The sequence below is a fragment of the Ictalurus furcatus genome, chromosome 15, assembly GCF_023375685.1.
Source record: "Ictalurus furcatus strain D&B chromosome 15, Billie_1.0, whole genome shotgun sequence".
NCBI lineage: Eukaryota > Metazoa > Chordata > Actinopteri > Siluriformes > Ictaluridae > Ictalurus > Ictalurus furcatus.
In genome coordinates this window covers 21,743,075-21,883,074 of record NC_071269.1, presented here as the reverse complement: position 1 = coordinate 21,883,074, position 140,000 = coordinate 21,743,075, and the positions used below count along the sequence as shown (strand labels likewise).

General features: G+C 40.4%; 5 protein-coding genes and 1 long non-coding RNA gene across 15 annotated transcripts in view; 5 read left to right on the top strand and 1 right to left on the bottom strand.

Annotated features, from left to right (window-relative positions):
* Nucleotides 1-10,666, top strand: part of lca5 (lebercilin LCA5) — a 19,449-nt gene extending 8,783 nt beyond the window's left edge. Inside the window, exons 4-8 of the mRNA XM_053643731.1 lie at nucleotides 1-67; nucleotides 197-293; nucleotides 513-646; nucleotides 6,315-6,546; nucleotides 9,601-10,666. The exon at nucleotides 1-67 is cut by the window's left edge and continues 71 nt beyond it. Coding sequence (XP_053499706.1) covers nucleotides 1-67; nucleotides 197-293; nucleotides 513-646; nucleotides 6,315-6,546; nucleotides 9,601-10,325 — 1,255 coding nt within the window. The 3' untranslated portion in view covers nucleotides 10,326-10,666. The remainder of the gene's footprint in view (nucleotides 68-196; nucleotides 294-512; nucleotides 647-6,314; nucleotides 6,547-9,600) is intronic.
* A 4,513-nt stretch (nucleotides 10,667-15,179) lies between these two features.
* hmgn3 (high mobility group nucleosomal binding domain 3) lies at nucleotides 15,180-34,009 on the top strand. Of its 2 annotated transcripts, none has more exons than XM_053643846.1 (6): nucleotides 15,180-15,379; nucleotides 19,375-19,425; nucleotides 19,924-19,953; nucleotides 22,202-22,252; nucleotides 26,451-26,555; nucleotides 32,815-34,009. In XM_053643846.1, the coding sequence occupies exons 1-6, from the start codon at nucleotides 15,365-15,367 to the stop codon at nucleotides 32,848-32,850; spliced, it is 288 nt and encodes a 95-aa protein (XP_053499821.1). In that variant the 5' UTR covers nucleotides 15,180-15,364; the 3' UTR covers nucleotides 32,851-34,009. The 2 variants fall into 2 exon arrangements, with proteins under 2 accessions (XP_053499821.1, XP_053499820.1); XM_053643845.1 differs by having other exon boundaries at nucleotides 15,188-15,379; nucleotides 26,448-26,555; nucleotides 32,815-34,005.
* Nucleotides 34,010-34,081: 72 nt separating this feature from the next.
* On the top strand, nucleotides 34,082-38,772 carry LOC128619584 (uncharacterized). Of its 6 annotated transcripts, XR_008387960.1 has the most exons (5): nucleotides 34,082-34,438; nucleotides 35,378-35,685; nucleotides 35,779-36,843; nucleotides 38,041-38,105; nucleotides 38,341-38,772. It is a non-coding gene; the product is annotated as an uncharacterized LOC128619584 (long non-coding RNA). The 6 variants fall into 6 exon arrangements; XR_008387959.1 differs by lacking the exon at nucleotides 38,041-38,105; XR_008387958.1 differs by having other exon boundaries at nucleotides 38,041-38,772.
* Nucleotides 38,773-44,140: 5,368 nt separating this feature from the next.
* phip (pleckstrin homology domain interacting protein) lies at nucleotides 44,141-99,205 on the top strand. Its single transcript, XM_053643838.1, has 39 exons — nucleotides 44,141-44,489; nucleotides 44,646-44,704; nucleotides 44,789-44,818; nucleotides 44,990-45,049; nucleotides 48,624-48,774; nucleotides 49,696-49,794; nucleotides 52,558-52,718; nucleotides 63,436-63,657; nucleotides 63,862-63,962; nucleotides 64,114-64,184; nucleotides 66,555-66,655; nucleotides 66,777-66,817; nucleotides 68,554-68,652; nucleotides 70,141-70,297; nucleotides 76,929-77,063; nucleotides 77,504-77,632; nucleotides 79,238-79,463; nucleotides 80,512-80,631; nucleotides 80,740-80,923; nucleotides 81,327-81,432; nucleotides 81,546-81,677; nucleotides 83,245-83,336; nucleotides 84,138-84,363; nucleotides 84,489-84,602; nucleotides 84,834-84,941; nucleotides 85,213-85,337; nucleotides 85,476-85,558; nucleotides 85,639-85,750; nucleotides 87,602-87,663; nucleotides 87,939-88,094; nucleotides 88,870-88,990; nucleotides 89,155-89,280; nucleotides 90,491-90,563; nucleotides 90,688-90,747; nucleotides 91,680-91,835; nucleotides 92,693-92,845; nucleotides 94,028-94,218; nucleotides 95,626-96,014; nucleotides 97,850-99,205. Exons 1-39 carry the CDS (start codon nucleotides 44,450-44,452, stop codon nucleotides 98,512-98,514), a joined length of 5,436 nt encoding a protein of 1,811 aa, XP_053499813.1. The 5' UTR covers nucleotides 44,141-44,449; the 3' UTR covers nucleotides 98,515-99,205.
* A 134-nt stretch (nucleotides 99,206-99,339) lies between these two features.
* Nucleotides 99,340-114,564, top strand: si:dkey-261l7.2 (uncharacterized protein LOC569751 homolog). 4 transcript variants are annotated; one of them, XM_053643839.1, is made up of 7 exons: nucleotides 99,340-100,434; nucleotides 106,042-106,179; nucleotides 108,721-108,810; nucleotides 108,921-109,015; nucleotides 110,702-110,865; nucleotides 111,032-111,148; nucleotides 112,906-114,564. In XM_053643839.1, the coding sequence occupies exons 1-7, from the start codon at nucleotides 100,349-100,351 to the stop codon at nucleotides 112,999-113,001; spliced, it is 786 nt and encodes a 261-aa protein (XP_053499814.1). In that variant the 5' UTR covers nucleotides 99,340-100,348; the 3' UTR covers nucleotides 113,002-114,564. The 4 variants fall into 4 exon arrangements, with proteins under 4 accessions (XP_053499814.1, XP_053499816.1, XP_053499817.1 ...); XM_053643841.1 differs by having other exon boundaries at nucleotides 100,352-100,434; nucleotides 106,047-106,179; XM_053643842.1 differs by lacking the exon at nucleotides 99,340-100,434 and adding an exon at nucleotides 105,423-105,847 and having other exon boundaries at nucleotides 106,047-106,179.
* Nucleotides 114,565-115,715: 1,151 nt separating this feature from the next.
* irak1bp1 (interleukin-1 receptor-associated kinase 1 binding protein 1) lies at nucleotides 115,716-121,561 on the bottom strand. Its single transcript, XM_053643844.1, has 4 exons — nucleotides 121,088-121,561; nucleotides 118,081-118,146; nucleotides 117,836-117,966; nucleotides 115,716-116,528 (listed from the first exon to the last, which is right to left on the bottom strand). Exons 1-4 carry the CDS (start codon nucleotides 121,379-121,381, stop codon nucleotides 116,270-116,272), a joined length of 750 nt encoding a protein of 249 aa, XP_053499819.1. The 5' UTR covers nucleotides 121,382-121,561; the 3' UTR covers nucleotides 115,716-116,269.
* Nucleotides 121,562-140,000: the final 18,439 nt, after the last annotated feature.

Genomic DNA, 140,000 nt, shown 5'->3' with positions numbered 1-140,000 from the left:
CCACAATGCCCTACAGGAAACCCAAACACTCCGGGAGGAAATGGACAAGCTGTGCGCCAAACTAAAGGTACCTGAAGATGCAGAAGATAGCTGGTCATATAGCTGGGCACATACACAAAGAACACAACCACTGTTGTAATGCATGTGGAGCTTTTATTGACTCTGGTTGGTTTATAATGGGGTTGTTTTTTTTTAGGAGAGAGAAAAAGAGCTGGACACTAGGAACATTTACGCTAATCGAATGCTGAGAGGGGCTTCAAAGAAAGATTTAGAAGATTCCACCAGGAGGAAAGGTACAGAGTCTGGAGTTGCTTGGTAAACTGTATTTTAAAAAAAAAAATAAAAAATTTATCTGCTTAGAATGAATAGCGACCAGTTAGCATTGTATAAACAATGGCATGCTATTAGATATATTCCTGTTTTTAAGGAAGTACATATGAGAGGGTTTGGGTAAAAGATAAGGATATGATCTTACACTTTCCACGGTTTTATATCTTCTTTTGTATGTTCAGGTGCTGGTACAAGCAGAAGTATAGCAGTGCAAACTGAAGAGCTCTGTCTAGACTTCCCCTCTCCGCCTCTTGCTATCACGAATGGCAGTGAGCTTTCCTGTGATGACCAGACGGATGACTATCTGTCTCTGAAGGCAAGTCTCTTTCACTGAAGCAGAATTTACGATGCGCCTAGATTTAACAACACTTATTAATTTCTGTGAAACTTTCAGCCTTTAGCTGATTGGGGTGTCTAAAGTGTCCGTAGTGTATGAATGGGTGTGTGAGTGTGTGTGTGATTGTGCCCTGCGATGGACTGGCACCCTGTCCAGGGTGTACCCTACCTTGTGCCCGATGCTCCCTGGGATAGGCTCCAGGTTCCCCGTGACGCTGAAAAGGAGTAAGCGGTAGAAGATGGATGGATGGATGGACTTTCAGCCTTTAACGCTTCCCAGTAGAGCTGCAACAACTAATCGATAAAATCGATAATAATTGATTATGAAAATCGTTGTGAACGAATCTCATTATCGATTAGTCGGTCTGCGCACGGCACGGGGGAGATTTACTCATTACGTTACTTCTGTTCCGAGAACACACTTCGGAGAGTAAATACTGTAAAGTTGTGTCCAAGTACTATACACATATACACTTATACTATACACTGTGTACTCAACCGTCTAGTGTGTGGATTTTAGAAAGGTAATATCATCTCAAATAGAACACTAGCGGGTTTTTTTTTACTAACCAGAAGTATAAGCCGCTTCCTAGGCGACGGCGCATGACGTCATAAGCACGCTAGCGTTAGCAGACACCCAGAATCACCGACAATGTCTTTCTTCAGTGTACTTTCTGTCAGCGTTACATTTTATTCCCAACATGACCTCAGTCACCATCAGACGGAGCCGAAATCGTCTCGTGACTGAGGAAGAAAGTGTGTAACCTCCAAGTGCTCTACGGCAGGGGCGCATTTTAAACACCGTGGAAATCATACTGGAGCACGAGGACAAACTTATGTTTATATCCAAAATGCTCCACTGTGTGTAAGGGGCAGGGGAAACTGGTGCAAGCTGCTTAAAAGGTTTAGTTTAATTCCAGTTTCTTGTCATTATATGCTGTATTTGCACGCTCGCAGTGTAAATTCTTTCGTTTATTATAACGGACGTGATGTGTGAGTAACGAGGCCGCGTTGCTGATCACGCACAGTGTAGAAGTGCTGATACACAGTGGGAGCGCGAGTAAGATCTATAATGTCTAATTAAAACATTATGATCAAAAGTAAAATAATATGTCTAAAGACAGCGAGTAACAGAAACCATAAGGTGCACTGAAAGTGAGTTTTTATTATTAATTTAGGACTGTAGTTTAATTCAGTGCTTTTTGTGCATCCATAAACTTAATGTATATTTATGCAGTTTTTTTTTATGGATGCACAAAAAGCACCGAATTAACCTAGAGTCCTAAATTAATAATATATATTCTGGTGTGTGTGTGTGTGTGTGTGTGTGTGTGTGTGTGTGTGTGTGTGTGTGTGTGTGTGTGTATTGGGTTCTTTTCAGTTTTGGGCAAACAGCTGTGTAAAGTTTTAGTCTGAAGTCTATATTTGTAACACTCAGTTTGTGGATTTTATTTTAAATAAATGATAAAAGGTACTGAAAGTTCGCCCCGCCCCCATCCGATTAAGCGATTAATCGGGAAAAAATAATCGGCCAACTAATCGATTATGAAAATAATCGTTAGTTGCAGCCCTACTTCCCAGTTATTTGTACCTTTTGAGATGTCTATGGTAAGAAGTAACGCTGCGTTCGAGACGAACTTGTAACTCCTCGTCTACAACCAGTACTAGCTCGATAATTTCAACTCGTCAACTTGGCAACTACGGTCTTCTCGACTACCAGTTCCTTCCCTGTTTACAGCGTGACCTCAGCTCACCATGGCCGTGCACACCGAACAGTCTCTACTTTTAAATGAGTTCTTAGCAGTGTAAGATTGACTATACTAATCATCATTTTGAGAAGGTAATCATCATTCGCGTTCTCATTAACGTTAGCTGACTGGCTTGTTGCTAATGCTACTTGCTATTGTCCTGTGTTGTTGCTGTGCTGCAATTTCAGTCTAGAATGTTGCATGAATGTTTTTGAAGTTCGCTATAGTACACCGGTGCCAATAGCTACTCGGGCATCCATGTTTTTTTAGTTTTTTTCCCACTTCGAATCAGCATGTGCCAAGGTGGGATATTACAACATTACAGTCGTTACATCTTGTCATTACAACTTGCAAATGAACATAATTAAGCATAATTAGCTCTTTTTTTGCAGCATTATGGTTCAATTTTTGCCCATTCCTCTCTACAATTCCCCAAAGTCACTAGGGTCCCCTTTCAAAAATCCATTTCAAAGTCAGGACATTGGCTAGGCCACCTGGGGTTTCATGTCGAAGGGATTAAATTCTGCTCTAATATGTCTCGGTACATCACTCCATTCATGTTTCCTTCGATGACGTGTAATGCCCCAGTAGTGTTTGCAGAGAAACGCTGATTCCTGATGCTTCCACCTAGCTTCATTGGTAGATTAGCAACGCAGGCTAACTGTACTAGTTACATAAACTCACCAGAGGCACCAATGATCTCTGATACCTCGTTCCAAGCTTTATTTTTCTTCATAAAATCTTTATACAAGTTTGATGAAAGGTTGTATATGACATGATAAGATGAAACCACGGTTAAGAGTTTTTCTTCGGAGCAGTAAATGAGAATTTATTGCAGGTAGGAAGTAGAGGTCAACCGATAGTGGATTTTACCAATAGCGATAACTATGTAGGGCGGTACCTGCCGAAAACCGATTAATCAACCGATAGTTTTTAAAATTGATACTGAATGAAAACCTACCATTCAAAGTCAAATATTGCTGAGCTTTATTACAAAAATAAACAGTACTGACTGGACCCTGAAAATGGACTGGACCCTGAAAATGTACTGGACTTTTTTTTTAAATGAAATAAATACATAAATATTAATATATATTAACTATTAATAAATATTAAAGTAAATAAAAGATATACATCCAAAATGAATCAAAAAACACTTCAAATAACACAACAAAATTTCACAGTGATAGTTTTTATTTCACCTCTAGAGGCCGCTCTCGTCCTGTATAATGACAGCGGACCCTTTTGCGCAACCATTTTGGACAATAACCGGTAGTTCCAGCGATCGGTTATCGGTGTCGATTCATCGGCAAAACCGATCAATCGGTCGACCTCTAACGAGAACTAAAGTTGTGAGTGGGGAACTGAAGGAACGTCTGTCCACATGCACCATAAGACTGATTTGAAAATGTTGTTTGGATTTGTTGTGTTATTGCGTCACACAGTACCTAATTTGCATAGAATTGAGCGAATCTCAATCCCAGCGTCGCTTGTCGAATCGTCACCAGTCGCTTTGTCACTTGGTTGGGTGAATGTAGGGTAAAATGTACAACCTTTAAACCAAAGAAACTACTGATCGTGCTAAACTCAATTTAAATTCTTTGTGGCCAACCTGTAACAAAGTTCCTAAAACATTCATGAATTCTAACTTTTGACCTCAATAAAGAAACAGCATTTGGAAGAATAGAATAGTATGTGGAGGAACAGATTGCTAACAGCTTCTTTCTTTTCACAAGCTGTATTACAGAACAGCAGTGGCAGAAACAGGATCTGTAGGATTCATTCGAGATCTGTAGGTTTTAAAGTGCATCTACTATGGTTTTGAAACGTGCCTAATTTTGTTTTAAAGGTCTCATACAATAGAATTACATGCATCCAAGGTCAAAAACACTTTAATGTGCTCATAATTGAAACTACAGCATTACCTTTTCCCCCCCAGTGTCACAAACGACTCGTTCAATGATCCGTTCTAAAGGATTCGTTCTAAACCTTTCCTTTCAGAGAGCATACTCTTCTCTGATTGGACAGATGTCCCAGTCTGTTGTGATTGGTCGACCACTGTCAGCGTGTGTCGGAAAAGGAAACGCCCACTACCATAACGAGTTTCAGCTCCGTCTGTTCACGAGCAGCTGATGAAGACCAGAGGCGGGGCTTTTTGTTACAAACCTACGTAGGTTAGTACAGGAAGTAAAGTCTGGAATCACTAACGAATCGTTTCAGCTGTTCAGAATCGGTTCCTTCTTTTAGGAGTCAATAACTTAGTTTGTGGTACGCTTTGATTTGTGAAACTTGGCAGACGTTTTTATATTCACAAACAGCTCTATAACACACTACATGAAAGGTAATACTTGAAAAACCATAATAGGTGCACTTTAAAAAAGGTTAAGTGTAGTTCTATAGGTTTTACACAATAATGAATATGAGAGCTCCCAATGAGAAACTCCTGCATCCATTATCGCAAATAAATGTTAACATGTAATCTTACCATGGTGCATAATTGCTTCACAGTAATTGACAGTTCTAATGTAATGACACATTTTGTGGAAATTGTGCAAAATAGTGTTTCTATTTTTTTCCCCCATAAGATGAGATAAAAACTTTTATTGATCCCACACTGGGGAAATTCCCTGTAAGTTTATTTATTTATTTATTTATTTATTTATTTATTTATTTATTTTACTCGCTGTTGAATCACAAGTCCCGCTCTGAGTCAGATTCACGGAATAAAGAACGGATCCGAACGCATGCCTTGCTACATCCCATCATGCAACTCTAATTTACCTTCTAAACATAAAAAAAGAAAAGCTTTATGCACGTCATTTTTTTCAGCTGAAAATTTGTGCAACGTACAAACTTGTGCCCTGATTTTATTCAACAATTTGAACAGTAGCCTGGTTAATTCATTCATCCTGCTGCACGAAACAGAGCCCTGAGTTAAAGATAGCTCAGGATTAGGATTAATCCGAGGATGAAAATGGTCACGTTATTCTCCAGCACTGTTTTCTAAAAGGCTTAATACCACAGCGCTGTTGAATTCTTGATTCGGATTGGTCAGAAGGCGTTGATTAATTTCCTATAACAGCAGCCCTGACAGTATTTCTAGCTATAGGATTATATTACACGTGCTTGTTCTAATACATTATTGTTTCTATAGCAACAGCTCATTCACAGTGACACAGATACGGCATAATCTAAGCCTAACGATAGACAGATTAAATAACAGGTTGTTCTTTAACACAGAAAAACATATCGCCGTTGATATGGTGATGTTTTCTGGAAGAAGACCTTTTAAATAACATTTGTGGAAGGAGTCTCTAGTGTCTCCAGGAATCTCCATTTTCCTACAACAGCCTGCCCCGTGATGTTTTATTCCTTACTTAGCGTACATTTCTATTACACATGCAGTTGATCTCGTACTTAATCACTGACCAAGGTCCCAGCAGTGGTAGTTTGGCAGTGCTGCGGCTTGAACGTATACGTATACGATTGTGTGCTTCCAAATTTGTGGTAACAGTTTGGGGGAAGGAACACATACAGGTGTGATGTTTATTGGTGTCCATAAACGTTTGGCCATATAGTGAAGAAATACACTTCTATATCAGACACTTGTGCTTCCTCTGTTTTAAAAGCCACTCGCCGCTACTGGATTGCACCGATTCCCTTGATTTGGAGCAAAACATGTTATGAGTGCGACACCTCATTTTTTCCCCTTATCTTTACGAGAAAGGATGCTGTACTTCTCTACAAGTGCACACGTCCAAATCTTGCTAAAAGCACTGCGTACATCAGTGGAGGATTTCCGTCATAATTCTGTGCACATAAAACTCAGCATCTGTTTTTATGACTCTTTTGGGGTTTTTTTTTTTTCCTTCTCTCTCCTTTCTTCAAATATTCCATCAGGAACGTCAAAGCAGTGAGCAGAGACATACGGAAGCAGAAGAGCAAAGGATTCAGGAGACGGTGCGAGAGCAGGAGGAAGAAAGAGCAAAGGAGATGGCGGAACGGGAGAGAGAGACGGACAGAGTTGCGGAAAGAGGGCGAGAAATTGAAAAGGAGATAGAAAAGTTGCAGAGGCAGAGGAAAAAATTGGAGTTCGATCCGAGCGAAGCGAAAGGGACGAGACCGAGAGACGGTGAGTCACTGAGAAGATTTTCCTTTCATAGAGGTTCATAGTGTGGATCTGATGCGACGTTGACGTTGTTGAATTCTGTGGAAACTCTCCTGCAATTAGCATACAGCGTATTAGGATCTAACTTTTACGCGTTCTCTTTCTAACGTTCATATGCTCGGCTACATGACACAACCGAGGTACGTATTGGTCACATTTGGTGCTTTTGTTCCTCGAGGCTGCAAAACAAACGACTAATTTTATGGCAAAATCGCTAAAGTCTTTTAGTAAAGTTGCGCGTAAATGTTTGCGTAAACCAAATGAACTAAAAGTTTCCGCTGGATTTACAAAAGATCCAGATACGCTGATTTTCTTTGTATTTGCGTGTGGATGTTGATGAATGCTAATCACCTGTAAATCACCTGCACAGCTGATGTGTCTTTGGTAACGCCCACAAATCTCCATAAAGGTTCATGTGCACAGACGGCTGCGAGCACGAAAGGAACAGCAGGGTAAAGCCTGAACAACTGAAGTTACTTTTAGTCCCTGACCTAGTGAACTAGCATGAGGATGTTTTTGATAATCCGAAGCTCTTCTGTAATTCGCTGTGGATGAGAGCATCTGCTAAACTGCTGTGACATCATAAAAAATACGCTATTTAAACTCGACAGTATCTTCCAGATTTAAATCTGCACTGAATCAAATTATAAAATCATAAACATCAGCAAATTATATGATCAAAACAAAAGCAAATTATATGATCATAAACATCAAGTCGGTGTTTACATTAGTTAGTCTTCTTATGTGTAAATTTACACACAATCAGGAGCATGAGTAGGAACGTTTTGTTTTTTTTTATTATTATGAATTTTATGATCAGTTTCCTTGTGTAAACGCTCATACTGATGATTCACGTATAAATCCGTATTTATACGTCTTGATAAATAAGGCCTGTTGTTTACCAGTGTACATAATGTCAATTTTTGAAATTAGTGAAATGAGAATTCCTGGCTTTAGCACATTCGCCTCACACCTCCAGGGTCGGGGGTTCGATTCCCATCACTGCCTTGTGTGTGTGTGTGGAGTTTGCATGTTCTCCCCGTGCTGCGGGGGTTTCCTCCGGGTACTCCGGTTTCCTCCCCCAGTCCAAAGACCATGCTGATTGGCATGTCCAAAGTGTTCGTAGTGTGTGAATGGGTGTGTGAATGTGTGTGTGATTGTGCCCTGTGATGGATTGGCACCCTGTCCAGGGTGTCACCCGCCTTGTGCCCCGTGCTCCCTGGGATAGGCTCCAGGTTCCCCACGACCCTTAAGGATAAGCAGTATAGAAAACGGATAGATGGATGGATTGAAAATTCCTGGCCTGAAGCTGAAGCCGGGGTTCAGTAGTAGATCTGAGGGATGAAATATCTGTAGCCAGAAACTCAACAATGTCAGCTGCAAATACGCAGCATCATTCTGGTAGATGTGTATTTGAAAATATTGTCGACTCAGCACTGTAAGGACGCTCGATGTGCTCTTTTAGCCTCCGAAATCCATCATCCATCATCGACGACAAAGGCAATGAAATCCGTTATATTTTTTGTTATACTTTGTGCTTTGGCACTGCCAATTTGCTTTTTTTTTTTCCATAATTTCGGAGTCTAACGGTGTCTAACTTTTTCAGCTGAAAATGTTTTAAAGGATGTTTTGAATTTTGGTGCGTCTCTAATTGATATCTAAAATGTTATGGGAAAACCACGGTACAGATTTACTGCGATAATGCATACATTAGGTGCCATGGCATATTTGCACACCGCTATGAGAACCTTTCTTGGTTTAGGTGTGGAAAACGGCATGAGGTTTATATTGGATGTTAAATAAACGACGCATTAAAAGAGCCATTTCTTCTAGTATCATGTGACCGGTTGCTTTATTCCTTTGGGTGTTGTTAACTCTGAAGACAAAACGAATATTAGAAAATGGACAACATTTAATCGGTCTGTAAATTCTGCATGCTCTATTTGTGTCACCCTTATACTGTAAGCAGGTGATGGGGAAAGTCAGACCAAACTCAAGAAAACAGTTCGCATTATATGTGAAATTTTCAATGGAAACTTGACAAACCCAAACCTTTTCCCAATTAGGCAACGCTTATCACTTATAGTCACAAGTCACTTTAATGCGAACAGATGTACACTTGCTCATTCATGCAATTATCCAATCAGCCAGTCAAGTGGCAGTAGCTCAGTGCATTAAATCATGGAGATACAGGTCAAGATTTTCAAGATAACGTTCACATCAAACATTAGAGTGACATCGGAACGGTTCGAGTATGAAGACCAGGCGACAGTCCAGTTTTGATGATCTTGTGCCTAACGTAGCCTCCGATTCCCCAGATCCCGACGTGGGCTCCCTCAAGGTTTGACACATTGCGTCATGCTTTTCTGCTCACCACAGCTGTAAAGAGTGGTTATTTGAGTCACCAGAGACTTCCTGTCAGCTTGAAACAGTCCTGCCATTCTCCTGTGTCCTCACTCATCAGCAAGGCTTTTCTGCTCACAGAATGGACAATACAAATCCCAGGAGATCAGAGAGCAGTTTCTGGAATGCTCAAACCAACCTGTCACCAACAACCGTGCCACGTTGTTCTCTGTTCTGTTGTCTGTTGTAAACAATAACTGCAGCTCTTGACCTGTATGATTTTATGCATCGTGCTGCTGATACATGATTGGTTAATTGGATAATCGCATGAATGAGCAGGTGTACAGGTGAAAAGTTATTTATTTATTTATTTATTTATTTATTTATTTATTTTAATCTCAAATAGACGAGAAGATGAACATGAGCTGCTGATAGAAAATTGTCCAGGCTTCTTTTAAAATATTTGCATTTGAAGCAGCTTCGAATTCTTTGAATAGAAATGTTAATGTTTAAAAGTGCCATCTGGGTTTACTGACATACACAGGTAGTAGAGTATAAGCAAAAGCTGTGGAAATAGAAGTAGGACAAAATCTCTCTAGCATGTAGACATAGACACGTGCATGCCTGTCCTTGCATGTGTGCATATTCAAATACCTTATTTGTCCCTTGTGACAGGGTGGGATCGAGATGAAGAGGACAGGAAGAGGCGAAGTGAGTGGCAAACTGAGGAAGAGGACGGTAAAGATAAAGAGCCGCACTCGAGCGAGCAGGAGATCCAGGCCAATCAGGAGCGTGCAGAGGAAGAGCGCAGACGAAAAGACCAACTTTTGGCCAAAATGCATGAGATCGACATGCGAGCTCAGGCACAGGACTCTTACTTGATCCATAACGAAACAGGAAGCACTCACACGCCTCCTCAGAATCCGAACACCTCCATCTTCAGCTTCACAGAGCCTCAAGAGTATGTGAGCACGCCCAAGACCGGGAATAGGGGCAGAGCTCTGCGATCACAGAACACCACTCAGGATCTTGACCTCACGTTTGGCAGCTACGCTCCGTCGTTTGGTAAACCTCGAGCAGGTCTCGGACGCCGGAGCCCTGTGGACCAGTCGTCAGGAGACAAGAATGGAGGGATGGACCTCAGTGGGCTTGCCAAGGAGAAGAAGTCCAACCTCATCCAGCAGCTGTTCGGGTCTGCATCCTTGTCAGCGCCGCATGAGTCACCCAGCAAGATGGAGCTCCTGAGTCCTCCCGGCACAAAATCTTCATCGAGTGGACGCAGAAGAGACGCAGAGACGCCCAGCAGGCTGAAAAGGACCACGCTGCACGTCTCCGAGAGTGGCCCGGCCGTTAGAGCCATTACGACACTCGAGGATGACATTGAGGAAGTCTTGCTATGAAGAGGCGTCTCAACGAGAGCGTTCATTTTCTGAAAACACCGAGAGAATGAGGAAGTCCAAAATACTTTTCTAGACAAAGCCGATTTTCGTTCTTTTAAATGAAAGCCAAGCTCAGGTTGTACCAAGCTGCAGAGCCAGATTGCCTGGAAGTCACTGAAATAAACGGCAACCATATTTAATCTTTACACATGGTAAATTTCCATAGCCTCCGTTTACACCAAACAGAAACGACCTCAGAAAATATAAGCACCTGAAAACCAAACACATACAGTATACTTGGCACAAATACAGACCTGCATGTAACTTTTCTATGATTAGGAAATAAAGAGGTCTTAGATTTATATATATTTTTTACACTTTGTTATCTTTATATATTTAAAGATGAGTCTATGAGTAAAAATATATTTAAAAAGTTACATTTCGGGGTATTAACGGGTGAAATGGAAGATTTTCCCCCAGATATCCAATAAGCACGGGACCAGAAAACCCATTCAAATGCAGATGATCCGTCTCGGATCGCTTCCAAGCGATTGACTGACACATAGCTACATCAGAATTTTTTTATTTTCTTTTTAAATAGACACTGTAGGATTTTATACCAAAATGTCCTTATTGAATACTAGTACACATTTTATTATTCCCAACAGGGATATTTACGGGCAGTTTACTGAATTTATCTTCAACACGGACAGATTCACCTGGTTATTCTTGTTATTCTTATCTTTGAGATACCGTATGATTGATTTCCCTGTTAGTTTCCGCACTGCAGTGATTGCACTACATTTATAAACCACCAAATCCCCATTATCAAAGTTATTATATTTATTATTGACTTCTTTATAGTTATTATCCTGCTTGCTATGTACCTTGAACTAAATTCAATCCAAGCCTGAGTTACTAAATACAAGCCAAGCTATAAATAATATCAACTTGACCCTGATGTGTAGTGTTGGCAGAAAGTTCAGGAACAAAACGCTTTAATATTTACGTTGACATTTATTCATTTAGCAGACGCTTTTCTCCAAAGTGACCTACAAATGAGGAAATACAAGCAAAGCGATATATCAAGCGGAGAAAAATACGAGTAGTGCTACCGTACAAGATCTTTTAATTGCGTTCTAGAGGAGCAAAGGGCACAGAGTAGAGGTGTAAGAGCCAGTGTAAGTGCAGATTGTTATTTTATTTTATTTAAAAATAATCATTTTTAAGGAGTGACCAGGGGACTAGTTCGGGGTTAACTGAGTGTTCGCGGAAGAGGTGGGTCTTTAGCCATTTTTTTTTTTTTTTGAAGATCGTGATGGATTCTGTTCATGAATTTCATTCCACCGCTGAGGGTGGAATATATAGCCAGAGTGTTATTCTACACATTTAAGCAATAAGCATAATATTTGCTTTAGATCATGTCCAGTGTGTTCAGAGAGGGCGGGTGGAATTTATTTGTATTTATTTTACAGATAAAGGGGTCCCCTGCTCTAGACCGATCCATTTAAACACTAATATTTTTACAATTACAAGTCTGACCACATCTCCACAGCACAGCAAATATCCAACATCTGCGTGCTGAGAAGCATCCTAACTAACCGTGTTTAGTTACATGTGTTTGACTATATTTTTTACTATTATTTTTGCACTATATATCACTTTTGGGAAACCATTTTCCTGAATGTATGAAAGTAGAGAAAGCATGAACCACCATGTTTTTTTTTTTTTTTTTTTTGTTGTTGTTGTTGTTGTTTGTTGTTTTGTTTAATGAGTTACATTGAAAAAAATTCATTCATGCATCAACATGTTTAAATTAAGGGCAGAATTTCCACTTAAGTAATATATTTAGGTTCATGAAAACGTAAATGGGTAAATAACGGCGGGTTCGTCTTGAACTCTGATGTTTAAATAGAAATGTGTTCATTTAAAAACTTTATTTATTGTAGTAACATGAACATTAATTCAATATGTAAAAGCTACACAAGGCCATAATGACTTTTTAGAAACAAAAGTCTGAATATTACATGGATACAATTACACACTATTTACTTAGATCCATGTTCTTCTCTTCAGGTGGTATATTATATTTGTAGTATAATGTTTACTTAGTCAGTAACCAATCAATGAATTAAAATACTTAGATTAAAATCATCCTGTAAATCCCCAAATTGTGGATGTTCATAAACTTTATGGTGAGCACTTGTGAAAGACTTATGTGCTGTTACTGATGTATTTTGTATCAGAGACACGTTTCATGCTGGCATTTATTTAACATATCTCAGGGGACGTACTGAGCGAGAGCTGAGTTACTATGCACTAAAGGTTTATATGAACTTGGATTTATATTTATATAAATATTAACCTTTAAAGTTTGTTGTTTTTATTTAAAAAATACACACACACACACTGTGGGGTCTAAAAATCTGAGAGTACTAGTGAAAACGCTTCTATTGTGCACTATTTTCTAATTTAATACAACAATTTTCATTACAAACTCTATTACTGACAGCAACTTGAGTGAAAAGGAGAATCTTGACATGAATTTCAGAGTTTTTTTTAGTATTCGGTACGTCCCCGTTTTGCTTTAATGCCGGTGCGGACTCGAGCTGGCACGGACTCCACTAGTTTGTGTTAAACCTTATGAACTATTTTGGATCAAATCCATCAGAATGTCGTTAATAGAAGAGATTAGACATGAAGACACGCTGACCTTTTGTACAAAGCAGTTAACATGGTCAATATCACACATTTGCTTACAATTAAATATGGACCTAGAGAAAGTGCAGAATCTTAAGTATTAAATATTCAAGATATTGAACATTTACTTTCATTGTTTTAAATATTTCAGAATTCTAAAAATCCCATATTTTCAGACATTTGAACCCATATATAATATACGTACAGACTCACTACCGGTCAAAAGTTTGTGGACACTCGACTGAACTGTTTCTCACGATCGTTAAAAAGCTTTCGATCTGAAGGTGTGTGATTAAACGTGTGAAATCGGTGTCGTAGACAAAAATATAATCGTGCCGACGTATTCATTTCTTTCACTAGAAAACGAACATTTTATTACAAAATTTTTTGTAAACGTACGACTCTGAGCTAAATATCCCGAAAAGCAGGCGATAAAGAGTCCAGCGTCGGTGTGAACTCCTTTATACTGTTTAAAAAGGACCTCAGGGAAATTCCTCAAGAAATCGGTCGAGAAAATGCCAAGAATACATTTCTGGAAATTCTAGGCGAAAAGAGCGTCTACTTTGAAGATGATAAAATATTAAATTATTTTGTTTTATTTTTTATCATTCTAAAATGTGGAAAAATAAAGAATGAGTGTGTCTAAACTTTTGACCAGTAGTGTGTGTATGTGTGTGTGTATATATATATATATATATATATATATATATATATATATATATATATATATATATATATATTAGTCCAGTCAATGTTTGAAAAAGTGCTTAGATAACTTGACTGTTTTTTTTCTCTTTTTTTTAGCAAAAGTGCTTAGATAATTTGACACGTTTTGTTAAGCATATTAATTTTAATATGTTTGGTCGATCATATATGTGCAGTATGGTGTATATGGTTTTATATCATGTAATTTGATTTGAATTAAATGGTTAAAAACAGTGTAGTGGATTGTAATTTCTGTATAGAACGACACAGTTGTGTAAACAGACAGGACCAGAAGGACACTGATTGTCCCACTGTACTGGATGGTTCTTCACTTGGGACTGGTTTAAGTTGTGTAAACAGGACTAAACACAGGAAAGCTCTGATTGTGCACACAGTAAGCTTCTAGAGGAGCATCCATGTTGTGTGATGTTGATGTTCAATGTCCTCCATTGTCAGGTCATTATACAGGGATGGGCTTTGTTGGCTCGTGCGCTGTTCTTTTAAATCACGTGTTTGACGCATGTGCACAAGGCTATAGATAGGTGTAATGTCCCATCACTCGAAGCTTTTGATATCCTAATTCGCATTAATGTCCATGTCAGTAAAATAAGTTTTTCAGGGTTATAAAACGGTTCATAACCTGGATGTCGAACAGCGCGTGAGTGGTGAACGGTGTTGGCGTCTAACTGTTAACGTCGCAAATATTGTGGGGTTTTTTTTGTTGTTTTTGTTTTCTTTTAGCTATTGTTATATTATTCTAAGATTATAATTCTAATTATGTGTTCATACATGTCCTATTTGTGTCATTTTTACAACGAAGAGATTTGGCCAAACTAGAAATACGTTTCCCAGAGACCCGAGCTTGCGGTGTCACGCGCGGATTGGCTGCTCGCAGGGTTGCCAGGTTTCGGTAAAAACTCCAAACTAGACACGTCTCAAAGAAATGAACAAAAAGACCAGAAAATAGACCAAAAAGTTTGAACAGTGTAAAAACGACACGCATTTTATTTCCTAATACTTCGCATATTAATCTCCCAGTCTTTGCTTTATGTGATAAAACAAATGCTTATGTATAGTGTAAACACACTGTCTGATTTTCTTTTTTCTTGTCGTTTACCATATAATATATTCCCCAAAATTGATTAGATTTCATTTTTAATGTATTACTTGTTCTTGAAAGCACTTTAAAAAAAACAACCACCCATGGCCATGATTTTTCCACAAGAAAACTTCTTTCAAAACTAGTGCGGTAAAAACACGAACCTGGCAACCTCGGCTGCTCGCCACCTTCTGCCTTCTGTCTTTCCTGCACCTTTAAACCCATCCTCTGCCCTCGCGCGGTGATTTGCTTCAGAAAAAAAGCGCGTAACCAGTCAGAGCGAGGGCCCCAACACGTGCAAACCAATCCGCGCGCTGGATCTATTTGCATATTAGCCCGGCGAGCCAATCGGAGCGCGAGTCGGCGGCTGAGCGAGCGCCAAGGTGTCCAATGGTGGCGCAGAGAGGTAGCATATTATTAACATGTTATTACAGGAGGTGTTTTAGATATTGATCCAGTATTCCGTCGTAGTTACAAACTCACTCACAGGCTAAAAACACGGACCTGTTAAACTCGACTGTTTAACGAGTGAAAACAAACAAAAGCGGGGGGAAAAATGCCCAAGAGGAAGGTAAGAAAATTCGTGTTTTATTATTATTATTATCATTATTATTATTATTATTATTATTATTGAAGCACAGTGACAGTATTCCAGGCGCTCGGCTTTCTCCGGTTATTATCTATCCAAAATGTCGAGCAGGTAAAAGCCAGGATTTAGCCTCAAGTTTTACAAATCAGTGCTGCTTTTCGGCTCATTACAGTTGGACGTTCATCACTCACACATACACACACTCTCTCTCTCTCTCTCTCTCTCTCTCTCTCTCTCACACACACACACACACAAATCCCCCAGGTCATATTTGTGCTTTCTGTTTTTAATTCAGTCGTCGTCAGTTGCAGGTTTTCCTCCATGACAGTGGCTCGGGCTTTTTATGAGCCACTTTGAGCTGAATGTCACTGATGCGATGCTCTGCGTCCATTTTGTTTTTCGCCTCCAGCTTTAAAACGCGACTTTTTAAGAAGACCGCCGGATCGCTGATCGATTTAGGAATCTGTTATTATTTATTTATTTATTTATTTAATAGCCCTGTTTGAACCGACACCCCCCTCTTCCTCCTCCCATGCCTCCTCCTCTTCCTCTCCTCACACACGCGCGCGCGCACACACAGCGCCGCACAGACCCGTATGTAAGCGACTGGCACATCAATCACACTCGCGCGTGCATCCGCCCTCGGGAGCGCGCCCGCGCGACACTAGCACGCTGCAAAAGAAAACAAACAAACAAAAAAAAAACCCCGTTCCAGAATAATTTGCGATAAACGGTGATTGATCATACAAAATGTGTTTAAACACGATAACACCTAAACACTTCTGTAGAGGACGGTAAAGATGAGCGTGAAAGGAAGTTCTTTAACCACAGACACGAGGCGCGCGCGTAAGTGTTAGTGTTGGGTCAGCGCTCTGTATTGGAAGTGAACTGTTCGCGCATGCGCAGAAGAGTCAGGTGGGAAAATGGGACGATTTAGTGCTGACGATAAGAATCATTGTTGAACATTATTTCACTTTATTGTACTGATTTACAATATAAATAATAATTAGTATAAAATGTTAGTTGGTTTTATTACCTATCGTCTACAACAGTTATTATTTTAATAATATAAAAAAACACTAATAATACTAGTAACAATAATATTATATCATTTCAATAATATTAAATACTGTTAAATCATAATTAGTAGTAATACAAACAAACACTCATTAGTTAATAATAATACAAATAATAATTATTATTATAATGATGATTGTTGTTAAATAATGAATACTGATATACAATAATTGTACTGGTGATGATAATAATAATGGTAATAATGATATTACTACAATTAATTATTTGAAAGCATTTTTTATTATTTGTTGTCTACACCAGTGTTTGTTTTATAATAAGAATAATATCAATAACCGCAATAATAACAATATTAATAACAGTCATATGAATCATTTCAATAATAAAATACTGTCAATATTAATCAGTAGTAATAGTAATAAAAATAAACACTCATGGATTATAGTTAATAATAATAAATATTATTATTGTAGTAATTATTACTATTATTGTTGTTAAATAATCAATATTGATATACAATAATTGTTGTACTGGTGAAAATAATAATAGTAATAATGATATTACTACAAATAATAATTATTTTAAAGCATTTTTTTATAATAATAATAATAGTAATAATAGCAATAACCGCAAAATAACAATAATATTAATCATTTCAATAATAAAATGCTGTCAGTAATAATCAGTAGTAGTAGTAATACAAACAAACACTTGTGGATTATAGATAATAATACTTATAATAATAATAATAATTATTATTATTATTAAACAATTAACTTTAATATAAATTGTTCTGCTGATAATAATGGTAATAATGATATAATTACCAATAATAATTATTTTAAAGCATTTTTTTAGTATCTGTAGTCCACATCAGTGTTTATTATTATTATTATTATTATTATAGCAGCATTAGTATAATCTTGTTTGGTGAGTGTATGTTTGTATAATTAACTTTCTTTTCATTTAAAGCCAAACATCTAAAACCTACATGTTTTCCAAACATGTGGAAATTCCATTAATTTCCAAAATTACACCTGTCATTATAAGACTGTTAATTATCCTCATACAGATGTTTTTCTTTCTTCTTCTTCTTCTTCTTCTTCTTCTTCTTCTTCTTCTTCTTCTTCTGCTTTAACGCATGTTTAACATGGAAAATATGTGGTAATTTCTAGCGCAATAAATTCACTAATTAAGATCAATACTACTAATAATAATCTAATAATAATAATAAATGTAACACACTGATGATTGTGTGTTATAGAGAGGGCTGTCGGGTTGAAATTTTCTGTTTTCTTGGGTTTATTACATATTTTGTGAATGTTTTCCTTCCCATAATAACGTAATAAAAATATTACATTACTTGCTTCCGTTCAGTTGGACGATTCTTACATTAAAATTTTTCATTTAAACAGTATGTTTTTAAAAAAACTGGATTTAAATTCAGTATGGTTTCACGTTGAAATCCGTGTAACATTAGTGAAACTAGTGAAGTCGTATATAAGGGTCAGTGGTGTGTTCGAGGTTGTATGTTTCTTACAACTTCGTACAACGTGTATGATATCGAACAAAATCCCACATCACGCTGATTCATTTAAATGTATACAAATGTTTCGAGATGAGGTCGCGACGGTATTGTGACTTAATGCGGTAGTGCAAGACGTACAGTGTAGCTGTAGCAGCACTGGAGACACCTGAAAACCACGCTTTGCCGATTTGTTTTCAGCTAAAGCAGCAGACAAAAGCAAACATAAAACAAAGACAATTCACCGAAGGGGAAAGGACGCAGGGTGTAAAGGACACACCGCTTTATTTGACCAATTTTCATTGTTGTGTTGATAAACAGGTTGTTCAGTAATAAAAGCGCAGGGGTAAATGTGCCGTGCGTTGTCAGTAATGTAATTTATAATAATGTATATTTGTATACTGTGGCCCAAGGCGCAATACTTTATTATTAATGTGCAACATCTGACGCTGATGCGTCGCAATAACACTCTGTAGCTCGATTGCACAGAGGTCAGAAACGACTTGTTCCGAATTCCCACTTCTGAGTTAAATCGAATGCAGCAATAGGCTTGCTGAGTTGCGTTGAAGAAAAAAAAAGGGGGTGGAGCCAATCAGCTCTGTTCAACATATGGGCGGAGCTCATTTCAGCACCAAAAAAGTCAACAGAAACCTAGTGAGCTCCAAATACACAGCAGCCGTATTGTGTTCTTTATATTACATTACTGATTACTACAGGTTTAGGAAAAGGTTCCCTGCTGAAAACAACAATAGAAAACATTCTAATGTTTTCCACTACGAATACCATTACAAACCATTAAACCAGTTAACCAATAAAACCAAATGTCAAAGGTGTTCTGTTGGTCCTAAATGGTGTCCACTAGACATAATAGGCCACCAATAGAAGGCAACAAATTACCAGTAGAGACCCACAGGGACCATTACAGCTTCCATTAAAAAAGTACAATTCCCATTATAACCATTAAAACCATTATGAATTCTATGAGGGTTTCTATTGTTTGTTTGTTTGTTTTTTTGTTTTTGATTTTTTCAGCAGGGTTACATTTTTACATCTAAACTGCAGATTTAAAACAACACATCTGGAAAATAAATAAAAACAAAAACACCACTGTTATTGCATTAGGTATTGTGTACTTCCTGTACATTAGGTATTGTGTATTTCCTGTAATATTTTAGATTTCATTGAAATAGGTTTATTAAAGATAATCATAATTATATTTTACTTTCTTGACGTTGTTACAGTGTGAATAGTAGATGTGTGTGTGTGTGTGTGTTTTGATTGGCATTACGTACCGCATAACAGAAAGTAAGCACAAGTGGCACACGGAAAATCAATACTGAGCACATGCTGACAAAGTGCTGGTTAAAATTCTAATAAATGATGCATATTGTGTGTGTGTGTGTGTTTCTTTCTTCAGTCACCTGAGGGAGCGGAGGGGAAAGACTCCACTAAAGTCACAAAGCAGGAGGTGAGTTCCACACACACACACACACACACACACACACACACACACACGCATGCATGAGCAAAGTGTAGTTATGTTGATTTCCATATTGCAGATTTTAAAATGGAGTTTAGCTTTCACTTTCTTGTCACTCAGAGTCCTTGAAAACCTTAAAAGTGAGACATGACTCAGAGAAACAGTCAATTAAACATCGTAGCGTCCTTCAGGTCCGTCGTTCTCGATAGCTATTAAAACCCGATGCACTTTTGTGACACGTATTTGCAGTAAACAATGTGAAATCAAAAAAAAATAAATGACTCACCCTCGTACATTAGGAGAGCGAATATTCATTAGGAGATGTTCATGTTCATATTCTTGTCGACTCTATTGGGGGCAGATTTTACGCTTTAAACATGTGCGTCATTATTAATAGCTTCAATAATGCTCTCAAGTAATGATTATACAATTTAATAATACAGATTTCTTTGTTGTTTTCTCTTTCTCTCTCTGTCTCTCTCTCAGCCCACTCGGAGGTCAGAGCGCCTGTCTTCGGTAGGTTTCTGCTGGATTATTCATGCGCTGTCGCACGAAATATGATGTACATTCAAAGGTGGACAAAAAAATAAAATCCGTTGTTTAACCCACCAGGTGAGCTTTATACATGCCGTTAAATACGCGTACACAAGATGGACGCCGTGCGTACCCTGTGGTCATTTGGTCTCAAAATTACACGACACATCCGCGCAGTGCAATACCAGCGTTGCGTCTCAAATCGTATACTTGTGTACTATTCTAGACCGTACTCGAATACTAACACTAACCAGTTTTCCTATTACAGTCAGCGTTTGCATGACTAGGTTTGAGTACCGTCCGTCTAGATTTTCTAGCTTAGTAAATGTTTTTTGAAGGCACGACGAGGGATTTTCAGTTTGAGACCGAGATCATGGCAACCGTCGCGACAACAGCAGAAAGCTTTAAAGCGAAACAGAGCTGGTGAATGTGTTTAATACGTCTGTGCATAATCCTTTAAAAGTACACAAAATACGCACGCGAGCGAGTACGAGAACAATGCCGCTCGTGTAGCAGTTGCGTACGCGCACGTACGGTACGTATGGCGAACGTGAAGTATGTTTCCATCTTCAAAGCTCCGGTGAGCTGAGTGACGTAACGTCCGGTACGCTAGTTAGATAGATAGGTACAGACTCAAGATGAAGAAATGTGTATATGATTACGTAGCACATCACGTGTGTTCCCTCGATATAAAGTCAGGAAGACGTCGGCGAGCGTTTCGGCTGGGAGATGCACTGTTATGTCCTCGAATCACACGTAAGACCAAGCACTGAGGTGCGTCACACCTGCATGAAGCACGTTATGTTTACATAAACACATACGCACCAAAAAAAAAAAAAACATCACTAGGAAAAGCAGTGTTTATTTATTTATTTATTTATTCACTTTCATTACGAATAAAGAAAAATGAATATCCTAGACACGAAATCTGCTTCTCCCAGGTAGGAGCGGAAAATCTGACGATCGAATATTGATATCGTGATAAAATATGTAAGAGATAATCCACGGCTAGGTGTGCGTTACACGTGGAAGAAAAGAAGCAAAGCGGAGTGCATTAAGATGGCGCACACCTGGCCGTGGATTATCCCGCTTAGCGCTGACAAGTTAAAGCTGTCACTGAAGTTTACAGCGCACAATTTGACTGAAAAGATAAAAATACGGGCTGATTTTTGTTTGTTATTTTATATACGGGTCGTTAGATCTAGAATTCAGCCCGCTCTAAATCATACACAGAGATAAAGTAGTGCCATGAGATTTATATTTATTTGAATGAATTAGAATAAATGAAGCCGTGAGTTTAACTACTGTATGCAGCTGTAACTGTACGTTACTATGGTTACAAGTGTTTATAGGCAGCGCGTTAATTTCGAACAGACCGGAAGGACCTGTGCACTATACGGTTTGAACGCACACCTTCCAGCCAATCAGAATCGAGTATTCAGACAGACTATGGTAGGATCATTGCTAAGCAAACTAAAAGTGTAGACTTTTTTTTTTTCTTCTCCTATTTATTCGTTCGTTTCGGTCACGTGTGAGAAAGATGCACGAGCTGTGTTTCTCCTAAGCTTCTCACGTGTTTTATTCACAGGTTAAACGTTTAGACTTCATATTGGAGTGAATCCAAACTCAGCCGGTGAAAGGAAAGGGCTTGGTTATGGCTAGTACGTCACGTACGTTTAGAATCGTGTGTAATGTATGATCTGGGAAAAGTGTACGACGCTTCGGCCGTGACTAGTTAGTATTTAATGTCACGGTTTTGAAAGTGCTAGTTTATTACGTAGAGCTGACGTGTACTCGGTGGCACTTGGAGGCATCCCGTATCCTGGACGTGTTCAAGGGCAGATCTGACCCCCAGGTTGCCGATTTCGTCTTCTAGGATGCCCGGTGTAGTGAATTCCTACATCACTCACGGCGCACAGCGTGGACAGAGTCCTGCTAAGCGCATCTGTGGGTGTATTATATACACCGCCTTTCTCACGGAAAACGTGCCAGGAAAAAAAAAGTCGCTTTAAAAGTCACTCAGAAGTCACTTTTTTTTTTTTTTTTTTTAAAGAATTACAAAAGCGCCTTACATCTACACGTTTCCGCTTTACCAAAGACGTTTATCTTATTTACGTAGTATATTATATTACATGTATTGAGTATACACTTGAATATATTTGAATGGTTTTTATAAATACTTTAATTTGTCATCTGTTTGCTTAATGCTCTTCATCTCTTTCATTAACAGAAACCGGCTCCTCCTAAAACCGAGCCCAAACCCAAAAAAGCTGCAGCTAAGGTACCAGCACACACACACACACACACACACACACACGTGCACATGTGAACCCACACACCATCACAGGTCAGATCCTCTTTCAAACATTGGCGTGTGTTTCGCGTGTTTGTTTCACTCTTACGTTGGATTTTAGTCCGATATTTTACATTAACTACAGCAATATATCTAAAACAAAATAAATACAAGAATTTATTTAGGTAAACGATAAAACCCACAGCCATCTCAGAGCTACCGGCCTTCACGCGGGATTGCGTCTCCCGCCTTCAATAAAAATAGCAGACAACATGTTTGAACGATGACACGGCTATCTGTAACCGGGAGCCAAGAGCCAATCAGAATCGGGCGTCCGTGAACTCGGGGTTGGTTGGCTTCACGTGTCTCGGAGGAAGAACGTGTCGGCGTTCATCTTCCCCAGGTGGTAGCTGATGTACGATAATGAAACGCTGGCTGGTGGGAGGGAATTGCCCAGCGGTAAACACCTCTTATGAAGCCCCGCCCCCTTCCACCACCTCACATTAGTCAGCGTTCGTCGCAAAATCAAGGAAACTCCACAGTAATCGGAGGAGCTTGGAATTCTTCAATTCTTCATTTTCCGCTGTCATGTGACGTCTTCACAACACGCATTCCGTCAAAGCCCTCTTTGATTGACCCTGCGAGATCCTGTACGGGCTGATCAGTAATCTGTCGATATTCCCGCTTGATGGATGAGCCGATCCGGCGCTCTAGCTCTACCGCTAGTTTTTGGAGAATGTTTTTAAATTCATTAACACGAACCAAAATCTCTCCGCGTACGTTCGACTTAGCCAAAGTTAGACGAGTATACATTTGACACCGTTTAAATGTATTTAATATCGAACGCCACGCTGTGACATAAACATTTGCTGCGTTTTTACTTTTTACACCGCAGTCCTTCCCGCCAACGCTTGTTACTTTGCTTCGGGGTTGGCATTGTACACGTTCACTTTTATTTTTTTCTTCTTCTTCTTCTTCTTCTTCTTCTTCTTCTTCTTTTCCAGCAACACGATCCAGTCTGTGTTTTCTTACCGGTTTGAGAGCCAAACAATTACGTAATCCGATGTGGAAATTACGCCATCGCCATAATTACAGCCATACAGAAATTTTTTACAAGCTTTACATCTGGCTCCGTGAAAAGAAAGTCCTCACCGTCGAAGATGACCAAATCCGTGCGTCGATCGATTCCGTCGCTGTTCAAACCCGAAAACAGGCTACGTTTTTTAAATTTAACGGCAGTCGAGCTCCCGTCACTCGAGTTGTTGTCACGGCGATCAAACAACCCCTCCCCCACGCTCCAGCTCCAGTTCCGTGGAGTTGAGTAGCTCTGCTGTGATCTCATCTTAAACACAAAGCTTCAGTGTTAAGAGTCTTATTCAGGGGAATAACAGCGGCTCTCGGGCTGTCCTGGGACACTGCTGAGATATAACTGCGAGAGCTTGGCTAACAGGAAGGAAAATAAACCCACTAGGTCATGGTGAAAACTTCGTAAAGCCACGACGAGGACGTATTAAAAGCTGTCGCTAAAGCTGCTAGACGGATAATTATGTAATACTAATCGCCCTTAAGGTTAACCGTAGCTTATACCACAGCGGGGTTCAATTCTCTAATCTGATCGGTCAGAAGGTTTGCTTTCTATAGATATAGATGAATAGATGAATATTCACGCGCTCATTCTAATACGCTATTGTTTCTATAGTAACAGCTCATACACAGTGGACACTTCAAATAATGCTCCATATAAAAGAGTAATAATAATCAGAGAAAATAAAAGCGTTGTTTTAACAAAGAGAAACATAACGTCATTGACGTGGTGGCGTTGATGTATTTATTTATTTGTTTATTTATATCATTTTTTTTTGTTAAGAGACGTTTATTTAAGGTTTATGGACGAAGTTTCAGGTGTCGGCGCTTTATAACAGTCATGGTGCTTTGCGACAGGAAAGTCTTCAGGACAGAGAAGTTTACTCTTTCCGGTTTCTCGGTAAAATGACAAGCTGTGTTTTAGAGAGAGAGAGAGCGAGAGAATGAATGTTCATCACAGCTGTAACATAAGTGATAACAGGAACTAACTTGTCTCTCGGACGTTCCACGGCATTGAATCTTAACTATAAACTGTTAAAGTCCCCATGAAGTAAAAATCGAAGTGTTTTTTTTTTTTTATACTTTTAAAGCATGAATACGTTAGCCTTAAGGTTATCTCTAAGCTAGTGCGCTCCAAAAGGGTGACAGAACTCGCATTTAGAAGATACATACGTAAAACTTTCCCAGTCTCTCTCTACCACCGATGTTGATGACATCATTCTGCACTTCAGCTTCTCATCAGATTTTCTGTCCATTCAGATACTCTGTAGAATCTGAAGTGTCCCGCCCCCAACATATCTAAAAATCCATGGTATTAACCGCCAAGTACGGCTTAACCCGGGTCGTGAGGTAAGCGGAAAAAAAGGGGGCTATTTAAAAAGGGGGGCGGAGTCACTCCATATGTTCCACCGTGACTTCCTGTTTCAGTGGCGCTTTCGTCAGCACGTCGAATAACGCCGCACGTTTCAAGACGCTTGTTCATTAATGAGTTAAACATCGTAACCGTTGGCAAATCGCTGCGGTACAGGCGGAATAAGACCGTGCGGTGGTAGGAAAATTACGCACCACATCTCACATTTCACACTTGCAAACGTTTCCGGATTGGAGTTTGGGATAAAAAAGTCCGTCTGGTTTTTGTAACTTCGCAGACTTCAACTTCAAAGTCCAAAACTGAAAGTCACAAATAAACGCAGTTCAAACAAACGCTAATTAACTTTAAATTCGGAAGATTGAATGAACACCGATGCACGTGACTTGTTATCTTTTTTTTATTTATTTATTTATTTTTCTTTAGCGCATGTGCAGTATACTGGGAGAAGATTTAAATGGTTTGTTATTATGGTCAATTCTTACTCAGTTAAATGTGGATATAGCAGGTCAAAGTTCTATGTATATGATTTACTTAAATATACTTAAATATTGAAATATTTCAACGTTTTCATATGAGCCAAAGGTTTAAAATAGAAATAGATTTTTAACTTGCAAATAGGTAACTATTCAAATGACTCAATTTACATGAAAACAAATTCCAGAGGTTAAGCCGAGACACAAGAATGGTGTTCTTTTAGATTTGTATGCATGTATTTCTTTTATTTATTTATTTTGCTCATATCAAAGTTACATCATTGAACGAGGCTAATTGTGTTCGAGTTAATTGCTTTAAACGTGTAAGGAGTATAACACTTGTGGGTGCGCAGATATAAGAAAAAAACAAAAAAAAACAATCAACGATTGGATGATGTGGCCCAGATTTTTTCTCCTCTCATACCATAGCAGTTTGCTGAGAATGACTATTTATTTATTTATTTTTCTAACAGACACGTCATACTTTTATTCCCCGTTTATAGTTAGATTTAATGTCGAACGTGGAAGTGCTGACACTGGGGACTCCTTCCATACATGTGGAATAAACATCTCCTTACAGAAAACATCCCAAGTCTACTGTCAGAGCTGCTGTTTGTGAAAATGACTCAAAAACCTCTGACCAATCAGAATCAAGTGCAAAAGAAAAGACAGACAAAATGCACAGGAATGCAATTTATCGAATTAGCAGTCGGAAATAAGATAATTATGTAGTATTAATATTATACTCTATCGGTCGAAAGTTTGGAGACGCTTCTTAAAAACGTAAAAAGCTTTTGATCTGAAGGTGTGTGATTAAATGTGTGAAATGGGTGTTGTAGACAAAAGTATAATCGTGCCGACATGTGAAGTTCTTTCATTAGAACACTAACATTTTATTTACAAAAAAAAATATATTTTTTTTTAAACGGACGACTCGGAGCGAAATATTTCCGAAAAGCAGCCGATAAGCGTCCAGCGTCGGTGTGAACTCTTAACTTTAACACTGTTTAAAAAGCACCTCGGGGAAATTCCTCAAGAAATCGGTCGAGAAAACGCCAGGAATACATTTCTGGAAACTCTAGGCGAAAAGGGCGTACAGGAAATATAATAAAGTAACAGATTTACTTGTAACTTTCCACCTTTGTTTACTTTACGCTCAGCTTCCGCCCTGTTCGTACCTCCTGAAAGCTCGGTGTGATTCTGCAGTGTTGTTTAGTGTCGAGTTGAGACACTGAGTCCCGATTGCTGTTTGCAGAAGGCATCTGACGACAAAGCGGCGAAAGGAAAGAAGGGCGGAGCCAAAGGGAAGAAGGAGGAGAAAGAGGCGGTGCCCACTGAGAATGGAGAGACCAAGGCAGAGGGGGTGAGAGAGAGACTTAAATCATTTTTATTAAATCGTTATTATTACTTAACCTGATCAGTCTTTGTTGATGCAAATGAAAAGCTTTGGATTTAGGCATTTTTACAAAGCATTATGGGTAATATGATTTGTTTAACGGGCGTGATTGGGGTGCCATTTGTGTCGCACTGATATTGCATTTATTACTAAGTCTAAATAAAGACAAAAGATTATTTTAAACACCGGAAGTGTGTTTAAAATAATTATACCTGCTGTATTTGCATATTTCAGTTGAGTCGCTTAATAAAATCTTACCTACAATTGGAAAACTTTCCAAATTCACAATACTGTAAAGTGCAATTTATCGTAAATATCATCATAAAAATACTTTTTAAAAAATCTTTTTTTTTTTTTTTTTTGCATGGATGTGCGAATCCATTTAACACCGAAACTTTTCCACGAGTCGTCCGTTACAGGTGATGAAAAATGTACGTTTTATACGCACGCGTCCGACAACGACCTCACCCAGCTCCGTTACCTGAACACATTCGCCCCTGTGAAATATTTGGCGTGTTCCACAAGTCACGCGATCGACAGGAATTTCCCGACGATCACGGGAAGAAGAAAATCCAATTCTCTTATATATCGTGTTCCTGAGTGACAAGGTCGACCCTGTTAGGCAGACTATAGGCTGACGGTAAAATTATTCATAAGAATAACGTTAGAATGTTCTTTAAGTCGTCACGACGGTAGCATGGATCCTGCGCGGTCTCTCCAGGATGTCGCGATCGCAGAAATAACCGCGAACTCAAGCAAACTCGCCGCTATACGGAGGAACTTGTTAAATTACCGCAGATTCGGGCCGAGACGCGTCGCGTGACGCCGTCACAACGCGCGTTCAGCCGAAGCCCGCTTACGTTCGCGTGCGTCGAACACGAGTACAGCTAAACCGTCTCGTTTACCAACAAACATCACTGTGAAAGACCGTGCAAGACTATTTACAGACAAGACTAATTACAATTTCTCCAAATTCAGGGAATTCTCCGCAAAAAAACAAAACAAAACACAAAAACAATGCAAATTTTGGAAATAAGACGCAGCAAAATCAAACGTTTTTTGGCCACAACAATCACATAAACCTCTGAGAAATCCTGTACGGACGGGCTGCTTAACCACATTTAACTACCATGTTGTTGCGTTAGTTTACCGTTGAACGTTTTCTTCGATTCAACGTTTTATTATATTACTGGCAGCGCAGTCATGAAAACATCCTTTGCACAACAGTCATGTGGCTTTCTGTAACAGCGTTAAGCAACGTCTCTTTATTCTGCCGTCTAACAGCAAAGCGACGTTAAGAGTAACATCAACAGGAAATAGTTCTAGTCTTTCTGCCTTTCTGTTCGAGCAGCAGCATGAACATTCATCATATTCATATATATCTAACGTTCATTCCCCAACCCTCTTTCTCTCTCTCTCTCACACACACACACACACACACACACACACACACACACACACGTAGATCTGCATCTCTCGTTCGTCTGTCACCGTGTCAGCTCCGAGAAGTCCCTCCCCCACCCTGCTGTCCGTCACAGGAAAGAAGGAGACAGTGAGAGTAAAGGGTACGAGAGTGAAGAGTGACGCTGCGGTGTGTGTTTGGATGTGTCACTGTGTTCAGCTGTAAATCTGCGCTGTGTGTTAGCTGCATCCGGAGCTTCTCAAAGCGTGCAAGGCAGAAATTCCTTACGCTGAATCCATTAGTTTGAGATAAAACCGACGGCCGGTACTTTTCTTTCTTTCTTTCTTTCTTTCTTTTCTTTTAAGATTAGGTCACAATCGCGTCCTTAAAGCGTCCCGGGAAATTACAATCGGTTTTTCGGAGGTTCTTTTATGTACCTGTCCCTTAGTGTTCTGGACACCACTACAGTGGTACGGTATGTCTAGGGAGAGAAAATAGTTTAGAGGATATTCCCGTTTTATAGTCTGTCGCTTTGTAAGACGTTTATAAAACGTCCGCATCTGGTCAAAACTTTGATTATCCAATTTAGGACAATATGACAATATAAGGGTGACGTGAATTTCATGACAAATGATGTCACGATACGCTTTTCTGGGATCTTTTCATAATTTTTTAAAAATATCCATTTAAATACAAGCCAATTGGTAGCAGTCGAATCGCTGTTAAAAATTATTATTATTATCATTGTATTTAAAATTTCTTTAAAACTTCTGAATGTTCATTTTTGTTTACGTTAAAATTTCTAAATGTTCATTTTTATTTTTTTATGTTAAATTTCTAACTTCAAAATTTAACGAATTAAATGTTTTCTCCTTTTGAGACTTAAATTCTGCTGGATTTTTCATTAATAGAATTATATATATATATATATATACATATATATATATAGAGAGAGAGAGAGATTGATTGATTGATTGATTGATTTTTGTCATATCGCCCATCCCTAGGTGTAATATAATATACATATATTTTACAACTAGGGCTGGGCGATATGACAAAAATATCATATCACGACACTTGAGAACATTTCTACGATACATGATGCGTATCGCGATATATAATTTAGCTAACAAACCGTCTGCAAAACAGCAGTAAAACAAACATGAAACCGTTAAACTGAGTTTGACGAAACTTTTCTTGAACGCCTACAAAAACGACGTAAAATCAACAAAGTCCATTTAGTACCATTTAATTTGTAATTACTAAAACTGTAAAAAAAAAAAAAAAAAATACATCACCATACCAATGATATCTCAGAAAAGTGTATCGTGTAATCATTTATCACGATATCGACCATGTCTCGATATATATCGCCCAGCCCTAATTAAAACATATTTTAGACATTTTAGTTTTCCGTGTAAATGAAACTCCTGTATTGCTGACCGTTTGAGAGCGAACCTATATATTTGGATTCATTTTTTGTCATATCGCTTACCCACTAGTCCAATTAAATGCTCTCTAGAACGTATGTCCAACCCCCAGAGTCGGGTCTTGCTCTACAGCAGTAGCTTGTTAGCAGTAAACGTGATTTGTTTCTGCGTCTTTAACAGTTCACATTTCCAACCAAAAATGAATATTCATTTTGGAAGACGGAGGAATTTGTACACGCTTGCGACTGTATGACAGGTGCTTCCCGGAAGTGTTTTAGCAACTTGAGTTGGAAAATGTCGCTCCGTCAGACTCAACAAGAACGCCATTCCCTTTTTAAACACCGTCAGGGCTTCTCTATCTGTAAGAGTAGGTAACAAGGACTCGTCGATCTCTTTGCTCTTCTCGATATTTAGCGAGCTGGCTAAGCTAGCTGGCAGGTTTGTTTAGATACGGCGTATCTCGAACGCTGTTGGCTGTTGTGTAAGTCAGACAAGCAGATTAATGCCATGTCACTCTGAATTTCAGAAGGAAATATATACTGGGCATACTGAGTCAAATAACGGTTAAGAAGCCATTTCACGAGGAGGTATTTGTAAATAAACCGGTGGTGGTAAGATCCAGAATTAATGTCCGTTTGTTAGCTAGGCTGTTTATGAGGGTGAAAATGATGCCGCGGTATAATATTTATTACTTTAAGTACCGTCCCTGTAGAAACTTTTCAAAGCAATTTCTGCACGACGTAATGTGCAGTTAGAAATATTACACTGAATGTTGCTGATCCATCACAGGGTCTGTTTTTTTGCTGTAATAGAAGGTTGTAGTATTTTATATGATAGATGAATAGGTCTGTCAGCGTTAACGTTTATAGTGCTTTGCGTTGTATTCACACGTCACTCTGCTGCGAGGTGAACATGGCTCGAAGCCAGCTTAATTATACGGGATGTTGATCATTCGTTCAGATAAACCTCTAACTACCCGATGCTGAGATTGTGGATTTTTGCACGTGCCTAATATTAATTTAGTACTGGATGTTGGCCAATACGGAGATTGATAATGGTGTCATGTCAGCAATTAAAATGAGATCAGCGCATCACTAGACGTGCGATAGCGCAGAGCAAAATGAAATGTATACGATAGTCCGAGTACGCCAAACGTAGTCAATTAGCTGAGACGCGTTAAGAGCGTAAATAATGCTTTTTACGAGGCCGTTTGTTAAAATTTCCACACAGCAATCGCTTTTCATGTTGTTGGCAGAAGAGTGGATGTGACCTTCTGTCAGGTGTAACATATGACGGGCTCAGCAAAATGAAGCAACTCGGAATTATTGCTATATATGTATTGTTATTCACATTGTGTTTATATTAGAAACAAAAACTCACCAGACAACCTTCCTTTGACTGGTCGGCCTTTTCTCTGAATTTCTCTTTGGAACATCAGTGAACTGCAGTGAAGATGAGCACTACACCAACAACATTCCGTCTTAAACCCTTCCCAATCTGATAACGTTTCAAGTTATCAGAAATGGAAGTTTAACAAAGCCATTTTTTGTTGACAAACAATAATGTTTGCTTTTACTGCATGTAATCTGTTCTTCACAGCAGAGGTGTACATGAGGACTGCGATCTCTTGGCCCACAACAAAAAAGTCACAGGAATGGGTGGTTTTTACCGTCGTGTAGAAAACCTTTCGAAGTTTTGAAGCTCGCAAAACAAAGACAGGCAGTGTTGATTAACCTGGGAGCATGTTGGATGCTGCTGTGAGACACGTTTAGCACGTTCATTCTTCCATCTTCAGTAAATATATTGCTTGGTCAGAATTCTTCTGGGAGTTGGTGGGATTGGTCAGTATTACTTTGGGAGTTGGTGGGATTGGTCAGAATTCTTATGGAAGTTGGTGGGATTGGTCAGAATTCTTCTGGGAGTGGGTGGGATTGGTCAGAATTACTCTGGGAGTTAGTGGGATTGGTCAGTATTACTCTGGGAGTTGGTGGGATTGGTCAGAATTCTTCTGGGACTTGATGGGATTGGTCAGTATTACTCTGGGAGTTGGTGGGATTGGTCAGAATTCTTCTGGGAGTTGGTGGGATTGCTCAGAATTACTCTGGGAGTTGGTGGGATTGGTCAGTATTACACCAGGAGTTGGTGGGATTGGTCAGAATTACTCTGGGAGTTGGTGGGATTGGTCAGTATTACTCTGGGAGTTAGTGGGATTGGTCAGAATTCTTCTGGGAGTTGAGGGGATTGGTCAGAATTACTCTGGGAGTTAGTGGGATTGGTCAGAATTACTTTGGGAGTGGATGGGATTGGTCAGAATTCTTCTGGGAGTTGAGGGGATTGGTCAGAATTACTCTGGGAGTTAGTGGGATTGGTCAGAATTACTTTGGGAGTGGATGGGCTTGGTCAGAATTACTTTGGGACTTAGTGGGATTGGTCAGAATTCTTCTGGGAGTTGAGGGGATTGGTCAGAATTACTCTGGGAGTGAGTGGGATTGGTCAGAATTACTTTGGGAGTGGATGGGCTTGGTCAGAATTACTTTGGGAGTTGGTGGGATTGGTCAGAATTCTTATGGAAGTTGGTGGGATTGCTCAGAATTACTCTGGGAGTTGGTGGGATTGGTCAGTATTACTCTGGGAGTTGGTGGGATTGCTCAGAATTCTTCTGGGAGTTAGTGGGATTGCTCAGAATTACTCTGGGAGTTGGTGGGATTGGTCAGTATTACTCTGGGAGTTATTGGGATTGCTCAGAATTACTCTGGGAGTTGGTGGGATTGGTCAGTATTACTCTGGGAGTTGGTGGGATTGGTCAGTATTACTCTGGGAGTTATTGGGATTGCTCAGAATTACTCTGGGAGTTGGTGGGATTGGTCAGTATTACTCTGGGAGTTGGTGGGATTGGTCAGTATTACTCTGGGAGTTATTGGGATTGCTCAGAATTACTCTGGGAGTTGGTGGGATTGGTCAGTATTACTCTGGGAGTTATTGGGATTGCTCAGAATTACTCTGGGAGTTAGTGGGATTGCTCAGAATTACTCTGGGAGTTATTGGGATTGCTCAGAATTACTCTGGGAGTTATTGGGATTGCTCAGAATTCTTCTGGGAGTTGAGGGGATTGGTCAGAATTACTCTGGGAGTGGATGAGATTGGTCAGTATTACTCTGGGCTTTGGTGGGATTGGTCAGAATGTTTGCTTTTTTTGGCATTGCAGTGTTCATTCAAAGTTACATGTGTATCGGTGTGTCTCCTTTCTTATGTGTGTTTGTAAGAAATTGTCTAGTAATGACGTACTAACCCGTGTGGTTTGGATTTAACAGGATTAACTAACAGTCTCTGTTACATTTTCACAGCTGGAAGATTCAATAATCTTTTTTTTTTCTCTCTCTTGCTCTCTGTTCAGGAATCCACTGAGGCCGAGGCAGATGCTAAGGAGTGACTCTAGTTGGTTTTCTGGGGAACGGAAAAGACATTTTTTTATTCTTTATTGAGTATTTTGTAAGATGCTAACTTTTTTTAGACTTGTCATCGTAGATTTACTTAGCAAGCTCACACTCCCCCCAGAAGTCCCCGTTCTACTCTGTTATCACCGGATCGGACAGATCTGTCGATGAAAAAACAAGAAAACTCTTCTTTTTTCTTTTTTTCTTTTTTTTTTTTTTCTTAAATGTTTCACCACCAGCAGCAGCCATATCAGTTCGTAACTTTATAGTCAGTCGGAAACCTGCGTCCCTACGTCCCATCCAGTAACGTAACAACACGTGCTTAATGTTTGTGCCGTGCTGAATGAGTCGTCTGGTCATTCAGGCTCACCAGTTAAGTGTGTATTCTGAGTCTTCTGGGTTTTTCAATTATAATCACTTGTATAATGTATGATTATAATAATAATAATAATAATAATAATAATAACGTCGCTGAATGAGAAAGATTGCGACTAAAAGGGAAAAAAACAATTGTTTCCAAATTGTTTTTTTTTTTTTAATCCTCTTTATTGGGCAGATCGGGACTCGGATTGGGACTCTTTTTATTTTTTTATTTTTTTATTTTTAATTTGCTGAGTTAAATATGACCCTTAATGTAATGGCACATAACCATAGCAATAACCACAGGGTGCTGAGAGTGACGTTCGTTCTGAAACTGAACCTGACATGCTTCTGGAGGTCCGCCTGCCTGGCTGGTTTGGGATATTGTCTGTGAAAATGTTTTCAAATAAAACCATGAAAGAAAAAAAAGTGCTGTGTGTGTGCGCGTGTGTGTGTGTGTGTGTGTGTGTGTGTGTGTGTGTGTGTGTGTGTTTATAAACATTCGTGCTTCACTTCCTGAATGATATTTGCTTGCATAGAGGCACAAGTTTCTGGTTCCCTGGTTTGAGTTTAGAGTTTAAACCTGATAGAAAACCGGTGAAGATCCGACCAGAAGCCACAAAGGCCTTTCATTAGGTTTCTGTACACGTGACACAGGCACATGATCCTAAACTATCACTTTCACTCACTTACACACACACACACACACTCACTAAATACAACTGCTGATGTCAGGAAGTGAAAGGTCAGCAGTGTTACAAAGGATTGGGAACACAAGGGGGAATTTAAAGGCCTGGCTCACGTTGGTTGGCCATGAAATCAGCCAATAAACTCTTCCTCTGTGAAGAATCGGAAACGGAACCGGGTTCATTTTGTCCGAGCGTAGATACAAAAGTGAGCAATCAAGACAGGACTTGTCTCGTATGTTTAAGGGGTTAATAAAACAATCATTTCAAATTTGATATACGATAAATCATTTTAAACGATTGTAGTGGTGTTGCTATGGAAATGCAAACATAAGAAGAATATCGATACCGTAGTGTTGTGGAATTCTCCATTCTGATTGGTCAGAAGCTGTTTTTCCATAAGAACAGCTCTACAGGATGATAAATGATCATTTCTTTATAGTAACGACTTGCCCAGGTTTATATGGTGGAGGAGACTTTTTTTTTTAAAGCATTTCTGGAAGGAGTCTCCAGTGTCAGTGCTTTGTACCAATCGGAGGTAAAGTTATAACTTGACGTTTTCCGTAACAGAAAAAGTCCTTTGCAGTTTCTTTTCAGCCTGACAAGCTGAGAGAGGAAAAAAAAAGACGCCGGTGAGGGAGCGACAGTGAGCTGTTTATAGCTGCTATAACGCAAGTGATAACAGGAACTAACGTTTCATGGACGTTGCACAACCTTAAATGTAACTATAAATGGATACAAGTATGACGTATCATTCTTTATCGTTCGTGTTGGTAAACTGCTGTATAAAACACTACGAGACACGCTGTTATTAGAGAATAATCGACTCTAGGGTTGTAACAATACATCGAGCCTCATCACATCAACCCAAAAGCTCATTATTTTCCTAAAGCGGCATACTCCCAAGTATTTTATTCCTTATATATTCACCAATATTAATAACATATTGTTTTCTCACTGCTCTAAAGCACCAGCATCAGTTTATTTCCAAGACCTTCAAGACCTGACTCACATAGAAACAACCCGAAGCACACACTTAGGCATTTTGAACTAAATAATGATATCACTCGGTCTATGTATGCGGACGGGAATATGTGGTTAATGCTCTCTAATTACATACGTCAGAAAACAGATGTTCAGATCGCTCTAGGTTTTGTTTTATTGATCTTAGACCCTATAATTATATTGGATGGTTAGGACCAGGGGACCAGAAGTCCTGTGTGGTTTGCTATAATGGTGCATTGGTGTGAGTTAACTTCTGACTTTAGGCTCAGGAGGGGGAAAATAGTGTCTAGCGACAAAAAAAAAACAAAAAAAAAACCCTTTGGAGTCAACCTAAATCTTTAAAGTCTTGATAACCACTTAAAGTTGTAGCTTAGTATTTTGCTATTCATCTAATTATTATTATTAGTAGTAGTAGAAGTATTCAGTAACAACTAATCCATCCATCTTTTATACCGCTTATGCTTTTCTTCAGGGTCACAGGGAATCTGGAGCCTCTCCCAGGAAGCATCAGGCACAAGGCGGGGTACACCCTGGACAGGGTGCCAATCCATTGCAGGGCACAATCACACACCCATTCATACACTACGGACACTTTGGACATGCTAATCAGCCTACCATGCATGTCTTTGGACTGGGGGAGGAAACCGGAGTACCCGGAGGAAACCCCCGCAGCACGGGGAGAACATGCAAACTCCGCACACACAGGGCCACGGTGGGAATCGAACCCCCGACCCTGGAGGTGTGAGGCGAACGTGCTAACCACTAAGCCACCGTGCAACAGTGAGTGTAGTTGAGAGCGAAATGTACACTGCTCAGCCATAGCATTAAAATCACTGACAGGTGATGTGAATAACATTGATTATCTCGTTACAGTGGCATCTGTCAAGGCAGTGAGTGAACAATGAGTGCTCGAAGTTGATGTGTTGGAAGCAGGAAAAATGGGCGAGTGTAAGGATCTTAGCGACTTTGACAAGGGGCAAATTGTGATGGCTGGACGTCTGGGTCAGAGTATCGCCAAAACAGCAGGTCTTATGGGGTGTTCTAGGTATGCACTGGTTAGTACCTACTAAAAGTGGTCCGAGGAAGGACGATCGGTGAACTTGATGTGCGTTGGGAGCGATGGCTAGCCCGTCTGGTCCGATCCCACAGAAGAGCTACTGTAGCACAAATTGCTGAAAAAGTTCATGCTGGCTCTGATAGAAAGGTGTCAGGACACACAGTGGATCACAGCTTGCTGCGTATGGAGTTGTGTAGCAGCACCCCGGTCAGAGTGCCCATGCTGACCCCTGTACACCGCTGAACGCTCCTACAACGTGCACGTGAGCATCAGAACTGGACCGTGGAGCGATGGAAGAAGGTGGCCCGGTCTGATAAATCATGTTTTCTTTTACATGATGTGGACGGTCGGGTGCGTGTGCGTCGCTAACCTGGGGAAGAGATGGCACAAGGATGCACTTTGGGAAGAATGCAGTGTGACACTCTGGGTAATGTTCTGCTGGGAAACCTCAGGTCCTGGCATTCACGTGGATGTTACATTGACACGTACCACTTACCTAAACATTGTTGCGGACCAAATACACACCTTCATGTCAACAGTATTCCCTCATAGCAGTGGCCTCTTTCAGCAGGATAATGCATCCTGCCACGCTGCAGAAATTGTTCAGGAACGAATTGAGGAACATGACAAAGAGTTCAAGGTGTTGACTCGGCCTCCGAATTCCCCAGATCTCAATCCGATCGATCATCTCTGGGATGTTCTGGACAAACAATTCCGATCCATAGAGGCCCCACCTCGCAATTTACAGCACTTAAAGGATCTGCTACTAATGTCTTGGTGCCAGATACCACAGCACACCTTCAGAGGTCTTGTGGAGTTCATGCCTCGACGGGTCAGAGCTGTTTTGACGGCACAAGGAGGACCGACACAATATTATGCAGGTGGTTTTAATGTTATGGCTGATCGGTGTAAGTCTGTAACCTAGCGATTCAGGGAATTTGTGGCGTTAAAAGTAGAAACACTAGCTTTTTCACAGAAAGCTAAATTACATTTACTTCAACAAACCCCAAGTTAAATAAATCTCCGACACACAAATGTGCCTCGTCAGCCTATGTATATTGATGTGCAAATGATCCAAAGTTGAAAAAAGCTGCAATTTTATCACAGACAGTTTAATATAATACGTCCCAACCTGACTAAACTCACCAAAAAGTCATGCTAGACAGTTGGGTGGCTGTGTTAAATGATACAACATATCTCTTACTACCATGTTTTACTGTTTATGACTAACATGTTGGCACACGTGCTTACGACCAAACTGCCAACGTACACCATTTTGTGTAGTGTTGTGGAGGAGTTTATTTTGTAGCCTTTGATCAGTTTAGGAAAGTTGAATTGCATTTACAAAGCTGCTTAAAAACCAGAATTATTTCTCCACCTGGAAGCCACGTCAGTTCTTTCTAACTGCACCAAATGGAGTTTTTGCATCGCCAGTCTTCCTGTTCTGCCCTGGTCACGCCCGATTCACGAAGAGACGTGAGCCAAAACTTGATGGTGCTTTAATTTCTTTCGAGAGGAAACGACTTGAGTGCACGGCTTAGTCAAAGTGAGAAACCGTCGCTGCAGTGGTTTTGTCGTGTCACTTTAAAGAAAACGAGGGCTGAAACCTTCACTTGGAAATCCGAGTCGGTGTCAGTGAATGAGAGCGAGCGATATTACAGGGTTAAATAAAAGTAAAGATGCTTCGATATGCAAATACAGGCCATGAGACGTCAGTTTACCAAGAAAAGGGAAAGTGCTGTGTGACATTGAACAGAAGGCTGTTTCCCGTCCGCTTATTCGTAGAATCTGAATTTCTCAGCGGTTAAAAGCGTAGGCGTTATGGAAACTACCACGCAGTAGAGTTTATTCTTGAAAACTCATACCACAGCGCTGTCGAATTCTCAAATCCGATTGGTCAGAAGGTGTTCTGACTGTCGTGACCAATCACATGGTTATATTAATGCACCTGTTCTGATACATTCTCGTTTCTATAGTAACAGGCTCCATATAATCTATAATAACTATAATAACAACCAAATAAACATCCATCCATCCATCCATCCATCCATCCATTTTCTATACCGCTTATCCTACAGGGTCGCGAGGAACCTGGAGCCTATCCCAGTGAGCATGGGGCGCCAATACCACGACGGGATACCAAGTAAACAATGTGTTTTTATTTAACAATAAAAACAACAAGCGTATAATCGTAGATATGGTGACATTTTCTGTCCGTCGATGTTTATTTATTTGGTGTTTTTGGAAGGAGGCTCCAGTGTCAGTGCTTTTGTAACAATCGATACGTTTTCCACCATCTTTGTTTATGTTTTGCGGATTCTCTGTAAGATGATGCATTGTTGCACTATTTTTTTTTTTTTTTTGTCTTTTAACTTCAGGAGAAAGGAAAGGGGAAAAAAAAGACACCGATGAGGGAACTGTTTATGGCTGTTATACCAGTTTGCCAAATTGCCTTGAAATATGATTTCTAAAAACACTCGCTGTCATAAGGAAACAATCAGCGGCGGTGTGACGTGACGTGACGTGACGTGACCCGACGCGTACATCTTCAAGGTCTCCAGAACAACCGTTCGACTCACTGACCGCTGAACACAGAATTGAATCAAAGCAACACTAAACATGCCTTTTGCTAATGCTTGGCTTGGTAACCTTTGACCCTTATTTGGCCTTTGGACTGCTTCTGACCTCCAGTGGTTGAGCAAAGCCACTACACATCATTGCTTTCATGACAAACAAACAAACGAAAAATCAGTTTCAGACTGACTTGTAACGCTTAAAGTGTCACTGGAATAAAGCTTTGTTGTATGATATGAGTGCGTTCTGCGTTCCTTCGCTCGGTTTGAAGGGTTTCAGTTTTAAATCCTAACCTCCTTTCTCTCTCACAAGTCCACTCTTATAAGGTGGTACCATGCAGTGGTGCTCTGAAGGTATCTTTCACCTAGAAAGGTGCATAGAGTGGATCTTTAAAGCTTTATTCTAAAAGGTGTATCCACTATCTCTACATTTCCAGGTGAAAGATATATTCGCATGTTAAACACACGTTAACATGGGATGATATCGCTTAATCGATTTTTTTTTGTGCAATGAGAGCACACAGTCCATTAAATCATTTAGACCCCCACCACTCAACCCACCCAGTGTATTCCTTATTCATCTCAAGCACAAAACATCGCCGTGACTCAGACAGACCTTCACAGAAGAATGAGGTAATACTTATATCTGGAGTCAAACTCAGTTCAGAGTCTGAGCAAAATGCATTTACATCCGTGTCCCAGAGAAGAGACGCGTACACGAAGAGCCAAAAAGATCTTGACCCGAATTAAATCAGACCAGAAGCCGCATATTATCTTTACAGCAGCGATACCAGAGCTGTTATGGTTATAGGAAACGTGGCTCTTAGTGGAGTCGGTTCAGTCGTTTAAAAAGTATGCAGACAACAGAGAAAGTGTGTTTGATGAGTACAGTATGCATGGCCATGACTAACTATGCGGACATCGAGGTATAGTTTGTTTTTTTGGGGTTTTTTTTTTTTTTTATACCTCCCATGTATCTCCAGCTGTCAAATTGAATGTAGAAACATGGTGTAGTCTACAGTACAGAAAGACTTGCATTCCAAGACAGTGATGTTTGGTTCTCAACTTTATTTTTGCCACGTAGCCTTTATGAACCACAGAAAAGTCTTCGTTTCCCTGTCGCAGCATCTCTGTAACATGATGCACTGTTGCAATTATTTGGTCTTTTAACTTCAAGAGAGAAAAATAAACGCTGAGGGAACGACTGTTTATAGCTGCTACGACATAACTGATAACTGGTTCTGTAAACAGTCCACAACGTTAAATGTAGATCCATCCATCCATCCATCTTCTATACCGCTTGTCCTCTTCAGGGTCACGGGGAAACCTGGAGCCTATCCCAGGGAGCATCGGGCACAAGGCGGGGTACACCCTGGACAGGGTGCCTTAGTGTACGGTGATTTAGCGGTTAGCACGTTCGCCTCACACCTCCAGGGTCGGGCGTTCGATTCCCGTCACTGCCTTGTGTGTGCGGAGTTTGCATGTTCTCCCCGTGCTGCGGGGGTTTCCTCCGGGTACTCCGGTTTCCTCCCCCAGTTCAAAGACATGCATGGTAGCCTGATTGGCGTGTCCAAAGTGTCCGTAGTGTATGAATGGGTGTGTGAATGTGTGTGTGATTCTGCCCTGCGAAGGATTGGTACCCTGTCCAGGGTGTACCCATGCCTCCTGGGAATAAGCTCCAGGTTCCCTACAACCCTGTAAGATAAGCGGTATAGAAAATGGGTGGATCCATAGATGGATGGATGGATGGATGGATGTATTTTTTGCCAAATTGCTGTTATATAAGATTTATAAAACACTTGAGTACATGCTATTATAGAAAAAGAATCAGCGGCGTTGTGGTGTAACGTGACCCGACGCAGAGGTTTTTAAGGTCTCCAAAACATCCATTTGACTCACTAACCACTGAATACTTAAGACGTATGCAGACGACAGAGATGTGTTTGTGTTTGATAAGTACGCATGGCCATGACTAGCTATGAGGACACAGAGATGTAGTTTTTTAGTTAGTTAGTTAGTTTTTTTACCTCCAACGTATCTCCAGTTGTCAAACTGAACGTGGAAACGTTGATTAGATGGTGGCGGAACGTCGTCTACTAGCACGTGTGAGATATTACCTTACACAAGTGCGATTTTTTATCTCGCTATTGCAAGATATCTCGCAATTGCGACGTTGTGTCTCGCACTTGTGAGTTACTGAGACTACGTGCTATCCTCTAACCCTATCCAAACCACACCAACATCGCCAGAATGCTCTCCTATTTAGCCTGACACGCTCCAGTTCCTGCTGAGAAGAATACGATTGCGAGTGTGATATTGTTTTTATACACCACTTCTATCTACAAGGAATTAATATTGAGTAACTGACACTTCAGACACAATATGTCCAAATATTTCGCTATAATTACAGTAGTTCCCAAAGAAGCCAAAGCTAGATGTCATGCCAACACACAGACTGGCTGACAGCCCATAGTAAGTGTAGAATTGGAATTTTATGCAGCAAACACAAACAAACAGAGTGATACAACACGTGAAATGTGCCGGTCCCGGTGCTCTTGGAACGCCGCTTGTCCAATCAAAGTCGCAATTGTGAAATATTGACTTGCAGGTGCAGGATGTAACGTCACTAATGTTACATTAACTCACAGTTGTGAGATAAACAGTTGCGATTGTGTGAAAAATAACTCGCAATTATGAGATAATCGAGTGATATCTTGCAATTGGGTGATGGAAAGCTGGAATTGTGTGATGATGAGTTGTAATTGTGAAAGAATGCTGCATAAATGGCAGAAACTTCCATTCCTTCCATAGAGTAGCTGAGGAGGACACGTTTGGTTTGCTCATAGACGTAACCCATTATTATTATTATTATTATTATTATTATTATTATTATTGTTATAAGCTGGCATCTGATTTAGCTATGATATAGATTTAAGCACCACCATGGTTGGGGGTTCAAATACCGTGTCCCCCCGTGTGTGTAGAGTTGGCATGTTCTCCTCGTGCTTCGGGGGTTTCCTCCGCGTACTCCGGTTATCTCCTGCAGTTCAAAGACATGCGTTGTAGGCTGATTGGCGTCTTTAAATTGTCCGTAGTATGTGAATGTGTGTGTGTGTGATTGTGCCCTGCAATTGACTGGCACCCCATAGCTCCTGGGTGTCCCCCGCCTTGTGCCCCGAGTCCCCTGGGAAAGGCTGATAGGTAAAGCACTATAGAAAATGGATGGACGGATAGATGGATGGATTATTTTTAAACTACTATAACATTGCTAGCTAGGGGTCTGCGCTTTTGTTTTTTGATGACACAATGGCAATGGAGATCACTATCAACTAATATCAACTCCTAATATTTAATTATTATCCTAAGTCTAATTGTTCACTTGACATGAAATGGTGTAACATGCTATTAATACATGGCAATAATGTATTTATTATAGGAAGCTGTTACTAATCTAAAGCTTTATAACGTATGTAATAACATTTATTAAATAACGTCACCTTGAACCTACCTGCAATTTCTACCAACATAAACGCACAGGACTGGATGAGTTCAGACTTACATTCCTTACACTCGTAACTCCATACACATATCTTTTACTCTTACTTTGAATAATTTAGATCGATTAATATGCTTTAAGATGAATAACTGAATAATAAGCTGAAACTTTTAGGGGTTGATGAAACTGGGAAAAACTTTTATGGTACAAAATGTTTAAAATATTTGAGGTTGGATTCTGTGGTTGAACTCTTCAGGAATAAAATGTCTGATTATTTGAATAGTTGGATTATTAAATGAATCCGTGTCGTGGTAATATCGGGCGCCGTGTTTTTCCTATAGCTAGGAAAAGTTTGAAAACAGCTATCTTATATGAAATACACCACACGTTAAAAACAGTCTAGCGTCAGAAATACATCATGTCCGTTCCGATCATTCCGCTAAAAACGTTAAGTTTATGTTTTACACCAGTGTAGACCTTCAGGGGATAAAATTCGTAGAAATCAGAACACGTCCATATCAAAGTTGTTTTTATTATTGAGTTTTTATTAGAATTATTAGCTGATGTGTCTGGTCACTTAGAATGTTCAAGAATAAAATGATCAAACGATCAGATTAATACTTAGCAAAAGAATCAATCTAGACTGTGGAAATCCATGGGCTCCATGTTTGTTTGTTTTTTCTCTTTTTTTTTTTTTACTATCTTATATGATCTTGTGATGATTTGGCTAAAACACTCTAAGGTGTATCTGATATACACACACACAAAATATACAGACATAAATATAAATATAAAAACCAATCAAATTGCTTTAAAAAAAAAAATTTACTACGGGCGTACTTAAAATCTCATCGTTCTCCAAACACTAGGAATACACAACACTAGTTTACACGTCTCAGAAACATACCCAGGGATCCGTGTGTGTGTGTGTGTGTTTTATACTTTGTTACAGTGTTGGAAATTACAACACAGCTCATTAGCTGTAAAATATGACTGTAGACCTGTGTATTTAAATAACGAGACTGATCATTTGAATGTTTGATTATGTTTAGGACGGGGTGTGTGGGATTTATTGTACAGTCAACCCAGTGTTGCAAAAAGTTTGCGAACCCCTGAAACACATACTTGAGTGTTTAACACCTGCTGTATAATGCTGAATTAACACTTATCGTGTACTTAAACCCAGATGTCGATCGATTGATTCAAGACCGTAGGTCTCCGTGCATCACAGAGGATGTTCTGTGTGCATTTTGGGCGAATTTGTATTCTTTTAAATCCTATTTATTTCACTCTGATGTTCATGGCCATTATTGTACCACAGGGGAATTGGATATAATTCCCCTAATTTAGTTACACTGTAGTGTTTATATGAATTACAGTGTAGTGCTGAGGTCAGACTTCTTTATCCACTGTGTGCTTGAAAACATCTCCTTGGTGCTCTTTGTCTAAGTCGTCCATGTTGTTTTGTGTCTATTAGACGTGGATTCGTCTAAGTGACGAGCTTTAATTCATTACATCCCCCCCGTGTTTTACTACCCTTCCCCCATTTTACTGCCTGTTCCCATTTAGGAGAGAAATGGAGGACTTCCGAATCCCCCCCCCCCCCCCCCAAAAAAAATTAAATAAACAATCCTGTGCTGTTTCTCGAGGCTTATTCAACCTCTCCAGCAAATCTAATGCGTGTAGAATGAGCAGCTTTGAGTGTGAATGAATAACGTAGACGTGAAGAGGTGAATAATTGACAATAATAAAAGTCGGTATTTCAGTCAGCACGACAACATGGCAGTTTCTATTCGTCACTGTCGAGAACGAGGAAGCAACGTCAAATGTAGACGAACGACAAAAATGTATGTCAGAAATGTTAGAAAATGTACTAAACCCCCCCCTCCCCAAAACAACAATTTAACCGACGTTAGATTTAGTATAAGTAAGTACAAGCCGTCAGTTAATCCGATGTTAGCATGTTAGCATCGTAGCCTTCGCAAAAAACGTACGATACCCGATATTCCTGCGCAGTGAGAGAGCACGAGAGAGAGAGCACGAGAGCGAGCTCGCTCGCGCTTTTTTTTTTTTTTTTTTTTAAAAAAAAAAAAAAAAACGAAACCTAAAAACCGTCGTTGATCCACTTCACCGAGCCCAACGTATAAATTCAAACCAAACGCGCTCTCAACTACGGGCATTGCCACCGGTTATCCGGGTGAATGCGGCGCACGTTGGATACGAAAGACAGGAACTAGTTGTCGCGAGCGCGCAAGCGACGGATGAGCAACACAGCCGGAACTACTTTGGCCTGTGTGCGCGTTGGGTGAATGGAGGCGCAGCTCTTCCTGGTGGTGGCGAACAAACACTGACAACTACAGGGCGGCCAGCGGCACGGCCACACACACCTTCTCCTTCGCCCCAAACCGACACCGAAACATGGCTAGTGACAGCAAACACACCGCGCAGTTGAAATCCGGTGAGTATAGGAGACGTAAAAATATGTCGTCGAGACGTTTTTTTTCCTCCCCAACGTTTGTGTTTCCACACACACACTCACACACACAGACACACACACAGGCGCCCTTCTTCAAAGCTAACGTAGCTACATATGTATTCTTCCCCCCTCGCGCAGAACTGTACTTCCTAATAGCCCGGTTTTTGGAAGCTGGACCGTGTCAGGACTCGGCAGAGGTGCGCGATTTGATCATTTAAGATTATTACCTACATCCTTAGAAGAAAACATGACACATTTCTGCGTTTTTGTGTCTTTTTCAGACCCTGATTCGGGAGGTTCAGGAGAAGGAGGTAAGCTGCACAAGGCGACTCGGCGTTGCATCGTACTGCGCTGTAGTTTACCTTCTTCATCCGTCGCTCGTTTCTCATTTAAATTCGATCATTTTTTTTTTTTTTTAAATCCTTACCTTGACCTTGCAAGAATGCAACCCGAGTTTGGATAACACTGTTTTCCCTTTCCAGCTGTTACCCAAAAGGATAGATTGGACTGGAAAGGAACACCCTGGGAGTTACGAAAATTTGGTAAGGCATGCCCTATAACTGAGAAAAAGTTTTTGGAGAGCAAAATAAGAAATTGAATTTCCCGCAATTTTTTTTTTAAATCAGGAAGGGAGAAAAAAAACCCTTTCAAATAGATCTGAGGGTTTTTTAAAAAATTTTTTTAAAAAAATAACACACCTTTAAAATAAATCCCAAACCAACCCTGGGGCAGAGGGAGCACTACGTCGTGGTGACCCTGAAGGCAGACTGATGTGGAGCTGTGGGCTTTACTGACAGCTCCATGTATTAGGATTATAGAGTTGGGAAAATGTCTTAGAAATAAAGGTACGTCATGAGCTGCATGTGAGGACAGATAGTGGTGGGAGGGAGTGCGCCAGTGTGTGTGTGTGTGTGTGAGAGTGTGTGAGAGAGCTGGGCGGGATATGGAGGCGCCCTGCTTCATGCAATACAACCACAGACAGTGTAAAACACACACGATTTATTTTATTTACTCTCCAGTTTTGGACAGGAGTTTACCAAAGCACGACGCGTTAACAAGCACTTGGGTTTATTGCAGGAAAAATGCCCATTTCTGGCAAGTCGATGGGATTTAAATATATTTTTTTCGCCCCCCCGGATTGTAAGGTGATGGAATCGGGTGAGGATTTTTTTTTTCTTTCTCTAATTGAAGGTAAATCCGCGACTGATATAAATATTGATTAATTACGATATTTATAATTGAAAATAATAATAATAATAATGATATCGCTTGACTGGTTTGGTTTCCTCGCGACATTTAGATTCTTAAACAGGATCATTTTGACCATCGTGAAACATCTTTATTTTTATGGTTATATTTTAAAACTTGAAGGGTTTGATCCACACCCCCCCCCCTCCCGGTTGTAGCCACCCCCCTGTCCGGATTATCAGTTACGTAACTCCGCGAGTCAGCCCACTGCTTCGCGCTCATGGAGGCGTGTTTGTTGAAGCCACTTTTCTCTCGAGTTTATACACCAAATTGGTTTTTTTTGTTTGTTTTGTTTTTGTTTTTCGTTCTAAGCCGCGTCCCAAACCGCATCGTCAATATATCACAATAGAACGCCGCCTATGGTTGCCGAGGCAACGCCACTGTCGAACGGACGGCTCGGTGCTAAACCCTATAGAGCAGTACGTTAGTAAGCAGTGCGTCTAAACAGCGCGCGCGGCTAAACGGGCGATTATTTGATACGCGGGTTAGTAAGTAGGCTGTGGTAGTGCGCGTGATCGGATCAGAGCCTCCTCGCGCGGTGCTCTGGGGGTGTGTGTGTGTGTGTGTGTTGGTGGTGGTGTGTGCGCTCGTGGAGGCTGCGGCTGTAGCTCGGTTACTTGGCCGCCTGGCGGTGCATCTTTTCCGGCGTGGACTCGCACGCGCTGCCGCCGCCGCCGCCTTCACCCTCACCGCTTCAGTCAGGCCCGAGTGAGAGGGGAGATTTTTGAAGATCGGCCATTAAACCACCTGGTGTTAGTGCCGTCACTCTGATTTTTACCCCCCTTCTTCTTTCTTCTTCTTCTTTTTTTTTTTTTCCTACTTCTTCTTTTCTTTTCTTCTCCGTCTTTTCTTTTTTTGGACGACAGTGAAGCTAATATTAGATATATTTTCACACAACAGCAGGCATTAATAATAATGATGATGATGATGATAATAATAATAATAATAATAATAATAAATCATAGTCTTAATAGCATTTTACTACTATTACTCAATAATAGTAGTAGTAGGCTAATAATAATAATAATAATAATAACAACGATAGTAATAAGTGAGTAGCGTTTATAAGCTATTTCTACCACAACAAAATTAGCATACTAAAACTAATAATTACAAGAACAATAATAATAATTATTATTAATATTATAACCATCATCATCACTTAATACGTTTTAGTATTATTACTCATTTGAACTTACAACACGTTTTAGTACTATTACTCATAATAATAATAATAATAATAATAATAATAATAATCATCATCATCATCATCATCACTTAATGCTGTCAATCATAGTAGTAATAGTAGTAGTAGTAATAATAATAATAATAGCAAAAGTAATAATTGAGTAGAGTTTCTAAACTATTCCTCCTACAAAAATAGCATAATAAAACTGTAATCATCATCATCATGGCCACTTAATGGTGTTTTACTGATATTACTCATAGGTGTAGTAGTAGTAGTAATAATAATAATAATATTACTACTAATAACAATACTAGTAATAACTCAGTAGCATTTCTAAACGATTCCTACTACTACAAAAGTAGCATAAAAAAACAGTAATAATAAAAATAATTATAAACATAATCATCAACTTCACTTAATAGCGCTTTAGTACTACTACTCATAATAATAAAAATACTACTAATAATAATCCCCACCACTTAATGGCGTTTTACTACTATTACTCATAGTAATACTGCTACCTTTGTTAATAATAATATTAATAACAATACTAATAACACCAATATCGTTAATATTAAACAGAGTAAGTACAGCATAGCAATGAAAGCAGGAATAATAAAATATATATAATATTAATTTATATTAATTAATATATTAAGGCTTTGTTGCCATGTGAATCAGTGACATGGAACAGTCCAGTAAACGACTCGTTTCGTTATTATTATCATCATCGTCATTATTATTTTTACTGCAGGGCTAAGCAGGACTCATTAGTCTCCATGTCATCTGATCACGTGGTGATTGTATTTCATGGCACGCAGTCGTACACAGGTTTAAGACACAAATCAAGCGCGATGTCTGTGTCTGCGGGTCTCCGTGTGCATTTGCTCCATTGCGCGCATGCGCGCGGTAATTTGTTACAATGTGTAAATGTGTGTGTGTGTGTGTGTGTGTGTGTGAGCTGGGGACTGTCTTGTGTCGTCCAATAGGAAGCCGCTAAATGCAATTAAAGTCTCGTTAATTAGTAGCCGGGTGTTGGGAGAGGCTGCTGATCTGGCAGATAAAGAGCAGTGTGGAAAATGAAGCACCTCATAAGGGGTTCTCTGTTCTTATTCATGGCCTGATTGGACCGATGTTCAGAATCTCACAATTCACAATGGGTAGTGGTGGCTCAGTGGTTAAAGGCTCTGGGTTACTGATCAGAAGGTCAGGAGTTCAAGCCCCAGCGCTGCCAAGCTACCACTGTTGGGCCCTTGGGAAAGGCCCTTAACTCTCAGTTGTATAAAATGAGTTAATCGTAAGTCGCTCTGGATAAGGGCGTCTGCCAAAATGCCGTAAATGTAATCCATTAAGTCTGGACTAACCCAGAGACACGAGAGTCTAAATATTAAGATCCAGGATATTAAGATCAGTCGCATATGTGTGAATTTGTTTGTTTGTTAAATATAAATGACACTAATTCTATTAATGAAGGCCTATGTTGTGTTTTTATAGAAATATATCCTAAACGTTAATATTTGTTAATTGCAAGGTTTTGGTGCAAATGATCATTTTGTATTGAGTTGCTGTCGTCTGGATGAATGAGCGAGTGGGACGGATATTTAGAATATAAAGTGCTTTTGTGTCTGTGGTATAAATGCATGTCTGTAATGTACTTGTGTGTATGTGTGTGTGTGTAGGTGAAACTGTACAAACACACTTCTGCAGATCACCTGTTGCGGGTGTGTGAGCGAGTCGGTCCTCTTTTGGAGAGAGAGGTTCCTGCCAGTGTGCCAGGAGTCAACTCGCTGCTGGGAGTGGGGCGCCAGTCTCTGCTCCGCACCAACAAGAGTGAGCTCTATTTCTCCTTAACACACACACACTTACACACTCAAGATGGTCTTACTATCCAGGTGAAGACCTTGCGTTGCCATTGTTACTAACGCAGCTAATTAATGTTATGTCTGCAACTATTTCTAACCCTAACCTTCACGAAAAGGAAACATTTACTTTTCCTCATGGGGAAACAAACGTCAAAACAGTCAGGTACTTTCCTTGTGGGGAAATTTGGTCCTCAGTAAGATTTAAAAACATGCCCACCCACACACACACACACACACACACACACACACACACACACACACACACACATACACACTTGTCAGAGGAAGCTAATTTTATGTGTGCAATTTAATGCAGTGCAATTTAACTTTCAGCTTTCCTCCTCTCCTTTTTGCTTGTTAATTTTTTATTATTTGGGTAAATATCAGATATTATCATATTAGATTTTATTAGGTTTAGGTCGTACGTATTACATTACATTTACATAATGCAACTTTATGAATATAAATAGCTATAAATAAAGCAAATATATAGAATGGAATAAAAACAAAGGGAGACGGAAGGAGCGGAAAAAATAAAATAAAGAAAGACGAAAGATGTGATCAAAAGAATCAGCGAATAATTAATTTCAATGAACGAATACGGACAACGCTTAGAACGCGCATGGAATTTACAATTTGTGGGGATTTAAAATATATTACATATATATATATATATATATATATATATATATATATATATATATATATATATATATATATATATATTTATGCATTTTATTTAACTGAAGAAGACTGAGAGTAGCAGAATTGTACTTGAAGAAGCTGATCTAGCTTACAGGATTTTGCCTGTACATCCGCGTCACAGCGGAGCTCTTTCTCACGCCGCGTCCGTGTGTGTTTGTTGACAGTGCCGTGTGTGTGTTGACAGGTTGTAAGCACGTGGTATGGAAGGGTTCAGCCCTCGCAGCCCTGCACTCCGGCAGGCCACCCGAGCCGCCAGTCATCTACGGAAGCCCGCCCAACATCGGTAAGCCTTCTCTCATTGGCTGCAGCGAGCATTCATACAGAAAGATGGAATTCTGTAGATTAAGATGTAGCTTTAGAGTGAATCGTGAGCTGTGAGAAATATTAAGTCAGAGGTCACGGGTTATCTGGAATAATAAGCATAAAGAATTAAATAACCGGCCTGCCCGATTGCCACCATCATATTCCTTTTTAATTAAGCGAATAGCACAATAAGTGAGCGCTTCGTGTGTTACGGATTACACACACCCGTTATATTCCTTAATTACACAACCTGGCGCATTTAAAAAAAAACAAAAACAAAAAACACCCCGGCTAGAGTAATACCTAGTGTTCAGCATTTCCTACAAGTGATTTGTTACAGATCCGTTCTAATCTACAAGCTGTTTATAAATATGTAATAATCATATCATTTAAAAGAGATTAAAAAAAAAAATACTGTCAAGCCTCAGGCAAAACAACGCTGCTCGGTTCAGCCCGTTTCTGTAAAATTAAGGAACTCATAAAACAAGCATTTTCAGCAGAGGGTGTGGGGTCAGCGTCAGAGAAAATGCAAGGCTTGCTCGAGTTTTTATTGCAACTGTGATTAGTCCTGCAGGCAGGAGGCTGTAAAAATGACATTTTGGCCCTTAAATAGCAGGTCAACTTTATGTTTATTTAAAAAACAAGACAAAACAAAACAAAAAACACTTTTGGGCCCCAACAGAAAATTGTCCGGAGATCATCGCTGGTTTTTTAGGGTAGCATGACGCATGGTAGGATGGTGTCACTAGGTCTCGTGCCAATCAGAGCAATCAATCAACCAATCACGGGCGTCGGTCAGTGAGCAAATGTATGCGGAAGAGGGCAGATATCGCTTGTGTTCGGCTGCTCTGTGATGTAAGAGGAAGCAGGTATTAACCACATTAACCCTCTGGGGTTAGTGGATGCTGTGTCCCTAGTGGGTGGGGCTTAGCAATAAAATTGCGGGAAAATGGTGTAGAAATCAGAAAAAAAAAGAGCTTATGGGCTGTTTAAAGGGTCGTCATACGACTAGCCAGTAGCCAGGCCTCCAACGTATTTTATTTTGAAAAAAAAAAGAAAACACAAAAAGCGCTCATACGTGACTTTCTATTTAACCGAGAAAGTAAAACAGACCCCGAAAGCATGATCGGTATCGAATTGGTCTGGAGCGGAACACAGACGTGAAACGAGCGGTTCATAATGATGTTAATGATATTAGCACGGAATGTCTCGTGTACAGCGTGACAGCGTGTGTGTGTTCAGAATAGAGACGTCTGAGTATTTCTTTTGTCCAACGCTCAATCAGAGGAGAACTCCAACAGATTTGTCACCTCCGTGTACACACATTTCATTGCGCTTCAGTGAGCACCGCCTGCCACCAGTCCGCCTCAAAACAGCAGAATCGTGTTGTGTGTTTGAAGCTTTGTGTTATAAAAAAAAAGAGTCACTAAAATCCTCCAGACGGAGCTTCAGGATGCGTTACTGCCTGTTCTGCTTAAATCACACACACACACACACACACACACACACACACACACACACACACACATGACTGTATCATTAATGCAAACACGGTGGTCAGGTGTATTGGCTCTGGAAATTATAGGCAGGTAATTCTATTAAACCTAAATGAAATTTAGAAATGTTATGTTGATGAAAAAAAAAAAAAATCGTTTGGTTTGTAACAAACCGTCGCTTTTTGAGCTTTGTTTGTCGTCATGATATGATCCGTTATTAGTCATGAATAAATAATCATATTTATTGTTGTTGTTATTATTTATACCACAGCGGTGTTTGATGTTCTGGTCAGAAGCGGTTGATTAATTTTCCAAAACAGCAGGTCTGATAGTCGTTCCATGTTATATGTTATTGTTTCTATAGCAACAGCTAACACAGGTCCGCATAAAGAGATTTAAAAAAAATGTTTTTTTTAAAAAGTTTTTTTTTTTTTTTTGGAAGGAGTCTCCAGCGTCAGCTCCGAGGTAATAGGTTGTCCGACACGGGAATCTTCAGGGCAGAGGTTTCTCACGCGTGCGGTTTCTTGGTCACATGACCAAGAAAGCTGCATTTTTTTTTGTGTGTAATAAACGTCAAGAAAGCAAATAAGAGAGAGAGGCTGGTGACGGGAAAAGAAAAAACCCTGTTTATAGCTGCTGTAACGTAAGTGATGACAGGAACTATAGTTTCGCGGACATTCGCCAACATTAAACGTATCTATAAATGGATAAAAAGTACGGCGCGTCGTTTTGTGATTAATAGGAAATTGTACGTGCTGGCAGATCTCTGTGGTATAGAGGGAAGACGCTTGAGGACGTGCGTTTAAAGGAAAATAATCGACCATCACACCACACACCAATTAATAATATTTATCTTTTTTTTTTTATCTCAGTTTCCAGCTTCGTCAGTTCATTAAACATGATCACAGCGCGACTGCAGAGTTTTATAGACCTGGCTAATACTAGATATAAAATTCATTGGCTTATTTATATATTTCTAACGTAATTGTGTTTATATTTAGCAGTTAAAAGATACACTTACTTAATTATTATGACAAATGAGCTGTCTTTTTTTTTTTTTTTTTGAAGCCTATATGTTTATCTCCAGTGTGAAAGAAATAAAAGCCAATTTCTGTTGATCTAAAAGTGCAATCAAATCATTTTCTTCCTAAATTGTCTTAATATTATAGATAAATACTTGCGATTATCATTTTAGCCATCTGTTCCTGTGTGTGTGTGTGTGTGTGTGTGTGTGTGTGTGTGTGTAGTGGAGACAGCTTACAGCCGGAAGCTGAATGGTTCATACCGTTTGGGTCAGCTAGTCCCCACAGCTGTTTACTCACACATGAAGATGCACAAGAGGATTCTGGGACATCTGTCCTCGGTGTATTGTGTCGCCTTCGACCGGACGGGCCGCCGCATCTTCACAGTAAGTGTGTGAGTGTGTGTGTGTGTGTGTGTGTGCGCGCAAAGCAGATATAAAGGAGATGAGAGGAAACTGGGTTATTTATCGATTTGCATATTTTCCCACCCTGTCGTCTGCGCCGTTCCGCACGTTCTCTCAGAGCCGAGGCTTTCTCTGTAGCGCTCCGTTCCAGTATGGAATTTCTAGGGGAGGAAATTAGCTACATAATATCCCAAGCTGCTCTTGATTTCTTCCAGTTGTGTGTGTGTGTGTGTGTGTGTGTGTGCGTGTGTGTGTGTGTGTGTGTGACTCCCTTCATATTTTCCACCCACAAACATTCTACTGGACTGAGGACAGGAAAGTACGTCAGCCAGTGGAGAATATAGTAAAGCTTGTTTGTCCAGACATTTGCTTACAGTAGATTCTATTTGCACTCAACTTGGACGATCAATAACTTTGATATCCGTGGAATTAAAAGTATTGAACGTAACTTTTCAAGAATCGAACGAAAATGTACAACGAGAGAGAAGGAAAACACTCAGAAACGGAAAACGGTGAACTCGGTGGTAAACACGTATCATGGTCTGTGAATGAATAAGCAGCGTTCTTTGTTAACGGTTTTCTAAGCTTGCTTTTCGTTCATCACGGTTTATAAATGCGCTGCCGGAGTTGTTGTTTACGCTCCACAAGTTCACGTTTCCTATACCGGTACAAATGTCACATGTGGGTGGGGCTTAACGGCGCTTTACTGTCATTGGCTAGTGAGAGTGGGATCAACAGCTCCCTGAGCAGGAAGTATAGACTCCGGTGTTGGGAAATTTGGAGAGCGTTGTGGATGCGTTTCTCCGTGTAGTTATAGCGTTTGTACTTTCTAGTGGAAGTTACTTATTTACCGAGTCAGTGTATTAGTTTGTAATGAATATTTTCAGGTTTGGGTAGTCTCATGCGACTATTTTTTTCAAGATGAGCTCACAGGAGCGGCACAAAGCGTCACCGCCGTCGTCATCATCATCATCATCATCATCCTCTTCGTCAGCTGGACACTCGAGCCGTCGATCCGAATCTCACTAGCCAATGAGAGCAAAAGCGCTTTTAAACCCCGCCCACACGGGAGATTTTGCGCCAGAATGGCGAACGTAAACTTGCGGAGCGTAAACGAAAACCGTGGCAGCGCATTCATAAACCACGATTAACGAAAGCGAAGCTTAGCAAACCGAACGCAGGAAAGAACGTAACAAAGAGGATTTTTTTCTTCTTCTTCTTTCTTCATTGTGTATTTCTGTTCATTTCTCGAAAAGTTACGATCAGTACTTTTGGCACACATTTAGTTCCATAGATATCATGCTCACGATATCATTGATGTCATTTTCAACATGTTTCTCTAAAGGAACCGTGGGATCTGGTTAACCAGATGAAAATAACCTTTTATTTTCTATTTTTACTGGCCGCAGTATCCAGGTGTGGATGCTGGGGTGGTCCCGAATTGTTTGAAGTATGCTATTGTTCAACCTTTGCTTAAGAAACAGGGTTTGGATGAAGGTTGCTTTAATAATCACCGGCCCGTCTCTAAGCTGTCGTTTCTGTCAGAGCTGCTAGACAAAGTTGTGCAGTCACAATCGATCCTGTTTTTAAATTCAGCGGAGTTATTGGAACCTTTAAAATCTGGTTTCACTGCTCATCATAGCACAGAGTCTGCTCTGTTAAAAGTGTCGAATGACATTTCACTGGCGGTGGATGCTGGTAAAAATACTGTGTTGATGCTACTAGATCTTACAGCTGCCTTTGATACTGTAGATCATAACATACTTCTTTGGCGTTTAGAGCGTCTGTTTGGTATCAAGGGTACCGCCCTACAGAGTTTCAGTTCTTATCTTAAAGACAGATCCTTTTCGGTAGCGTTGGCTAATTTCTCCTCGTCTTCCGCTCCTATTATTAGTGGTGTACCTCAAGGCTCCATTCTGGGCCCACTTCTTTTTTAACTCATATATGCGTCCGTTGGGGAATTTTATCAAGGCGCACGATTTGTCTTTTTGTTTATATGCTGATGATACCCAGTTGTGCATACTGTTTAAAAGCTGGTGACTCCATTCAACCACTGTTGGACTGTCAACAAATAACTTCCTCCAACTTAATGAAGACAAAACTCTTAAAACTCTTAATGATCAAGCTCAAAGATCTTCTTACTCCACATTCATCTAAGCAGATTTTTAAGATCTTCTGATAGGTTTCTTCCCTCGATCCTGTTTATAAACTAATGCGGATGGAGCTTTTTCAGTCCCTGCCCCTCGTTCATGGAATCAGTTGCCACTGGACATCCGCCTGGACAAAGCGTATCTCTTCTCCCAGACGTTTTGATCTGATTAAATTTTTTTTTTTTTTTACTATTTTCTATTGTCTGTCTTTATTTGGTTTTATTCTGTTTTCTATTTTACTTTTCTTTACTCTGTTCAGCACTTTGGTCAGCTTCACTGTGTTAAATGTGCTTTATAAATAAAATTTACTTACATACTTTACTCACTCACATGATCGTTTAATATCGAAACGTTAAAAACGTAAAACTCCGAGAAGGACGTGTAAAATTCTGCGTTCATGTTTGTCCGGCATAACGAATCGTAATCTACAAGTCGTCCTTTGCTGGCTTCCCGTTCCAATCTTTGGAACCGCTGGTCGTATTTTCTTCAGACAGATACGAACGTTTTGTGGGCTACAAAGACGCCAACGTTAGTGACCTTTGCTGCTAAAGCCGCAGTCAGAACAAACGCAGACATCTTTCTCTCACTTCGCAGTAGGGGAAAGTAAGGAAGACGCGTTTGCCCACAGCGGTTACGCTCACCTTTCTTCGTCTTTATCTAGGTTAACGTTGACGTGTGCGTTCACAAGCTTTAAAGTGGTTTTTGGTTGTCGAGTGGTTTAACTGAGGTTTTACCCACCTAATAACGTTGTGTGTTCATATCTTGAACACTATTATAGACGCACCTCACCTGTTTTTTTTTTCCCCCCACTGCTTTTTAGACAGTTCTAAAACCATATCAACTTGTAGAGTTGACGTCTGGTTCAAATCATTCCGTATGTGAATCTGCAACAAAGTGGACATCGTGCTGCGTTCGACTTACCTCTGAAACGGGAACTTGGAGCTCAGAATGACGCCGTTTTCACCACAGGTGCCTGCCTGTTCGTCTTCTGTTAGCAGCAAGCTAGCGGCAAGCGTTACCTCCTCAAATGGGATATAAACTGTATAGCGTGTGTTATAGGTTTAATACGCAAATCCTGTGCTACTTGGTTTACTGGTGATCCCACGAGAGGCCAGATCGATTTGATGTCACTCGTGGAACTCGGAGGAACTCGGAGGAACTCGTAGTTGAGGAGATCCCGATCATTTCCAGTTCCCGAGTTGTCTTTGGTTTCGGCTAGTCGGAGAGCAGGAACGACGCGTTATGACCTGTAGTCAAAAGGGCTTAGTGGTTAGCACGTTTGCCTCACACCTCCAGGGTTAGGGGTTCAAATCCCACCTCTGCCCTTTGTGCATGGCCTGTGCATGTTCTCCGGGGGTGTCCTCTGGGTTCTCCGGTTTCTTTTAAGCTGCAGGAAATTCCAGACGATATCTGAAATGTGTCATTTGGAGCAAATATTTTAAGTACTGATTCTACTATTTGTGATGTGCACTGGTTAAATAAACTCAGAAGCAGAGGTGGACACATCATACATTTCCAACATAGCTAGTCGAAGTAAAAGCTCCAGTGTGCCCATGTTTTGTTTGGCTGGAGTCATACTAAAGCAGTCTAGTAATGGATGGCAGGCTAGTTAGCTAGTTAAATGTATTAATAAAGACTAAGGGAAACGAATGAGTATATAATCATGTAGCAGGAAATTCAGCAAGCCGCTGGCGTAGTGCATCAGCGATGACGTAGTGTCCTTGCCAAATGATTTTCGAGTCTGGCTAGCGTCTTGATTTTCTCTGGATGTGTTCAACCTCGAGGGTTGACTGTTACTTAGAACAGAAGCATTGTCTGGCCGGTTCCTGCTGGAATTTTTCTTCTGCGATCTGCGCGCTCCTGATTCTGAAAAGATTTTTCCATAGTAAAAGTTGTTCTACTGTCAAACAGATTGCGTCTTGGCCATGGCGTGTAGAGCAGCAGGAGGTGGGATTGGGAACGAGTAGATGGTGATATAGCGATATAGAGCATCCAACTGTGAAGAGCATTTCATATACTGTAAATAAATGCTCCACCAGTAAACTTGTGTTTCGTGAACGTCAATAAGGAGCTTTTTCATTTTCTAGTTGTTGAACTTACTTGTCTGCAGGGCTGAAACGAACGATTGTTTTCATAATCGATTAGTCGGCCGATTATTTTTCGATCGACCGATTAATCGGGGGCGATCTTTCAGTACCATTGTTTTGTTTATTTTAAATAAAATCCACAAACTGAGTGTTACAAATGTAAACTTCAGACTAAAACTTTACACAACTGTTTGTCCAATTATATAAGACTGAAAATAACCCAATACACACACACACACACACACCAGAATATATATTATTCATTTAGGACTGTAGTTTAATTCAGTGCTTTTTGTGCATCCATAACAAAAAATGCATAAATACTTATATATGATATAAACTAATATACAGGTTTATATTATATAACAGTATTTATATGCATTACTTTTTGTAAAAGGTAACGTTGACAAACAGGAAACTGAAGAAAGTCATCGTCGGTGATTCTGGGTATTAGGCTAAAGCTAGCGGCGTCAAATTACGTGCGTACGACATCATGCGCCGTCGACTAGGAAGCGGCTTATACTTCCGGTTAGTAAAAAACCGCTAGTGTTCCATTTGAGATGATATTACCTTTCTAAAAATCATACACTAGACGGTAGAGTACACAGTGCATAGTGTAAGTGTGCAGTACTTCACTTGGGACACAACTTTACAGTATTTACAGAAGTAACGTAATGAGTAAATCTCCCGACTAATCCATAATGAGATTCGTTCACAGCGATTTTCATCATCGAGTATTATCGATTTTATCGATTAGTTGTTGCAGCTCTACTTGTCAGAAAAAATAAAATAAAAAGCCCGGACACGTAATCTCAGTTCCTGAGAAGACATGGTGCACCTGCATTTCTCAGCAGAAGATGACAAGGGGGTGAGTGTGTTCCGGAGACTGGATCTTAGTCCTGGTCCGTTTGTTCATCACCGTTTTGCTTTCGTTCACTTTGACTGAAGGAATGTGTGAAGATCACCGAGACATCCTTCAGTTGTTATGGCTGAGTTAGTCAGTGCTTACTGGATGCCTTTACACAGGGGCTAGCGTCGCTGCCTCGTAGCTCCAGGGTACACGGGTCGATCCTGAGCTCAGGTTACCGTCTGTACCGAATTGCTCATGCTTCAGTGGGTTCATGGGTTCTCTCTTTTCCTCCGACCCCACCACAAACACGCCGGTAGTTGGATTGGAGAGTTTGAGCTATTAGTGAATGTGTCTGTGCAGATGGCCTGGCATCCTATCCAGCGTGTCTTATCCCTCTTCATGCCCAGCGTTCCCGACCATGAACAGGATCAACGAACGAAGGGTTGATTTTCTATACAGCCGTCCTGCCTTTCTTCATTCCCAACGACTTTAGTTATCACGTCGCGCTCCTCCGCTAATCGTATCGCTCCGTATTGTTTGCATGCTAACAGCAGGATCATGTCTGATAACTGCAGCTGAGAGAGCAGCTGAAGTGCAATAGCAGTGTTGCTGGTTGATATTTGTAGTACTCTGAGTGCATTAACTGGCACAGAGAGCAGGTTCAGCCTGTAGATAAATCCGATGTGATTTGCATTGCAGGGGGAATATTATTACATGCACTTACTGTATTTATTCTCCAACACCATCGTCCGATCCACAACGGAGGGAATATCTTTAGGAAGAAAGGTGCTCATCCCTACAGTACAGTTTCCAGAAACGCGTACAATCCGAGGATTCGGAGGTGCACGGAAACGGTTCTGATGGCTTTACCATGGCGCTTTATTATCCCCCCCCCCTCCCCCCACCTCACCCTTTAATACATCATGAACAGTGATAACTTGTCTGTTCAGACTGTAGTCACATTTGCAGTTATTAGTGGTGCTTGAAAAGCACTACTGTTGTCATTCATATTGTCATAGTATGAGCTACGAGTACGAGAATAAAACGTCTCAGAGTGTTTAATTCATGTTATACGAGAGATATTTGCCAACGATTCCATTTAAAAAAAATTGTTTATTAACAAACACCCCAGCATACTCTTTTATAGTATGTCTGTGAGGCAGGTTCGCTCCTGTAATCGCTTACGCCAGCTTTAAACATCCATTTATTATTAACCTTGGATTACGTGGACCGTCCCTGTGAACTAGCTGTTACTATAGAAACGCCGCTGTTGTCGAAAATTCATCAACACCTACTGATGAATCAGATTTGAGAATTCAACAGAGATGTTTTATAAACGTACATATATATATATATATATATATATATATATATATATATATATATATATATATATATGTAATATAATATGTATATATATAGGTAGTATATATTTATATATATATATATTATAACTAATTATTTATCCAAATTTAATTTCTAACATGGAAACTAGGAAGTTTGAAATGCTGCCTGTGATGACGATGTTGACCCTGTCCAGCAGTGTAACCTTTAACTTTGTCACGTATTTGTTCTTCCTCCGAGAGCGCGTTCTTCCTCTCGTCCGTTTCTCGGTGCGCGCTCGGGTTCCATTTTCTCCTGCAATAGTTTTTAAATAACCAAAAATGGCTGAACTGCAACGATTACACCCACCCACCTCTCCCTCCCTTTTCGCCTTCCCTCCACTTCAATCTCTTTCTCCTTCTCTCTCCTGATGCTTGCTCAAGTGTGTGTGTGTGTGTGTGTGTGTGTGTGATGGGGGGGTGTGTCTTTCTGTGTGCGTCGTGTTTCTTTTGTGGCTGTGGAAGCAAGGCAAGAATAGGATATCATCATCATCTCATTCGTATCGCAGAGCTGTAAGCGAGTGTGACATTGGCATTCAGCGTGTGTGTAACATGCGTTTTCGGGAATGCGCCTGGCCCCTCGTCTCTTACGGAGAGCGCCGTAACTCCGAACACGCCGCGCATGTAAAGCACAGACTCTCAGACTGGTTTAACAGTTTTCACAAAATGAGCGCGTGCATGTTTTTTTTTTTTTTGTATTGTTTTAAATAATTATTATTATGATTTGCAGCAGTATTAAACAGGAAGTGAAGGTGTAGCGCGTGTTGTGTGTCGGATTAAGATAGTATTGTTTCAGAGGTTGTTTTTTTTTTTGAACGAGGGAAAGCTGCTGGAATGGGTTCTCCTTTGTAAGTTGTTTTTGCACGATGTCATGGGAAACGAACGTTCGTACCAATTACCTCATTTTAAGTTTCAAAATCCACACTGGTTAGATGTCGTGAACACTTGAGCTCTGTTTCTACGAGTTAAAAAAAAAAAAAAACTAAACCAGAAAAAAGAAAAAGAAGTTAAACCTGAAAGACAATTAGTTGTGATTCCTTGTAATGGTGAAATGTTTTATTTCTAAGAAAATCATTCAAATAAAGTCGGAAATGGTGTTAATCCATGAAATGGTGTTAATCCTAGTGAAATTCCTTTCATTTTTCTGATCTTTTTTTTTTTTGGGGGTGTTTACCTCTTATGTACAGTGCTGTGAAAGAGTATTTGATTTCTTCCGCGTTTGTGTTTATCTCATACTAAATAGTCTTAGATCTTGAAACAAAATACAACATAGATCAAAGGCAACCTGCGCAAACACACAATACCGTTTTAATTCATTTCTTTATTTTATTGAAGCAAAAAAAAAAAATTTCCAAACTGATTGCCCCCTTAAACATAAAATCTGGTTGTGCCACCTTTAGCAGCCATAACTGCAACTAAACACTTCTGATAACTGGAGATCAGTCTTTCACTTACAGTACTTCTAGGACTGGGGTTTACTCCTATGCTTTGGATCGTTGTCTTGCCGCGTAATCTAGTCGCTCTTGAGTTTCAATTTACGGACTGAAGAGCGGATATTCTCCTTTAGGATTTTCTGGTAGAGAGCAGAATTCATGTTTCCCTCAATTATTACAAGTTGCTGAGGCCCTGAAGCAGCAAAGCATCCCCACACCATCACACTGCCACCACCATGCTTGACCACAGGTATGATGATATTTTCGTGGAGTTCTGTGTTTCGTTTACGCCAGATTTAACGGGACTCCTGTCTTCCAAATAGTTCTGATTTCGAGCCATCAATCCACAGAACATTCTCCCAAAAGGTTTGAGGATCATCAAGGTGTGTTTTGGCAAAATTCAGACGAACCTTAATGTTCTTCTGGGTTAGCAATGGTTTTCACCTCGCCATGCTTCCATGGGTGCCATTGTTCCCCAGTGTCTTTCTGATAGTTTCTGAACAGTGACCTTTATTGATACAAGAGAGGCCTGTAGGTCCTTTGATGTTGTCCTTGGCTCTTTTGTGACTTCCTGGATGAGTCATCGCTGTGCTCTTGGAGGAATTTTGGAAGGTCGGCCACTTGTGAACAGTGTAACAAACAGAGCCGTGGTGTTGTTTCTCCTGTGATAAAAGCAGTAAGTGACGACAGTCGTAATTAAACCATGTAAAATAAAAAATGTCTTTTTTAAAAATGGTGATTTTGCAATACCAATACATAGAGGCAATCACTCAACAACAAAAAAAGGATAATTAAAAACATTTGAGCAATCTGCATTAGACCGCTTGAAATGGAATGACACATATGTCAAGAATAAAACACAATGGGATGTGCTGTTATGGGAAAACAATCAATCAATGACAGGGTGATGTGATGTGGCCTGAGGCAAAAGTGTGATACTGTAGCAAATTGCAGATGATTCCATTTTTTAAAATGAAAGAATGTCATATCTTTTCTTCTTGTCATGTAACCGAGGCTGAGACGGATGCAGATGCAGTATAAAGTGATATATATCTTTAATGAGAGACAAATCCAATAACGTAGGTAAGGTCAAGGTCAACAAACGAGCTAGGGTTAGGTGATGAACAAACATCAACTTGGTCAACTGGGCTGAAGCAAGAGTTAACTGGGCTGAAGCATGAGTCAGCTTGGCTGAAGCATGAGTCAGCTTGGCTGAAGCATGAGTCAGCTTGGCTGAAGCAAGAGTCAGCTGGGCTGAAGCAAGAGTCAGCTGGGCTGAAGCACGAGTCAGCTGGGCTGAAGCACGAGTCAGCTGGACTGAAGCAAGAGTCAATTGGGCTGAAGCACGAGTCAGCTGGACTGAAGTATGAGTCAGCTGGGCTGAAGCAAGAGTCAGCTGGGCTGAAGCAAGAGTCAGCTGGGCTGAAGCAAGAGTCAGCTGGGCTGAAGCACGAGTCAGCTGGGCTGAAGCACGAGTCAGCTGGACTGAAGCAAGAGTCAATTGGGCTGAAGCACGAGTCAGCTGGACTGAAGTATGAGTCAGCTGGGCTGAAGCAAGAGTCAGCTGGGCTGAAGCACGAGTCAACTGGGCTGAAGCACGAGTCAACTGGGCTGAAGCAAGAGTCAACTGGGCTGAAGTAAGAGTCAATTGGGCTGAAGCAAGAGTCAATTGGGCTGAAGCAAGAGTCAGCTGGCTGAAGCAAGAGTCAACTGGGCTGAAGCAAGAGTCAACTGGGCTGAAGCAAGAGTCAGTTGGGCTGAAGCATGAGTCAACTGGGCTGAAGCAAAAACTGAAAGTCAGGAAACTAGCAGATGTCAAGAAACCACAGTAGCGAGTACAGAAGCAGAAGGCTTAGTAAAGACAGGCGGGTAAACACCGAGCAATACTTCGCACTTAAACAAAGAAACATGAGGGTTTAAATGCACAAACTTATGGGTGGAGAGAAGACACAAATCAAAACAAAAACACACGTGGCAACGTAAACAAAACACATGACAACACATGATGGGCTGCTGTGCGCACCGAGCGCCTCTACGCGCAGCGCTCGGCCCGAGGAGGCTTGACATCACTCATCAGTTTACATTTATACTTAATGTTGTTCATATTTTATGTTTATATTTTAAAATATTAGCATTATGTTTAATGTTTATATTAAAAAAAATGCAATTTAAAAAAAACAAACATTTGGTCTCGTCAAGTCCCACCCACTCACTAGCTACTAGGGCTGGGCGATATGACAAAAATATCATATCACGATACTTGAGAACATTTCTACGATACATGCTGTGATATATAGTTTAGCTAACAAACAGCAGTAAAATAAACAAGAACCGTGAAATTGAGTTTGACGATACTTCAATGCCTACAAAGACAAAGAAGATGAAGTAAAAAAACAACGACCAAAAAAAAAAACGACACAATGGGAGCGGAGTACCCGGAGGAAACCCCCGAAGCACGGGGAGAACATGCAAACTCCACACACACAGGGCGGAGGCGGGATTCACACCCCCAACCCTGGAGGTACGAAGCAAACATGCTAACCATTTATTACATTATCGATGTTATATCGCTATATCGCCCAGCCTTACTAGCTACCCCTTCACATTTCACACACAACTACTAACCGGGGAGTAACACACTCAGAGGAACGCTCTATCTAAACCTCCTTTGCACAGATCAGCTCAATTGGCTAGTGTCACTGATTGACAGTGGAGAGACTAGTCTGTCCCTCCCACCCAGAGAGCACGGCCAGTTTTGCTCTCATGGTTTGCTGAGCAGCTCTTAACTCTGCTGTAGGGTTCAGATGACTGCCTGGTGAAAATTTGGGCCACGGATGACGGGAGATTGCTAGCCACACTGAGGGGTCATGCTGCAGAAATCTCAGACATGGCGGTGAACTACGAGAACACACTGCTGGCAGCTGGAAGCTGTGATAAGATGATCAGAGTGTGGTGTCTGCAGACTTGCGCTCCACTGGCTGTGCTAGAGGGACATGCAGCCTCTATAACGTCACTACAGGTACACACACACACACACACACACACATTTACTCCCAAAAACACACTTACAAACATACAAACTGTGTTTCACTTACAGCAGGATGGGAGTTTACTGTGATGTAATTTATCATGATATTGATATTATCATCGTATTCCGAGCCCTACCATGCATATACATTTTCCTTGTGTGTGTATGTGTGTGTGTGTGTGTGTGTGTGTGTAGTTCTCTCCTCTTTGCAGCGGTTATAAGAGGTTTCTGTCCTCCACCGGTGCCGACGGAACGATCTGCTTCTGGCAGTGGGACGCTCGGACGCTCAAATTTGGGTGAGCGCTCTTTACACGCTTCCCGCCAGGAGCCGCGACACGTACCCGAACCCACACGTCTCCGGTTCATTCTCACGCACGCTCCTAATTTTCATTCTCATTTGTCACGTAATGTCATCATGTAACAGTGTGTGTTTACGCGCCCATGCAGGCCGCGACCCAGCAAATTCACAGAACGGCCCAGACCGGGTGTGCAGATGATCTGCTCATCATTCAGCGCAGGTAGGCCGGAAACACAGCCCTTCTGCCCTTCCTTCTGCCCTTTCCCTGTCCCTGTCCCAGTCCCTGTCCCAGCGTGTCATCACCGACAGACGTTTATAATGATGCGGCTGATCCCACCCATGCAACATTCCATACATAACAAAGGAATACAGGAAACTAACACAAGTCAAGTTATCGGTCAAGTTTATTTATTTATAAAGCTTAAAATCACACCTGAAAGGGCCTTGAAGAAACAGTTTAGCGAACGTGCACGATTTTCGGCTTAAACCAAATATAGACTCGCGTCCACGTATAAAAAGAAACAAAACCGTGTAGTAATTTGACCTCGGACAACTGGAATCACAAGTTTTTGCCGAGTTTCATTCTGACATGAGCTTTAGTTAATTTAGTTCCACTTTTAACTTTAAGCGCTGTAACAAAATGGCACCGTCTGTATCTGTTTACTTCTCCAAAGAGGGTACTCTCGTGTGAAGCCAGACGGCCACATCTTGCTATTTGCCCTCTTCCACACACACGAGAATTGGGGTTGGGATGATCGATGATCTCCGATAGATTCTAAGTCGTGCTTGTGATTTTAACGCCCGTGGGGAAAATGCGGTGTCTGCAGTTTTCAGGATTGATGACAATAAAGTGTGTCACATTTCGTAATACGCGTTTCCTTTCCGCATGTTTTCTATCCTATAAGAACCTTAATAACATGCCGTCTGACTTCACTTCAGAGCAGAGCAACAAAACATCCTGTTTACGGCGAATCTTCGCGTCCCTCGCCGGGATTCTCTGTTGATTCTCTGTTGCACCACTCTGGATTTATTATTTTTTAAAAATTGATTACGAAAGCTACCACTATGGCCCCGGACACATAGGAAAACACTGATAAAATCCCAGAGGGAGAAATCCCGGCGCCGCCAGCATTCTCTGTGAAGTCTTACTTTATTGTCTGTACGTGCCTGAGATATTTTCAAACAACCGGTTCGATTTCCCAAGACGTTAACAAAAGTAGTAGCGTAATTTAAACCAGCGCGATCCAGACCAGGCAGTTACTAAGGATGAACGAACACACGCTTGTACGTTCATGTTAACGAATGCAGCTTTTCTTTATCCTGCGAGCTTCATATCTGAAGTCACTTGTGCGACTGTTTTTTTTATAGCGTCCTGCAAGATCCCAGTCCTAATACGTACCCTAATACATGCCCTGTGAATCTTTCTTGAGAAGAAATCGATTAGTGCACCTCATATCCGTATCTGTTTAGAACAGTCCGAATAACACGTTTCAAATCCGGTTTGTTCACTGTTTTATTTATTTAGCTTAAACAATGTCATTTGAAGCAGTTATAGACGGTTTTTGGGTGAGACAGACTTCCATTGCCGTGAACCGCCGATATCTGTCCAATCAGCACGCGGTTTCTCATTCTAGATCCGAATTGCTTTTGCTTAGCCCTATTTCAAGTCAAATCTGAATTTTTAAAATTGGCGTGAATGTTTCAATGTAACACTGAAATAAAACTACTTTGGATTTCAGATTGATTCAAAACTCAATCTATCACTCAAGTCTGATCTAAGTCTGATCATTTAGTTCCACTACAACTTGTAGGTGTAAACGCAGACTGTCAAAATGTGGTTTTAAATTTGAATGCAAGGCAGTGCCTGGTTTGTGAAGCAATACATTACAGTACTGTGACTTCGATGGTGTTTACATTTCATATCGGAGAATTCAGTGCCTTTTAAACACCCCAATCCTGCCCGTGTTTGGATTGTGTTTGGAAAAGTTAGGAAACGTCCTTCCTCAGGTTGCTCGTAATAGCATCTTTGTACCAGAGGGGGCGAAATTCCTTAATAGTCGATGTTTATAAACCCGTCCCGGCTCCTCCGGCCGCGATTTAGCGATCGCAGAAACGAAGGCAAAATCAGGCAAACTCTGTAGTATTCGGAGGAGCTCGCAATTTTTCAAAATTACCGCAGATTTTCCGCCGATCTGGGCCGAGACGCGTCACGTGACGTCATTTAGCCGCAACGGTCTCCTGTGCTATTTAACTGATAAATAATCCCACGTATTTATACGCTTATTTCTTTTGCGTGTGCTGTAGATTTTCTTTGTTATCTCGTACGAAAGAAGAACCACGGCTAGCGAATCAGTCCTGTTCACGGTTTTATTATGAACTCGACCACATGCAAGCTCCGCGCTTGTACCCTGAAGGTTGTGAGTTCAGTATACGAGCCAGTGATGGACCTTCAGCTGCTCAGCTTAAATGCTCGGGATTGAATTCTGTCTCACTTATAAGTTGCTCTGTATTCGAGTGCCTGCTAACGGATTAAATGTAATGTCATGTAATCGAATGTAATCTAAATATAGTGATAACTGCTGTGTTTCAGGTGGGATGTTTTTGGCCACAGGCAGCACTGATCACATTATCAGAGTGTACTACTTTGGTGGAGATCAGCCAGAGAAGATAGCCGAGCTGGAGTCGCACACTGTGAGTGTGTGTGTGTGTGTGTGTGTGAGAGAGTGTGTGTGTGTGGTTGAAATGAAGTCATGAAACTTTTCTTACTGTCTGGTTGTCACACTCTCTTCATGCTTTAATCACCTTTCTGTAGGATAAAGTCGACAGCATCCAGTTCTCACATGGAGGAGACAGGTGAGATGTGTGTGTGTGTGTGTGTGTGTGCGTGTCTGTGCTAGCTGTTAAAGGAACATCAGTTCTGATTAAGCGAACCGGCATGTTCCGGTGTCATGATCTGACGTCAGTGGAAAATAAAAAACCAACGACGACGAGATGAAAGAAAACCAAGCAACGACTCATGCCAACACCTACACACACACACACACACACACACACACACACACACACACTCATACATGGGTTTAAATAAGTATGTACTTTACAAACACACACATGGACGCATGCACGAGCATTTACGACGCTTACACGCCAAATTTAAAGCCCCTTGCGTATTCGCCGTGAAACACAACGCACAACCTCTGAGGAGATCTGTGTGTTTCCGTCTGTCACACTCATTTTAATGAGGGGAAGTCTGGCAATAGGGGAAGCTGAGAGAAGCAGAACGAGGGACGAGGAGAGAGGGAGAGGTATAAACACCACCCAGTGGTGTTATAAATAAGGATACTTACTTGCGTTAGCAGTAAGGACGGGTGGAACAGGACGAAAAGCTCCTTGTTCTTGCCGAATAAGCAGCCAATCAATGAGTCGAAATGCTACATACGTGGAAAAGAAAGACTTCAAATAATAATAGAACGATTTTCTGAAATGTACACCGCCGGTCAGAAGTTTGTGGACACTCGACTGAAATGTTTCTCACGATCGTTAAAAAGCTTTCGATCTGAAGGTGTGTGATTAAACGTGTGAAATCGGTGTCGTAGACAAAAATACAATCGCGCCGACGTACTCGTTTGTTTCATGAGAAAACGAACATTTTATTTACAATAAAATCTTTTTTTAAACGGACGACTCGGAGCGAAATATTTCCGTCCAGCGTCGGTGTGAACTCTTAACTTTAATACTGTTTAAAAAAGCACCTCAGGGGAAATTCCTCAAGAAATCGGTCGAGAAAACGCCAAGAATACATTTCTGGAAACTCTAGGCGAAAAGGGCCGTCTACGTTGAAGATGCTAAAACATTAAATTATGCTGAAATGTTTTGGATTTATAAATCGAAATTGTTTCACACACTCTTTCACAGTGATGGTGGTTGGGAAATGAGACCTTTTAGCTGGTACTCGTGTTCGACGCACGTGAATCGAAGACGGCTTTACAGCGCGTTGCGATGACGTCACATGACGCGTCTCGGCCCAAACCCGCGGAAAATCCGTGATCGTTTTGAAAAGTTGCAAGCTCCTCTGAATATCGCAGAGTTTCCTTGATTTTACGTTCATTTCTGCGATCGCAAAATCACAAAATCCTGGAGGGACCGCTCAGGTCCTGTTACTGACATTTGGTTAGAGCCAAGTACACCGTGTAGAGGTCGCAGAAAACAGAGTCACGGACTAGTTCGGTGCAATTACTACGTTGGACTTAAGTGAGCGATATCAGCTGGAGTATTACAGAATGTTAAATGCTGTTAATAATTAGCTAATAGATATGGTCTGCAAACCAGGAAAGTCCAGGAGTTTTTTTTTTTTTTTTTAAATCTGCATGGAGGATACCGGAGGAGACAGCATCTTAATCAGAGACGTCGCTTATCTCGAGGAGTGACTTTTACATGGATAAAATGACGTCCTACCCTTGAAGTAAACTGTAAACAGAAGGGAGTTTGGTCAGCTTGTCCTTCATGTCGTGTTCTCTTAATTGACATGGTCCCAGTGAGTGTGAGTTTGAATCCAGGCTTGTTTACACGTGCACGGTGTGTATGCGCAGGTTTGTGAGCGGCAGTAGAGACGGGACGGCGCGGATATGGCAGCTGCAGCAACAGGACTGGAGAAGCATATTGCTGGACATGGCCACCAAACTGCCCGGGTAACGCACGACCCCACACACCGGTCTCTGTTTTTTTACAGGTTTTAGTTCAAGTGAATGGTGTTGCAATGAACAACGGAGTGGTGTGACGTCGAGTTACTGTTACAACCTCAAAGTCGATTATTTTCCAATAACAGCATCGTCCCGAAGTGTTTTATTTCGCTTATAGCACAGCAATTTGCCAACAACTAACAACAGTAACATTTCATTTGAGAAAACGCAAAGTCCTCTGTCTTAAAGATTTAAGCGTAAAGTTACAGCATCGCCTCTGCCTCTGCTCAGAACAAAAAAAATGCTAACAATGGAGACTCCTTCCATAAATGCTAAATAAACATCCCCTTATAGAAAACCTCAATAGATCAATAATTAAATCCATTTTTTTAAATCAGTTTTTGTGGAGCATCTGCCATGTACTTTAAGTTCCTGCGATTGAGGTGTTACTATAGAAAAAATAACGCATTCGAACGAGCGCATTAATAAAAGCCCGTTATTTGAATCACAGCTGCCGTTAATGTCGGAGCTGCTGCTATAGAACATGAATCATCACTTTGTGACCGGTCAGAATCGAGAATTCAGCATTGCTGTGGTATAAATCGGAATAACAGACCGGATCAGTGTGTGCAAACTTGTCTTCGTTTGCGTGAGTGTTATTGATGAGGTTAGATTTTGTAGTTTTTATAACTTTCGACTCGTACGACGTCGAACAACATGCAGCAACATCAGATTCATACCGGGCTTTTGTTTTAGTTTTACAACGTCAGGACGATTTTTGAATGAGTGCTGGTAGAGATTCTTTTCTTTTTTTCTTTTTTTTTTTTTTTTTCCTCGTCTGCTCTGCTAGAAGCTTCTTTAAAGCAGGTCGTTACCTGATCTGCTAGTTGAACCCACAGTTCATTCTTTCACTACATCACACTTTCCAATATGGCCAGACTAGTACCACGTGCGAGTTTTACAGCACTGGTTAACGATTAAAATATACACATTCACCGTTTCTTCTCAGTGCCGGATTAGCGTTTTATGTTAACAGTAATAAACGTTTGAAGTTTTTCCAGGTTGCTAAAAACATACATCTTATGCATTTGAACCAAAAAGACTATTAACGAAAAAATCAAAAAATAAGTAGTGCTTGGTTTCAGCGGTTCAGCAAAGAATTTTCATTTCCAAGCCTGTAATACTGTATATTGAAGGTACTTTAGAGGAGAAGAATTCAAATTCAGATTAATGCTTTAATTGGCAGCCCTATGAATTCATATGTTTGTCGAGATATATTTGAAGTACATTCCCATTGATACAACTTTTGATAGAACTATAACTGAAAACCACTTTTGTTATGTCAAGATCACGAGAAAACAATAAAGAACAAAATCAATAATGCATGACTGCTTAGGGCTTCCGTACATATTTACCAAGGGTGCCAATATTAGTGGAGGGCACTGTATATACATACATATATACATATATATATAATCTTTTATTTTATTCCATCAGGAAGTACAACCCTCCACCCCTGGAGGACAAAGTGACCAAACTGAAGGTCACCATGGTGGCCTGGAATCGCCACGACAACATGGTCATCACAGCGGCCAACAACCTGACACTGAAGGTGTGGAACTCGTATACAGGCAGCCTCATCCACATCCTCATGGTAAGAATGCTGCTGCGGTGTCAAGTCATGTAGTTTATCATTCCAACATTGGCTCTTCCATTATCATCCATTAACCTTCACGTTCAGTCAGAACGACCCCGTACTAAACGATGTTTCTGTAAGAACGCATGACACTGGCTCAGTTCGTTTTCTAAACCAGCAGGGACATGTTCGCTTTTACAGAGATGCGGACACAGCAAAGTATTTCAGTAGAAAAAAAAAATTTATATATACATATACATACATATATATATATATATATATATATATATATATATATATATATATATATGTAGCAGAGCCATAATTCATTGACTCTATCTTTCTAAGCATGAACCATCATGGCTCCTGTAGCAGATCCTCTCTTGTGGTTTATTCAGAGTATTGCTCACGTGCCTGTATCTTTATCTTGAACTATTTAGGTCATATTAACTCAGACGGGAGAGAGTCTTCACAGGATATCATTTTATTTACCCAGTCCGGGCTGACTAGTGACCTGACATGGTTTGTTTATTGAATAAAATAAACTTGATGAAACGGTGTTTAAAGGCAAATGGATAAGTCTCAGAAGTCACTCACCGGAGTTCACGGCGCTAGTCCAGAGTGCTAACACGAAGCGGCTCTACAAATCCAAACATAACCTTTTAAAATCGTCTTGTTTATAACCACAAACTAGTCATTAATGGGGAAGCCTTCAATTTGTTTTATTTCCAGCTTTATCATTTAGTAATACTGTAACGTTTTATTATGTCTATGACTAAAAAAAAAGCAAAAACACTAAAAGGACTATTCCTTGCACTGGCTCACCGGTCTAGACGGAAGGTTCAGCTTGCATTTCTTAGCACAGCTTTTCTTTTCTTTTTTTTTTTTTTTTGCTTCCTACTTTAATGTTTTTATCGGGCTTTCGTGTAACGAGACAAAGCACAGCAAAACAAACAAACGGTCGAACAAGAAAAAAGAGAAATAATAAAAAATAAACAAGTAAATAAAAATGTACACGGTTGCCCGTGGTTACAACGGTCCATTACAAAACAGTACGAATCCTTGTATCTGCGTGAACGTTACTCCATGTGTATTTTCGTCACACGACACCTCCTCCAGTTTTTCCCCACGTATTAAAAAAAAAAAAAACTTTTTCCTTCAACCGTAGCTGGTAAGTCATTTTTTTTTTTTCCACTATGTTGACTTCTTGTACAATTTCCATCCATTGTTTCATATTTGCTGGTTCTGTCTTATAACAGTTTCCTGTGATGGCTTTTTTTCTTGCTATAAATAATATTTTGGTTAAAGAAAGATGTCCGTTTATATCCGCAAGGTGCATGATTCTACATTCTTTAGGTGCTGAATAATCCAGAATATCTTTAACCACATCCTCCAACATGGTTATCGAGAGCCGGTTTGTTTGCTCTTTATTTTAGGTGTTATAAGCTTTAATATACTGAGTGGAGGAAGTTTTGCAGTCCCGCAAATTGCATAGATCTGAGGTGTCACCCTGCGTTTTACCCCGCTGTACGTGTTCACTACAGTATCCTTAGCCCAGCTTTTCAAAAAAAAAAAAAAAATTGTCAGGGAGCGTGTTTGAAAGGACGCAGCTCGATCAGCTTCGAATGACACATAAGGAGTAACACACAGCGGGGCGTGTTGTAGGACAATAATCCACGACGGGGTGGTGTGATGCACGTGACACGAAGCAGAGGAGCGTGGCTTATACTCGAGGCATGACTTTGTATACATGTACAGAAGCAGCTCCACACACTCGCCTGCGCACCTTATCGTACATCTAGAGGGTTTAACGTGACACGTACTAGATGGCCACGTCATCTCCGAAACGTCCCGGTCCATCTGGTTTCTTGGCAGAACTGAAAAATGTTCCGGGATTTCATGCGAGCGCAGTGATGAGCTCTGTTCGTGTGTAAATCTTTCCACCGAGCTGTGTCTCAAATAAAATAATAATAATTTAAAAAAAACAAAAAAACAACAACCTCTGACCTAACATTCAAAAGTATTTACTAATCTAGAAGACCGCTCCACAAGACAGACCTTTCAGTACGTTTTGAAGGCGACACGTTACAGGGAAACCGGTCAGTTTAAGTACTCGTTAACGGTCTAGAATAGTTCATAAGTGTGATTTGAGAGACAATGCTAGTTTGTTTAGAAGGGAGTCCAACTTTGAATAAATCAGAGGAGGCGTGTAAGTGTTCATTCTCATCGCTCGACGAGAACGTCTGTATCAGGATACCTCGTGCTAATCTTGATCTTTCGTTTTTCGGCCGTTTGCCGAAATCAAAATGGCGGTCTAGAATTAATGGCAAAGAAACGATCGAAAGAAAAAGAGGAAAAACGGAGAAAATCATACTCGGAAATCCACACTGGAATTGGCGAAACCTTACTAAGGAAAGTCAACCTGCTATAAGTACACTGAAGTGGATGAGGGTTAACGGGAAACATGTGAGTGCAAGAGAGCGAGAGCGACAGAGAGAAAGAGAGAGATAATATCTGGACTGGATTGTGGATTTGTGGCGGTTTCCGGATCAGACGTGGATTCGGACGTGGCACGTTTACAACTGTAAAATGTTCAGTGATTTCACGCACGGCACTGTTAAACACACTGACGAGCTCTGTTTGTCTTTAAATCTTTCGGCCGTCGTCGTGATTGTCGTCATGAGCTGCGTCTCAAATCAAAAACTCCGACCTTACTAAATATAAGAAGTGTTTACTAATCGTGAAAACCCAGAAGACTGCTACACGAGACAGCCCTGTCAGTAGGTTTTGAATGAGATGAGGCTACGTGCAATATTTCAAAATAGTAGCATAACATCCGTCTTTATAATTCAAGTGATATTTCTGATTTAGGAATTTATGAAAATAAATGAATAAAATTTGTGAACCCATTTCTAAACCCAAGTGATCCCATGTGGGGTCATGACCCCTAGTTTGGGAACCCCTGGACCGTTACAAATATCAGTTGAATACTGATTGTGATTGGATGAATTTGTATCGCCTTCAAATGAAACAGATCAAATAGCACATTGGGACAAAACACTATCATGCACAAGATCACAATGAATTCAGATGATTTAATATGAAACAAGACGACTACCTAGGCGATTAAAGCTTCACTCTTAAAACAGATGTGTTAAAAATTTTGAACACACCTGCGTGTCTAGTTAAGGACATGATCAGTGTGTTAGTACCTTTAATACATGCTGTGTGTTAGTACACTTCCACACAAATATGTGTTCATAAAGAACACAAAAATAACACGTGTTGTTTATACTTTTTTCCCCTACTATTATCCTAAAATGCAATTTGCTTGTATGCTGAAATTCTACTAAAATGCTCCGAAAATAAACAAACGGTCGCATGAAATTCGGCTGACGCTTATTAAAACGATTAAAACATTTGACAGATGGAAGAATAGGAGTCGACGCATCTTCGGACAAATCTCCCGGCCATCTGGGAAGACAGGAGTCCCGCTCCCTTGCATTTGAAAAGCTGTCAAAGAGCAAAAAGTGTGTCGGTTAGTTGCTGGCTTCAACAATATGGACAAATGCCTTTGGGCTTCAACTGAGAAACGTGACCTCCACTCTCCTAATGAACAAAATGGCGCTGTAGACTCACCAGGAAAATCTAGCTGACTTGCGGATTTTTATTTTCCTGCCTTTAGCAACTCACCGCCAATGTTTTTGCACAACCTAATTAAGGTAGTGGAAAGCATTACAACCTACTGTAACCCCCAACCTCTCTTTCTGTCACATTAACCTTGTGAACGTTTGACCTCGACATTACTGAACTAGCTAAGTTCCATTAGCCACTGACTGCTGTCTGCACGTGTTACCCAGCATTAACATACGTTAAGTGTGCGTTGTGTGCCTACAGTGCTAGATAAGTTCTCTTCATGGAGTTAGATATTAGGAGTTATCATGTGGCGTAACCCACACTGATAGATAGGTGCCTTCTACAAGTATTCAATTATTATCTGTTCACCAACATTACACTGTTACGTCTAGCTGCCAGCTTCTTGGATGCGACCTATTGGAAAAATGATGGAATCACCACACTTAGAGGATGCTCACCTGGCTTTTTTTTTTTTTTTTTACTTCGTAGCAAATAAACAAAGTCACAGATATGACAGAAATTTTTGGTTTAATAGCTGAACATTCTGGCTTCAGGAAAAAGACCTCAAACAAGTTCAATTAAATTGTTTTAATTAATGGCATTTTTTTTTCCAGATCAAGTTTACAGTGGGCTAAAGTTTACGCACAGCTGACTGGGAGCAAACAATATCTTTTTGGCCACACTCCGTGTTGGATTTCCTTCTTGAATGAGTTTTATAATCCTTTCCATTGTTTGAATTGACAACTCGGTTGTTGGGGCCGTGCTTCCTTTCAGAAAGTCCAAGGTTAAGGTTTGTAAGCCCTCTCGTTTAACTGCAGACTAATTTGCATTTTTAGACTTGTGCTGGTATTCATTTTAGAAATGCAAATTAATTACATTTTTTTTTTTTTTTTTTAATTTTCTTTCCTGTACTTGATCTGGGGGGAAAAAAAATGCCATTAATTAAACTAATTTCATTGAACTTTTTCGAAGTATGTTTCACAAAGCCAGAATGTTCAGCTATTAAAAAGCCACGTGAACATCCTCTAAGTGTGGTGATCCCAAAATTTTTTCCCCAGAGGTAGTAAAAAATGAAAGTCACAGGCCATGGTTACGATCAGGGCTAAATACAATCTGACCTGTATGAAAGAACCTGACATGAGAAATTAAATATTGGGGCTCACGGCTCTATCCCGTATCCGTGGCCCACACCGGCGGAGTGTGATATTGCGTTTTTATTGTGTCAGCACACTACAGAGTCATCAGCGTTCAGCTCATATCAGCAGTAAAACACCAGTACATCCCTGCCAGGATGAAATAAGCTCACTATGACATGCTTTGGCCTGGGATTTTGGTGAACACACCACAATCTATTTTTATAGTCCCCTGTTTGAGGCTTTTACCCTTCAGTCGATCTCAGTTGAACGTCGATAATGCATTTCATGTTTCGTAGAATAAGAGTCCCAGCTTTTATCTATAAATCAGAGGGGGCGTGTAATGTTCATTCTGGCTGATAGTGACGAAGTATCAGGATACTTAAAGATGATTTCATCGAGCGCAACGCTAATCTCGAGAGTTAGTTTTCCAACGGTTTGCTGAAATGAAAATGAATGATTAGAGTTAACGGTTAAAAAAAACAAAAACAACGACAAACAAACGAAAAAAGAGGAATGGGAAAAACCTGACTAAGCAAGGTGAACGGATATAAGTACAATGGATTAGATGAGGGTTAGCAGGAAACAGGTGAGTTCAATAGGCGAGAGAGAAAGAGAGGATGTCTGGATTTGTGGTGGATCAAAGGTGGGTTCGGATGTGGCACATTTAAAAAGATTTCTTTATTTTTATGTAATTGATATCATTATCACGATGAATTCGACTATAATGCAGGTTTTTGAGATTGTGGCACATATTAGTAGTACTTCAACAAATTAAAGGTGCAGTAGTGTAATATTTTTTTTTATTTCTTACTAGTACAGATGACATGGAAAAATATCTATAACATGATTTAAAAAAAAAAAAAAAAACCCAATTTGAGCCATGGCCTCAGAACGAGTATGTTATTTGACTGAGATTACCCGTTTGGAAAACCGCCTTTAAGCTCCAGAGAGCTTGTTTGCATTTGCATGAGCCTCCTGTCAGTCATTTTACTGATACTCTTCAACGCCCCTCCAATCCGCCCCCATCTCGGTCTGAAATTGGCAAGCGCCCAGCACAGCCAGATAATTTCCTGTGAGCAAAAAATAAATAAAAAATATCCAGTCTGTGCTTAAACTTAACAACAAGAAACGAAGTGAAACCACGGTAAACACTGGCGGTGCTTTTTCGACATGGAGCATATTACGCGCACCTAATCTTGCCAGATTTTGTCTTAATGCAAGAACAGCCACTGATATTCACTCTGTATAATCAAGTAAGGAAAAACACAATTCGCCAGAAGTGTTTTATTCATCATATACCACAACCTGGCAATCTGACACGGATTAAATGTTTTAAAAAACGTATTAGTAAATGGCACATTTTTACATTTTGACCATGTTAATGTTGCAGTACATTCCACAAGACATGTTCTGTCATTACTTAAGTTATAGCAGCTAGAAGCAGTCCGTCCCTTACCAGGATCTATTTTTTTATCTCGCTCTTGAAGTTAATTAGACAGGAACACAGCTTGTCACATTGCTAAGAACTCGCAAAGCACTATATCATCCGTCCCGTGCTGGGAAACCTGGTGTTACAAAGTGCTGACACTGGAAACTCCTTCCATGAATGTTACATAAACATCACCTTATAGAACGCTTCACCGTATGAGCAGTTATATATTTGATAAAAATAAAATAAATAAAAATTCATGTGGACTGTCACTATACAAATTTTTTACCAAATGTTTGATGTAAAAAATGTTTTCCTGTTTTTTCCGGGAGAGAATAGTGTGTGTATGTGCCTTGAAATATCTCGGTACATACGGTGTATTGTACAGATTACTCTCAGTATCCTGATATGATATTTTTGGCTCATTGTACGACCGGTCTGTTCTCAGGGCCACGAGGACGAGGTGTTTGTGTTGGAGCCACACCCCTTCGATCCCAGAGTGCTGTTCTCCGCTGGCCACGACGGCAATGCTATTGTGTGGGACCTGGCACGAGGAGTTAAAATACGCTCCTACTTCAACATGGTAATCATACCCCACTGTCGGCTTCTGTTTCTACACCGCACCGAATTACACCTTATTTTCCTCATTACTCGCTTTGTTCCGATATCATATTAATAAGCATTTTATTATTTAAATGCAGTATTCTCAGTGTTCAGATCAGGTTTTGGGTTTTCCATGGGTAGCAAGATCACGTGTTTTTATATATGTATTTCAGAAACGTAACGTATAGAGAAGTATTGAGTTTTTAAAATGATAAAGGTGCTAGGCATGTCAGCTGTCCCGTAGCGATCGCTACTGAAGTCTGGTTTCTTTGGCTAGACTGCTTTTTTATCTGATTGATTTTTATAACTAAACCGCTTTGGCACAAGTCTTTGTAGTGTGATTTACTGCTGTGAAATGGTACACGCCTCGTAAACGTCCCGTCTGCACGCTGCATGTTTTATGCGTGTTGGTTGTTTCAGATCGAGGGTCAGGGGCACGGCGCGCTGTTTGACTGTAAGTGTTCTCCAGACGGGCAGCACTTTGCCTGTACGGATTCTCACGGACACCTGCTCATCTTTGGCTTCGGCTCCAGCAGCAGATACGACAAGGTACTGAAATCGATAGGAAAAGGCAGCTTTGTCAAGTTTTCATGTATTCTCTCTCTCTCTCTCTCTCTCTCTCTCTCATTCTCTCTCTAGGTTCCGTCTCTACGATATTGAACAGAAATGTCTTTCTCTCAATCTAGGGATGTCACGATACCAAAAATCTAGTCGTCGGTACCGATACCACCAAAAGTACACGATACTCGATACCAAAGTTGATACCACGGTGTGGTATAAAAATAAAATGTAAAAAATAAAATAAAAAAACTCTCCTGGAGGACATCCTCCTCTGGATGATACTGGCAAAAGGAGCGATAGGGGGAGAGAGAGGGGGAGAGAGAGGGGGGAGAGAGAGGGAGAGAGTGGGGGGGGAGAGGGGGGAGAGAGCAGGGGTGGGAGAGAGGGAGAGAGAGAGCAAGGGGGAGAAGGGGTGGAGAGAGAGAGAGAGGGAGAGGGGGGGAGAGAGGGAGGGGGGGGGAATCGCAACCTCGATACTTTCGTTAAAAACGGTACAAACGCTACTGCAGAAAAACCAGTACCGTCACGTTTTAAGAATGTTGGTACCGAAGTATCGGTTCTCGTGACATCCCTATCTCAATCACAAGTAAAGTTCTAGCATTTTAAAAAATCTGGTTATCTCCAAAATGATGGAAAAAAAAACCCAACCAAAAAACAAAACCGGAAGGCGTTTAAGTTTGAAAGATTTTATTCCGATCTCCACTGAAAGACAGCACGCCTACCATTTATAACCTAATCTAGTCATGGAAAAACAACATTAACGCCAGATTTGAGAGAATTATAACGGGGAAATGAGTTCTCAATTGGGTTATCAGCATCATCCACACCAGTCACTGTGGAATCACCTGAGGGATCACTATCAGCAATTAAACACCAGCCTTATCATCATCTCTTCACGATCGCTGATTACTTCAGGCTGTTCTGTCGAGTAAACTTCCTGCCTTTTTATTAGGTCATCCACACTCGTTAAGCTAGTCTCTTTTTTTTTGACGGCGTGACATCGCAGTTTGTTTCAACATTACAACAAATGTTTCAACGTTTTCGAAGCACGTGCGAGGAGATCGCACTTAACGCAAGCAACGTTTTAGACATCTTTATGCGGACTGCCTGTTTTTTAAATTTTTTTATTTATTTATTTTTTAAACCACCGTGCTTGTTGAACTAGCTGTTTACATGACGTGATTTTTCGGAGGAAGATAACCAAGGCTAGATTTAAAAGGTAAATAAAAATAAAAAACATTTCCATGTTGTTTTGGTGAAAACGATTTATGGTTTCTTAAAGCTGTAGCGTAAACGTAAAGAAACCAGATCTTCGGGTCAGCCAGAATTCAGTTTTCCCAGGCCACCACAGAGATGTATTTGTGATTTGTTATCTTTTTAACGACGTGTATCTTTGCCTCGTAACGCCCTGTTTCTGTATATAAATAAATAAATAAATAACCGGTTCTTTTAACTCGGCGTACAAGAGCACTTTTCCCCAATTTCAACCTTTGCTCGCTGCACCAGTCAGTGTTCTGTGAGGTCTGGACACCGAGATCATTTCTCTCCCGAGCGGTTCTGTTTGTTGTTCACGTGCGCCGATCTGCGTTCCAGATAGCGGACCAGATGTTCTTCCACACCGATTACCGGCCTCTGATCCGCGACGCCCACAACTACGTGCTGGATGAGCAGACGCAGCAGGCCCCCCACCTCATGCCTCCGCCCTTCCTGGTGGATGTGGACGGGAACCCGCACCCTCCTCGCTATCAGCGCCTGGTGCCCGGCCGCGAGAACTGCAGAGAGGAGCAGCTCATCCCGCAGATGGGTCTGACGTCATCAGGTAGAGAACAAACATCACATAACAGCATAAAGTTTGGACGTTTTTTATTTCACATAGCACTCGGGATGTCTGCTTCAAAAATCTGCACTTTGGAAATCCTCATCGGTCTAATCTAGTGGTGGACTGTATATCAGTGTAAATGAATGAATAATGTATAAATATTTGATAAATAAATGAATTAATAAATGTAGAGATTTTCAGATACCGTCTTAGCACGATCGAGGGAAACGTTAAAGGCCGTGCGCTTGTAGAAAGCATCAAATTAGCATTACAATATTATGGGATGTAAAATTACTGCCCAAGATTTTTGAAAATACAATATCATTGCTCACCCATAGATTAGTCCAGTTTATTTTTTATCCTCTTTTGGTTGCCGAACTTCAGCACTGTATTTTTGCCCGAGCTGAAGAGTTTGCTAGTATATTATCTGGGCTATCAGTTTTTTAATTCACATTCACCTGACAGAGAATGTTCAGTAGGCTGTTGATATACAGTAATGGTCACAATTATTTTATTTTTTTTAAACTTCACTCAAAGGGGGAAAAAAAAAAAGTTCTCTCGGTTGACTGTTCTGGATCTGGAAGGAATACAAGGCATGTAGGAACAGTGGCAAAACTGAGCAGTATCAAAACGGTCATATACGCTGATCCGCCATAACGTTAAAACCACTGACAGGTGACGTGAATGACATTGATTATCTCGTCACAATAGCAAGGGGTGGGATATATTAGGTGGCAAGTGAACAGGCGGTTCTCGAGGTTGATGTGTTTGAAGCAGGAAAAATGGCCCATTTATGGCAACGGAAAGGATAACGCGCACTGCCACACCGCAAAAATGGTTTCGGAATGGTTCGAGGAACATGACAAAGAGTCATCCACGAAGAGTCCGATCCACAGAGGCCCCACTTAAGCAAAATAAAATAATAAAAAGTCGAAAAATTCTGCATGGTACACTGGGAAAACTGAAGGACAACTAACATTCAGTTCTTCTTCTCTGTGTCTGTCCATTTGCTTCTCTCTCTCTCGCTCTCTCTCTCTCGCTGTCTTAGGATTAAATCAGGTTTTGAGTCAGCAAGCAGCGGAAGGTTCCAGTCCCTTGGACAGTATAATCCAGAGACTGCAGCAGGAACAGGACCAGAGACTGGGCTCGGACTCCAGAGCTGCCCGAGGTCAAAGTCCTGGTTATGATAAAGATGATTTATGTGTATTAGGTACATTAATATGTTTAGTGAAGCTGATGATGTGGTGTGTGTGTGTGTGTGTGTGTGTGTGTGCAGGGTCTGTGAGCTCCCCTACAGAAGTTTCGTCTCCCCCTAACGTGGGTCTGAGGCGCAGTGGTCAGATCGAGGGGGTCAGGCAGATGCACAGCAACGCCCCCCGCAGCGAGATGGCCACCGAGACAGACCTGGTAGCCTGGAGCAGACGAGTACTGGTGCCTGAACTCTCACATGGAACAGCCAGGTAGCCAACAACAACACACACACACACACACACACACAGGACATACACATACAACATAACGCCTCAACTGTCAGTGTGTATACCTACAGAGTGATACAACCCAAACGTGAGCGAACGACAAAATGTTCAAAATGTTTATATATGTCCGCGTACCTTGTAACGTGCTCTAGAGAACAGTTCTTGTTCCAATGGTCCAGTTTTTGGACCATGCCGAGCCGAGTGATCGAGGTTTCCGTAAACAGCTCTGTAACCAAAATTTGTCGTGTGCCATGACACAGAGATGGCTGTCGAACCGTCCCGTTTCAGGCTTCGGTACAAGTCGTGGTAGTTTTGTGTTGTTTTTTTTTTTTTTTAAAGTGGAACGTCTTCCGATAGCCGAGCGATTGTGTGTTAATGTGTGCAGCAAGCAAGAGATCTGGAGGACGGCTCGAGGAGAGGAAGAGATGAACGTCTACAGGTCAGAGAGGAGGAGACGCAGTGTACACAGCCAGTACCACAGAGAGAACCGGGTACACACGCACGCACGCACACGCAAACACGCTGCAGTTTCACTTATAAATTGGGGTCAAAGTGTGTGTGTGTGTGTGTGTGTGTGTGTTAAGGTCTGAATTTTTCAAAGCAGCACGCGACGGAGAACGCGGTGGAGGAGGGGCGCCGTCACCAAGGCAACCAGCACAACTACCACACGCGGCTGGCCGTGGAAGAGACGAGCCGTCAGAGTGAGGCCAACGAGGAGGAGCCGAGCGCTTCAGAGGTACACACACACACACACACCGTCCGTCAGCTCGTTATCTTTTCTGTCACTACAGTCAGTGTTGAATCTTTAGGATAATACCCGCCCTATGGATTCCGAAACCAAAACAGAAAGGCACGTGGAGCTTGTCGTCATGGCAACCACGACACGAATCGTGGCGCCGAGCTTGTTACAATTACAAATGCATATCTTTATTTTACATTCACCTTCTTGAATTTTGCACTTGTGTCATTTATTTCTGCTGGTTTGGACAATAAAAGCTCTTTATGCTTGATTGATTTTTTCTTAAATGGCTTTTTTTTTGTTTTTAAATCAGCTGAAAGGGGTATTATTGTGTATCTGATCCGTTTAACTCAAAACTAAACCGAAAAACGTGACCGAAGTACAGTAATGTCATTTAGCCGCTCTGATGTACAGAAATACCTGGTACCAGTTTGATTGTTCGGGTCACTGACACGGGATTCTTGACCATTGAACTTGCCATAATATTAGAAACTACAAACGGGCACAAACTTTTTTTTTAATCAGCACAAGTGTCAAAACACAATGCGCAGCAGTAAGAGTAGCATATTTCGCAGGAAATTATGTTATGATGGAAAACATTTTATATATATGTGTGTGTGTGTGTGTGTGTGTGTATGTGTATATATATATATATATAAGATAGATAAGACAATTTGACACAATCAAATAAATTCCTGGACAAAAAATGACAATTTTAGCCCATTTCTATTATAAAATGGGTTTATATCCATAAATAATCCATCATAACCCATATCACTTGCATTAGAGGCATAAAGTCAGTTGAAACTTAACTATTAACGATGATCACTATTAATAACGGGGCACACAGTGGCTTAGTGATTAGCACGTTCGCCTCACACTTCCAGGGTCGGGGGTTCGATTCCCACTGTGGCCCTGTGTGTGTGGAGTTTGCATGTTCTCCCCGTGCTGCGGGGGTTTCCTCCGGGTACTCCGCTTTCCTCCCCCAGTCCAAAGACATGCATGGTAGGCTGGTTGGCATGTCTAAAGTGTCTGTAGTGTATGAATGAGTGTGTAAGTGATTGTGCCCTGTGATGGATTGGCAGCCTGTCCAGGGTGTACCCCACCTTGTACCCGATGCTTCCTGGGATAGGCTCCAGATTCCCCGTGACCCTGAAAAGGACAAAGCGGTATAGAAGATGGATGGATGGACTATTAATAATGATCATTATGTGTTTTTAGTAGGCTATAAATGCAGCTTTTATGTATTCTGACTCATAATTTGTGAGTTTGAAATGAAAACCATTAAAGTTTATATTATTCTAGAGTATCAGTATCAGCAGGAGGTGTAATCACCTTATAGACTCGTTCTTAGCTGGAACAGTTTTACAAGGTAATTGTTTATTTTAAATCGGGGCATTCGTGTTTCTAACAATTGCCGATATCGGTTATAATCACCTGGTCGTTTTAACCGCATCTGTACAGAGCTTAAGCATTTTTGTCTGCTCGAGTCCCTGTCAGTCTGCCGAGTCAGAATCGCCCGTTAATGTCAGTTAAAATAACGATGGATTTTATCGTTTATCAGGGCGAGCCAGACGTCCGTCCTCCTAGCAGAGAGTCTTCAGATGAAGAGAGAGAAGAAAAGGAGCCCTGGCCTGATGATCACAGCAGCTCCAGGTACATTACATGGCCAACCAGATCTCTCACGAATTTGTACGAGGTTTATTTAACAAGCAATACTAGTTTTGTTGAATTTTTTATTTTTGTAAGAAAGTTGTAAGAGTAGACTAAAAGTAACTATTGTAAAAAGAATTTTTAATATATTATGATAATGGCTCATATCAGCTATATAATAGAGACGTGATGATGACTCCAGAAACGTGCTCCAGAACAGGTTTTGTAACCGAGCGTAGTAATGTGTGCGAGCCTGACCCGCTTCGTGGAAATGCCAGGGTTCTCGTCACGCACGACACGGGTTCCTTCTAAGATTGACCTTTTAGGACGCCACACACACAGCAACATGTCCATTGTCTCAGCAAGAGGAACCCAGGCTCTAGCTTTTTTTTTAACGGAGTACGATCAGAACACATGACCCAGCTAGAACTGACGGCAGTCCATCTGGCCATCAAGTTCTTCTGAACAGTTCTGAGACATCGCCATATGCTGGCACACATGCAGACACGCATCCAGTCATTAGAACTTTAAAAATACATTCCGCTGTCGTTTAGAAGTCTGTTGTTTGTTTGTTTGTCATGCAAAATGACATTGAAATCACCGGCGGTCTCGCAAACGGTGCTTGCACTCTCCTCACAATTTGTTATCATTTAATTTTCACGCATCTGTGAAAACCCGGTTTTAATGTCTCATTTCAAATCTGTCAACAGTACAGTCCCGTTTCCTTACTGTCTGCATTAATTGTACACAAACCTTGACGCATCCCTTTGTGTGTGTATGTGTTTGTGTGTGTGTGTGTTTTAGTGACTACTCGAGCGATTATTCGGACTGGACGGCGGATGCAGGCATAAATCTAGAACCACCCAAGAAGACGACTACTACTGTGAAAAAGAAGAAGAAGAACGCCAGCAGCTCTGAGGAGGACGGAGAGAAGAAAAAAGAGAAAGATGCCAAGAAAGAGAGGAGGAAAGAAAAGCAAGACAAAGACGGAGCACTACCAAAGAAGAAAAAGCCAAAGGAGAAGCGGAAGGTCGGGAATGTGTTTGTTGGTTGAGTCAGGAGTATATCGGTGCTAATGAGGCTTATGACCTTGGAGTAATTCTTCTATGGGTATATGATGCGTGTGTGTGTGTGTGTGTATTGTTTTTTCTACAGAGATTACCTGAGTTACAGGAGCAGGGTCTGACTCTAGAGGAGTGGCTGCCCTCTGATTGGATCACAGACACTGTGCCACGGAGATGCCCCTTCACCCCTCAAATGGGTGATGAGGTACTTTATACACACATATTATACACACCTGCTGTATAGAGTATAGACCAATAGAACTAGAGCCCAATTGGATAGTGAAGTACAACCTGTAGGACTGAATGCACTCTTTCGCACAGTGCTGGTCATGGCGTAGTCTGTGAAACCCCTAGAATATATCTTATATATATGTGTGTGTGTGTGTGTGTGTGAACTTAAAGTAGATCAGGATGGTCATTCATTGTGTCCGTGCAGGTGTATTACTTCCGGCAAGGTCACGAGGCGTATGTGGAGATGGCGAAAAAAAACAGGATCTTCAGCATCAACCCTAAGAAGCAGCCTTGGCACAAGATGGAGCTGCGGGTATGGCTTTCATGTAGAAACCCTAAATCTGTGTAGACGTCAGTGCAAAAGGGTTGTTTTTTTTTTTTTTTTGGTAAAACTGAATGAGGAGGAATAAAATTAAAAAAAGAACAATAATATAATTAAGTCCGAATGTGATTTTGGCCTTATAATAAACACTGGTCGGCTTGGCTGCTACAAAAAACGGTTCACGTGACAGGTTTTGAAAGATTTTGAAATAAGTGTCATTTGTACATAAAGTAAAAATCGGTGTGTTTATGTTTGTGTGTAGGAGCAGGAGCTGATGAAGATAGTAGGTATTAAGTATGAGGTGGGTTTGCCCACTCTGTGCTGTCTGAAGCTGGCCTTCTTGGACCCAGACACGGGCAAACTAACAGGTGGCTCCTTCTCCATGAAGTGAGTGGAGACGTGTTGCATGACTTACACTCACTCACTCGCTCACTCGCGGATCTGTTTCTCCTTTTCAGGCTTTCGAAAAGCCTCTAAATGACCGTTTTTGGCTTAGACACGCCTAATCCTCCCTTTACTTCACAGATATCATGACATGCCTGATGTCATCGACTTCCTGGTACTCCGTCAGCAGTTTGACAATGCGAGACAGCGTCAGTGGATGATAGGTCAGTGTTCCATCCGCACCTGTGGATTTCTCATTGAATTTCTGTGTGTGTTTAAACACAAGTCCGTGTCGGGGTTCCAGGTGATCGTTTCCGCTCTGTGATCGACGACGCCTGGTGGTTCGGTACGATCGACAGTCAGGAGCCGTACCAGGTGGAATATCCCGATAGCCTCTTCCAGTGCTATAATGTTTGGTCAGTATTCACAACTACAGACATGTTATACACACTACCGGTCAAAAGTTTGTGGACACTCGACCGAAAGGTTTCTCACGATCGTTAAAAAGCTTTCGATCTGAAGGTGTGTGATTTAAACGTGCGAAATCGGTGTCGTAGACAAAAATATAATCGTGCCGACGTATTCGTTTCTTTCATTAGAAAACTAACATTTTATTTACAATAAATTATAGTTTTAAACGGACGACTCGGGGCGAAATATTTCCGAAAAGCAGCAGATAAGCGTCCAGCGTCGGTGTGAACTCTTAACTTTAATACTGTTTAAAAAGCATCTCAGGGAAATTCCTCAAGAAATCGGTCGAGAAAATGCCAAGAATACATTTCTGGAAATTCTAGGCGACAAGGGCGTCTACGTTGAAGATGATAAAATATTAAATTATTTAGATTTTTTTTTTTTTTATCAGAACGTAATTCCCATCGTTTCATTTGTGTTACTCCAGAGTTTCGATGACTTTATTATTATTATTATTCTAAAATGTGGATAGGAAAAAAAAAAAAGAATGAGTGTGTCTAAACTTTTGACTGGTAGTGTACACGTTTTGAGCAGTGATAGAGCTTGCTTGTGCGTACGGTCGTGGAGTCGGCCGTTCTGTTCCTTTAAGTCTGCTTTATGCTTCTGGCATCGAATGTTGAATGTTGAAGTGAATGATGTCTGAGATCAAAAAAAGTAGTTCAGAATTTTTCTTCCAGTGACCAACAGTCACCAAAATGGCACAGAAGCACCTAGCCACAACAACCGCGATATATAGATTAGGCCAGGGGTTCCCAAACTTTTCCAGGGCAAGGCCCCCTAAATGGCATTAACATTTGACCGAGGCCCCCCTTTTGCAAGATGTCTTTAAAACACATTAAAAATACAGACTTCTGAATATATCCCCCCTTTTTTTTAATTAATAATTACATCTTACATATTTACATTACATTAAATTAGGAATTGATAGTGTCTGTGTGTGTGTGTGTGTGTGTGTGTGTGGTTGTCTGAGAGTAAGAAAGAGAAAACATTTATTTCTTTTTCACACCAAATTGATGAGGCCCCCCGGGCGCCCCCTGGTGGCCCCCAAGTGGGCCGCGACCCCCACTTTGAAAGCCACTGGATTAGGCCATTTAGATTGCGCCACCGCACACCGGTGTGGATCCACCAAGCTTAAATTAAATTAGGCAATGTGTTCAGCTACCAGACAAAAAAACACAGTGACTGTGTCTCGCTTACACTGCAAACTGCAAGCCTGCCAGGAACCAGGAAATGATTGTTTTAGTGTGACTTATATGAACCTATTAAATCATTTTAACTGTACACTTGTTGTACAGTTTGATTTGTGTGGGACGCTGTAGTAGAAGCTACTTTAAAACTGAAGTCTGCAGAGTTGAAGCTAGGTCATAGATCTGATAAAAAAAACAACAACAACAGCAACATAACAATGTCGAATTTTGGCGTTATCACGCTGCGTTACTGTCGAAAAGAATGGATGTATAGGTTATCAAAAAGAATGTTGTTTATGGCTCTGGGAAAGCTAGAACCAGCACATCATGTAATACATATACAACATTGCTAGCTATTTAGTTATTATTATTTCTAACTGAGTGACTGTGCAGTCTGTCAGAAATCACCAAAGGTCAGAATCTCCATTTGAGATGTTAAAACGCAAATCGAAACCTAACCTGTATAACATCCATAAACGTACAGTACACTTAGTCACGGCAAGCCCTTATTACCCAACATAACTTAATCTCAGCTTTAAGGCGAGAACTCGCACTTCGGCACAGTTAAAAGGAATTACGTGTACACGTGTGTGTTTGTATGTTTTGCAGCTGGGATAACGGTGACACAGAAAAGATGAGCCCGTGGGACATGGAAGAGATACCTAATGAAGGTTGAACACACACACACACACACACACATTTTACGCATTAAGTACAGTGTATCATAAATATATATATATATATATACGTATATGCTCTTGCACAACACACACTTTGAGTATGATCCCTTTTACAATTTTGTGAACGACTTTTTTTTTTTTTTGTTGCATGCGGATGAACAAAGGGTGTTTGATTGATGGTTTGAAATTCAGACTGGTGTTGTGTTTTAGTTTTTGTCTCATTCTCCCCGCCTTCTTCCTCTGTCTCTCTCTCTGCCTGTGTATAGCGGCGTTTCCTGACGTCTTGGGTCAGAGCGTGCCATTAACTGCAGAGGAACACAAGGCCTTACTCTATCGTCCTCTGGATGGAGAGTGGGGCTCACGGACGCGTGACGAAGAGTGTCAACGCATCATTGCTGGCATTGACCAACTGATCATGCTGGGTATGCAGTCACCCCAGCACTCCATTACCCAGTGTTTCACTTTGAGCAACCGAAATATCATTTCAGCTCTGTTCAGAGAGCATTTGTTTTAAAATAGACTCATTTGATGCTCAGTGATTTTATTTCCTATGGATTGTCAGTGTCTGTGCTTTCCACCTACTGAGAAAATTCCCGAAACATAAAGGCTTTTTATTTTGTCTACGCAGTGCATCAAAGAAATATTTCAAGCGATCCAGCAATTACACAAATAGATGATTTGATAGTCTCTGAATAAAAGAAAAAAATAGGTTGCTGTGGTTTATAACAGTTTGTCTTCGCACCGCTTTCACTTTCGAAGTATTAAAAGGAAAACAAGACAATCAAAAGAAGAGCGCAATCCCACAAGATAATGAACTACGCTATTATAATGAACGCTACAACAAGTGTCGCGTCGTATTCGCATATGCCACATGATCATTATTGTGGTTTTATGTAATGTTCTTTATAATGTGAGTTCTTAGATGAAAGAACAACCTTCCTAGTGTTACTTCATCACTGGTGTTTTATGACTGAAGAGACCTACAAATATTTATTCACGGACATCGCTTTGAGAAACTAACTTGGGAATGCAGATACCACTGACATAGGGCTTTAATTAATCGGCCTCCTTCAGACTTTATCCTCAAGTATGGCAGGTGCTCTTCTGTGATCACCATAAGTATCGAGTGCACATATTGATCGTCATCAAATCAGTTTGTTTCTTGTCTGTTATTTGCCTCGTCTCTTTGCATCTCAGACGTAGCGGCTCCATTTGCCGTGCCCGTGGATCTGCAGGCGTATCCCACATACTGCACTGTGGTGGCTTATGTCACAGACCTGAGTACAATCCGGACCAGACTGGAAAATCGCTTCTATAGGTCAGCGCACACACACACACACACACACACACACACACACACGTACACCTACTTGCTGTTAAACAAAGAGACACAATTACCCAAATTAAATGTGTTATTAAATCACATCACATACATATATATGTGTGTGTGTGTGTACATACTAATTTGTCCTCTATTGGCAGGCGAATGTCCTCTCTCATGTGGGAGATTCGCTACATTGAGCACAACGCACAGACTTTTAACGAACCCGGAGCTTTCATCGTCAAAACGGCCAAATTTGTATCAGACCTCCTGCTGCAGTTTATTAAGTAAGTCATGTTTCACACCTAGAAAGTCAGACTACAGTAATGGCCCCAAGCAAAAGTGCAGTCTGTGTATCACTTCTTACTATGCAATACAACGACGTACCTCAATATGTGATCAACAAACCAATGCTGGGAATATTTCACAATACACTTTTGCATCCTATTGCTAGCCAGCTATTGCTGTGACATCTTAGAAAATCTTGGAGTTACCTAGTAGATGAAAATCTCTTGTAGAACCTCTCGCATTTAACACTACTTACTTTACCCCCCTTTTGAGAAATCCAGATCGTATGAGTATGCAAATTAGCAAATATCCCCAACACTATGTATATATTCCCCCAAGTCCCCCGCCCCCTTATATTTTATGAAAATAATAGTGAAAATGGTAGTCTCCGGTACAGTCTGTGCAATTTTTTATAAGGAAATGAGCTGTAAGTTTTATCGAGCATCTTGCAGAACCAGCCACGGTTCTTCTGGAGACTTTGAACCCAGCAGCCTTCATCATCGGGTTTTTTTTTTTTTTTGGTCTGAAAAGTGTCTCTTACCACTTAATACGCCGCTTTCTTTACTGACATACAAACCTTTTCATTATGCGCTGGAAAACGAATGTTTTGTACTCGGAAATGTTTTTTTGTACTGACTCGATAATGTAGAAGTCGTAAAATAAAAAATTGATAACAAGGTTTGTACTAAAAAAAAAAAAAAAAAAAATAGGGTGACTAAATAGCTATATATATTTATATATAGCTAGGAGTGGTGTGACATCTCGAAATGTTTTATTCCTCTTATACTACAGGAATTTGCCCGTGGTATAATGTGCCATAATGTGAGACTTGAACACAATTTTTACGATACATGATGTGTATTCTGATAAATACTGTATGTTTGGTGACAAACTGCCAGCAAAACCGTGGCGCTGTATTTAAAAGAGTTCGGCGGTACTTTTATTTAACATAAAACCTTTTTCCGTATTTAACGTTGAAAAGGAGGAACGTTACAAGATTCAGTACAACGTTTTAACGTCTAATCAACTGCTTTGTAATCGTTATAAAAATACGAACAATACCCTTGATATCTTAGAATAGTGTAATGGGACACCCTTGTGTTTTTGGTGTGTGTTTCCATACTGCTATTTTAAATGAAGGCACACTGTCGATAAAGTTCACCGAGCGCTCGAACGGAGTCTTATTTTTACTCTTTGTGCTTTTAATAGGGACCAAAGTTGCACTGACATTATTCCACTGTACAATAGTATGAAAAAGACAGCTTTCTCGGACTCAAGTGACGTAAGTATTCAATGCCCACCCTCTCTTAAACACATACACATCTTCACAACAGGGGATTATTAGATTCTCATGGTTTATGGACTGCGATGAATTTATTAACTGATTGGTTTCTATGGAAATGCAGGATGAAGAAGAAGAGGACGAAGAGCCTGAAACTCCTGGTACATCTAAGCGCAATAATAAGGTAAGTTTCTCAGTGAGGAAGTTGCTTTCTGCTGTTTTTTTTTTCTCTTTTTTTCTTTCTTTTTTTTTTTAATGATCAGAGGGATTGTTTCCAACAAACTGAGCATTTCTTCAGAACTCCCTCATCCCCTCACTGAACACTGTGAGCCTGTACGAAAGTTCAAAAACGTGGCCGAACGCGCAGCGTGAGAAAGCCTTACGTTTGGAAACGGACAAGCGAACGGTGGTTGCTTAGCGACCGGTTATCCGTCGCTCTCAGCGGAGTCCTTCAGTTACACACCGTGCTCTGCAGCTCTGCAAAGAAATACTGTCGGGAGGCCAGTTCATGCAGATGTATTTTTGAATATATATATTTATATATATATATATATATAGTTCTGAATTTTGTTTAAGGTGTGATTTATGAGCGCCGTTCTCATGATCCAGTCAGAAAAGCTAATTGTACGAGTGGGAAATACTGTGTGTTTATGTCAGATGCAGTACGTTCGCACGTATTAAACTCAGGCCTGATGGAAAGCGTTACAAATATAAACGTGGCAATCTGATACTGAGACAGAACAATACTGGTCGGATTTGCTGGATCATGTTGGATCGGATTTGACACGCTTTCTGATTTGATTTGCTGAAATATTTATGTTTCTTAAAATTATGACTTAATACCTCTGCAAAGTTGGTTTCATATTAGATACTGGACATGCTCGTACGCATGAGTCACAAGTTTTGCTTTCAGCTTGACGCTTCTGAGAATCTCTTAGAGATCTGCAATTTCTACCCCTATGAAGAACGATTAGAACACGCATAAACTTTATTTATATATTGTTTCATCACACTACTTAGCATGCAGTTGACACTGTTATTCTTTGTAAATCACCTGCAACAAGCCCACTGTTGGAATGTGTGATTTATCCAGTCAATTTGAATGGTTGTGTTCAGGGCAAGCAGAAGCCCATCCTGAGAAATCTGAGGAATAAACCTGCATCTGGAGACCCCCAGGCCTGGAGGGGGCGCTGCAGAGAGCTGCTGGACCTCGTGTTCCAGTGTGAGGACTCTGAGCCTTTCCGACAACCTGTGGATCTTGAGGAATACCCGGTAACACACACACACACACACACACACACACACACACACACTCACACACACAAAACCCTGTATACAAGCCAAAGTAATGCACTATTAAACTAGATATAGTCCAGCTTTAGACATACGGTTGTCCGAAACCGTACTATTTGCACCTGAAAGTTGTCCTATCACTCCATTAATAATTATAAAATACATATTTAGAGGTAAGACTCCTGTCTCTCTGGCGTCACACAGCAAAAAAAAATAAAAATAAAATAATGATGTGAACCACTAGCATCCGACCAATGAGGACATGAAGGCGTCCCCACTTACCTGTCAGTCATGTTGCCAGTTTAGAAAGGTCCCCATTTACACCAGCGTTCAAGGTTTCCAGGCTACGCAGCCATTAATATGTTTTGGGGGCGTGGCTTTGTCAGAAACACTGAAAGCGAGGGCTGTATTAGTCTAAATTTCATAACAGGTTCGCTTGAGCTAAATTCAGTTAAATCTCTCTCTCACACACACACACACACACACACATACAATGACAAACACCTTAATTACTTGTGGATATCTTTATATTTGTGGTCTTATTTAACATAAACCTTATTTAGTAATTGGAATTATATTTCTGAGTGAGTGAATAAGGCCACAACTATGGACACAAACATATTTTAATATAACAATAGAAATCCAGTTTCTTTTGATTAGTGTAATTAATCCTGGAGTGAGTTGACATTATTTTGGATAGTAATAATTGTTTGACAGTCACTGATAATAATAATAATAATAATAATAATAATAATAATAATAATTATTATTATTATTATTATTATTTTACTATAAAAATTTTATGAACTAGATAACAACCTTTCTCTCTGATTTAGGATTACCTGGAAATTGTGGAAACCCCTATGGACTTCGGGACGGTCCAGAAAACTCTCCTAGCAGGAGAATACGAATCCCCGATGGACTTATGCAAAGATGTGCGACTCATATTCAGCAATTCCAAAGCCTACACACCCAGCAAGAAGTCCAGGGTATTTTTACTAATACATACATTCTTACACACACACACACAGAGACACACACACACACCCATATATACATATATATATATATATATATATATATATATATATATGTATGTATATATGTATGTATATATATATAGAGATGGACCGATACTAAATTTCTCAGCCGATATATTGGCCGATACCAATAGTTCTGCCTTTTATACCTTCTTATAAATTAATCATGATAAATTTAAAAGAATTCTGAAAGAAATGCAAATAAAAACTTTATTCTCTCCATTTCAACAAGTTGTTTCACAGTAACTGGTCTCATAACCAGAAAGCACATTACTCTAATTAACACGAACACATGAACTCAATTCTGAAGATTAAAGTAAGATTTCTTAACTTATTGAATGTCATTAATTCATATTAACATTGACCTGAATTCTTAAAAAAAAACCTCCTGTTAGTCTCACATTCACTCACCACAAACACAAGCATTTCTACTTCATCACTGAACATCAAACTGCTAATATATAATATCAACTTTTTTATATATTAACATTAACTGGATATGAAATGTACTACTCTACAAATATATTTTTCTGTGCAATATATACTTTTTTTTTGTCACTCTTCATTTAAATCTTTGAACCGTGTACTGGCGCTTTAATTCAGCGTGAGGGCGAGCAGGAAGCGGGGGGCGGGGGGGGGGGGGGATTGACTCGACGCCAAAACTTCCGCATCGTAAAATTTACTTCTGGTGAAAATTTTTTATCAGTGCAGAGATTACAGAGTTTACAAACTGCAGTTTTGTCGTCATTCCACATACAAGAGACATCATCTTTACACACAGCACGAAATCGATATGTTTTCCCACCCTCTTTTGATTGACAGGATATAATTGTCCTTTATCGGCTGATACCAATTATTGGCTGATACATCGGTGCATCTCTAATATATATATATATATATATATATATATATATATATATATATATATATATATATATGTGTATATATATATATATATATGTAAAATTTGTAATATATATATATATATATATATATATATATATTACAAATTTTAATCCATAGCTATCAAAAACAATGCAGTCCTTATGACAATACGAAAGTGATGCTACTTTTTACCTTGTAGGAAATCATGCAGTATAGATTATGCGTGTGTGTGTGTGTTGCTTGTAGATCTACAGTATGAGTCTTCGCTTGTCTGCCCTGTTTGAAGAACACGTCAGCTCGATCGTAGATGATTTCAAAGCTGCTCAGAGCCGACAGACAGAACGGCAGACACGACAGCGCCTGCACAGAGAGCGGCCGACCAGACAAACCATGAAGAGGAGGAGAAGAAGCTCTTCCCCATCCAGCTCTGCCTCCAGGTGCACTGATTCATGGGAACATTGTGTCCTCAGTGATTGCTCTATTTGTTCGTTATTAAATTGAGCAGTCTGAGAGCACTAGTGACAATGCTTCTGTTTTGCATTCTTTTCTGATTTAATACCAGTTTTCATTACAAAGTCTATTACTGACAACAACATGAATTTCAGAGTTTTAGTATTCGGTACGTTCCCTTTCGCTTCATTGACAGTGTGCACTCGAGCTGGCACAAAATCTCACGATCCATTTCAGATCAAATCCATCAGCGTGTCGTCTGAACACACGCTTCTATAGAAGAGATTAGACGTGAGGAAAATCCGATCTTTTGTTCAAAGCAGTTAGTATCACATGCTTGCTTACATTTAAATAGGGACATAGAAATAGTGCCGAATCTTCAATATTAAATATTCAAGATATTGAACATTTACTTTCTTTCTTTTAAATATTTCCAATCTTAAATGGAAAAAAAAAAAATCCCAGATTTTCAATGTGGTCTCACACTTTTGGTCCCAAGTGTAACAATAAAAACACACTTGATGCCACTTTAGCTCTGAAATATGAAGTGAGTGCCAAATGGGACTCCAGGTCTACATGCAGCTCGGCCTAAGATCGAAATATCATCAGTTTCGTGTGGTTTTCTTGTAAGTCTGGAGATCCTAGCTAACTTTGTTTATTATTAGATGACAAAGCTGAGGTTAAGTCTAAGTGGAGCGTCTAATTGCTGCTCCAGTTCACTTAGAATGCAGAACAGAAGGGAGATACGAGTAGCTACATGATTGGTTTTGTGATATTACGGTATAATGAGTACTCAATTAGCTGCGTCCAATTATACTTTCTGTCGCTTAACACATTGGTTCTCAAAGCTGGGTGTGTGAAGCATAACCAGGGGGTCCATGAGATTTTTTTTGTTTTGTTTTGTTACAGTGGTGTTAATCCAATCCCACAACGATCAAATTTATTATATTAATTGTTGAGGTTTTATAGTTATTAGCCTGTGTGTGTGGTCCGTTGAAATGAATGGGTTTAATATAAACCTCACAAACTCGAGAGCATGTAATCTGATAAGTAAAATCAACTTGGTCCTAATGTGTGCAGCAGTAAAAAAGCTCTTTGGCTCTGATAAATAGACGTAATATTATTGTACATTCCAGTTTGGGAACCTGTTTTTTTTTTTTTTTTAGGTTGATTAAAATATTTTAGATGTCTATTTAGGTGTATGGAAAAACTTATGACAGCCAAGGTTAATTTACAATGGCAGGAATAAACATGTTAAAAAGAATTCAATGAAAATATATATCGGCCTTGTGACCGATACAAACACGACGTCTATCCTCACTAATCTCCCTCGTTCTGGTTATTCCATGTAAATTCTCCTATGTAACGCTCTCCTCTGTTTCCTTTCCCATCAGCCCTGAGAGGAAGAGGCGTGTCTCGTCTCGGGCTCCTCCCCGTTCTGATGCAGCAGCTCCGCCCACACCAGCTAGCCACTCCCGCCCCGCGTCCTTAAGGCAAACACTTCCGCATATCAACGGCAAAGCCGAGCACGCCGTCACCGCCGGACGCACTCGTAGCTCTGCTCGTTTTGGCACTCATTCCACAGACCCGCCCCCGTCGCGGGCATCTCCACCCCCCGTCCCCACCCACAGCAAAGGACCCGAGTCCACAACCAGGACTGCTCGAGCTCAGAACTCTCAGGCTTCTCCCAGCGTCTCCAAGGAAACAGAGAGTCCCAACAACGCGGACAGCGGAGGCAGGGAGTCGAGGCGGAAACTTCGAACTCCTGTTAAGCACACGCCAGGTTTGTGATTTATTATACTTTCATCTGTACAACTGAAGAGGTACAGTAATTGTACTGCCAGATGGTAAGGTGTAGATGTTTACCATATTATGTCACACCTTGGTGCTCTGAAACGGAGCTTTGTGCGTTGCTCCTGTTTATACGTGTGGAACAATTTGCACCTTAATTCATATACTTTTTTTTTTCTTTTTTTTTTTTCTTCCAACCTTTCAGATTTTCAGTAAGAGATTTAGTATTCAAGTCCATTGAATATCAGTAGACCTATCGTTCTGTACTACTATAGCGTGATCTTTTCATCATTAAACTTGAATGTTTCAGTTTTTTATTCATTTTTTATGCCCCCGCATGTTTGTAGGATTTACATGAAATTATTGTATCATTGTAAAAGCGGATGAACCGATTAGAGTTTGGAATTGATCCAGTTGAACAGGGTCAAGGTCACACCAAGGCCAAATGTCAGAAATAGTTTTCTTCAATAGCTCCCTTCCTGTTTGAAGTATGTTTTAAGAGTATTTGAGACATAACATCCAGTCATAAGAAGGACTAGACTTGTCTTTTATTCATTTGTGCACAGTAACGATTTACTTGTTGTGGTTGTTTAACTCAATTTGACTTTTATTTATTTTTTTTTTAGGACTGTGGTTCTCATAATGCCATCCAGGGACCCCCAGGGGTCCACGAAGCGTACTTATAGGCATAATGTCAAAATGAATCGAATGATCATTTTAATAAACATGTTCTGTCAGGTTTGGAAATTAAAAAGCTCCAATAATTACCAACATATTGTACACATATAAATCATGTGCCTGTTATATTTGAAATATATCTGTACGGAGGACGGAATAGTTTTTCCTGTTAAAGGGGTCCCTGGGTGCACATGGTTTTGTCTTAGGAGATTAGGGATCCACCTAAAAATACGTCTTCAGCTCGTCCTTACACATGAATCACACACGAATCCTTTGATGAAAAATGTCAATCTCTGAACGTTCAAATTTTTCCAGAAAAAGGAGTATTAAATCAAATATATTTCAACTCTAGGTCTTCCTCTAGCCTCAGTTTGTCTTACAGGTGATATTCGACAGTTTTAGTATCAACTGGAATACAAATGTACACTATATAACCAAAAGTTTGTGGACACCTGACCACAATACCTATGCTTGTTGAACATCCCGTTCCAGATTTAGTCCTCCTTTGCTGTTATAATAACCTCCGCTCTTCTGGGAAGGCTTTAATATGGATTTTGGGGGCGTGGCTGTGAGGATTTGTGATCATTCAGACACAAGAGCGTTAGTGAGATCAGGTGCTAATGTTGGGATGTTGAGGAGGTCTGGGATGCAGTCAGTGTTCCAGTTCATCCCAAAAGGTGTTCAGTGGGGTTGAGGTCAGGAATCTGTGTAGACCACTCGAGTTCGTCTACACCAGCCTTGGCAAACCATGTCTTCATGGAGCCCGCTTTGTCTTTGCACAGGGGCATCGTCCTGCTGTTTTGGGACTCTTAGTTCCAGTGAAGGGAAACTGTAAAGCTACAGCATATAAAGACATTCTATACAAGTGTGTGCTTCCAACTTTATGGCAACAGTTTGGGGAAGAACCACATATGAGTGTGATGATCAGATGTCCACAAACTTTTGGCCATGTAGTGTATATTGTGTGTTACGTGTCTCAGTTAGATCCAGGTTGTTCCCAATAAAAAAAAAAAAAACACCACACACAAACATTTCTCACGTCCCTTATACCTACGACAGCCCTGGTTTTTACAGTGCTCGTGTATTGTCATGTATGATGTTATAATCTATGCCATTGTTACTCCTTCATTTATCCACTGTGTTCTTCAGGTCCGGTGGATCATCCTCCTCTTCCTCCCAACAACATTCACCTGAATGGCCATAGCAGTCAAACGTCATTGGGTGTAGTGAAAAGGGGGCGGGGCAGACCAAGACTGGAGTCTCAGATAAGGACAGCAGAGGTTGTTGAGCCACCCCCATTGCTCCGCCCTCCAGGGAAGCGGGGCAGGAAAAGTAAAAAAGAGCTGGAGGCTTCGCGTTTGAACTCCACCAACGAGGAGGAGCCCGACCAGTCCACAGGCGACGAGGCCGGAGCTTCGTCCTCCGCACAGGATACTAGCCCATCAGACTCAGGGGCGGGGCTTCCACAGCAACCAAAGCGTCGTGGAAGACCACGGTTAGTGAGGACAGCAGAGCAAGCCCCTCCGAGTCCCAAAACTGTTCGAAGGAGCGGTCGCCGTGGCAATGAACAGAACACATCTCCTGCCCCGAAGGAGGTACCAGAACGGGTGGAGTCTGGAGGGGATGGGAACAGTAAGGAGCCTATGAAAACGCGTAACCAGGGCCGTAGGACAGCGTTCTACAATGAGGAAGACTCTGAAGAAGAGCAGAGACAGCTTCTGTTCGAGGACGCTTCTATCACTTTTGGCACATCGAGCAAAGGCAGAGTTCGCAAACTTACAGAGAAGGCCAAAGCCAACCTGATTGGCTGGTAACAATGCCGACACCATGGTTCTTTGTGCTATCCTCTATCTACCCCACAGCGCACTGGGGTGGCACCATTCCTGCTGCTATCTGACTGAGTTTATGTGAATCTGATCCTGACTCTGTACTGAAGGGCTTCTGGCCTTAGAGTCGTCCCCCATACACTCCACCCCCCACCCCCCCACCCCCCAACAACAAACTCACACATGCAGTTAAACTTGTCACTTTTTCATTTCCAAGTGCACTGTTTGAAATCCAGCGACTCACGATCCTTCAGTCTGATGAACTTCCTAGTTGTTGTTTTTTTTTTCTCCCCCCCTGCATAACACACGCACATAAACATGTTTTTACACAGTCGTAGTTGCTAATAGCAACAAATCAAAGCATCCTTCAGAAATCACTTTTAAACACAGAGTGTTTTCAAAGTGTAAGAGTGTGTGTGTGTGTGTGTGTGTGTGTGTGTGTGTGTGTGTGTGTGCGCGCGCGCGTGTGCACGAGTGTGTGTGTGTGTGTGTGCAGAGTTTCGGAATAGTATATTTGGTGGTTATGCAATGATGGACCTTTTAAACTGTTCTTATTGTCTTTAAATGTCTCTAAAAGTCAAAAAGAAGAAATTATGACTGGGTTTAGCATGTTTTATATGATTAGCAATACCTTGTGCCTTTTGATCATTTAAATACATTGATATTTCTTTGTACTCCACACTGTGTAGTATTGTGTGTGTGTGTGTGTGTGTGTGTGTGTGTGTGTGTGTTAAATGCTTTTCTATTGTTGATTTAGCCATAACTCATTGTGGAAATCGATCTGTTGTGGAGATACAGACTGGTGAGCAGAGAGTCCTCCTCTGACCGTGTGTGTGTGTGTGTGTTGGGACTGTGAAATTCCTCTAAAAATTGCATTCGGATTTGGTCCTCCCTTGTGGTGCAGCGGTAAATGGTAAATTGTGCACAGGTAAATCTTCAGAAGATAACGGGAGTCTGGGTGATCGTAACCGACCCTGTTTTTTGGGCCCTCCTCTCCCTATCTCGTGGATAGAGAAGAAAGCGGTTAGTGTCTTCATCAGCTGCCATGTGAAATTGCATTTGAGAAGGAAAGCATGTGCTTACCCTTCACCCTTCCTCACTGCTCGCTGTCGTGTGATAGGCGAGAACTAGCTGCTGGGTGGAAATGTTTAAAAAAAAAAAAAAAATAGTTCATTCGTGCATTTAATTCAGTGCGTTTGAATATTATCGAATATTAATATTAATACGACAAAGTGGAAATTAGCAGTGAGTGCTACACTATGGGTTCGTATCATACTCGTGAGCTATGAAATGGGAAAATCAAAAAGCAGTGATGTCATTTTATCCTAAAACTGAATGTTTAAGATGTATATTTTATTTATTTGTTCACCCACGTGAAACTTTTTAAAAATTTTTTTACATGTATTTATTTACCCACTTGTTCACTTTATACCGTATGCTCACTACATATACCGTAGTATAACATAATACCGTTATAGAGCAGATATCGTGCACAGTGAGTCGTGCAGACCGCAAATGTGAGATTCAGTCAAAGATAAACAGTAAATCCAGTACGTATCGGTGGAAATGAAATGAACTTGCATGTTTCATCACGGGGTTACGCTTCCCCCGCGCCTTAAAACCAGCACCGATCCTGTCAGGTAAGGTCTGATTGTCTTGCATAGTTCCTGTCAGTTGTCAGTTCATCTACAGCTCAAGAGTGCCTCCGTTTCAGTATGTGTTGTTCCGATTCATTTCATATAGGTTTCCTGTAGGATTGAGGTGCAGGACCCAATGATTAGTGCCTAGGAACCGTGAACCCTACAGTCGTAATCATCGGAACATGGTGCGGGTGATGATGATGATGATGATGATGATGTGGACTCTGCTGGGAGCTTTTATGCCGAGTCCAGGTACACGTTCGTCCAGGTACGCAACCGATTAACATCGTCATACCCGGATGCTAATGGTGGAAGACATAAATGACCGTTTTCCTACATCGAGCGACAATTCATCTGAAAAAGGTTCTAATAGACTTACGTTATTGTCGCTAAAATGAAAACACTGGGTAATGTTTTAGCATTTAAATAAGTCACTATTTCTGAAATTTGTTTCAACAGCTGTGTGTGTGTGTGTGTGTGTGTGTGTGTGTGTGTGTTTTGTAACAGAGGTGACCTCTTGCTCATACAGTCTGTAGACATGTATTTCACAGTCAAACCCTTATACACCAAATTCCCTCTGTGGTACTTAAAGGACTCACTTGCGACTTGCAACACACACACACACACACACATCTTTAGAGCTCTATTCTTTACCGTTTGACCATTCCCACACTGCACTTTGGGGTTCATCTTGTCCTTTAGAGGAGCTCCAGTGATGTGAATCCTGCACGTTATGACAGAGTGTAGGGTTTGTTCTGTAAGCGCACAGTCAGTCAGGAGCGCTACGGGGGTTCTTGTCACATCTGCTCATTCAGGCAGATAACACAGAGGCGAGAGAAACAGCGACGGTCCTTCTGTGTCTGTGATTTGACACGTTTCTTAGAGTTTTGTTTTGTGAAAGACACAAACATAGGCATGTGCTGATAAAGCAAGGAATGACACAACAGCTAGATGCAAAGTTACCCGTTTTATTTTATTTTCCTATACAATCCGTACAGGATCTCACAGGAGTTTTTCTTTGTGCTTTATTTGGTGCAAAACGACTTGAAATTGTTTTTCTTGGTAAATGAGACCTTTTAGTGTATCGTGACTCGACGGGGGGCTTTGGCTGAACGCACGTTGTGATGACGTCACGTGACGCGTCTCGGCCCGAATCTGTAGGTTTTTATCCCTTTAATAGCACGGCAGTTTGCAAACTATTACATTTATGTTATTAATTAAAGAATGACACATTATACATTTGATTAGTTTAAAGTTCTGTTTAGTGTTAATCAAGTTAGTAGCTGTTTCTTTCAGGAAGATGCCGCCCTGGTAGGAAGCCCAAAATAAAATCCCAAAATAACCACAGCTCTCCTTTAAATATTTTGTGCACATTTTAATGATCACTGCTTTTGGCCTTCTTTGAGAATTGTGATGAGTATTTACTCATTAATAGTTAATAATAATACATGCAACATTAATAATCCAATCTGATTGGTTAGAAATACCATTAACCTGGCATGCCTTTGGTTTTTCTATATATCCACATCTGCATTTTTTTTATGCTTATTTTTTGCAATTTTTGAATCAAAACCAAGATGTTTAAATTTAATATTAATACAGCACTCTATGCAATTGGCAACCATAAACACTTAGGGTATATATATATATATATATATATATATATATATATATATATATATATATATATATATATATATATATATATATATAGGTAGGTAGGAAGGTAGTTACCAGTAAGGTAACTTTAGAGTAACTCTTAGCAGACATTTAACTATAAAAAGTTAAAATACATGTTGCTAATTATATATATATATATATATATATATATATATATATTTTTATGTAATAGCTGGCAAATTGTTGTGGTATAAGAGGAATAAAACAACTGGTATGTGCTGATTATTCTCCTCTTACACCACACCCTCATGTTTCCTTATATAATGAAGGAGTGTGTATCAGTGCTACTCTACTACCATTTTATCTGTTTAAAAAAAATTATTAATTAAAAAGAATTAAAAAATAATTCATTAAACTAGTCACCAGAAAAAGAATTTTAAAAAAAATAATTCATTAAACTAGTCACCAGAAAAAGAATTAAAAAAAAATAATTCATTAAACTAGTCACCAGAAAAAGAATAAAAAAATAATAATTCATTAAACTAGTCACCAGAAAAAGAATTTTAAAAAATAATTCATTAAACTAGTCACCAGAAAAAGAATAAAAAAAAAATAATTCATTAAACTAGTCACCAGAAAAAGAATAAAAAAAAAATAATTCATTAAACTAGTCACCAGAAAAAGAATTTAAAAAAATAATTCATTAAACTAGTCACCAGAAAAAGAATAAAAAAAAAATAATTCATTAAACTAGTCACCAGAAAAAGAATTAAAAAAAATAATTCATTAAACTAGTCACCAGAAAAAGAATAAAAAAAAAAAATTCATTAAACTAGTCACCAGTAATCAACTCGACTAAAACAAATCAGCTTAATGGCTTTTGTAAATTGTTTTTTTTTCTGAAGTGACTGTAAAGATATAGATTTTTTTTTTATTACAGAATTGAATGATTTTGTACGTGTAAATTTTTTCGAATTATCTGATTTTTGCAGATAGCAAATTAGATTAAAGCCATTGCTGATTTTTATTTATTTTTATTGTTTTTTATTTTTTGGGGGGGGTGGGGTGGGGGGGGGTCGAGGCGGGATCCTGATATTTAAAGTAAATGCACTGTTTTTGGAAAGAGATGTAATTACCGACTGGCTCAAGCAGACCCAGAGTTTTCCCCACGATCACATAAATAAGTGTGTTCGAATGAGTTGGATGAATTATTGTGATTTTTTTTTTTTTGCAGTTATTATTTTATACGATCAGATTATACATGTACTATTGCAAGCTGTAAGAACAGGTTAGACACTGATATAGAAATAGACTGAATATCAGCACATGCCTAACAGTGATACAGAGTAAAGTCTCCATGAGGCTTGAAATTGTTTGTATTTGTCATCCATTTTATTTACTTGCTTTTAATCTGAAACTGTTTGTTGGTGAAAGTTGTTTGTCCTGTCAGCTGTTGTGGTCTGGTTGGCTCCTGCTGTGGCAGGATTTAGATCATAGCTTTAAACCTGGTTCAGTGAACCAAAGCCCATGCACCTGGGTTTATTTGCGTGCTTGCGTGTGTGTGTGTGTGTGTGTGTGTGTATATGCATGGTGTTTGTACTCTTTGTTAATGTGTGTAAGTCTACATGTCATTAAGATGATTTTATATCCACTGTTTCTGAAATGAAAGCTTATCGATCACCCACCCTGACACCTGCACAGGAAGTGATGCGATGCTGATAATGGGATGTGAATGAGTGAGGTAGAGGAGACGCGGCCCAGACATGCACTCAGTCCTCTGTCCCAGAAACTCCGGGGTGGTGTTTTAGAACGCCCCGGCTGGGGGCACTTTGTATAATGACCATTTGTATACTTTTATATGAAGAAATCAGATTAACTGCAAAAAAAACAACAAAAACAAACCCACGAAAACCCCCTGATTAAATTACAATGTACCTGTAGGGAGTAGTGCTGTCATTAGTTCATACTGATATTTTAATGAAATAAACTCGTTTCCACACCCTGGTCTATCCCCCTGTTCTTTATTTATTTATTTATTAAAATACATCCAAATAAGAACACTCAAAAGTAAACGTCACACGTCTAATGTGTAGTGTTTTACTTTCTTCATAGGCCTTTATTTATTTATTTATTTATTTATTTTTTACATTTTGACCAATCTGCATTCAAAGCATTTTAGGGTAACTTTAGTGTAGAAAGCACTTTTTCTTCAACATCACAGTCGGTCCGCTGGATTAGTCATTCCTTAACGATGGACCAACACCCTAATCGGATCCGATCCAGCTGATTATTTGATTACGTGTGGATCAGAGCAGTAGTACTTCAACCCCAAGCAGCAGGAGTGTCTCGGTCCTCACTCCCCTAAACAAATTAAATTCATACTGTACTTTCTTTCTGTTTATTTATTTAAGCAAGAAATAATAATTATAGGCAAGTTTTCCTACTTTTAATATAAAGTCAAGTCATTTCACCACTTTTTTTTTTCTCTTTCGGACAAATCTTCTAGCGCCGCTTTCAAAACGATCATTTTCAAACGTGTGGGTTGTGTTCGTGTTTGTGTTTGTGTTACTCTGAGCAATGTTTCTCATATAATAGCGTGCAACACTGGTAACATTTTATTTATTTATTTATTTTCACACACCATAAAACGTTAGAATTCTTTACTACACCCAGGTTTCTTTCTTCAGATTTTATAAACGAGACAACAGAGCTTTATTCCTCATGGTTTTTTTCCCTCCTCTGAGATTTAGCTCCGAGTATCAGTATCTCGGTCTTTTGTTGCAAAATTTTTTGCCACAGCCACAGTGACATCTCTCGCAACACCATGTGCGTCGGTCCACTGGGAGAGCTTTGACTCGGAATTTGAGACGGGTTTCCTTATGTTTGTGTTTCATAGAGGTAGCATATACGGTACATCGAGAAGAGCGATGGTCCTAAAAACCAAACCGAGATGATTGCACGTTAATTAGTTCATCTGAAAATGAGATTACGCACATGGAAAAAACAATCTAGTGCATCCTTGGGGGAAATGACTGAGCCCTGAAGGTTAGCAAGTGACCAGATAAACCACTGGCTCTGTCCTGATCCATCTCTGCATTATACTCTTCTACACTGAATTTCCTGTTGACAATTGCACATTTGATCATATTTCCATATTATACAGGGCGCATGCTGGCTTAGTGGTCGGCACGTTTACCTCGCACGGTGCGGTTTCCAGACGGATTCCAGCCTTCCCCCTTCGAGTTTTTTTTCCTCCGGGTACTCTGGTTTCCTCCCCCAGTCCAAAGACACGCGTTGTAGGCTGATTGGCATTTCCAAATTGTCTGGAATGTGTGTGCGATTGTGCCTATGCATTGGCACCCAGTCCAAGGTGTTCCCCACCTTGTGGAGTTACAATACATGCAGTACAGCAGTACATGCAGAACCCCAATCCCCCCCCTCCCCTCCCCTCCCCTCCCCTCCCCTACTTTGTAGGCATACACTCGTACCAGCATCACTAACTGTCATTACCATGCTGAGAATAAACCATCGCCCAAATAAGACCTGTTCACGCATTCACTGCACCCACGTGATCAGTTTACCGAATAAAATGGCGGCTCGGTGTTGTGTCTGTTGTAGTGCTGAACTTACTTAACACACGAGTAGTTTATGGCCGCGTGCGGTTTTAGAAGCGGTTCCTCTTTTCAACAGTCCGGATTTGTGGCCGTCTCGTGGCTAAACAGCGCCCTCTACCTGCACACCCGCGTCATCACTGAAGCACAGAAACACGTCCGCGCGCTACATACAATCCGCTCCTGACGTGGCGGAGCGCGAGTCGCACGCGTACACCTTCCTCCTCCCCCGCGTGGGCCTCGACTATTGGCCGCGCGCGCAGGTGCCAAAACCGAAACTTTCGCCTCATGCAAATATTAACGTGCAGTTGTAGAGCGCGCGCGCTCCTGACACGCACACCGCCGAGGTTTGGGTGAACTTTGCTTTGACTGGTACGGATCGCGCGTGCTTTGTCTGTGGATCTCTAAACTTTAAACTACGCAGTCCGTGCGCTCGCGCCGTCACTGCAGGTGAGTGGAACAAATCTGCGTGCATCTGTGTTATTAAAACACAAGTTCCGGGTTCGTTTTGTTTTTCTGGTTATTTTTTATAGTGTTGATGACAAACCTCGGGCTTAAGTAATAGATCTGTTTGTGCGTGTGTTTTTCGCTCCAGGTCGTTTTTGAATAGCTGCGTTTGACATGTTTTTTGTTTGCGTTGAAAGAACAGGTCACGTGATGCCGCAGGTGACGGGGCCGGTGTTGCTGCAGCTCGCGCTGCTCCTGTGCGCTCTGCCCGCGCAGTATCTCATAACGCAGTGGACCAGCGGAACCGCCGCACAGCGCAGCCTGGCCACTCGGGGGTACACACACACACACACACACACACACACACACACACACACACGCTATACAATCAGGCTACTCATATGATAATATCATGATCAATCATATGATCATAGAAGTGAATCAAATTTAAATTCTTACAAAAATGTATTAAAGATGAACAAAGTAAGCCTGAACTGTAACATCAAAGGTTACACATTCATTCATTCATCTTCGGTAACCACTTCATCCTGGCGAAGTACGCAGTGGCTCCGGAGCCTGTCCCAGAAACCCAGGACGTGAGGCGTGAATACACCCTGTCCATGCACACGCATTCACACACTCATGCACACCTAGGGGAAAGTTAGCATAGCCAATCCTCCTACTGGCACACACTACTGGCAACACCTGCAAAGGTTTCCTGAGCCTTTAATCTCTCAATCTGGTTCAGTACACACCCACAATCAGAGGGAAGATGAAAGTAAATGCTGCATTTCATTTGGAATTCAAGGTCCCAGAGTCTGGAGGAAGAATGGAGAGGCACAGCAAGTCCAGTGTGAAGTTTCCACAGTCAGTGATGATTTGGGTTGCCATGTCATCTGCTGGTGTTGGTCCACTGTGTTTTCTCAAGTCGAGAGTCGATGCAGCATCTACCAGGAGATTTTAGAGCACTTCATGCTTCTATCTGCTGACGAGCTTTATGGAGATGCAGATTTCCTTTTCCAGCAGGACTTGAACCTGCCCACAGTGCCAAAACGACTAGTAACTGGTTTACTGACCGTGGTATTACTGTGCTTGATTGGCCAGCCGACTCGCCTGACCCGAACCCCATAGAGAATCTACGAGAGACACCAGACCCAACAATACAGACGAGCTGAAGACCGCTATCAAAGTAACCTGGGATTCTAGAACACCTCAGCAGTGCCTCAGACTGATCGCCTCCATGCCACGCCGCATTCATGCAGTAATACCTGCAAAAGGATTAAAGCCCCGACCGACTATCAGTGCATAAATTAACATACTTTTCAAAAGATCGACATCTCTGTGTTATAAATTCTTTATTCTAATATTTTGAGATACTGGATTTTTTGCTCGGTAATCATCAAGATTAATACAAAAAAAAAAAGTCTTGAAATATTCCACTTTATGTGTAATGAATCTAGAATGTATGAAATTTCCACTTTTTGAATTAAATTATGGAAAAAAAACAAACGAACTTTTCCACGATATTCAAATTTTTTGAGATGCACCTGTACTATAAGTAGTATAGCTAGAAGTGTTGTATAGGATTCTTCGGACAAATATGTTTTATTTACATTTAAACTGGATTTTTAGCTCTTGAGCGGTTACGTAGGAAAAGTCTCGATGTCTACATCAAATTAATTCGTCATACTTTTTTTTTTTCTTTCCAGTTTTGAAAAATCCCGTCTTTGCCCCACATCCATTCAGGGACTCGTATAAAACACACACAACAAATAGGCTATATAGGGAGTCAGCAGAAATCCCATTTTGAAGCCTTTTCCTAAACAAGTCCACAGGGATCCCCAGGACATCCAGTGGTTGTGGAATGGAACAAGCCAACCATCACGTTGAATTTCTGCTGCATGTGTGATGGGAGTTCAGGGACAACAAATCTATGGACCGTCTGAGATTTGGGAAAGATCTTTATATTACTTTATAGTACTGGCCTAGTTTTAATCCCGGTGGTTCTCTTTTGCTCTCTCTCTCTCTCACTCTCTCTCTCTCTCTTTCTGGGTAAAGCTTTAATTGTGTATCAACTGCTCAGAGTTAAAGGAGTATATATTTTGGTCAAACATGAAATTTACACAAGATTAAGTTCCCTCTGCAAAACTAAATAAACCAACACCAAACATGTCCTGGCTCATCGAGTACGTCTGGGGCAAATTTATTAGTCCATCCGCTTATCCTACACACGGCCACGGGGAGCCTGGAGCCTATCCCAGGGAACTCGGGGTACAAGACACCCTGGATGTAAATGCCAACCCATCGCAGGGCACATTCGCACACTACGGGCAATTTGGAAATGCCAATCAGCATACAACACATGTCTGTGCACCGGGGGAGGAAACCGGAGTACCCGGGGGAGAACATGCAAACTCCGTGGCGCAAATAGATATTTTTCTTTTTTTTTTGACTCGGCTGTTCCTGTGGCTTTTCGAATTTTCACTGTTTTTCAGGTTGCTCTTAATGCATCATTAATCTGCATTTACTTAAAATAGAGGCACAGGTGCGGTCGTGGAGAGCTGGAGTTTGTGGCTTTGAATTCTTAATAAACGTTAAAAAAAATTAAATTAGAATAGCAATGTTTTACAAAGTACCAGTATCATTTAAAAAAAATTTTTTTTTATTATTATTTTCCCATTAAGAGTCATCTTAAAACCTTTTCTTCCAAGACTTTTGCCTGTCTTCTTCCTCGGAGTAATAAAAATAGTGATATTGAGTGTTAGAAAGGTGCTATATAAATGGAACCCATTACTTCTTCTTCTTCTTCTTCTTATTATTACTGTACCCCAGTTTTGCAGTGTTTATATACTGTATTTCTGCTTCTCTTTATTCAGGATCCTTGATGCGTGGAAAAGCATGAGGACGTCGTATCTAAACGTGACCGTCTTGGTAGACTGGATCACTTCTTGGATGCCCAAAATTCCGTAAGCGTTCGATGAAAAACCTTTCATTATTCATTTTTAAAACCATTCTGTACATGTACCAGAAGCATGTAGATCCGTGCCCTCATACACACGTATACACGTACACACAGACTGTTGGGAGTGGAGGAGGAGCTGGAGGACATGCATGGAGAGATCATGGCGCTGGAGATTCTGATGCGTGATAATGAGCACGGCTACTTTGCAGGTAAGAGGCTTTTTTTTTTTTTTTTTTTTTTTTTTTTCTAGCATGTCATATGAAACACAACACTTTGACTTCGGTCATGAGCCTAAACTTGTTCAGTAGTTCACCTCATGGTTCAGTAGTCTATTTCTGTTACTGTAAAATGGAAATGTTCTGCTAGTTTGGCTAAATTTCTGGAATTGTTCCCCTTTATCCCAAATGTAGTCAATCAACATGTTCAGTGTTTCAGTATTTTGCACTGGAGTTCCATGTGTTGCTAAAAAGTGAAAAGCTTACAGAGATTGTGCAAAGAGCTGGATAAATTCTAAACACACTCATGTCAACAAACTTCGTTTGGCTCTGGCGCAATTTCACCTGTTATCACAAAATATCAGACTAAGTCTATATTAAAGGCATTCGATATACTGCTCAAATCAGACATCTACATCCATGGTCAGGAGCCAAGGGAGCTGTGCTCTCTTGGTGGAAGGGATCGTGCTACTCCATGTCCGCTGTCAATCACAGCAGCGACTTTCGCCAATCGTAGGCGTCTGTGAGCCTGCGAGCGAGGGAGAGGATGGATAGTGTTTTATTTTGAGTGTGTTACGCTGAATTGTGACACAGCCTGAGCAGAAGTATGAAAAAATGCGGTTGGTCATGTGATCAGGGAGAACTGGCTGGTGGGTAGGAACTGGCATGGGACCAAATTGAGGCAACAAAGGAGAAAAAAATAGGAAGTAGACGACCAATCATTTCATCAGTGCATGCATGAATGAAAAATTATACCGTATCAGACAAAACATGAAAAGGTTTGCTCTAAGCTTCTTTTACTTGCTGGCTGCATTAGCATCATAGCTCCACTGCTAACCTGAACGAGACAATCTTCATACACCAAACATATTACGGTTGATTGACTACAATCGTGTTAAAGTTAGATCTATGTCTGAGCTATTCCTTTAAATACCAAACAGCATTTTTACATGTTGTTGTATCTGACGTGGGAAATGATTACGGCCTCTATCGTTTAACCTGTATACGAACCTGGAACGCCTGCATGCCAAGGCTTCCAACATTGTTAAGTATGGATAAGAGCAGTCCTTCCATGCTGAAATGTCAGCTGGTGGAGCATGTGGCGTGTATTACTGAGAAATGCCCACGTCTTCCGTCACTGTTCAAACAATGCAGTTTGAATAAGAATTAGTTCTACAGCCAAAGGGCTAAACATAAGCTTTGCATGAAACTGAGACTCCCCAAGGAGCGCCTGTGCTACAAATAGCACCCGAGTTTCCTCTTCACTCTCTCTGTTTTTCAGAAACGGGTCAAGAGCAGGAATTCAAATTTTGGTGAAAATCTCATCGACTACTGCCTGGGCCTAATAACAAAATGTATACCATCCTAACAGATGTGCAGATTACACAGGTTACACACTTTCAGATTAAGCTCACAAATCCGAGTGGTCCAAATCCGATCCGTATGTTGAATAGTTAAGACTTTAATTTAGGGCAGCCAAGACTGTACTGGGAGTAGATTGGAAGTGAAGATTGGATTTTACACACGTCGCATTAAAAGTACTCAGCATTTCAGCCAGAGTTCAAGCTCAGTAATAGCTTAATAGCTGCTTTTCAGGACCAAGTGAGTATCACAGCATTTAGTTGGGCAAGTAGTTAAATTTGTGTGTGTGTGTGTGTGTGTGTGTGTTTGTGTGTATAGCTTCAGAGGTGCCGCGCAGCCCCAGGCCAGCGTATGTGCTGCACCGTGTTGGAGAGGTCGTCATAGAGACCCAGAATCACATGGTCGGGGTGATCGTGGGCTGGGACGAAGGACTCCGAGCTCCTCCAGAATGGTTAAAGAGGAAAAAATACACAGACTCAGAGGTCTCAACACACACACACACACACACACATCTTTTTAAAGCTTCCTAAAATCCAAGAACAGAAATACCTTCTATAATGACAGTTATAAAAATTTCTTGAGGAATTTAATATTTAATAGACACATTGACGTCTCTTACCCTTTATTTGTATGTGTGTGTATATGTAGGTGGAGAGACTGAAGGACACCCCACACTACAAAATTTTGTTCAGTGGACCAGACCCGTCCTCCCTGATGATTGGATACCTGCCCCAGAATGTACTCCAGCTGTTTGAGGGATACAGGGTATGAAGAAACTCGTTCCTTTCTCCATCATCTCCATCTGGTTTAAGTCACTATAGATTAGTTTATTCTTATCAGTGCACCGATTCAGAACAGCATCTATCATGTGAATGTTGTCAGGTGATGGAGACTGAATTAAGAACAGGCGTCTCTCTCGTGTAGCACTCGCAGTGGTTATTATTAGGAGTTTATTATTATTATTATTATTATTATTATTATTAGAAACATAATTCAATTAATTTCTGTTTGGAATAATGCATTTCTTTCTTACTTTCTCTTGTTCCTGTTTCATGCTCATGCCCATCAGTCACAGTGAATGAAGTGTGGCCTATACACCTCAGTTGCATTAAAGGAGGTGTGGCCTCTGTGCCTATCAGTTGCAGTGAAGGAGGCGTGGCCTCTGTGCCTATCAGTTGCAGTGAAGGAGGCGTGGCCTCTGTGCCTATCAGTTCCAATAAGAGAGGCGTGGCCTCTGTGCCTATAAGTTGCAGTGAAGGAGGCGTGGCCTCTGTGCCTACCAGTTCCAATAAGAGAGGCGTGGCCTCTGTGCCTATAAGTTGCAGTGAAGGAGGTGTGGCCTCTGTGCCTATAAGTTGCAGTGAAGGAGGTGTGGCCTCTGTGCCTATCAGTTGCAGTGTAGGAGGCGTGGCCTCTGTGCCTATCAGCTGCAGTGAAGGAGGCGTGGCCTCTGTGCCTATCAGTTCCAATAAGAGAGGCGTGGCCTCTGTGCCTATAAGTTGCAGTGAAGGAGGCGTGGCCTCTGTGCCTACCAGTTCCAATAAGAGAGGCGTGGCCTCTGTGCCTATCAGTTGCAGTGAAGGAGGCGTGGCCTCTGTGCCTATCAGTTGCAGTGAAGGAGGCGTGGCCTCTGTGCCTATCAGTTCCAATAAGAGAGGCGTGGCCTCTGTGCCTATAAGTTGCAGTGAAGGAGGCGTGGCCTCTGTGCCTACCAGTTCCAATAAGAGAGGCGTGGCCTCTGTGCCTATAAGTTGCAGTGAAGGAGGTGTGGCCTCTGTGCCTATAAGTTGCAGTGAAGGAGGTGTGGCCTCTGTGCCTATCAGTTGCAGTGTAGGAGGCGTGGCCTCTGTGCCTATCAGCTGCAGTGAAGGAGGCGTGGCCTCTGTGCCTATCAGTTCCAATAAGAGAGGCGTGGCCTCTGTGCCTATAAGTTGCAGTGAAGGAGGCGTGGCCTCTGTGCCTACCAGTTCCAATAAGAGAGGCGTGGCCTCTGTGCCTATAAGTTGCAGTGAAGGAGGTGTGGCCTCTGTGCCTATAAGTTGCAGTGAAGGAGGTGTGGCCTCTGTGCCTATCAGTTGCAGTGAAGGAGGTGTGGCCTCTGTGCCCATCAGTTGCATTAAAGGAGGTGTGGCCTCTGTGTCTATCAGTACCAGTAAGAGAGACGTGGCCTCTGTGCCTATCAGTTCCAGTGAAGGAGGTGTGGCCTCTGCGCCTTTCAGTTCCAGTGAAGGAGGTGTGGCCTCTGAGGTTAATATAAACTGCTTTTCCATTCTTTTCTCAGTAATGGGAGACAGGTCATCAAGCTGTGCCGTCAGATGTGAAAGATTTAAGGGTTGGAGTGCTTCTTTACATGCATCATTGATCATGTAGAGAGATGCACATCATAAGACACACAAGCATCTTAATCAGAAAAACATTTATTGACACCATTTTCAAAATAATTTGAATACTTTGTCATACTCAGTGTGTGTGTGTGTGTGTGTGTGTGTGTGTGTGTGTGTGTGTGTGTGTGTGTGTTCCAGCTAGAAATCCCCACTCTGGATCAGTATTTCTCCCACTTTAATGGGAAAAAATTTGTGATGCTGGACTGGCTGAAAGAACTCTACCCTGACGACTGAGAGAGAAACGGAGACAGGACGCCCGGCGTGTCGGATCGCGCTGATATGTCGACGTGTTGTGAAGGTGTGGAAGTCGTTCTGTTGGGAATTAGCACTCGTCACTTTGCGCGCAGCTCTCGTCACTGTCGTGCCTTGGAGTCTCCTGATGGAGTGTGGATGTGACTTAGGCTGTGACCATGCTTCTGCGCTTTTACAGTTAGGACTGCAAATTCAGGGATGATTAACACAAATAAATCAATTTCAACTAACCATGTGAGTGAATCAGATGAAGGACTGGCTCACAGAGTGGCACGTTTTTATTTTTCTATTATTATTTAATTGCCTGTGTTTATTAAACATACACTGGGTTTTTCATGAATGTAATTCAGGTCATTGAAGAGTTTAAAGAATCCTCAGTATTGTGCAATGGATGTCAAACATGCTTTTAAACAGTGTTGTCAAGAAAATATCATAACACTCAGTACGTTTACATGGACAACAATAATCTGATATTAACCCGATTAAGATGATACACTGATTAAGAAACTAGCGTGTAAACAGAGATTATTGATGACCTTAATCCGATTAAAGTCATACTCAAAGTAAACACAAACTGAATTAAGACGTGTGGAGTATTCCTGTTTTAGTCACATTATCGACGTGTGTTACAGACATGTGCACACCTTAATCACACTATTAACGTCGTGTGAGAGTTTTCACTGCATTTTGTGACAGGACACGTACACACACGGCAGTGCTCAACCGTCTTACGGCAAACAAGAAAGCACGGCTGCGTCCCAAACCGTGTACTTGCCTACTATATAGTAGGAGAAATACATGTACCTCGGCTACTATATAGTAGGTAAGTACGCGGTTTGGGACGCAGCCCACGGCTTCAAGCAGTCGTCTATTTGCACGTACAGCATGACAAATAATTAACCGCACTTGATGCTTTTATAAAATTAAAAATAAAAACACCCAAAACTGTATACGGTCCCATAACGAAGACGAACTCTATGTCGATACGTGAAATTCTGGAGGGAACGTCGGACGGCGTGGCGTGGCGACGTACTGACGTGTGCCGTTAATCCATCTATGTTCTAAAACACGTAAAACGGGAACACGAAAGGAATCTTCTAAAAGCGACTCATGTAAACACCTTAATCACAGTATCGTCTTATTCAGAATAAGGTCGATAATTAGATTACTGCTGTCCATGTAAATGTAGTCAGTGAAAATGTAATACAAACACACACCTGAGCTAATTAAGCATAGTTTTTTTGTCATTTGCATAAGTATGCTGTAGTGTTACAGCTGCTCGAGATGTATGATATTTGCATTATTGAGCCTCAGAGGGTTTAGTTTTGACTCATTTTGGGATTAGATGGGGAGTGAGTACTTTCAAGTTTGTACTATCAAGAAAAGAAAGATGTTGGATAAATGTGGATAAACTAGTTCAGTAAAATTTCTATTGTTAAAATCAACAATGTCTTGTGAAATTCAGGGCCTCTCAGCAGATTACATGCCTACATGTTTGTCCATTTTTCAGTCTCCGGTCTAAATAAATGATTGAGATTCACTTTGCATCTGATTCGAGTACTTCTGATTCATGTTTGGACCCAGCGCTTTACACACAGAATGTCATTTTAAATGTTTAAAGTAAACTTCTTCACAAAGTCTCGAATCTGATTGATTAGACGTTAGGAGTTGATTCGTTTTCGCTAAGAAAATGTGTTATGTAACAAAATAATGTCTGTTGAAATGGTGACGTTTTCTCTAAGGGGAATTTATGGAGCTTTACAGTAGGAGTCTCCAGTGTTTTGTAATGGTTGGTAAATTTTCTGCCATGGGAAAGACATACTGCTTTGAGACAAGTTGAAATAAATGCAAACAGTATCATTAGGGAAGCCTCCACCACCACCAAGTCAAAAAATATAAAAACTACTTCCGACATTTGACCTTTCTGTGACCTTGACCCAATTTGGATCCCAATGTGAAGTTAATTACATATAAATCCATCCATTTTCCATACCGCTTATCCTACACAGGGTCGCAGGGGAGCCTGGAGCCTATCCCAGGGAACTCGGGGCACAAGGCGGGGGGCACCCTGGATGGGGGTGCCAACCAATCACGGGGCACATTCACACACCCATTCACACAGTACAGACAGTATGGAAATGCCAATTCACCTACAACAAGTCTTTAGACTGGGGGAAGCCTCCGAGGCACGGGGAAAACACGCAAACTCCACGCACACAGGGCGGAGGCGGGATTCGAACCCCTAACCCTGAAGGCGCGAGGCGAACATGCTAATCACCGTGCCCCCACATGTAATTTCGACAAACGTTTAAACGCTTGGATGGACCGATGGAAAAAATCTTGGGCCGCGAGTTCCTGAACATGAACGTGTTGGTAGCAAAAATACATTTCAGATATTTGACCTTCCTGTTTGGATCAGTTCCAAAATGGAATCAGTTCATCTGCGGGTTACAACGATAATTACGCATAAAACCTTCATACGTTTAACCGCTCGTTGCTGAGGTATCATGCTCGCCAGAATCATGGACCGATAGAAGGATGGACAACCTGAAAACAGTCTCTCCACCACTCGCATTGAAAGTGAGGGAAAGGATGTTTACAGCTGCTATAACGTGATAGCAGTGAGAACAGGAGCTAACTTGTTTTGTGGCTGTTCCAATACAATACAATAAATGTATCCACTGTATAAACACATAACAAATAGAAATCATTCTTTAATACATTTAAAAACTCAATAATTGACAAATTCCTGCTGTATAAGAGGAATAAAGGACTTTGGCACATGCTGGGACATTATTGGAAAATAATAAACTTGTGGGTGGAAACAGTAACTCTGCTTAGAGGAACTCTCGGGCCACGTCACACCACCACAATGTTGATTATTTTCTTATAACCGCACACCGTGTAGTGCTTTATTCCTTATTTATTCTGTTTAATGGCCACATTTCCTGAAATGTAATTCGGGAACCCTGTTGTTTTCAGTCAGGAGAGTCCTAAAACCTTCCGATACCTGTGTGGAACTGTGCTTATGTTACAGATTCCAGTTTATTTGACTTTTAGAAGTTGATAAGTCGAAGGTGAACTACAACCACTGCGGTCTTTTAAATTCGTCACTATATTAAATCATACTGGCTATAAGGTTTGCACATTCCGTTAGCACACGTGATGTTATTTCATGTCTTCCTGTAGTTCCCTGATGAATATTTATCTCTGGCTGTTTTGATTTGTGTTAGCGCCAAGAATGTGTTCTTCATAACCTCTTCCTCGTCCTGTCCTTAGGCCGCAGCTCAAACGTCACAAACACGTGTGATGATGCAGTGATCGACATCTGGCCCACCTTCTCCTGGAGAGTCAGAGTGCGGGTCACGCCTTCTTGCTGTCCAGATCTCCACTCCCGAGACTCCTCCTCCCGTACCGATAAGGGCCGTCCTAAAGCCTGTCCTAGCATGTTACACACCTCCTGTGCTTTAAGTCGAGCGTTTTCCACGGCTGCTGCACACACACGTCTCCTGCGCAAAGCGCCAGATGCATCACATCGTTGGGCAAAAGACACGGGTGTATTTATTCGTAAATGTTCATGTTGCGACGTGTAAACATATACAGTATCTCACAAAAGTGAGTACACCCCTCATATTTTTGTAAATATTTGATGATATCTTTTGATGTGACAACACTGAAGAAATGACACTTTGCTACAATGTAAAGTAGTGAGTGTACAGCTTGTGTAACAGTGTAAATTTGCTGTCCCCTCAAAATAACTCAACACACAGCCATTAATGTCTAAACCGCTGGCAACATAAGTGACATCTTTAGAAGAGGCTTCCTTCTGGGACGACAGCCATGCAGACCAATTTGATGCAGTGTGCGGCGTATGGTCTGAGCACTGACAGGCTGACCCCCCAGCCCTTCAAACTCTGCAGCAATGCTGGCAGCACTCATACGTCTATTTCCCAAAGACAACCTCTAGATACGACGCTGAGCACGTGCACTCAACTTCTTTGGTCAACCATGGTGAGGCCTGTTCTGAGTGGAACCTGTCCTGTTAAACCGCTGTATGGTCTTGGCCACCGTGCTGCAGCTCAGTGTCAGGGTCTTGGCAATCTTCTTATAGCCTAGGCCATCTTTATGTAGAGCAACAATTCTTTTTTTCAGATCCTCAGAGAGTTCTTTGCCATGAGGTGCCATGTTGAACTTCCAGTGACCAGTATGAGGGAGTGTGAGAGCGATGACACCAAATTTAACACACCTGCTCCCCATTCACACCTGAGACCTTGTAACACTAACAAGTCACATGACACCGGGGAGGGAAAATGACTAATTGGGCCCAATTTGGACATTTTCACTTAGGGGTGTACTCACTTTTGTTGCCAGCGGTTTAGACATTAATGTCTGTGTGTTGAGTTATTTTGAGGGAACGGCAAATTTACACTGTTACACAAGCTGTACACTCACTACTTTACATTGTAGCAAAGTGTCATTTCTTCAGTGTTGTCACATCAAAAGATATCATCAAATATTTACAAAAATGTGAGGGGTGTACTCACTTTTGTTGCCAGCGGTTTAGACATTAATGGCTGGGTGTTGAGTTATTTTGAGGGGACAGCAAATTTACACTGTTACACAAGCTGTACACTCACTACTTTACATTGTAGCAAAGTGTCATTTCTTCAGTGTTGTCACATGAAAAGATATAATCGAATATTTACAAAAATGTGAGGGGTGTACTCACTTTTGTGAGATACTGTAGCTGCGATGGGTGGGAATACAACGGTCATTAGGTGCTTCTAAACAACGTTCGTGAATGTATCAGACTTACCGTAACACACTGAGGCTTTCTGAACTGTGAGAGAAACGTGGATCTCCGACACACACACTTCTGTCCAGCTTTTCAACAAGCACCGAGCGAACAGTCTGCATCTTCACCAAGTCGGAAAACACCATGCTTACCTTTGCCACACACACACACACCATATTCAGAACCAAATATCTGATCAAACAAGCACTGAATCAATGCGTTATTAAATCCTGAATTACTGCTGAAGCGTTTAAATGATGTCCCACCTCAGCCTGCATACAGTACAGCTCTTCCTCTCTCTGCAAGTGTTTCATCACAGTGATGTCCTCCTCCTGACGGAACATATTCAAACACGACAGGTTTGATCATTGCCCTGTCAGTATACGGAGAAATAATACTGATCTCACAATAAATTATGTCTCAAATCTGCTTTCCCGAGAGCCCTGAAGATCCATCGACACCTCACCGACTTCACTGTTCCTCACAGTAACGAGTAGCTGACTTGAGATGAAACATTTTATATGTTTAGCTTTGAATTAGTCTGCAAACTTTGCATAGTCTCGCTCCGAGGCTCTTTAGTAGTATTGTAGTGTCCCTTGTTAGCACACGTCTTCACGTGCGCTTTGTGTAAAAACGTGTAGATCTCATTGAGTTCCGTGTCGTCTCATGCGGTTAGTGTGTTGTGTTATGTAGCACCGTGGTCCTGGAGGAACGGTGTTTCACGGTGTACTCTACCAGCTGTATATTTCTGAAATGACAATAAAAACACTCGAACTTGAACTCTGATGAAATCGACGGGACTTTTAACGTGATGTAGGTTTTCCTTCATTATCGCAAGTCATAAATACGGTCCGAAAGTGTACGCCAAGATATTAATAGTGAAGGAAATAAGTGATGTTTTGGGATGTGTTCCACATGCGTGTAAGGACTTCTGCAAATCTCTCTGGCAGTTCTGTTTTATTTCTTCCGCTCTTTGGTCTTTGATCCATGTTTCTTCCATTTCTGAATGATGGTTTTCACTTCACTTCAAAAGGTTGGTCTTTACTGCTTACAGAAAACTGCTCGAGAGTTTCAACCTCCCTGTTCCTTTCTAACTCAGATCCGACTTAACAACTGAAAACCATTTTAACACTTGAAACACATTCGCATAAAGTAACTAGACCAGGGGCTTTCAAAACGTTCACAGCCAGGGGGTGTAAAGTTCAACACAGCTCCAACAAAACAGTTTCCCTCTTTGCTTCTTTCTTTCTTTCTTCCTTTCTTTCTTCCTTCTTTCCTTTCTTCCTTCCATTCTTCCTTCTTTCCTTTCTTCCTTCCATTCTTCCTTCCTTTCTTTCTTCGTTTCTTCCTTTCTTTATTCCTTCCTTTCTTCGTTTCTTTCTTCCTTCCTTTCCTTCTTCCTTCCTTTCTTTCTTCCTTCCTTTCTTTGTTTCTTTCTTCCTTCCTTTCTTTGTTTCTCTCTTCCTTCCTTTCTTTGTTTCTCTCTTCCTTCCTTTCTTCGTTTCTTTCTTCCTTCCTTTATTCGTTCCTTTCTTCATTTCTTTCTTCCTTCCTTTCCTTTCTTTCTTCCTTTCTTTGTTTCTCTCTTCCTTCCTTTCTTCCTTCCTTTCTTCGTTTCTTTCTTCCTTCCTTTCTTCGTTTCTTTCTTCCTTCCTTTCTTTGTTTCTCTCTTCCTTCCTTTCTTCGTTTCTTTCTTTCTTCCTTTCTTTCTTTCTTCCTTTCTTCGTTTCTTTCTTCCTTCCTTTATTCGTTCCTTTCTTCATTTCTTTCTTCCTTCCTTTCCTTTCTTTCTTCCTTTCTTTGTTTCTCTCTTCCTTCCTTTCTTCGTTTCTTTCTTTCTTCCTTTCTTTGTTTCTCTCTTCCTTCCTTTCTTCGTTTCTTTCTTCCTTCCTTTCTTTGTTTCTCTCTTCCTTCCTTTCTTCATTTCTTTCTTCTTCCTTCCTTTCTTTCTTCCTTTCTTGGTTTCTTTCTTCCTTCCTTTATTCGTTCCTTTCTTCATTTCTTCCTTCCTTCCTTTCCTTTCTTTCTTCCTTTCTTTCTTTGTTTCTCTCTTCCTTCCTTTCTTTGTTTCTTTCTTTCTTCCTTCCTTTCCTTCCTTTCTTTCTTCCTTCCTTCCTTATTGACGGTTACAGCATTTAACAGATGCCTTTATCCAGAGCGACTTATAGAAGTGCTTTATAGTCTCCTACAAAAACACCTCCTCATGCTAGTTCACTACGTCAGGGGTTGAGTACCATCGGCTTCAAAAACCCTGTTGGGGAGGTTAGTACGTTATGAAAAGAAAACACAAGAAAAGGATTTAAAAAAAATAAAATAAAATAAACAAAACTCTTTCAAAAAATTATTCAAATGTTGGGGTCATTATTTAAATACATGCAGAAATATTTTTATTTATTGGAAATTTAGTGTGTTTTATTCCTGAACTTTACACACTGACTTAATGATTTAGATCCAAGTTGACATTATTTATTGGTGAACTGCTGTTCAATTATTGAGGTTTGGCTCAAACCCATTTAACTGAAGTGACCCGAGTGGTGGTATTATTATTATTATTATTATTATTATTACTATTATTATTATTATTATTATGATTATGATTATTATCAGTAGTAGTAGTAGTAAAAGTAGTAGTAGTACCCCCTCAGGCACATTTTAATTGCCACCTTTACACTTTCTTGCACATTTGCAACATCCAAGTGTTTGTTTACATGTTACATAATGTTTTATATAAAGATTAACTCCCTCTCCTCCTTAATGGACTTTGACTAGATTATTGCACTTGTTTTAACACTGATCTTCTTTACTTGAATTTTTATTGTATTTATGTTATCTGTATGTTTTTATTATTATCATTATTATTATTATTATTACTATTACACTACTGTAACACTGCAAATTCCCTCAGGATCAATAAAGTATCTCTATCTCTCTCTCTCTCTCTCTCTCTCTCTCTCTCTCTCTCTCAACATGTCAATAACAACAAGAGTGCAATAATACTGTTGATAATGGGGTGCTGTGATTTATATCACCACCACCACCACCACCACCACCACCACCACACTTTGAGAACCCTGAACTAGAGTCTGTTAATAGGGAGTGCAAACTTTTGCGCTTGCCCATAAAGCCCTCCAGTCTCACTCAGTGTCTGCTGTAGTGTTTAGGACATGCAGGTAGGAGCCGAACCTCAACAGGAAAACAGGAGTAAATGTAGAGTTGAGTGGAAGAGCGAGCTCTGTGTGTGTGTGTGTGTGTGTGTGTGTGTGTGTGTCGCACCGGGACTCCGTGCTGGCGGCCGGTGTGCAGGATGTAGTCCAGTCTGCGCTGCACGCTGTTAGCGGCGTCCTGAGCGGTTTCCTTGCTGTTCGACACGGAGACGGTAACAGCGGCCCGGTCAGGAGGAACACACAGCTCCGCGCTGCCCGTCACCTCCACCTGCCTCCCGCGACCAACACACCGACTACACCCCGCCTTCACATCCCGGCTCACCTCCAGCTCCTTTACACCTCCATAACCGTCGCCGGCGGCCGGTACAAGAGAAGCGAAAACTCGAGCTGGACTCTGCGCCATCTTGGTAAACCAGTGAAGCGCTATGGCAACGCGCGCGGAGCATGACGGGTAATAAAGCACGACGGGAAATGTAGTTTAGAATGAAAGTGGAAACTACAAGTGTATATCCATCTATCCATCCAACTATTTACAATATGTGTATGTGTATGTGTGTGTGTGTGTGTGTGTGTGTGTGTGTGTGTGTGTGTGTGTGTGTTTAATCTGTTCAGTTGTCCAGGACTGTTTATACAGTTTAAAATCTACTATTTAAAATTGGGACAGTAATTTTTTTTTTAAGCTATTTTTCTTTTTGTTTCCTTTTTATTTCCATTTCCTTTTCTGTACTTTGTGTACTTTTCCCTTTATTGTCCTTTGGGTTTCCTTTCTTTTTACTTTACCTTTAACTGTTAGAGTGAAATAATAAAATAAATGTAGTCCATTTGAATTGAATTTCGGGCACGCAGTGGTTTAGTGGTTAGCACGTTCACCTCACACCGCCAGGGTTGGGCATGTTCTCCCCGTGCTGCGGGGGTTTCCTCTGGGTACTCCGGTTTCCTCCCCCAGTCCAAAGACATGCATGGTAGGCTGATTGGCATGTCCAAAGTGTCCACAGTGTATGAATGGGTGTGTGAGTGTGTATGTGATTGTGCGCTGTGATGGATTAGAACCCTGTCCAGGGTGTACCCCGCCTTGTGCCCCATGCTCCCTGGGATAGTCTCCAGATTCCCCGTGACGCTGTAGGATAAGCGGTATAGAAGATGGATGGATGGATGAATTGAATTTCCCCTACAGGGGATCAATAAACGTACATCTTTGTCTTATCTCAATTACTTTCGTTTTCTTTTTCATTTTCTTTTATTTGATTTAAGTGGACATTATTTCTGTTTGCTTTTACTGTAAGTTATTGAACTTCAGCTTAATCCCAGACAATCAAATAATAACCATATAATCATAACTAAATAATAAGTGTAACTGTTGTACCCATGTCTGAGAACCATTACTATACAAAAAGGACAGAATGAAGGTAAACATGAACATGTGGTATTAACATGTAGTAACAGTAGATGTCAGTAGAGGCTGTGGAGTTATCTTCAGTGTGAATACTGCAGAGGCTGAATAATGCTCTAATGAATAATACTCACATGGAGAAACAGCTGCATGAGAATGCGTTATTAAAGTGTAATGATGAACGCAACAAAGATAAAGTAGTAGTGTAGTACTACTATACAGCGTCCCTAATTTCTCCATCTGGGGATTAATAAAGCGTTATCTTATCTTAACCAGGTGTACTGTATATTTATGACCTACCCTTACTCTCAGGATTATAATTTAGATACTGTATGCGTACATGATCTAATCTACATCACACACAATCTGTATTTATCTGTGTTTTTATTCTATATGTCTACGTTTATATTCACACCTGAACATAATTTATGAAATATATGACATTAATGACAATAATGGCCAGTGTGTAAAATTCATACGTCATGTAAAATAGTCAAATGGTTCAATACTTCATGAATAAACAAACAAGCAAACAAATAAATATAAACCATCAAATGCAACATGTTTGGAATGTGTTGAGAATCATAGTTACATACAGCTATTCAATTCTATTCTATTCTGTTCTATTCTCTGTGTCAAATATTGTACTTCATCAGAATATTTATATCCATTTACTCTTTATTTATTAATACATTTACATATTTCCTTAGCTATTCTATTCTGTTTACACGTACAACATTAGAATGTTCATTTCTATTTAGCTTTACATCTACATATGTCCCTTGATATTCTATTCTATTCTACTCTATTCTATTCTATACTATTCTATTTGTATCAAGTACCTCATTACAATAGTCCTATAAATCATATACATTTACATTACACTTATTAGATTTATGTAATTTGTAACATTCTTGCTATTCTATTCTATTCTTTTCTATTCTATTCTACTCTCTATGAGTCAAGTACTGTACTTTATCAGAATATTTCTACCTGTGTAGTCTTTATTTATTATTACTCTCTATATATTATTATTTACATATTTCCATAGGTGTTCCATCAGAATATTCCTATACATCGTATACATTCCCATACACTGTTTACACTCATTAATGTAACTAATAGTGTAACTTTAAATATGAATAGTAGCCTATAATTCATTGCTTCATAATTCTATACATAATTCTGCACAGAACACTTTCACATTACCAAGGGTGCCAATATTAGTGGAAGGCACCGTGTGTGTGCGTGTGTGTCAGTGTGCGTGTATACACACACACACACACACACAGAGCCCTATCTATCTATCTATCTATCTGTGTGTGTATATATATATATATATATATATATCTCAATATTATTTATAGGATTAAAACACACATTTGGGTTTTCAGTGTCTCTGTACAGCCTATTCTTTCACTGACAGCGTTTCATGTAGGCCAGCCTACAGAAAGATTTTATCAGGCCAGTAGCAGCTGTAGCTGGCAGATTTCAGAGGCCTCGTCTCAAACCGAGCATTTCTCCACACAGCACTGTTTGCTTGCATTACTCCACGCATTAAACTGCAAAACCCTTCTTTCTAATCTCAGTCCGAGCGTGAGGACGACAAGTTTGTTGATATTGTCTCGGGTTGCAGAAATTTCCATGTTGGCTTTCTGAAACTGTATATCTGATGATGAGCCTTTGCCAAGATATATGCAGTGGGCTCTTTTATTTGCTTAGCCGTGTGGGTTTGGGACTCTGGGCCTGCGCCATTCCATTGAAAGAGCGGATATTTTAATTTTGCGAGCGTTAGAGAGAGAGAGAGAGAGAGAGAGAGGTATCTCACAGATATTAAAAAGACCCCTGACACACAGGCAACCCTAACACAACCCTCACACAACCTTGTTAAATCTGTTAAATGTGAAGAGGTCAAATTGGCCACACCATATGCAGGATATATCGATATTAAAATAAGCTCCACTGTAATAACATGTATTTATTCATTTATACAACAATGCTGCTTGATGCTTAAATCTGATTGGTCAGAAAGCGTTGATGAATTTCTATAACAGCAGCTCTGACAAATAGTTCCGGCTTCGAATCACAGGGTTATATTAATGTGCTCGTTCTCGTACACTGTTGTCACTATAGCAACGACGTACACATGGTCTTGTACAGTAGACGTGCCACATAAACAGATTTGAAAAACCTATGCAATCATTGATATGCTGACCTTTTCTGTGAGGAGTTTATTTAACATTTTTGGAAGGAGTCTCCAGTGTCAGTACTCTGTAACGGTCGGAAATCTTCAGGACAGAGGGAGATTACAACACAAGAACAGCTGGGATATTTTAATTGTCTTATTAACTTATTAACTTCAGATCATGATGCTCTCAGTGGGTTGGAGATCATATCTCTGTGAGTATGATGATTTTGGGATCATAGATGTAACCCTTCTTTCTCCAAACATGACAAGCTGAAGTATTCCCTAAAAGAGATTTATTTTTGTTTCGTCCAACCAGACTAGATTGTTCCAAAAGAGTACTGATTTGATCTAATCTAACCTGTCCAGAGAGGATTAGTTGTCTTTCCACGAACCTCCCGCCTCCATGATATCGAACCAGTTTTACTGACAGGGATGTTTAAGGTCTTTGCTGTGGCTCTGTAGTTTTTTTTTTTTGTGTGTGTGTGTGTTGTTTAATAACGAGAACTTTAAAAAGCCTCCTTCCACTTCACCTTCACCATGATTGCTACACGTTGCGTGAAATCTTCCCAGCTAATGGAAACAGCTTTTATAATGACACCAGGTGTAATTTGCACCTGTAATTAACATGATATATCTAGAACATAATTTATATCTAGAACATAATTTATTTTTATGTGACCTTTACATAAAATGTTTTCGGAAAATAATCTTCAGAGTAGTAAGGGTCGCACCACACTGAAGCAGTTACTAAAATGACTAAAATGATGTTAATTTTTAGTATTAATTATCCATCCATCCATCTTCTACCGCTTACTCCTTCTTCAGGGTCGCGGGGGAACCTGGAGCTTATCCCAGGGAGCATCGGGCACGAGGCGGGGTACACCCTGGACAGGGTGCCAGTCCATCGCAGGGCTCAATCACATACACACCCATTCATACACTACAGACACTTTGGACATGCCAATCAGCCTACCATGCATGTCTTTGGACTGGGGGAGGAAACCGGAGTACCCGGAGGAAACCCCCGCAGCACGGGGAGAACATGCAAACTCCACACACACAGGGCCACGGCAGGAATCGAACCCCTGACCCTGGAGGTGTGAAGCGAACGTGCTAACCACTAAGACACCAGCAAACACAAACCAGGTCATTTTCACACAGTTTTTGTTCTTGAAAGTCCCCGTGAAGTGCCTTGAAACGTGCAGCGTTATTCGATGTGTTGACGTAATTTCCACTGAAACAGGAAGTCAGGGCGGGACACATCAGGTGTCCCCTCCCCCTTTTTTATTGCCAATAGCATTTATCTTACCTCATAGCCCGGGCTAAGCCATACTTGACAGTTAAAACCACGGATTTTTATAATGCTGGGGGCGGGAATCTGAAGTGCAGAATGATGTCATCAAAACTGTCGATCCGTATTGGTGGCAAATATTCTACATGCAAATTCTGTCATTGTTTTGGAGCACACAAGCTTACAGTTAACCTTAAGGCTAACATGTTCATGCTAAAAAGCCATGCTGGAGTTTAAGATCTGTAAGTAGTAGGTAATCCTGGATGTTTCATTTTTGTAACTGTAGTATAAAACCATACGTATTTTTTTTCTCCAGTAAAACCTCTGAGTGTAATAATAAGTCATATTTATGCATATCAATAATTGCCAGGAAATGAAAACTCTTCTGCTGCATCTCATCTTTCTGTTTTTCTTTCTTTCTTTCCTTTTTCTTTAATTTCTTTTTAATATAATGACCTGACGCGTCCACCTGCATGTGTGTGTGTGATGTACGTAGACTAACACATCTCTCCACCTGACCTCTCCTTCTCTGATTGGCAGCTGCAGGTCAGAGCACTTCCTGTAAGCCGGGGGGCCCTGGGAAAATGGGGATTGGACTTTTCCCTCTTAAAAGAGCTTCTGCACATGATTATGTAGATCAACACAAGGGTCTGGGCCTTGCCTGAAGGCACAGTGTGTGTGTGTGTGTGTGTGTGTGTGTGCCATTGTTTGTATTTTCCCATCTTTCATCCCTTTGGCACTGCTGTGATCGTCAGACTGTTACAGTGGCTTTTGTGGTGCTTTGATAGTATCAGATGAAACCCACTACACTGTGTGTGTGTTTGTGTGTGTGTGTGTGTTTGTGTGTGTGTGTGTGTGTGTGTGTGTGAGAGAGAGAGAGAGAGAGTGCGAGAGAGTGCACTGAAGCCTTATATACTTTAATATGTTATTAAACGAGTACATTAGGAGGTGTGACCTTTAATTAACGGGAGATGGAGAGAGTTAACGGCTCCTTGTTTTCCTTTATTCTCGTCTTTCCCTCATTTTCATCAGATGTCTGTATGACGGTGACGTACATGCACGTACACTGTTTGCTTCTTAATAAGCACAACATTGTGTTTCAAGATTCCATTCCATTCCTCTGGATTTATTTAAATAAGTCTAGCTATTTCTTCGCTCTCAGAAAATGATGTAAATCACAGCCCAAGCTAATGTCTATCTATTAGTTCGTATGTCAACATAGAAATAGAACAAAGGCTTTCTAAACCCTCGACACCCTGCAGAGTGAAACTGAAAAGTTTTCCATGTCTTTCTTCGTCTCTCCAACTCTCTCAACACATGTGACGGCAGTAAACATTTAATAGCTCAAATAAATAAAAGGCTCCTTTTGCCGAGCCATTCTGCCTTTCAGCTTTTCTTAAACCCGATATTCAGAATCTCAGTTTTCATCTATAAAGGTTTGGTTAGAGATTAAGTACGAAATGTTGTTTAGATTAGAAGTTCTCTGACAGCCGGTGCTACATGAATATATTTTATTTAGACTATATACGTAAATAATATCAGGTTTGGGTTTAGTATTTGTTTTTGGAGTGCTGAAAGTCAGGAATATGATGTTGGACCTTTGCAGGGTTTCTTCTGTGTTAGCTAATTTCATAGCTAATGCTAAGGCTAATTTCATGGATTTCGGCATTTTAACTGCGGTTGGAACTTCGTATAAAAACAATGAGCCGTTTGAAGGTTTACGTTTTCGGATCATAGTGTCGAGTAGGATGAGTAGGATGGAATTTAATGATCCTGTTTACATGGAAATAATTGTATGTTGGGGCAGTTGTATAAAAGCTGTATGAATTTTTACCTTGAGTTTTTCGTATGAATAGAGGAAAACAAATTCTAGCAAATTCGAGATTATGTCTAATTTCAGTGTTTCTGATAAAAATTGTTTTTTTTTGTTTCTTTTTTATATTTCTACCTGAGTAAATTTAAAGTTTGCAGAAAGAGATGAATGGAAGGAAGTAAAGCATTATATATATATATATATATATATATATATATATATATATATATATATATATATATGTGTGTGTGTGTGTGTGTGTGTGTGTGTGTGTATATATATATATATATATATATATATATATATATATATATATATATATATCTCACGTTTTCCACTTTTACATTCAATTAGATTTATACTGAACTTTTATTTTATTTTATTTTTTATGTTTACTGGCTTTATACATTTAACACATTGCATACATGCAAATAGACCTTTTCCCCCAAATCAAACATGTGGCAGTGTATGATATAAAAAAGTAAGTAAATATTACAATCACAAAAACATAGGGTTGGGAGGGTTATTTTAAAAATGTATTCCATTACAGTTACAAATTACTTCATAAAACATGTCATCAGTGATGTAATCCAAGCATCACAATATGAAAGCAATGTAATCTGATTACTTTTGGATTACTTCAAAGTCACATGTAAATAAATAAAGTCATGTAAATAAAGTCAATCGAAAAATACTTTTATTTAGAGCTTATTTATTGAGCTTAAAAACATGTGCAGTGTTTGGATTTGTTTTAAGAAAATGAATAAATAAATGAATAAATAAAAGATCACTGTCCCTGATGCAGGTAACATTGCATCACAAAAGTCAGGGTGACCATATTCTGGTTTTCCAAAAAAGAGGACGCCTTTTTTTTAAAAATAGTGTTCGAAACAGTGTTACTATGAATGCAGATTTTAATATGCCGAAAAAGACGCACTATTAGCATCACATAATTATATATACATTCCTACATTCTGTTGAATGTCCATGGAATAAAATAAAATATCAGATACCATGAGTGTACCTTCTGCCATCATTGACACATTTGAATGGCCATGTTGAATAACATGAAATTAAAAATGATCTTATATAGCTAGGGGCGTTGTTTCGACTTTGGACAGCTGTCATTAGCAACTGTTTGACGCCGTAGACCAGGGGTTCCCAAACTTTTCCAGGGCAAGGCCCCCTAAATGGCATTAACATTTGACCGAGGCCCCCCTTTTGCAAGATGTCTTTAAAACACATTAAAAATACAGACTTCTGAATATATCCCCCCCTTTTTTTTTATTTATTAATAATTACATCTTACATCTTTACATTACATTACATTAGGAATTGATTGTGTGTGTGTGTGTGTGTGGTTGTCTGAGAGTGAGAATCATGTATTTATTTATTTTTCACACCAAATTGTTGAGGCCCGCCGGCGCCCCCTGGCGGCCCCCACTTTGAAAACCACTGCCGTAGACAACAGCGCTTCATCTTCACGCGTTCGCTGAGAGTAAGCTAACGGTTAAGAGGCAGGAATTTGGCCAATCGTTGCTGCAAGCCTTTTATAATCGACCAATCTGTGTGTGAGAAGGTGTGCATTACAGAGAGGGGTTAAAGCAATGCAAACCTGCGCATACATGATGCAGTATTAGACCATAAACACATCATAATGCAACTAAAGCAGAATCCCGGATATATTCTCAAATTTAGAAATCTGGGCCGGACGCTTTTTTATGGTCTGCAAAAGAGGACATGTCCGGGAAAAAGAGGACGTACAGTCACTCTAACAAAAGCATTTCAGAGAACAATTTGTGTTCATTTCTACCAAATTAACTTCGCGCAAAATTTATTCGCTCATGCAGCAGGAGGTTGCTCACGTGAGTCACGTCTGGCAAGAGAGAACCAGAACTATAATCGAGCAGCTGTCTATATTGTGTCATGTCAAAAGATTCATTTCTTTAGTTTTAAATGAAAAAATTGAATGCTGATAGTATTCCAGTTGTTTTTATTTATTTATTAATTTTTTTACAAAATGTACCTGTAATCTGACGACGTAACTCTAACGGATTACAGTTACCAGTTTTTTGTGTCCTGATTACGTCAAACACATGGCAGTGTACGGCACATATTTTCACCATAGATTAGTCAGTTACACCGTAACTTCACACTTCCAAAGCCTACTCACCATTTTGAACCATTTCCAAAAACAGATGTTGTAAAATTCAGAAGCTTTCTTCCTCACTGCATATGTGAGTTTCCCAAGAGCCGAACTTGATATTAAGTTTTCCAACCGTTATCCAAGAGAAGTGCAACGGGTATTCTTCCATCGCAGGGCAATCGAGCATCTCGCTTGCACTAAGTCAACCCTTTTCCTTTCACTATTAGACTACTAGAGAGAGAACCGTTGTCCGAGTAAATGCTTCGTGTACACAGTTTAGGATTTAGCGGTATTGGTGAAGAGGTAGATTGAAAGATATAGCAAATCACCGCACCCCATAATTTTTATAACGTGCAGTACAAAAAACGTACCTTGCTGATTATTACACTAATAGCATTGATTAGGAATATTAGGATCGAATTTATTTTACACTGAACTTTTTCTTACAAAGAATACTGTGAGTAACAGATTTGTCCTGACGTGACAGCCAGTCGTATTTATTACTCTTATAACCTCCCTGTTTGTTTCACTGTTACTGAATAACATACTTTAAGATTAACGTCTAATAAAACTTAAGAACTAATCTAAAGAAGTTAAATCATTTGGTTGGGAAGACCGACTCTTGAATCTGATTGGTCAGAAGGTGGTGTTCATTCATTTCCTATGAGAGCAGCTCTGACTGTAGTGTAGTTATCGTTTCTAAAGAAACAATTCCCACAGGGACTTGTATGATAGATATGTATGGCTCCACATACATGAATACAATTAACACGTGCTGCTATTTAACAAAATGTCTTCACTCCTTCCATCTTCTGGATGGTTTTTCAGTAACATGACAACTAGATTTTTTTGCTGTATTGTTTTGTCTTATTAGAAAGAGAGAGAGAGAGAGAGAGGAAAAAAAGAGACTGGTGTAATGTAATGTAGGTGATAACAGGAACTAACTTATCCCACATTTAGATTAGGAGCAACTGTAAATGGATAAAAAAAAAAGTATGCAATACAATTGTGATCATGGGCAAAAACACTTCTGAAAGTCCTCTGGTGCGGTAACAGTGACTCCAGGTCTCACCGGGGCACACGGCATCACTCTGTCACTGATTATTTTCCTGTATCAGCACATCCCCAAGTGTTTTATTCCTTACTTAATAGAACTATTCAAATTATTACATGGCATGTACAATATATTGATCCAACTATGATGCAGCTAATACCAGATAAAATCTGAGATATCCATATTCACGGCTTTACTTCCCTAATACCACGATATCAAAACAGGTAGCTTAGAAATGTTTTAAACTTTGACCCATCATTCTTTCTCTGTTGTGCAGAAATGTTTGTTTAAGCCCTGCTCCAATTTCAGAGCTCCATTAAAAGTTCAAAGCTGCAGTTTACTGCTGTAACAAGAGCTACTCCTGCTCCAGAACCACGCTCGGCTAATGAGGAAGAGGACACGGTGCTCTCCGAGACGGGCCACAACTTTCACCTCCACCCCGACACCATAATCATGTCACCGCAGGCAGAGAATGATCACAGATCAGCACCGTGCTATGCGTGTGCACACAGTCATTGTGCAACGGTCCGGATCCATTTTCACACTGTATTATTAATGTTAATACTTCATTCGCAGTATATCAATCACTTTTTTTTTATTGCGAAATATAACAATAATTGAAGTTTAGAGAGAGAATGCCTTTGCGGAACAACACGAGCTCGTGAATGAATAGCTCGTGAGATGCGTCAAAAAGAAAAATACAACGACAAACCCGGGATGGTGAAGTCATGTTGGACGAGAAGGGATAGCGAACAGGATGTTGGCGTTGTATTTTATTGCTTTTCTTCACTCTGTCTTGCTGGGAGATTATCCAATAAACATTAAAGAGTTCACACCTATAAGTATAAACGCTAACTCTGTCTCTGTGTTTTTTTTTGGTTTTTTTTTGGGTGAATGGGAAATAGAGAGTGCGAGAGGTTCACTATGCCACATTATTTAGTTAAAACAGCATTCAAAAAAAGGTCTATATTTAATTTCCCGGAGTGGAAAGTCCTTCACAGGAAGGCCTTCGGCACTTGTCCGCAATCTAGCGTTGCTTTTTACTGCCGCTTCGGCACAGAACACGGGCTCGTCTCATTTAAAGGCCTTATTTGGGAGCCCTGTTGAGGCCGGTTGGCTCCGTACGAGCCGCAGATGCCGGCACTAAAACACAGACCTCCACGAGCTGCAGGAAACGATCGCAGCAAAGCCGAGCCAACATGGCACTGCTGGGAGACGGGCCTGGTTCGAGCCAAGATGGCACCATTACAGCTCAAGCTCTTTACTAACAGCATCTCTTTTAAGAGATTTCTCCTGGGTTACGCAGCAGGAACAGGCAGGACAACCAGAGCGAGAGCGAGAGCGAGAGCGGACGGAACAGAGCTGCGACCCGAAGATGCGAATGGAATAACGGTTATTTTTATCCTTAGTTTATTTCAGCAGAGAGAGCTTGTGGTGTATGTGTGTGTGTGTGTGTGTGTGTGTGTGTGTGTGTGAGAGAGAGAGAGAGAGCTCTTTTGCTGTGCCGTGTAATAAGAGCGTGTGTATGAAAGATTAATGTGTGGAGTTATTGGTGTAATGATGGACTCAGAGCTCCATTCTGCCGCTCTCTGTGGATCTGTGGGCTTCAGCTCAGAACACATGAAATTAATGAAGAAATGATTCGAAGAAAAGAAGAAGAAGAAAAAAAAACACATGGGAAACCATGCAGACAGGAAAAGGGCCTTCAGAAATCCTGGGTGTGTGAGTGTGTGAGTGTGTTGGTACTTCCTGGCTGGGAAGTTTAGCAGCTCTTCACAGAGTTTATGAGAAAAGATAAACAATAAAAGATTGTTTTTTGTGATTTATTGTTCAGGTGTGAGTATCAGAGTGTGTGCGAGGTGTACGTTTGTGTGTGTGTGTGTGTGTGTGTGTGTGTTTGGGCTCAAGCAGGTGTTGACAGAAACAGTCCTCTTCCTCTGTTCCACCTCTAATTCACTTCCTCCATCCATGAAGCCCACAGCATGTCACCTGGTCTCCGCTGGGGGCCTTCACTTACAGAGTGATTGACAGCTCAGCTCACGGACTGAGAATTAAAAACAGTTGCGGACAGAGAGAGAGAGAGAGAGAGAGAGAGAGAAAGAGTGTAACAGAGTTTTTTTTTTTACAAGAGAGTAATTCAAGAAGTAGTGTGTGAATGAGTGGGCAGTGTGTGTTTTTGGTGTGGACGACCGTCAGTGGAAACCTCGGGCGCTGATCGTTTGCCCTTTTTACTAACAAGGACCCACCTTCCCAAAACCATATTATGTGTGCAATGAATGTTGGTGTTTTTTTTTTTTTTTTTTTTTTTAACAGTCAGCAGAGACTTTGAGCTTGTTTGACCTTGGGATGTTTTTAAACCTTAGTGATTTTAGGAAAACTCGGTTGTATTTGCGGATTAAATTCAGCCGTTGAATTCACTTCGCAATTCAGGTGAACGGGAAAGGAAGTGGGAACGCACAAAACGGATGCGCTTCCTGTAGTAGCGATTGCTTCGTGCTTTATATATCTACATGAATTTTACCTCTACGAAAAGATATCAACGTTGCACACGTGAGCCAGTAGAAGAAAAAAAAAAATACTAATCATTTCGGGGTTGGGGGAATAAAAATCTGTTAATTTTTTTGTATTATGCTTTTAGGAATTCTTCAGTCAACAGCGTTGTAAATTAAAGTCTGTCGAATTAGTCTTCTCCGAGCTGGGATCGCTTCTTCAAAGGAAGAATTTGCGGTTATGAGTTATGAGTATATACGGTTTCTGCTTGATACCACAAAAACTTCACAGAAAGCGTACAGAACCAGAATGGGTTTACAGGGTATCGCGCCAGTGTTGGAAAACTGGGTACGATTACACAAGAAAAGCTTGGGTAAGAGTTTTCTAGTGTACGTTTTAAGGATGGGAAGATGGGTGTCTTACACGTCCAACGCATCGCCATGCGTCTCTTTCCCCTCGCTGGTTTCTGATTCTGTGATTTATACTTCTGGTTTCTACAGATGGTGACGAATTGAAGGAAAATCCAACATAAAGTGTCTTTAGTAAGATGCCGGGTCGCCACAAGACGCCAAAACAGCTTCAGTACAGATTGTACCAGAAGTGTCTGGAGGGATGAACACTGTTCTTCCAAAAGATATTCATTCCCTCAGTTGGTGTTTAGATGACGGTGGTGGAGAACGCTGTCTCAGACGTCACTCCAAAATCTACCATAGGTGTTCAATTAGTTTGAGATCTGGTGACTGTGAAGACCGTAGTGTATTTAAAAAAAATAAATCCTATTTATGTATATTATCCATCCATCCATCCATCCATCCATCTTCTATACCGCTTAATCCTTTTCAGGGTCACGGGAAAACCTGGAGCCTATCCCAGGGAGCATGGGGCACAAGGCGGGGTACACCCTGGACAGGGTGCCAGTCCATCGCAGGGCATTATGTATATTATATATAATTTTATTCATCATTGTATTCCAATGTTAAGCAAATATTTTAAGTCTAAAAAGTCTCTGTGTGGGATTGTGTTAAACACCAACTGTTTTAGGATGTTTTTTTTTTTTTCCTTAAACATGGTTGTATTATTTTGTGTGTAATCATTGCTTATATTTATCCAAAATCTGCTGCAACTTCCACGAGAACATCCAAAGTAAGAATTTCACTGCACAAGAAATCTCATGGACATGCGTAAGTAAAGTTGTTGAATTTGAATTGACACCAGTTTCATCCTCAACCATGCAGTGAAACCTCGTGCCCTGTGGATTGGGAGCTTAAGGGGCGGAGTCATCCAGGAAGAGACCACGCCCATCAGGAGAGAAACGGTTCCTCATAGAATAAACGCTTTCCGTACTTTATATATGTGACAAGTGGAACCGAACCATGACAGAATAATCCTTTAATCTGTCATCCATGAACTAGTCATTAGTTTATAAGCAAAACAAGGAAGGGGTTACTGATTTTACGTCGGTTCTTTTTGTCGTATAGTTACTTTTGGTTTTGATTATTGTTATTTTCGCCTGGTCTGTTTAAGGAGAAATAAAAAATAAATACAAAGCAAACACAATTCTGGCTTTGCCGTCATTATTATTGTATGATATTTCTTGCTAAGCCGTTAGCACGTAAGTGAAATGTGGGTCAGTGCGATTAAGCGGGCATCTTAAACAACCCAAGTGGAAATGTACTGCCCGTGCGCCAGCCTGGTGTCAGTCTTTCCTTGGCTGGCTGATGGACTAGCAGATCAATAAAGTTAATTTAAAACATTCGCACTCTACCATCTGAAATCAACCATTTAATGACTTTCTGTTCTAGTAAAAGTGCAAAAGGCCTGTTCGGATTTACAGCAACAATAAGAGGGAAGACTGGGGGGGGGGGGGGGGGGGCAGAAGGTGAAGCATGGGGAAAGCATGGGAAATGACCAAAAAAGAGAGCTAAATACTGCTAGAAACTGCTTCTTTGTTTTGAAATGCGCACACACAGACCAAACGTGTAAATGCCAGAATGATGGCGTGACCGTGAAATGGAGATGGAAGAAAATGTTTTTTGTTTTGTTTTGGGATTTTTTTGGATTATTGAACCCAACATGTGGAACATAACAGCATGTTGTAAACAGGCAACGTGCATTACGCATTACGTTCCCGATTGTAAATCTTTTCATTGGGTTAATATACTGTTTAATTGTCTCCTCTTGATCTTTTGGTCTTTTTTTTCTTTAATTTTAAGAGATTTTTTTTTTTTTTTATTCTTTATTTTCTTTTTTTTGCATCTCATGCACATTAGTTGTTGTTCGACACTCAGAGATAGTGAGTAATCGTACTTTATTAATATGCTTACGTATTAGTTCGGTGTATTTAAAGTGTCATTAAAAAGGTAAACTTACTCTCTTACACTTAATTAATTACTTTTCCAACCCTAACCCTAACCCATTCAAACACCTCTTCTCTTCTCAAGCCAAAGTCGAATGAGCTCAGTTTAGCATACGATCATTTCATTACCTGGCGATATTGAACTGAATTAGCCGGTTTTCTTTGCTAATGTCAGGTTAGACTAGCGTCAATTACATTAGCTAACATAAATTGGCTAGACAGCAAGTCAAATTTGAGGTAATGGGAAATATTGGATGTTTACATGAGATTTTATTTCTGATTAATTTGTAGCATTAGTCATGACTATGATTAGCACACTTACAGTGGTGGAAATGTATGCATGTGTAAACTAAGTATGAAAAATTTTGGAAGACATTTTGCTATTAAGTGTTAATGAGACACTGTATTGTCTCATGTTTGTATATGTATGTAGTTTGTGTATTGAATACATGTATATTCATGCACTCATAAATGAATATGTATGTATAAATATGCTCCCTTTTGTGTCATGTTGTAGTTCTGTGTAAGGATTTGTAGCTTATTCTCCCTGAGGATCAGGCCCTGTTTGCTGGGTACTGATGCTCGTCTCCGCCACGACAGACTTATCCTCCTCTGGAGAACACCTTACCTCCTGCAAACTCTCTTCCTGACCCCGAATATTACACGCCACGCGTCATAAACACTCGTTACACCATCCATCACTTTCTCATACACGTATACACAACATACTGTACGCCAGTGCCGGACCTGCTCAGTGACTGGGTGACGTTTATGAAGCGGATCTGCGGAACTTCCCGTTTTCACCCTGACAATTAAATTAGGCGAGCGAGGGATGGACAAAAAAAAAAAAGGGGGTGCGAAGGTGAAAGATGGATGATATCATCCTTCTTCGGCCCCATTTTTTTTTTTTTTTACACTGAAGTCTTACTTTTGGGATAAAGTGTTAAACAAAAATGCTTTTAGCAGCTGTGATGTAGGTTTTTTATTATTTTTTATTTATTTTTTATGAGACACAGCTTTCCAGAGCGCTCACTCTGGAATGGATTTTTCTGAGATAGCCTTACTGACTCCTTTTATTTTATGTGTTGGGAGAGAAAAAACAGCATGTCTTAACAAGGGAGCATGGAATTGATTAGATCTGAGGCTTGCCCCATGCCTCTCTCTCTCTCTCTCTCTCACTCTCTCTCGCTCTCTCTCTCTCTGTGTGTGTAGGGCCGCTTTGGAGCTCCAGGCCAGGTGGGCCATGGATGGGCCGTGTCTCCACTTTCCCTGGCGGAAGCTGCTGCAACGGTCTAGAAAGTTCCTCTAAATAGAAGTGCTTGGATTTATTTTCAGAGGTTCTTGAATGCAGTAAAAGAATAAACATGTTTCGACGGGGTCTGTTTATCTTGTTAATCCAGTTTAACCTGATAACCGTTTGGCAGATTTGTCCAAGCTTACCGTGGCCAGGCATATCTGCTTTGTATATTTTGAATAAACAGGAGCAAATTCAGACCAGACTTTTAGCACGTTGCCATTTTCCAGGCAATCCGTCAAATAGCGGGATGTATCTCAGTGTTTAGCAAGTCTAATAACACCTAATGGCTGCTTTCTAGCCTTAATACAGGTCCACATATCACCTCCTTATGCTTTATACTCATCTTGTTATTCTCCTTCTTTATTTCAGCCTCAACGCTGAAACACACATATCCGGCCCCTGAGGGGGGCCTTCAGAGCTGATGAGCGTTAAATAAGACATTTGGAGATGGAAATAAAGTAGAATCCATCCCATCAAAACCACAGCCCTATAACATCTGGAGGGAGGGAGGGAGGGAGGGAGGGAGAGAAAGAGAGAGAGAGAGAGAGAGAGAGAGGTTTTTAAAATGTCCCAGCATCTGTTTCACATTAGTGTCCACCTCACTCACATTCTCAACAGTGAGTTTCAAGCTTCAAATCATCTGCTTCCTCCGTCCTCTGTGCTGGGCCACTGATAACTAGGGAAAAAAGCGAAAATCTCTGAATCTCTACTCATCATCACTGATGATAAATAACAGAATGACAGCGATGAATGAAAGGGTTTGATTTTTCTTGGATTTTCTTCTCATTAGCACTTATACAACATGTTCAAAATATGTACAAAAACACATTCATTTATGGGACAAATGTTTTTTTTGGGTTTGTTTGTCTATCTAAATATAATTATAATGATCTATCTATCGATCTATCTATCTATCTATCTATCTATCTATCTATCGATCTATCTAGTTTTTAAATGAAGAAAAAAAGCTTTATGTCTTTGTCTTTACACTAGCCCCAGAAAATTATTATTTATTTATCTAATATGGTATATATTCTAATTATAATTAAGAATCATTTAGTTTTCCCTTTCCCCCTATCCTGTATCCATTAAAGTAACTCTGTAACCACATTACTCTATTTAATGTGAATTGGAGCTAAATTGTAAAGGCATGGACTGAAATGTTTATTACATTTTTTGACCTATACAAGTGACATATAAGAAATATAAAAATATAAAAAGAAATTTCTAGCAATCTTCTGGATTTTTTGTGCTTTATACTGCATTCATAATGGGGTTCAGCTGGACTAGACACAACCAGGAGTGATTAGTGCAATCCCTGTTCAATCAAATCAACACTTAAATAGAACTTTTACAACAGTATGAAGTTGGTTAAAAGGTCTTACTCAGTAACACACTGGGACTCCGAAGAATGACAGCGAGAGCCATTATCTCTAAATGGAAAACCTCGGCACAGTGGTGAACCTTCCCAGAAGTGGCCAAAAATTCCACAAAAAGAACATCATACCTACGGTCAAGCATGGTGGTGGCAGTGTGATGGTGTGGGGATGCTTTGCTGCTTCAGGGTCTGGGAAACTTGCAGCAATTGTGAGAAACATGAATTCTGCTCTGTATCCTAAAGGAGAATGTCTGCTCTTCAGTCTGTAAGTTAAACCTCAAGCGCAACTAGATTATGAAGAAACACAATGATCCAAATCATAGCAGTAAACCCCATTTCTAGAAGTAAGTGAAAGACTAATCTCCAGTTATCAGGAGCATTTGTTTGAAGTTATTGCTGCTAAAGGTGGCACAACCAGATTTTATATTTAAGGACGCAATTAGTTTTTCACATGGGTGATAGGTATTGGATTGTTTTGCTTCAATAAAATAAATAAAAAAATAAAAACTGTATTGTGTGTTTACGCAGGTTGCCTTTGTTTTATGTTGTATTTTGTCAGTAGATCTAAAACTATTCAGTACGAGATATACACCAAAACAGAAGAAATCAGCGCTGTAGCTGTGAAGACTGTATTAATAACAGGAAATAACATGTTTCGAACATGTTCCATAACACTGTATGTAACAATGTAACTGTAAATGGATAAAAAGTTCATGACATTTTTAAATAAATAAAACGGTACGTTTCGCGGATCACTGTCGTATGAGAACTTATTATTATTGGAAAATGAGCAACTTCAAGGTGGTGATGGTAACTCTGTATGCTTAGTGCAGGCCGTGTCACACCATTCACGTCGTTGCCATGTTGTGTGTTACTCCCTACTTTCGTAAGACATCAGGTAAAAATATTGCACAACACACAAAAACACTTTTTACACATTTTATTGCGAAATCTCTACAGTTGCTGGAATAGTTCAAACACTATTATGTGTAAGAGATTTTTCTAAGGATATGAATGAGGTGTGTGTGTGTGTGTGTGTGTGTGTGTGGTCTATATCACTGATAGATTCTGTCATCCTGTCATCCTGTTTAGGAAGTGGACTCAGCCACTGTTTCCTCTGGCTCTGTTATTCTCTGTTGTGACTACATTACAGCTCCTCAGTGTATACAGAACGTAGATCATCAGCTCATATAGTAAAGCTGACAGAAAGACATTATTTTGCCCAAGAATGCAGAGACAGTGATGGCATTTAACAAAAAGGTTGAAGCCCACTTTGTTTTGTTTTTTTTGTTTTGTTTTTTACTCCTTTACTAACATTGGTGAAAGTTTAATGCTCTCCAGATCCAGCATTCAAGGTTTAAAATATGCATTTTTGCTTTTTATTAGTTGCGAATTTGAACCAGATCCGCGTTCAGTTTCATTCCAGCCAACAAACAGAACAATTCTACAGAGAAAACAATGTGACAAACAGTATGTTTTCTGCAGTTTCACTTAAAACCTATTTAATCTTATTTACAGCCATCTATATAGCAGATCACTCACTCACACACTTACTCCTTCACACACACACACACACACACACACACACACACACACACACACACACACACACAGTCCTT

Bases quoted from the DNA above. Each gene is read 5' to 3' on its own strand.
- hmgn3 (XM_053643845.1), top strand. The intron at 19,954-22,201 runs GTAGGTTTCTGC...TTTCATTAACAG, and splicing joins GGTCAGAGCGCCTGTCTTCG to AAACCGGCTCCTCCTAAAAC. The intron at 26,556-32,814 runs GTGAGAGAGAGA...CTCTCTGTTCAG, and splicing joins GAGAGACCAAGGCAGAGGGG to GAATCCACTGAGGCCGAGGC.
- phip (XM_053643838.1), top strand. From the start codon at position 44,450: ATGGCTAGTGACAGCAAACACACCGCGCAGTTGAAATCCG. The intron at 88,991-89,154 runs GTCAGCGCACAC...CTCTATTGGCAG, and splicing joins CTGGAAAATCGCTTCTATAG to GCGAATGTCCTCTCTCATGT. The intron at 89,281-90,490 runs GTAAGTCATGTT...TGCTTTTAATAG, and splicing joins CTCCTGCTGCAGTTTATTAA to GGACCAAAGTTGCACTGACA.
- si:dkey-261l7.2 (XM_053643839.1), top strand. From the start codon at position 100,349: ATGGTGCGGGTGATGATGATGATGATGATGATGATGTGGACTCTGCTG. The intron at 100,435-106,041 runs GTACGCAACCGA...TTGCGTTGAAAG, and splicing joins CCAGGTACACGTTCGTCCAG to AACAGGTCACGTGATGCCGC. The intron at 111,149-112,905 runs GTATGAAGAAAC...TGTGTGTTCCAG, and splicing joins AGCTGTTTGAGGGATACAGG to CTAGAAATCCCCACTCTGGA.
- irak1bp1 (XM_053643844.1), bottom strand. From the start codon at position 121,381: ATGGCGCAGAGTCCAGCTCGAGTTTTCGCTTCTCTTGTACCGGCCGCC. The intron at 118,147-121,087 runs GTGCGACACACA...ATGTTCCGTCAG, and splicing joins GCCGCCAGCACGGAGTCCCG to GAGGAGGACATCACTGTGAT. The intron at 117,967-118,080 runs GTGGGACATCAT...TGTGTGGCAAAG, and splicing joins TGTACTGTATGCAGGCTGAG to GTAAGCATGGTGTTTTCCGA.